At 32.2% G+C, this 144,179-nt stretch overlaps 5 protein-coding genes and 1 pseudogene across 13 annotated transcripts; 3 read left to right on the top strand and 3 right to left on the bottom strand.

Moving 5' to 3' along the window:
* The first annotated feature begins 8,850 nt into the window (after nt 1-8,850).
* LOC129947805 (heat shock protein 27) lies at nt 8,851-9,802 on the top strand. The gene has a single exon (XM_056058506.1). It carries the CDS (start codon nt 9,054-9,056, stop codon nt 9,510-9,512), a length of 459 nt encoding a protein of 152 aa, XP_055914481.1. The 5' UTR covers nt 8,851-9,053; the 3' UTR covers nt 9,513-9,802.
* A 4,461-nt stretch (nt 9,803-14,263) lies between these two features.
* Nucleotides 14,264-16,246, bottom strand: LOC129947724 (uncharacterized). Its single transcript, XM_056058385.1, has one exon. The coding sequence runs from the start codon at nt 16,208-16,210 to the stop codon at nt 15,521-15,523; it is 690 nt and encodes a 229-aa protein (XP_055914360.1). The 5' UTR covers nt 16,211-16,246; the 3' UTR covers nt 14,264-15,520.
* Nucleotides 16,247-57,335: 41,089 nt separating this feature from the next.
* LOC129943999 (sensory neuron membrane protein 2) lies at nt 57,336-104,601 on the top strand. 6 transcript variants are annotated; one of them, XM_056053107.1, is made up of 10 exons: nt 57,336-57,494; nt 58,484-58,871; nt 79,229-79,386; nt 79,457-79,604; nt 79,709-79,846; nt 83,263-83,523; nt 83,674-84,103; nt 103,516-103,634; nt 103,820-103,945; nt 104,017-104,601. In XM_056053107.1, exons 2-10 carry the CDS (start codon nt 58,761-58,763, stop codon nt 104,197-104,199), a joined length of 1,674 nt encoding a protein of 557 aa, XP_055909082.1. In that variant the 5' UTR covers nt 57,336-57,494; nt 58,484-58,760; the 3' UTR covers nt 104,200-104,601. The 6 variants fall into 6 exon arrangements, with proteins under 6 accessions (XP_055909082.1, XP_055909087.1, XP_055909085.1 ...); XM_056053110.1 differs by having other exon boundaries at nt 57,337-57,494; nt 58,697-58,871; XM_056053111.1 differs by lacking the exon at nt 57,336-57,494 and adding an exon at nt 57,552-57,815 and having other exon boundaries at nt 58,697-58,871.
* On the bottom strand, nt 90,922-96,368 carry LOC129943998 (uncharacterized). The gene has a single exon (XM_056053106.1). The coding sequence runs from the start codon at nt 96,100-96,102 to the stop codon at nt 91,474-91,476; it is 4,629 nt and encodes a 1,542-aa protein (XP_055909081.1). The 5' UTR covers nt 96,103-96,368; the 3' UTR covers nt 90,922-91,473.
* A 1,916-nt stretch (nt 104,602-106,517) lies between the features above and the next one.
* Nucleotides 106,518-107,243, bottom strand: LOC129945269 (uncharacterized; annotated as a pseudogene).
* A 6,220-nt stretch (nt 107,244-113,463) lies between these two features.
* Nucleotides 113,464-143,971, top strand: LOC129944621 (transcription initiation factor TFIID subunit 4). 4 transcript variants are annotated; one of them, XM_056054185.1, is made up of 11 exons: nt 113,464-114,627; nt 126,631-126,795; nt 126,859-127,113; nt 132,963-133,355; nt 133,436-133,636; nt 133,713-133,835; nt 133,915-134,175; nt 134,246-135,223; nt 135,296-135,469; nt 142,279-142,404; nt 142,481-143,971. In XM_056054185.1, exons 1-11 carry the CDS (start codon nt 113,479-113,481, stop codon nt 142,634-142,636), a joined length of 3,981 nt encoding a protein of 1,326 aa, XP_055910160.1. In that variant the 5' UTR covers nt 113,464-113,478; the 3' UTR covers nt 142,637-143,971. The 4 variants fall into 4 exon arrangements, with proteins under 4 accessions (XP_055910160.1, XP_055910159.1, XP_055910158.1 ...); XM_056054184.1 differs by having other exon boundaries at nt 113,464-114,648; XM_056054183.1 differs by having other exon boundaries at nt 113,464-114,735; nt 126,859-127,029.
* The last annotated feature ends 208 nt before the right edge of the window (nt 143,972-144,179 follow it).

Below are 144,179 nucleotides of genomic sequence, written 5' to 3'. Positions count from 1 at the left end.
TAATAACTTCATAATTGAAGAAAAGTACTCGATATAGTTTTTTTTAGAAAACTGAAAATATATGTTGCTATATGAAACTTACCAATTACGAATAAAAAATACCAATATTTATTTATTTATTCGCCTTAAAAGTTACACACTCCATTTATAGTAATAATTATGATACTAAACATAACAATAAAATACATAATTTACTTATAGCTTTATAAAAAAATTACTAATTTATGTTTCAAAACATATCTATTAATATTAAAATCAATTGCAAAATCATATTCATTAAAATCCATACAAGCTCTTGTGATATAATTTTACTTAGCGTAGCTAGTAATGTGGTAGGGAACGTTTAAAAAATCACAGTCACGAGGGCGAAAGTTGCTAGAAGGCGCATAAAATAAAAAACATAAATAACAAAACTGGCCAGTCAATATTAAAATTTAATTTAATTTAAGACATGATAAGCAAAAAGTATTAAATTTAATTTTCTTCTCTGAGCAAGAGGTTTTAAATAAAATACACCTCGTCTTATAAGATGGAACATGTAAATAACCAAATATTTTTCGTAAGGCAAACTTTGTGAACGACAAGGCCTATACATACGACAAATGCTAGACGCGGTAAAGGGGCTCCATATAACAGTACAATCTTATAAATGTGGTCGGACGAGACTAGAATAAAGAGCTTTTAATGTATAGGGGTCTTCGAGATCTTTTGAATTTCGAAAAACAAACCCTAGCAAAGCGTTTGCTATTCAGATCGCATGGTCTATGTTATGTGAGAAATTCATTTTAGAATCGAAGATTACGCCTAGATCCTTATGGCTATCAAGTCTTTGTAAAATGTCGTTTTCAAGTTTATAATTATAATATAATAGACTGTGAATTCTAGAAAATGTCACAACGCTTCATTTCTTATTGTAAAAATAAAGCCCATTGATATTACACCACTTAATAAAATTATTTAAGATGTTACGGTAAGTCGTTAATAAAAATGATAAAGAGAAGTGGTCCAAGGTGACTACCTTGAGGAACACCTTAAAAATGTATAATTTCCTTAGACAAGGCATTGTTAATTTTTACCACATCATTTCCACCTACTAAATAGCTCTTTATCCACATTAGGAGGAGAGAGTGAAATCCATACATCTCTAATTTTTTAAGAGAACACTATGTTGAACGAGGTCGAAAGCATTTGAAAAATCAGTGTAAATAGTGTCGACTTGAGAACGCATTTCCATCTGTGATAGACAAAAATTTTAAATATTGATAAATTTGTAGTATATTTTATCTCTCAAGAAACCATGTTGGTAAACTGAAATGAAATTTAACTACAGCTTCGAAAACCTTAGGAATTAGCTGCAGTTTTGCAATTGGTCTGTCATTTTCAATCGAACTTTTTGTACCTGATTTATGAAGGGGAGTTATTATAGTGTATTTCCATTCATCTAAGAACTCACCATTACTTAAGGAAAGGTTAAATATTATACAAAGTGGTGTAGTAAGTATATTAGCACAAGGATGTAATCGAATTGGTGGAATATAGTCTGGTAAATAGAAAAACTTTTTTCAAGACATAAAAATACTTGTAATACTTGTCTATAGATAACTGCTAATAACCAAGATCAAACATAGGATCTGAATATATTGTGTAAGCAATATGTAAGCAACTTATTGGAGGGTTAAAATTGTGATTAAAAAAACTATGCGTGGCCAAAATTTGTTATTTCAAAAAAACGTTTTCAAAGCGAAAAATTATTTTGATATTGCAAAAAGTGACCAGCATTTTGTAGAAGAGAATTTTTAAAACAGATTTGCATAAGGTATGATGATTTATAACAATTTTCAGACAGTAATATGTACCAATAATTTTTGAATAAACATGAATCTTGTGTGTCCCTAAGAAATTGTATAGTTTTTAAGTTTTGAAGAATCTATATATATAAAAATCAATGCCACTTTTCGTTGTAATGTTATAACTCAAGAATGCCTTTATCAATTTGGCTAATTTTGATCTTGAATTATTCGTGGAAGTCCAGAGAAGGTTTGTACGTAAAGAAAAATTAAAAGGTGCAAAATCAACATCTTTCTATACTCCCATATATACAAACAATTTGTACTAATACTTAAAGAAATCCCGATTTGTTGATTACCTTAGAAATGAAGAACAAAGCTGTAATAATAATTGAAGATATAAGTCTAACGATTGTAAATAAAGCATAAGCGCAATTGAGTATGACCGCACCAAATCGTGCGATACGTGATGTTTTTGATCGTGAATTACAACATCAGGAATTTAATTCTAATGATTTACGTTTATTTGTACAACAAATATAACCAAATTCAATACTCAACAAAAACATGTGTATGACACAACCATGCAAGCCGTTCCCAATAATACAGATGGATTATATTTCTTGGATGCAATTGGTGGTACAGGCAAAACTTTCTTTGTATCATTGATTTTATTGACTATTCGATCGGAATAGAAAATTGCATTGGCACTTGCATCTTCGTGAATTGCTGCTACATTATTAGAAGGTGGTCTAGTGCACACTCTGCATTAAAATTGCCATTGAATGTACGGGTGATTGAAACTCCAACTTGCAATCTTTGGAGAAATTCTGCTATGGCAAAAAATCTGCGATTAACGTCAATTATTTTATGAAATGAGTGCACAATAGCGAATAAAAAAACAATAGAAGCATTAAATCGAACAATTCAAGATTGACGCTGTAATCAACAGCTGTTTTGCTGGTGCTTTAATATTGCTGTCAGGGAACATTCGTCAAAAATTGCCTGTAATTCCTCGATCAACTCCTGCTGATGAAAAAAACGCCTGTTTGAAGTCATCAGTCCCTTGGAAATATGTACGAAAATTGACACTGAACATTTTAATGCGTATTCACCTACATAATGATACAACTGCCCATGAGTTATCAAAACAATTGTTGAAAATTGGTCATGGCAAAATATCAATCGACATAACCAATGGATTGATCACTTTACCGAACAATTTTTGTACAATAGCGCAATCTATAGATGAGTTGATTGAATGTGTTTTTCCGAATATTCTTCAGAATAACAGAATTCATAATTGGCTGAGAGAACGCACCATTTTAGCACCGAAAAACATTTATATCAATTCCATTCATTTTCAAATTCAAGCGACACTGCCAGGTGTAGTCACGACTTATAAATCAATTGACAGTGTTATGAATCAAGATGAGGCAATGAATCCAATTGAGTTTGCTTGAATCTGAAAATTGGTCCTTTGATTATATTATTGCGAAACATTAATCCACCAAAAATGTGTAATGGCACCAGATTGGCATTGAAAAAGTTATTGCCAAATTTGGTTGATAAAATCGAAAGGGGAATTGTGTTTGATACCAAATGTCCCTATGATTCCAACTGATATGCCATTTGAATGCAATGCGTTTATCATTTGCGGTGTTCATAAAACAAACACTTCACGTTTGTGGTGTCAATTTGGAGGAAACATGTTTTTCACATGGCCAACTTTATGTTGCCTGTTCCAGAGTCGGTACCCCCAACTGTTTACCCCAACTGTTTATTTATTCATGCTCAAAATGGAAAAACTAAAAATATTGTTTATCCTACTGTCTTAGACTAACCCATAAAGACCCACCATAGTAAGAGTATCCAATTCTTTTTTATTTTTTAGTTCTTATTCTTTTCTGATAAATATAATATAAACAATATATCATTTGGGTCATTTGGGCTTTTAAATAGCTAGCAATTTAAAATATTTTTTTGTTTGAATTAATGAACTCAATAATCATTTTTTGTATTACCATACTTATACGTAGCGAAGCACGTACCGAGCCGCTAGTAATTCTATATAAACGACTAGCTGACCCGGCATACTTCGTACTGCCTCAATCGATAAATAAAAGACCTAAACTTTTGTATAAATTAATTTCAAAACAAACAAAACGTATTGAATAAAAAGCATTTTTTAATGAAGCATACTTTTTTTTTATTATTTCCGACATATCATGTTGCTTACTTAAAAAACAAAGTTTTCCTGAAATACTGCCTATTTATAAGGTTTAAATTTGTATTAACACACACACACTGTTATTATACAGTTTTTTAATCATTCTAAAGCTTTCTCATCAACTATATTTTTTTTGTTTTGTTTTGTGGTGCGTAAATAAACAAAGAAGACGGTGAAGACGCGAAACAAACACCAAGTTGATTCCGCAAACTTCTAAAGACTGTCCTTGCGATTTATTTACTGTCATCGCAAAGGCCAGACGTACTGGAAATTGTAAGCGTTTAAAATCGAATGGCAAAGCTGTCACATCAGTTATGTGACAGAAATCTGTTGGTAATGTGATGAATCCGATGGAGGTGTTCGTTGTAACTGTATTATTTCCAATAACTAACAACTGCTTTGCAAACACATTTGCAGTTTCATCATGTTGCAAAAATACTTGCATATTAGTCTTTACGTACTGCCACAAATTCTATGATTTATGCATGCATTTAGTTCATCAGCAACAGTTGATAGGGGTATAACTGGAAGAGTCTGACGAAAATCACCCTACAACAGAATCATAGACCAACCATAAATATTGTGGTTATCACGAAGATCTTTCAACCTTCTGTCCAGCGCCTCCAGTGACCTCTTATGGGCCATTGTGCATTTATCCCAAACAACTTAAGTTAGGTCGTCTTCTCCTCGGCATTGTAACGTAATTAATCAAAGTGAGAACATTTCTCGCTCACTTAACAGTAACTTAACAGTACAGTGTCAATATCACAAAATATCAAAAAAAAAAAAAAGAACACACTACTTGGAATGTCAATATAACAAAGGATCAGAAAAGTAAAGAAAGTTCTCGCGCACGTAGCGGTAATCGTCACTCTCAGATATAGAAGGATGCACTCATAGAATATCGTAACCATGTTCGTAACACAATATCGTCAATCGTAATTCTTTTTTGCGTGTTTTTATTTTGTATTTATTTTTTTTAAGTTTACCTTTAAGCCATTAATCTCCGTGTTTTGAAGTGCGACAGAATTATTGACATATTAGTTGGTTGTCAAATATTATGGTTGTGTTTAGAAACTTAATTTGTGACAAAACTTAAGATTTATCAAACTTAAACAAATAATCTGATACAATTACGACTGAAGTTAGCTAAAATTAAGTTTCGCGAAGCCGACCAAATTAATTGGAAGTCAGTACTACTAATAGTTTATTACATTTTTTGTAGCGTTCGCGATTCACATTTGTTTATTTTCGAAAGGCGACATTAGATCCTCCAAAGTGCATGCGAAGACTGTTTTCATAGATATGATTGAATTTGAACTTTATGAAGCGGTAATAAATTGTAAATTGACTCTTTGACGTTAGGAACACACCTAAATTGCATAGACAACCGTGAGTGATTATAACTTAATATGAACTTTATTGAAAAGCAATGAAGTTCAAAATGACTCTTTGATTTTTTCTCGCCTTTTAAACCTTCGCCAGAACTCTACGAACATTTCAAGACTAAGATACGATAAATCCGTTCATCCGTTCTCGAGTTTTAGTGAGACTAACGAACAGCAATTCATTTTTATAAGTATAGAAAGGTAGATTCAATATCAGTATTTTGACTTTTTGTTTATCTTTCCGATGATGTTTTCTATATTTATACCATTTTTGAAATTGTATTGAATATGATTCAACTTTTATTCTGATCTTCCAAAAAACTAACACACTAAATCAAGTGATGACTTTTGTTCCAAAGAAAGTTAAAATCACACCTTTTAAGTTTGTGATAATTTGTGATAAGAAATTCAGAAATAAAGTATTTTGTGAAATAGTTTTTGTGTTTATGCAGATTACAGTGTTAAGAAATGCAGAATTAAAGACACATTATTATGACCAAAGAATGTTATACATAGATTTAAGTTCATACAGAATTCTGAAAAACAGTATTCAGTCCTGTTCCTGTAACTGAAAGTGGCTAAAATTGTCGTTAAACTGGAAAGTATTTCCTTTTTTGTATTGCCCTGAAAATTGTCATATTTTCAATGGAAAATCATGAATGTTGACTCATCTAACGTCGTAGTAAAGTAAATATATTTAAGAGCACTCAATTAAAATTTCAAGTGTATTAGAAAATGGTTCTTTATTTTCAATGCCAGCTGAATATCTAATTGGGAAAAAACATGATTTAAGATTACATTCAGGTAATTTTTTCAAAGTCTGATGATCAGAAAGTACTAGAGATAAAACATTAAAACTTTCATGCTATTTTCATGAAAATATGCAGTTACCAAAAAAAGCAAATTAAATTTTACGCTGCTATGGCCACTCAAAGAATTTGTCTTTATTTGCTTAAAAAAAACTAATAATCCTGCACATAAAATTCGTTTTGAATTTTCAAACAGGTGATTGATATTTTTTTGTATTTCTGAAACAAATGACGTTTTAAAAACAGACGAAATAATGAAAAAAAAATATAAACCCGACAACATTGTCGTTTATAAAAACACTCTTAACAAGCAAAACAGAAATAATTTTGTCATTTATTGTTCATAACCCTAGCACACAATTCAAATTCAAATTTTTTATAGTTAAAAACTTTGCATAAATTAAAACTAATTGTTGCATCATTTTATTTACTGTCACTTACTTCACCAAGTTACTACATTATTGCCTTTGTTTATGTTTAAAACCTTACAGTGTTGCACTATAATTTGATACTTTATATTTGTACCTTATCAAGAAGTTTGATATGTTCTTCTTTGGAAACAAAAATGTTCTATGATTTCCTCTTGGATGTAATTAATACCATAATAAACTATATCTATTAAACACGTCGTAAAACATCTATATAAATACCTTTTAATCAATTCTCCACCCATAGTCATAGGCTTGAACACAACACGATACAATTAATTAACTACATAAGAGTATATACCTACCCTAAGAAGAGCAACTATCTTTTTATGGCTTCAAAAAATTAGAGGAAAATTACAAAATAGTTGTTGGGTTATATATAGAAATGGAAATGGAAATGGCAATGTTAATATAACAACAAACCCCATCATTTCCCGCAAACCGCAACATTTTGTTTGTCAACAACTTTAACTCTCTCGTATTTGTATTTCGAAACGTAGGTATTTTATTATCGCATATGGGAATAGAATCATCTCTCAAAATCGCAATAGCAACGTGTGTTCCAATTATTCATGAAGTCATCTCTAAAGGCATTTTATATGCAAAATAAAGGGTGTTTTATTTTATATTTATAAGATTTTAAGTTGGCATTATTATTATTATAAATTGGCTACAATTTTGACAGCTGTCAGATGATTTTTTAAAAGTTTTGTTTATCATGAAAAGACTGACACTCGAACAACGCTTTAAAATTGTTAACATTTATTTTGAAAATCATGTTTTTTTTAACATTAAAGTCAGCACTTTTAAGGGAGTTTGTACCACTTATTCTACCAACCCATAAATAGTAAGTTTTTGTCCGTGTAATTGTTTGTCATTTCACACTTGAGAAAAAAGTAGTACCCGTGGCATGTTGGTTAGTGCGTTGGACTGACGTGCGAGAGGTCTTGGGTTCGATCCCTGCCTATGCCATCTAAAGTCTTTTCACGGGTACTGCCTCTTGCGAGGAATTGACAAATTCTCCCAGAGTAACTCTTGTCATGAAAAAGTGCTTTCTCAAATTAGCCGTTCGGATTCGGCATATAAACTGTAGGTCCCCTCCATTCCTGCAAATACTCGCACGCAGAAATGGTTGAGAGTTGTAAGTCACTAGGCCCTAGTTCTCAACGGACTGTTGCGCCACCCAATTTTTTTTTTTATTACTGACCAGAACATTACATTCAACGGTGACCTCTATAGAAACATGATTACTGACTTTCAAGTTTATCAGTTGAACAACTACGATGCGCATGAGCTAGGGTTTCAACAAAACGGTTGTCACTCAGTTCGTGCCACAATTATTGATTATTTGAAGGAAACGTCTGCTAAACGCATAGTCTCACGTAACGGACCCATGAATTTGGTTCGAAAACCGTGCTATTTAACGTCGCTGCTTTACTATTTTGTGTGAGATAGCTGAAGTCGTTAGTCTATGACACCGATGAGCCAGAAACTATTGTCCACTTAAAGGGCAGCATTTGCCATGTTATTTCCGATATACAGCCACAAAAGTTGGAAAAAGCCATCAAAAATTGGACCTTTAGATTAGACTACGTTCGAGCCAGCCGTGACGATTATATTTAAAAACCATAATTAATATGTAATATCAAAAGATTACGTTTCGAGTAAAGTAAATTTAATGTCAGTTTGAAAAAATAATTTTTCTTTTATTCCATTTCAAAGCTCAATACCTCTAAAGGAAACACCCTTTATAGTAAAATAGTTACCACACTTTACTCGTCTCGTATACATTTTTCTGTCCAACAAAAAATGTCGTCACAACTTCCGTAGGCGGGTCAATTCCGTACGCTTTTTTGCAAAACAGAAAAACAAAGCAAAAACAAAAAATAGTCTTCTCAAAGCTTGTTGTCTTTTTGTTTATGGACATCCGACTCCGACTCTACGACTGCGACATAACGATGACAAGGTCTATGTTTTGGGCGCCAATTAAATAGTTTAAAAAAAAACATAAACACACCTTTTTATGTCAAAGGAAATCCTCAAACCTCAGAGCCATTCTACTGACTACTGGGACTGGCTAAAGCTTTTTAGTTCGTCAATCTTTTGAATACCAACATATATAGAAAAGAGCAAAACTAACTTCATTTGAGTTTTCGTGCTACGTAATTTAAGCCGTCACATTCTATATAAAATGTGTGCTACTCTCTGGCGAGCTATAAAAGAATGTGTCGACCTTTTTCAAGTTTATTTGTGCTTTGGAACGTTTGAACAACAACGACGCGCAACTTTTTAGAACAAAAATATTCAAAAAAATAAAACTCGTGTGGTGTAAATTTATTGCCAAGAGGCTACTCCTACTCCAACTGCTACCTTATATTATATCGCTCGTAAATTCTGGTATAAAGGACACCATGGCTGTTGTACCAGCTTACAATACCGACTATGATTCCTGGGATTATCGCAGGCGGATGTGGAGAGATTGGGACTTGGTTGATTGGGATGTGCCATCATGGTCACGCATTGCAAGGATGCGATCCATGCCGGATTTAAGTCGTGTCACAGTGGGTAAAGATGGATTCGAGGCGAATATCGATGTGCACCAATTTAAGCCCTACGAAGTGACAGTCAAGACAGTTGGTGATACAATAACGGTCGAAGCAAAACACGAAAAACGTCGAGATGGGGATAATTTTATTGGGCGCCATTTGGTGAAGAGATTCGTCCTGCCAAGAGGATTTTATCCAAACGATGTATCTTCGTCACTGTCATCGGATGGAATATTGACGATTAAGGCACCTCCTCCAGCTGCTCATGAAAGGATTGTTTATGTTCGGCAAACTGGTCCTTCGTATTTGAGTATTAAAAATTGAATTTATCGATTTTTGTGTTGTAAAATTTAACATAATTAAGTATCTAAATAAGTGTGTGAGTTTTTTGTTCGTACTTTTTTTATGAAAGAAAGAAAGATTAAAAAATCACTTGTTTTTAAAGACTAATATCACATTGATAGTGTTGTTGCAAAAGTATAAACATTTCCGTTACATACCATGGACGTTATTATTTTTAAAATAAGTTAATATAATAATTTAATGCTAATATTTAACATTGTTTAAGAAAGTTATTTGAAATAATAATAAATTTGAATTAAAAAGTGAAGAAAGTGTAGTGTTTTAATTTTATTTCAGGGTGTTCTTGGATTTAAAAAATTAGCAATACAGACAAATTTTCTAGAACTTTTTTTTCAAAGAACTATAGATTTTTAAGAGTTTTTACAAACAAAAACTGTGTTACCTTCTGGAAAAATATATTTCAAAACTGGATGGATTTTATTTAAATAATTTGCACAACTGAAATCCAATTGTTTATTTTTGGCATTCATTGAACATTCCATTTTCTCTTTTCTCTCACACTTTTTGTAATTTTCCTTTTGGAAAATTTAATCTTTAGGAGGGAAAGTCTTTATAAGTCTTTTAAAAGACTCTTAGAATTTCATAAATATCCGAAGAAATTGTGTCGAAAATGTACACATTTCAAAATTTGGTTTTGTGGCAAATTCGTTCTGATTAAATGTAGTTAAATGAACTTTGCAAGTAGAGTTTTTATTTTTGAATTTCCTTTTAATTAATTTAAGTTGAAAATAAGTTTGGTTTTAGGAAAATTTTGCGTAATTATGAATTCTTAAAAAAGAAACAACCAAATTTTGAAATAATATAATTTAATACGCAAATTAAAAAGATCAACTATTTTTAAAGGCTTTTGGGGAGATTTGTCTAAAAAAGATTTCCTTATCCATTTTTAAATTCTTGCAAAATGCAAATTTTTCAAGAAACAACTTCAGTCGAAAATTAGGAAAAAAATGTGTGTGTTCCAATCTTCTTCGATTTTTTTAGTAGCTATAATTTGATAATTTACGAGTATGTTGTGGTTTAGTTCGGAATGAACACATAATATTTTTAAGGATGATTTTGTTTCTGTTTCTTCCTAAACTTTCTCCATTTGGCTAATATTGATCAGAGAACCGGTTTTGCAGAGGGAAAATGAATGAAAGAAAAATCAGTATTTATATTTATTTTTAAATTCACCAATCGAACTATTTTCCTTTAAAACTAAACTATTAGATCTTGAAAAAATAATTAAAAAAGATATTTCAATGTAACAAAAAACATAATTATTTAGTCATGTAAACAAAAGGTTTTTTTTAATTCAGTTTCGTCTTATTGATAATTTATTTTAAATATACCTTCTTTTTTGTTGAAAGTTTAGAATTTTATAATTAACTTTACTTTTAAAACTACGTTAAATGATACAATACTGGGCTTATATATAAAAAAAAACCATATCTCAGTAAACAAAAATCTTGAATGCAAAAATTTCAAGAACGAAAATCAAGAACTGAAAATCTAAAAACATCGGGTGCAAAAATCTAGAATAAATGGTCACCGTTGTACTTAAACTCTTTAAGTCCATGTTTTAGGATGTGCATTAAAAGTATAAAAACAGTATATAAATTATCAGATTTTGGAAGTTTAATTCTTAATAATTTAAAAATAGAGCAACATAGAGGAGAGGAAGTTTGGGCAGAATAAATATTGTGTCTTTCTATTTTTATAGTTTTTGCTAAAAAAACTTAGGAAGTTTTCATAAAACGACGAAAAATATATTAAATACATTTATTCTGGATTTTTGTATATGCTTGCGATTATTAATACAAATATTAATATTAATTAATACAAATATTAAAGGTTCTCGTATTGGTGTTTTTTTCGTCGAGGATACTTAATTCTTGAAATTGGAATAGTTTAAAAAAAACTTAATTTGTGCACCAAAATCTAGGCCCATGGATTTTGCATGGTTTGAAGGCAATTGCTTTATTTTTTCATTAACATTTTTATTTTATGTAACACAACCATGAATTCAATATTTCCAAAAATTTCATCAGAGTTTAAAAAACGTTATTTTTCAGTGAACAAAATTGTACGTGTACTTGTTATAGGAATGTTCGAGATGAAAAATACGTGATTTATTGTTTTTTTATTTATACAAATACGAGGTAAGGATGCGTCCACGTTGATAACTTCCTATTGGTGCTTTTATGCAAATAGTAAATTTTAAAAAGAATGCGTATCCAGTATGGAATCAACTTAAAAAAAAACTGTTAATTGGATTTTTATATAAAATTTTCCACTTACGAACAACACTTTCTTGTATAAAACGAAACAACTTTGAAGTCAATATCTGCATAATTTAAACTTCCCATAGGAAGTTATTGTAATGGCTCCGATTTGTCAAATTGAAAATGTTGACCTTTCTCGACATTTTAAGGTAGATAAAGGGATCTTAAAATTGAGTGGGTGGTTTTTTTACCATAGCAGTTTAAAAAAAGGGGAACCCATAATATCTTACAAACAAAAAACGCTAGAGACTTGAATTAAATTGTATATAATATATTGTAACGTGATACCAAACAAGTATACTAAAAAAAAACAATTGACGATATTTTTATAAATCAAAAAACTGCGAACAAAAATTGTCACTTGGAAAATTTTACGAATAACAAATGATTTTGTCTCCAAAACAATTTTGAGCAACGAAAAATAAAGTTTTAAACATCTGGTAAAATTTTGAGAAAAATCGAATTGATAGTTTTAGGAAAAAAAATACAAACCTTAACAAAAAAATTAATAAAAATTGGGTTATTGGCATAAAACCACTTTTTTCTTTTAAGAAAATATTGTTCTCAACTACCAGTAAAATTTTAAGAAAAAGAATATAAACTGAAAAAAAATTGTAGGATGGTTTTCGACCGAACGAAAAAAAATGACAATGTTTGCTTTATGACAGTATATTAGAGAAGAACGCTTAAACAGCTTCGAGAGCTGTTATTGAAGATTCATATGGAATGTATGTATTACAATTTAATAGCGGAAGGATCATACGATTGAGATTGTTTCTGTATCTATTTACAGAGCTGTAATGTGAAAAGAGAACAGTCCGTTGTGCAAGAGCACTTACAACAAAAATTTAATGCCTTCAAAATCAATACTAAAATTTGTTAAAAACGTACTTTCGACTCAAATAGCTTTATAAAAATTAAAAATACTGTCTTCAAACTTTTTTTTACTTTACAGAAAATATTGTTTTCGATATTCAGTAGTTTTTTTTTTAATAAAAATCCAACAGTCCGTTTTTTCATAAAAAAAATAGAATCTACAAAAAATAGTACGCAAATTTGGTAAAAATTGATGTTCTGTTCTTGATATCTCTCAAATTAATTTCATTCATCCAATTTGTAAAAATTTAAGAAATGCTACTGTAATTGCCAAAAATTTTTTTCGTCTAAAAATCTATCCAACAAAACTGGATTTTCAAACTTAACTATTTCTTTATATGAAAAATATTGTTGGTTATTTAAAAATTTGTAAGAATAATTCAATTTACAACTTTTTTAACACAACACAAAAACCTACAAACTTTTAAGCAAGACAAATAAACAGACGGGATGTCAAAATATTCAATTCGAAAAATCGGACCGATTTCAATAATTTTCTAGGTAAGTTGAAATTTTAAAATATTTTTGGTATATAAAAATGATTTAAGAAAAAAAATTAATAAATTAAAGTTTTTTGAGAAATTAAATGACATTAAAGTGTTTGAAGATAAACATATTTTTATTTATATTTCTAAATCTTAAAATAAATGTATTATTTTTTTAAATTACTCCTTAAACAAATGAGCAAGTTCGTGCGAGCTAGTCGTGTTGATGTACAACAAAAATGAATATCAGAACATCGAAAAATTTTAAAATTTTCAATTTCAGAAATTTCAAATTTTAACTTACTATGGGAAACCTGGAAAACTAAAAAACCTTCGTGTCCTTCATAATATAAACTTTTAAATTGACTAAAATTAAATTGATCAAAAACCACATGTATTCCATCATATTATAAATTCAAAGCCTATTCATTTTAAATATTCATTTGAACATTGTATACCCTTCACATTTTCACAATGCCTAGTGCCTACTCAATTGAAAACAAAATTTCCAACAAAATTATTATCCTTCCAGAGTCCTTGCCCTCAAATCAAAATAGACGACAGAAAAAATAAAAATAAAAAAAAAACAAATAGACCTTCCAAGCCCACTGAACCCATTATTTTACATAAAGTATACAAACACATCGTTTCTGAGTATACTACTATTTCTTCATGTCACTTATTCAGAAAAATATAACACATCCATTTGAAAGGATATTGTTTTGCATGTTGTATAATCATAAATGCAAAATGCAAATATTTCCAAAACAGAAAAAAACAATTAATATTTTAGTTTTAACTGTATATAATATTGCAAAAGAACCTTTTTATTGAATTCATTTTCACTTATTTTGTATTATTAATTTTTTTTTGTTTATCTTTATCTTTTTTTTATTATTATTATTTATATTTTTCTGTTATAATTTGTATACAAACAACAATTAAAAATGCATCTACTTTATCATCATCATCATCGTCATTATTATAATCATCATGTATATATAATAAAACATCCTTGCCCTCGTTCTGCAATGCAGACACGATTATGTTTATTCAATTTCGTTGTCTTCTTCTTCTTTTATTCTCATTTTGTTTTGTTTTTGTTTTTATTTTCTTGTTCTTTTTTTGTTGTTGTTTTATTGTTCCGCCTCCTTTTTGCCTTAAAGGTCCTCGTCGTCATCGGTCGTACTATACTATCATTTTGTTTTTTCTCTTATTTATGTTTGCCCGCCCGAAATCATGCAATATTTTTTCCATACAAAAAAAAACATCCTCTTACAGACATAGTACTGTTAGTAATTTCGTATAAAGGATAAGAGCAAAAGGATATTGCACATTGGTACACACACAGCTATATATATATTTGAGGACGACTTCGAAGCGACTATATTATTATTATACTCGTACGACGACGACAACCGAATGAACGACGACGACGACAACAACGTACATATGTCCTTTCATTGTTGTCCTGAATTTTTAAAAAGTCCACCACACAACGATTTCTCTTATTTTCTTTTTTTTCTTCTTCTTCTTTTTAATTTTTGCTTATTTAACTACCTTGTCCCGTTTATTGTAGTTGAAAATGTACAAAATACAAAATCCTTGAGGAGTTTCCTCCATAATTTGATGGTATCCTTTTTATAGCAATTAATTTTCTTCTCTCTCTCTATGAGGTAAGGTACCTAACCCCTATACTAACAGCATTTTACGAGTATATTGTGCATCTATCGGTGAAAGCGGAGCGGTATTAAAGCAGCAATAGCAGCACTAGCACTCCTAGCGGCAGCAAAAAGCATTACACACTTGTTTTTGTTGCTGTTGTTGTTGTTATTATTTTTGGTGCGAAATACTCTTTTGTTTTTGTTGTTAATTATTTTTATTTATACTGTTTTTGTGCAGATTGAGGTTAGAATTTGGTGCAAGGACATGGGGCGAGATATTATTTTGTTGTTATTATTTTTGTTTTTGTTTTTATTTTTGTTAAGTTGTTGTAAATATACACAAAAGATTTAGCAAATTCGTATATATATATAAATTATATATGTATCTACTATATGTAGGTATATACGTATGTTATATATTATTTATTACATACATATTTTATATGTTATTAGAAATTGAAGTTAATAATTATAACAATTTGTCTTTGATAAAAAAAGTTGCCCTCAGCAGAGGGTTGGGGAGGGGGTAGAGGGGTTGGTAGTTTATGGGGGCAGCAGCGGCGGGTGGTGGCGGCTTACCCCCATCAAGTATACAAATAGAACAAGGTTGCATGCAACCTCACAATAATTATTATAAGGAGCCTCTTCAAACTCAAAGCGAAAGGGCTGCAGGAAAGTCCCTATGACTTCTTGCTATTGGTGCTGCTGCACTTTGGCGTTTTGTTCTTTTTGACTGGAAAACAAGTCAAGAACTCTATCGATGCGAGGGACGACAGTGTCATCGATGTCTTTTGTAGACTCTCATCGGACGACGATGTAGACGGACACGATAGCGACTGTGACTGCAATTTGTTTGGTTTCATTTTTAGATGTAGATTTGAGTTTTTGGGAATACCGCCGCCGAAGCCAACGCCAAAGGACGACGATGACGATGGAGTTGTGATGTCCTGGGATGTTGATGCTCCATGATTGTATTTGCGACATTTTTTCGTCAGATTATACATGTGTACAGTGTTATCGATGTTATCCTGGTCATTGGAGTTTGTGGTGAATGAATTGCGATTTGAGGTGTGGTTTGTGGTGGCGTTTTGATCTGCGTCGTCATTATTTCCTTCATCGTCGCAATTATTTTGTGATTCATCGTCGTCGTCGTTGTCGTGGTCGACTGATGCGAACTTATGACTGCGACACCGTTGTTTTTCCTCAATCCAATCGGTGCTAGCAGGCAATGAGAGTTGAATTGAAGGATTTGGATTGCGATAGTAATGACGATGGGGATGGAAGCCCAACCCAAAGTCGTCCATGTAGGTTTGCGAGTTTAAATTGTCCAATTCATCAGCAACACTTAATAGGAACGGTAGTGTGGACATTATGTTTTTTTTTTTTGTTAAATATTTATCTATTTAATTATTTTGCTCAGCAAAAATCCAAAGGCACAACAATAATAAAAAAGTTTATGTTTTCATTCACTTCGCGGAAAAAATAAATAAAAACAAACAACAAAATTATCAAGAAAAAATCTTCGAAGGATGTTTTTTTTTTGTTTCTTTTTTATTTTTTGTATACCGGGTCACGCACTCACGTTAATAAAGGATACACGAAAAATTACAACTGTTCTATTTGAAAGCCTTCGAATGACTGAGTGAAAATTGAAAATGAAAATTGGGAAGAACTCCGTTGTTGGTGGTGTATAAAATTTTTCCATCTCGACCAAAACTGAGAAAGAGCTTTCTCAATTTTTCAACTTTCCAGTGCACCCAACTTTAACTCCTTGCATTGCAATTTTTGGTGTATTCTATGTGGTGTGTATAGTATATTGAGGTACAATGCATTTTCCCAAACTTCTCTTAAAGGATTCAAAAACACCCTCTTTGGGAATATGGCTTTAAGGACAAATGTGTTTATCTTGCACACAGAATTTAAATTCACTACGAATGGGAATACCTTCATAACGAATGAAAGGAGAATTTTACAAGGATTATAAATTAAATTAATGATTAAATGCTACAGAAAATTATCCATGAGTATGTACTGTGGTACTTTTTTTTAATTAAAAAAGACGATTTTGTAAGGAACATAACTTGAATAAATAATGAAAAGTTTAAGAGTTTGTTTTCACGGAAAATGAATAAAAATTTATTTCGGGTGTACTCTGGCGTATGCTTATTATTATTTTGTATACACATTTTAAATTTGAAGCAGAGAAGGTTTGAAACAAATGAAAACGACGAGAACAACTGGATCACTTCCTTGTTAGTGTTATAAGATGAAAACAGCACATAGATGTCCTTTATTGAACTTTCGGAGACTTTCCAGATTTCAGTAAAATTCAGTGCACTTATCCTTAAAATAAAATTTTTAGATTTCATTGCTTTCCACAGCCTCATTAAATGAAAATTCTCACAAAATTTTAATTACCTTTACTGCTCCATAGAATTGTCTCTTGTCATTAGCTGATTTGCCACTCCCTATGAATGTATAATAGGGTGGAGTGATAATATATGAACATTTTTTTTCGATAAAAAGTTGCCGCAACAGAAATGAAAATCAGAAAGAAAATGCATTTTTTTTATAAATTAAAAAAATCAATATAAACGTTTTTATTAAGAAATTAATTAGTAATTAAATATTAAATTGTTTTTTTGTTTGTATTAAAAGAAGGCAATTGTTGGCGCGATAGCAGTTTTGCCCTTATAAAACCATCTCTTTTTTTTCCCAAAAAACTGCACTTGCAGCTTCCGTCACTAGCGCCTTACGGCTTGGGTTTGACATGGGAAATCTTAATTGTTCTGACATGTTTTTCAAGAACATACTCAACCATAGCTTTTATGTTTTCATCAGTTATATTTAAGGTCAGTGGAGGCTCAGTTATTTCACAGCCTTGCCACATAATCAGAGCATTGAAATTGAACGTAGACACTTTAAACTTTCGAATTCCTTGAGTATTTTTTGCCCTTGCCTTCAAAATTCTTCTATATGCCAGCTTCCGTATTTTTTTATTTTCATCTCCCAGCATAGAAATAAGAATAATTTCTGGGCGACCGAAATATCCATTTCGTTGGATTGCTTTATATTGTCAATGATTTTCCTCAAATTCAAGTCCAAATAACGACTCATACTTATGGTTTGCCACAGGTGCTTAACTCCGTTTATACAGGAGGAATTGCATTTTATCTTAAACCACATTGGACCATAGACCTTCATTATGTTCGTGGCTAATATCACTAGCTTTTCTTCAGGATGCGTTTTAGTAGCATATAGCCTTAGAATTCGAGTTGCTGTTGTAAGCCATCAATATTAGCCAAATCGGAAGAAAAAACACCAGTGATGATAGCGGTCGTTATATTGTAGAGATATTTTTGGTCCGTACTCAAATCGTTCTTTGTAATTTCAGGTAACTGCGTAGAAATGAAGGAGAATTGGACTGTTGGCATATTCTCACATGTTTGTAATTGAGTTCCAATAGCACCTGAAAAACATTTAGGTCCTGTAGTTTTCCCATTCAAATGTAGCAACAGATGCCCCAGTGGTAATTCATTACAATGCAGCTGGCATATAAACCACTGTAATGGTTTATTAAATTCTCCTTCCATCAAACGAACAATGAAACCTTTAAACCCTGTATTCACTAATGTTCCATCGCAACCAACAGCAGCTCTTTCACTCAGTTTCAGTGATTTGGATTTCAAGTGAGTTAATATAGAATCTCTAATACCTTTAGAAGTTCCCAACTCAGACATGACATGCCCAAAATAGTCACTTCCAGGTTCCGATAAAATCACATAATGATCTTCTGCTACTCTTTTTCTATAAAATGTACCATTCTTTTGGATTCTAACCAATGCTTTGTCCTTTTTGCCACCAAAATATATACCACGTAGGATTTTCTTGCGATCTGAATCTTGTAAGCCGAACTGATTTTAGCTCTTTTACAACGCAACTTTGAGCAATCAATGACACCATTTGAATAAACTTATTTAATTCATTTGAAGTTCTATCGAATTTGACACTTTTCACAAATCAGCTTATAGAAATTTCTTGGCCTAAGATTCGTAAGTTGGGGAAATATTTTATTCTCTCGTAACCGCTTTCTTTTACGAGTACGCGAACAGGATTTAGTTAAATTTCGTAATTTTTCGTAAAATTAAACTGTTTTAGAAAGGTACGCGAACGGACCTATTTTGTATTTCCATCTTTGAATAAAAGTCAACTCCTTCAACTCTTCTAAATTGTATAATTCTCTACAAAATTAGAAGTATTCCATATAAACATTACAAAATACTTACAAAGTATGTATACCACGTCTTCTTATTCTATAACCTCATTTTTTCGATATTTGTATTTTTAAACACACTAACCCCTTCTTAAACTTTAACTCATAACTCGTTTTAAAAATAGGTGGATACCACGCCTCTTGACTGTATATCCACCAAGTTTAAATGTTTGCCTTCGTAGAGACTTTGACACCTTTTACTCTGTCAAATTTCATCCTAATTTTAATATTTAATCATTAAGTTCGTCTTTAGTCAGTTACGGTTTTTGCGATTTTTGAAGTTCTGCATTTCGAAAACGCTGTGGAACTAAAATTGTGTTAGGTAAAGGGTCATTTTTTTTGAGGTTAGGATTTTCATGCATTAGTATTTGACAGATCACGCGGGATTTCAGACATGGTGTCAAAGAGAAAGATGCTCAGTATGCTTTGACATTTCGTCATGAATAACGAGCAACGCTTGCAAATCTTTGAATTTTATTACCAAAATCAGTGTTCGGTTCGAAATGTGTTTCGCGCTTTACGTCCGATTTATGGTCTACATAATCGACCAAGTGAGCAAACAATTAATGCGATTGTGACCAAGTTTCGCACTCAGTTTACTTTATTGGACATTAAATCAACCACACGAATGCGTACAGTGCGTACAGAAGAGAATATTGCGTCTGTTTGTGAGAGTGTTGCTGAAGACCGTGAAATGTCGATTCTTCGCCGTTCGCAGCAATTGGGTTTGTGTTATTCAACCACATGGAAGATTTTACGCAAAGATCTTGGTGTAAAACCGTATAAAATACAGCTCGTGCAAGAACTGAAGCCGAAAGATCTGCCACAACGTCGAATTTTCAGTGAATGGGCCCTAGAAAAGTTGGCAGAAAATCCGCTTTTTTATCGACAAATTTTGTTCAGCGATGAGACTCATTTCTGGTTGGATGGCTACGTAAATAAGCAAAATTGCCGCATTTGGAGTGAAGAGCAACCAGAAGCTGTTCAAGAACTGCCCATGCATCCCGAAAAATGCACCGTTTGGTGTGGTTTGTACGCTGGTGGAATCATTGGACCGTATTTTTTCAAAGATGCTGTTGGACGCAACGTTACGGTGAATGGCGATCGCTATTGTTCAATGCTAACAAACTTTTTGTTGCCAAAAATGGAAGAACTGAACTTGGTTGACATGTGGTTTCAACAAGATGGGGCTACATGCCACACAGCTCGCGATTCTATGGCCATTTTGAGGGAAAACTTCGGAGAACAATTCATCTCAAGGAATGGACCGGTAAGTTGGCCACCAAGATCATGCGATTCGACGCCTTTATACTATTTTTTGTCGGGCTACGTGAAGTCTAAAGCCTACACAAATAAGCCAGCAACTATTCCAGCTTTGGAAGACAACATTTCCGAAGAAATTCGGGCTATTCCGGCCGAAATGCTCGAAAAAGTTACCCAAAATTGGACTTTCCGAATGGACCACCTAAGACGCAGCCGCGGTCAACATTTAAATGAAATTATCTTCAAAAAGTAAATGTCATGGACTAATCTAACGTTTCAAATAAAGAATCGATGAGATTTTGCAAATTTTATGCGTTTTTTTTTTTTTAAAGTTCTCAAGCTCTTAAAAAATCACCGTTTACATATAATCGAATTGTTAAGTAAATTTTGGTCATTTGAAACATCCTGGTTTGATTTGTCCTGAGGGGGAGGGGGTTGTATTCGAAAGCTGACTGAGTTTGTTCCTTTAAAAAGGAAAATTTGGTTGGCTTGACTTCTTATGAAGTTTTGGCCCTACAACTTTGTTCATTACAATCAAATCTTTATTGAAACATCAAAGTACATACTTTTTTGACAATTTTCACTTCACAAATTTTACACGTGAAACGCTTTTTCGCTGTTAATTTTTCAGCAAATTATCCTTGTGAACTTCACCTCATTCTTTTTCTTTTTTTGACGTTTAATTTACGGTGAGAGAAAGAGAGGTAATTCGAGAGCGAGAGAGGGAGAAAGAGTGAGTGAGAAAAAGAGAGAAACATTGTGAGAGTAAATTTGTGTTGCGTTGCGTTGTGCGCTCTGGTGACACAGAACTTTTCCCACAATGAAACAAGAACAAGAATGGTGTTTTTAAGGAGATTGCGTGTTAGATGAGGAGGGTTATTTTTTTTCTCAAAATAAAATAGTGGGTTAGGAAGGCTTCAAAACACCTCGTCTTTTGCATTCACTTAAATCGAGGAAGTCATGGGAAAAGCGAGAACAAAAACAAAATAACATATTGGACTGGATGTTGGTACTTCGCATTATATTATGTAGTATGATGTGCTCCAGGATAATCCACTAGAGACATAGCGACGACGACGATGAGGACGAAAACGACGACGCTTACGAATGTGCCGAAGAAGAAGACAATGACAACCAAACAGAGCACACACGAGGACATGAGTCCTTATTTGGGTTCAAAAAGTCAATCTTCTGAAAATGCGAAGGGTTTGCTTCTTTTTTTTTGTAGGCATAAGGTATAATGCTCTCAATGATTATGCAGTCATGAGTGTCCATCAAACTTCGCCCCCCTCCCCTATGACTTATGTTGTAGATATGTTTCGTCAGGGGAGTAGACGGGGGCGGGGGCGGTAGGCTGATGGGCGTTTGTAAGAATTAATCGCCTCGGCCTCATTTTCCTTTCAAGACGGAAAACAACAACAACCCACAGCAAAACATACACAAAAGTGCAGAGCAAGAAAAGAAAAAATTGGAAACCCCAAAGTACATTGGCTTGACACATTTTTCGCGTGTACTTTTCTCTGTTCAAGTGGTCTTTGTGTACAGTACGCCGAGTATAAGAGACAAACAAAAAGGGGCAGGATTTCCCAGGCCTTATTATCCTTTTTTTTGCGGTAGGTATTTTCAATTGTTTGAGTGATGAGGTAGATGTTTTATATGCGGTTACAGAGTCGGTATTTATCCCTCCCCTGAGGACACGAGGATTGAAATCTCAATTGGATGTGTGTCCAATGTGGATGATAATTCAAGTGTTTACATTTCGTTAGTGTGGCATAGTTGGAGTGTGACAGGACTAAAATTGTATTTATTTTTTCAAATAATTGTGATTCCAGGAACAGAATTCACTTTTTCGAAACTACGCCACATCACACCACACGAACAATTAATGTCAAGGTCCTTGGCTGATGGTGTTTCTTGTGTCAGAATTTAGAGAGAGTGGAGATGAAGATGAAGCAATTAGTTGAGATGTTTTACTGCGACACATTGAAGAGTGTTGTCGTTGTTGTTTTATTTTTCCTTATTTTTCTTTTTGTTGGTCCTGTTGGGTATGAAAATAAACGAAAAATACGATATGAAAACCTACTCTATACATCTCCTTGCTCGTATGTAGAGATGAAAGCTGATGGGAGGTTTTCAAGGACCTTGGGTGTTTTTTTTTTGGTGTTTTGTAGTATGTGATGGAATTTTATTTGTACATCACGTAGTAAAACTATAATTCTACTCATTGCCACTTTATGCAATAGCCATGGGATAGAAATAGGATGCATGCAATTTAGTTGTTCTGTTTTATACATATGTATGTATATATCTTCACATTTACAAAGGTATATACATACGTCGAGAGTATATTGCATTTTGTAGAACAATAAGCTTCAGGGTATGTTTTAAATGAAAGGGATTTAGTGAGATTGCTTGAAGGCATTATGTTCCATTAAAGCTTTTATATATTAGAAAGAGTGTTGTGTTGAGTTTTTTGAAATATTTAATTGTTTCATTCACATTCATGGTCAAATAGATTTAAAAATGAAATGACAATGAAAAATTTAGAAAAAAAAAAATATATGAACATTATTTTCAAAAGAGAAAATTCAAGGTGTTGAGGATGTTAAGATTAAAATTGTTCAATTTGTTTTTTAATAAAAGAAGAACAAAAATACTAGTTATAGTGCCTACTTGACCTTAAATAATAAACTTTAAGAGTTTAGTCAAAATATAAAGTATGTAGTTGCAAAATGAACTAATTGAAAGATCTACGTAAAGACCTTTCAATAAGATTCTTACATGTTTGTAGAGTCTGTGAAACCAAAAAGTTGTGAAGTTGACACTGAGTTGGCATCTTACTATAGTTTATTAAAATAGATGGTGAAATATTTTGAAACCAAAACAAACAAAGGTTTTTTCGACAATGATTGCTTTTAAAATTCAACCTTCAAAAGTCTATTTTCTACAAAATACAATTTTAAAAAGTATAGAAAACTTTTATTTATTCCGAATTAAGTTTTTTAATATCATTTTCATAATATCTTTAATTTGTCCTTGAAACAAGGAGTATTTTTAGATACATGGAAACATTCTCTAATAACTCCTTTGCATAAATCTTGATCTAAAGCATCGGTGGAAAATTGGACCTATTCCTAAGCTTCAGCTAGTCCCAAAATTATTTGAAACAATTGTTAAAATTAAACTTTATAGTTTAGTTCAAAACCATATTTTCCTGCGTCAGAATGGCTTTAAGAGTGGTAGTTCTACTGCAACAAATTAGGCCATTTTTTATAAATTACTTTCTTGGTTGTTTAAAATCGTACTCAAGTGGATGTAATTAACACCGATTTTTCCAACGCGTTTGATCAGGTACAACATAATGTTCTCTTGAAAAACTTGAATTGCTTGGTTTGCACCCGAATCTCCTAACATCGATCAGAAGACATTATGTTAAAATTGGTGATGTTCTCTTCCATGAAATACAAAATTTTTCCGTTGTACCACAAGGTAGTCATCTTGGTCCACTCCTTTTCATTTTATTTATAAATGATTTACCGAATTGTATTAAAAGTTCTAGATGTCTTTTATATGCTGATGATCTCAAGATTTTTAGTTCTGTAAGTTCTTCATCAGATGCTAGTAAAATTCAATTGGATATTGATAATATTACCAAGTGGTATTTCATAAATGGTTAAAATTTTAATGTGAAAAAGTGTAGCATTGTTACATTTTCTAAAATCAAGGATCCGAATGTTTCGATTACAAAATTGAGAATCAGTTCTTAATGAGGTTAACAAATCAAAAGGATCTTGGTATGAGCTTTGACTCGAATATGAATTTTTCTACAAAAATACGTTATCTACGACTTATTGTAAAAATAGAACTTAAAAGATTCCTGTACAATTTCATTACGAATTAATTAATTAATAACGAATTATCATAACCTCATTTTAAAAAGTACGAATGTTCAGAATTTTAAAAGCCGAATTTTGAACTGTTCTCAGTGATGTGTTTTTAGAGTTTTCTAAAAATGTTTTAATTGTTGGGGTTGATGTTACTTTTGAAGTTTTTAGATATACATGTAAGTTCTTCAGAGTAACTACAAAAATGATAAACATTTAGTATATTTTCCTTAGCGCCACATGAAAAATAAAGTTTTAAAATTCTCAAAAATTATTTAAGACCTTATAAGGGTAATTCATAAGGGTAATTAATATTTTATTCAGATGGTTCAAAAACAAAAGAAGGGGTTGGTGGAGGTGTGTACTCTGAACGACTGAAACTAAATCTCTCATTCCACCTTCCCAATCATTGTAGCACGTTCCGGGCGGAACTATTGGCGATAAAAGAAGTCTTGTCCTGGCTTAAAGAAAACGTGGTAAACAATTCTTCATCTTCTCTGTACATGCCTCAAGAATTACCTAGGAGAATTCTTTTTTAACGATCTAAACAATCTAAATCATATCAGCATAATCAGCCTCTCACGTTTCGTAAGGGACTCAAACTGGTTCTATTGAGCGAAGGAGAAAGCCTCAAGATTCATGGTGTATCACAATGGGCCATTAAACTTTCCTAAGTATGTCCGTTTCCATCTTGGACAACCACTTTAACCTAACTTAATGGTTATTCATCGGGTCATCGAGGAAATACAGCCGTAAATGCCCACAAATTGGTCATAAAAAAGTCATGAAAATATTTTGAATTGCAACTATTTTCTATTCCTTTTTTTTATAATTAAAGATTTGAATAAAATGAATGGTGAAAAACAGAGTTGGGTAAAGCTTTACATATTATGGTTCGAAAAGATTATCTATACTTGACAGTACGTCCGAAATTTAGCTCAAGGTTAAGCTTATGAGCATTCTTATAAGTGCGAGTATTTTTCCTATATTGTTAAAGGGGGAAATGCAACTGGATAATTCGACAGAACACTGTTTGAAAAATAATGGTAGATCAACAAAAAATTGAACAATTGCGGCGGTGTTCGGGTAATGTAATTGTTTCGCTTATAGTTCTATCACCTTTTTTGGATCCAAAAACTTAAACTTGTTTCAGGGGCACCTGCCTAGATATGCGAGTTATATTCAAGTTGAGGATGAATGAAGGGGTAAACCATTTCTTGCAATATCGAATATGTAAACATTCTATAAGAGGTGATCTATGGTAAACATACCGAATACTTAAACTTGATTAGTTTCCTGGATGCAAGTGCCACTCAGGATCGTGGCATCAGGGTGGGTTACGCTTTAATTACAGGAGACAGCATTGAGTTTTTAAAACATTTAATTCTACTCGGTAAATAATTCCATATTGGATAATTCTGTAGAGATGGGAAATTAATAAGTTTAAATTACCCTGCCGTTTAAGTTCCACATCCGAAAGACAAGGTTTTGAATGGAGAAACGAATATAAAAACCTGAAGGTACTGTTGCCAGCGAAGTTTAACTTTAATTCAACAGATTAGAAGTGAAAGACAAAATATCGTGTATGGATATAAGGAAGAGAGTCGGAGACTAGACGGAGCCCTGGGGAAAACCAGCATTTATTTTATGAATTTCAGACTTGAAACTGGCCAATACAATCTGTAATAAACGGTTAAAAGAGTAATTTCTACTCAAACAAAAAAGAGATTCATCAATACCAAAAGCGCTTATTTTCGAGAAGAGAACTTGATACCAAACTCTATCAAATGCTTTTGAAATATCAAGTGCAATAATTTTGTTTTCTCCAAAACTGTTCGGTTAAATAAACTATCAAATTACCGTTGGAGTTGGTCCAATTGCAATGAGAGCTTTCCAAATTCGAGATATTTCTTCAGCTGATAATTAATCTGCGTTTCCGTGACCATGTAACGAAGAAACATGAGTGCTTTTGCTTCATAGTTGGAGAGAAAGGAGGATTCGTCTTGTTTAGAGACAGGCTGAACAGATGCTATTTTTTATCTGCTCAGAGAGAAACCTCATATTACCCGTTGCATGATGGTTAATGCGATGGACTATCATGCGAGAGGTCTTGGGTTAAATCCCTGCCTTTGCCACTTGAAGTTATTTTTTGCCTCTTGCGAGGAATTGACAACTTCCCCAAGAGTAATTCTTGTCATGAAAAGTGCTTTTTCAAATTTGCCGTTCGGATTCGGTTTAAAACTGTAGGTCCCTTCCATCCCTGACAACAGTACTCGCACACAGGAATGGTTTATTTATTTATTTAGAAAGAAACCTGTAAAGTCGTAAAAATGGAAAAGCTTACGGAGTGTTTTTTCCATCGTTGAAGAACACCTCTTCAGAAAAATAGTGGGATACTATTCGGCCCAGTGGAGATGATTCGTCCCATAAAATCGTTTACGCTAACAAGAATAGGAGGACTCATGACACTCTTTAGTAGCTTCAAATTTGGCTGATACTTTACGTTGTTAATAAAATGTCTTTAATGTAAATATTTATGTCTTGATTTCTTTCTATTAAAAAAATGTTTTTTTTAATTTTAAAATTATGCTTTATATTAGAAAATCTTCTGGAGGACGGCATTGCCACCGCCAAAACACTTTTATTACCAAATTAATATTCCAATCAAATTTAACCGAAACTATTGTTTTTAACAATTTTAAGTAATAAAAATATATCTATCTAAAGCTTATTGGAAAAGCTGATATCATTGATATCTCTCTTTATTTCGTATTTAACATGTTGTCCCTCATAATTTTTTTAAGTTGGTTCGAAGCTATTGTTAAAATATGTTTAGATTAAAGTGTGCAAGGTTTGATTAAATGTATGAGGTATCCAAATTTGACTTATTTAAATAAGCGAAGTTACCCTTTTGAATTAACAGGGTACATATTAGTATAAATAGAAGAAGTTTGAATACAGATTTTCCCCCAATGTGTTTCTAAGTGAAAACTCTTAGAAAAACACACAAATTACAAAATTGTAAATCATAATACACAACTAATATTAACTTGAATTTAAGCAAATGTTTAAATTCAAAACTGAATTTATAGAAAAAACACTTTAACGATTTGAAGTTAGTTTATTGACGCGAAATTAATTATACTTTTAGGTACAATAGAAAAGTATAAAAAGCCATTGCATATTTATATCTGCGATGACACCTGAATTCATTTAAACAAACTAAATAGACAAATAAAAACACATAATTCTATTATCTTGTCAATCAGTTTTTTTTTTAACTTTACTCACTCAGTGAACGAGCAATTTTTCATTTTGTTTGTTTTTCGTTAAAAAAGTATTTATTTGAATGAAATGAAAAATAAAACAAATGTTATTTATATTTTATTTCCTAGTTAGCATCAGCAAAATATACTAATTCAATTCTAAATAAAAATGTGAGTTCACTATGGCGTATACTTGCTTTTTTAAATTTTATTTTCAATTTCGTGTATCTATTCGTTTCAACGTTTGATACAAATGTGTAGTTTGAGTGTATGACATGAGATATTGTCTTTATTTGGGAATAAATTAATACCAAATTTAAATCAAATATTAGGTAAATGTAGATATTAAAGTTTATAAAGATAAATTGAGATTTAGAGGAAAAATTAAAAATGACTGAATTTTTTTACGTGCAAAAAGCAAAGATCAAAAAGTCTGCGTGACTTGCACATCCATAATTTATATGTACACAGAACATAAAAAACATAAAGTCATTTAATTATATTTAAATAATAAATATGCTAGTCCTAATATTGTAGGTTCACTCTTTTCCTGTCATATTGTAAATCACTGAGGTTTCGTTTTTAAAAAGCATTTAATTTGACAATTGGCAATTGATTTTGTGGCCCAAATGGAATTTATTTTCTTGTAGAAGATTTTTTTAAATATTGGACAAAAAACAATCTCAACAACGTCCAAATATAATTCTTTAATATTTACTTTAACCACAGTTACCTCAAAAAGTGCACTTTGTTATTAAGTCAGTTTTTCCTTTGCAACGAAGATTTACGAGCATGCATATGGTATCAAAATAGATTCTATACTCTGTCCACCAAATGTTAGCAGAGCAAAGTTGTTATATGTTAAGTGAAATAAATTGATTTAATATTTTTCCACACCACCAGGCGATAAGATAAAAGGATTGCAAACCCCTTAGTCAGATTTGTCTAACAGCTTCTGATATTTTGTTAATTAAATGTTCATAGAAAAACTTAAAGCCATTTTAAGAATTATATTTACACTGCGATTATAAATAAACGAGCTAAATGCATGTAAAATCTTAGGCCAAACTACACGTATTTCAAAATCTCCTCAAATATACCACTCTCCTTATTTTGGTCTACCACGTACCTTTAAGAAGGCTTTTTCATTTCTGCTGCATGTAAATATTACGAGAAAATACACATAATTTTAGAGGTTGAATTTTAAATTAAAGGAGATTTGAGATAGCAGCGTGTACCTAGTGTGGAGGAAAGCTCTTTCATTAGGTGCATATTTATTGGGCAGAATAAAGATACTTTTTTAATTAATATATGATTTTGATTGATCCAGTGACATAGCCTACACTTGGATTAGATTGATGTAAGACGATGGTTAATGATAAAATAAATTGTCCCACTCATAATCTGAAAATGACTACTTTTTGATTTAAAAAAAAATTATTTTTTCCTTTGAACTTTTAAAAAATATATATACCTTGTTAATCAAGAGTGTCAACTATGAATTGAAAGTTGAAAAATACCAAAGATGTATATTCATTATGGAGAATGTTGCTGACTGCTCTAAACAAAGAGAAAATGCTTTATTATCAATTGAAAATTGCTTAAATTCACATTGAATGAAGTCTTAATTAAACTGAAGTACAATATACAGTGAGTGTCATAAATATCCGCTTATTTGGTGTTTTTCTCGCAGTAAAAGTTGAATTTGGGTTTATTATTTAGTTATTTTATAAATAACTATATAATTCCCTAAATATTTCATTAAAAAATCGTGCAATGACTTAACTGAATTAAGATATACGATAAACAACGCAAAAAGGACTAATGTAAGCGCTTCATTAATATAAGGGTTTTTGTTTTCTTTGCTGAGTTTGACATATGCACCGATTAACAGTTTGTCTATTTAAGAGTACCGTTAAAATAAAGTGCTTACTCGACGGTTGCATGCATTTCTATAATAATTTATTGTAAGATCGTTTGTTTTTATTTAAAAATTTAATCATGGGGCGCAAAGGAAAAACTGCAAGCCTTGAAACTTGTTATTTTTCACCATAATAAAAGTGAAACATACAGAAAAATTGCTGGCATTTTAGACGTGAAGCAAAACACTATCAGTGATATTTTTAGGAAATATAATAGAGAAGGAAGGATTGAACCAAAGAAGCAGAACAACGAAAGAAGAACGACTTATAGTAAGAAAAATTAAAGCAAATCCTCGTCTAAGTGCACCAAAAATTGTGAAAGATATATTAATGGAATGCAGTAATGGAAAATATCTGCATCAACAGCCGAACCGTAAAGACAAATGGCTACAATGGTCGTGTTGCCCGAATAAAGCCATTTATTAATATGAGCAACAGTCAAATTCGGATCAAATTTGCGGGGGAACAAAAAATTTAGGATGGCAATTCGTATGATGATGTAATATTTGCTGACGAGAGTAACTACAACCTCCTTAGATCGGATGGAAGAGTTATGGTGTGGAGCAAGCCAAATGAAGATCTTAAAGCCAGGAACACAAAGCCAACAGTAAAGCATGGAGACGGGCAAATCATAGTTTGGGGATGCATTTCGGCAAGAGTCATAGAAAATTTAGTATTCATCGACGACGGTACATTGAAAAAAGAATACTATTTGAGGTTCCTAAAAGAAAACTAAAGGCAAAGTGCTGAGAAAATGGGCATTTGAAGAAATTTTAAATTTTACCAGGACAACGATCCCAAGCACAAGGCGCATGTTATAAGGGAATGGATTCTGTACAATAGTCCAAAAGTTATCCAAACACCTTCAACACCTTCCAGACCTTAATTCAATCGAGAATTTGTCTGATAAATTGGACCGACGGGTTCGCGAAAACCGTGTCTCGTCAATAAGTGCACTTAAGCAACGGCTTCAAGAAGAATGGAGCAAAATAGGCATTGAATACCTTTAAAATATTATAAAAAATATGCCCAATCGACTGGACTGAATTTCATCCAATCAAGTCTATCCGACCAAAATATTAAAATCAATGGCAAGAAAGAATAATTAAAAAGTTAATATAAGTACATATGTAAAAAAACGTAAATTAAGGTAGTGTTATTTTTTGAGTTGTCGTATTCTTTATTAATTATATTTTGCTAATTTTCTATTTTAATTGAAAAACGTATATACGAGGGGCGTTCAATATATTCTCGGTATCGATATGAAGGAAAATGCGAATTCAATTTAAATTGTTTTTATTTTTCAATATAATCTCCCCTAACATCAATGCATTTGTTACATCTTGAGATAAGCTTTTTTAAACCCTCAACAAAATAAGTTTCCTCTTTCCTTGCAAAATACCCATTTATTGCCGACTTGAGTTCTTCATCATCCGAAAATCTTTTTCAACGAAGACATTTTTTCAAATCCGGAAACAGGAAGTAATCACTAGGGGCAAGGTCTGGACTATAGGGTGGATGTTGAATTTCTTCAAAACCATAATCTTGCACAGCAGCCTTGGAAACTCGCGCCGTGTAAACAGGAGCGTTGTCATGAAGAAGCAACACACCCGCTGCGAGTTTACCCCGTCTTTTCTTTTTAATTTCCTCCCGCAAATTATGCAAAGTGGAAGCGTAGGATTTGGCGTTGATGATTTCACCTTTTTTTTGTACTCAATGAGTAAGATTCCCTTTGAGTCCCAAAAAACTGTGGCCATGAGCTTCCCGGCAGACGGAGTAACATTGAACTTCTTCGGGGGGTCTGTTCCTTTTTTATGCCACTGCATGGACTCTTGTTTGCTTTCAGGGTCATAGTGGTGAATCCATGTTTCGTCCCCAGTAACAATCCGATGCATAACACCGTCCGCGTTCTCACTACACATCTCCAAAAGCTCTCTACAGGATGCGATGTATATTGAAATTATTAAAAATAAAATATTTTAAAGAAAAACTGGTTTTTAACTTTTTTAAAGTTTAATGTGAAAAGTAAAGTGTTTTTATGGAAAGAAGCTCTCACTGTATTACAACTATTATTTCTGGACGTCAATGCTATAGTGGCTTAACTGTTGTGTTTTTTTTTATCGAAATTGAGTTCAATTCAAAAATTGAATGTAAACCTACTAAAAAAGCATACACTTATTTTATTGTTTTGAATTGTAAGTAATGCCAATTGTTTACTATTTGCTCACAGCTGATATCAATCCAATGAATGAAACATGGACTGGAGACTTTCAAAAGTAAATAAAAATATTAAATTTAAACTTTATCAATAAAAAACATAATTCAGAAATATTATAATCATTTAGGTTAAAGTCTAGCTGCTGAGGCTATTGCCCCTTAGTTTAAATATATTATATTAATAATAATATTCAAGAAGGGGTTTGTTCGTAGACTACTACATTAACAGGTGGTATTGAAGCGAGTTTGAAGCTCGTCTCAATTCCTTATATACCTGACTCGAGATGAAATGCGCTTAATTTGACTGGATTCCGAAGAAAAATCCTTGTGGGGGAGTTGGTTTTACAGATAATGCGCTATGGTCTGTTCATTTGCATGTTTGTGTACAAAAAACATAGTTTTGTTTTAATCAAATTAAAAAAAAAAAATTGTACATGGAGTAGGTAGCGTATTCTTATATGTTGTTGAACTGTTCAGTTTTTCATTGTTTAACACGAATCAAACTATCTCACTTGCACCATTCGTAAGAAACATCAAAACACCATTTGCATCAAACTTCATCATTTTTAAATCTTCTTGTCCAGTGATAACACCAAAAAGATTTATTTAATCTAAACTGAGATGAACTTTTAGTGGAAACATAGCAAAACTTAAACTTAATTATGTTTTCTATTGTTATCTCTTGCAAAATAAGCCCTGTTAGTCCATTTTCATTAACAAAATACATAATAGCAACAGTAACAAATTGATTTTTTTTTTGGCAATGACAATGACACATGACTCCAAATGCACAACTACTTAACAGACACTGCCATCAAGATACGAATGCAATATTAATCGTACTAACATTTCAGAACGAAATCACATAAGATTTATTGGAGACTAGTATAAATGTCAAAAACCCATCCGTAGTAAAATTCTTCTTAAACTTTTATCGGTAGTATTCATACTACGGATATTGTTTTTATTATTCGTGTAAAATCCTATTATACTATTGATAGATTTTCCAACAAAACAACGTTATGGTGGTAAAGGCTACATTTAGTGTCTTGCAAAGTTTTTAAGCTTTTATTAATCCGAGTTTTAAGGTTTTGTTTGGTGAAAGCACTGAATTGGAATACTGATGCATCTTTTGCTGAGTTTGCTGCTTTGCGACTTTCTCATTGATACGGATATTTACATGACCATGAGTATTATTTTCTTTGGCATCAACGCAATCTTGATTCTCTTGCCATAAATAAGTTCAGTGTTGTGAAAATTGGTGTGGATTCCGCTAAGGAATAAAATTAGTTAAGATGAATTCAAAATCTTCTTTAAGTTCAGACGAGATATCTAAAAATAAAAATCAGTAAAATTCGTTGTTGGTATTTGTCTTATTGTAGGGGTTCAAATTCACCAGAATGGAATCAGATTTTATATGAAATGGCGAATAATGAAAGTATCGTTCATGGTTTTTTAAAAGGGAGTTCTAATGATTTTGTTTATTGATTATTAGTTATGTTTTTTTAGATGTATGTCTAATGAACTGGTGAATAACATAATTTTTTGAAAGCACCAATTTCGCAATTTTTTTAATAGGATAAATAGGGAAAGCGCAAATACTCATTCTAACTGCCTGGTGATGTTTTGGATTTGAATATTTAAGGGTAGTTTATGGTGAATTGCCCCAAATATATGTATGTACATACCATAGTCATTTCTATTTAGAACTAAAATTTTTGTTATGCATGATATTGTATTGATGTTTAGATGATTTTCATTACTTGCTAGATACACAATTATAGCGGGCCTAGCAGCTAGGGATGTTTTAGTTTTAAGCAATTTTCTTTCCAATTTAACTTATTATTAAACATTTATCCTGGAATACTTAGTGTTTTAACATTTTCAAACTGTACAATATTTAGACTTATACTAATTTACGGGTAATTGACTTTTCTGCAAATATGAAGTACATATATTGCATTTCTGTAATGATAATTTTTCACAAAACTACTCTAAAAAATCAATTATAGCATATGGACTCTACAAACCCTTAAGTTATTTGTTTTGATTAATATATAAATGTCGTCTGCGTACAAACAGCTGTCAAGAAATTCGCATTTAGTTATTTAAAATGTATGAAATTTAATTAGAAGCTTGTGCCACCTAAATAAAAAAGGGTACGGCCTGTTGCGAGGAATTGAAAAATTCTCTAGGAGTCATGTCATGTCATGAAAAGTGCTTTTTCAAATAAGCCGTTCGGATTCGGCGTAACTGTAGGTCCTTTCCATCCCTGACAACTTTACTCGCACACAGGAATGGTTGAGAGTTGTAAGTCACTAGGCCCTAGTTCTAAACGGACTGTTGCGCCACATTATTTATAAAAAATAATACAATAGATAAAAGAGAGCTTTGTGGGATTCCCTTATCTCACGAGTATGCGTTAGAAAAAAAAACCTTTAACTCTTGTGAAGAATTCTCTATTTCTTAAAAATAATTCAACATAGCCAAAGATATTCTTTTCGAATTTCCATGTTTTAAACTTATTAAAAACTAAATATATGTAAGCCGATCCGGTCAAAGGCTTTCTCAAAGTCAAGTGAAAGTACTGACACATGATTTTTTGAAGATATCGTTTAACAGATAAAATAATCTAAGTAAAGATGTGCATCGACGCATTCTCTGTTTGTTCTATATTTATTTATATTAAGTTAAAAATCTTCGGTAATTTTTCGTCTTATAATATTAACCTATTTATATGGTTTCTGGTATTCTTTTTTTAACTAACTCTTAACTTTGCCAAATTGCAAATTATTACTGATCTTTCCTTTTGTTATGTTAAAACAAGAACCGTTAATTATGGTATTTTAGTTGTTACTTCATTTTTTTTCAGTAAGGAAAAAGATTTTGCCGGTATTACTAAACAAAATCAATAATTTGTTTTCATTTGTCAAAATTAGAGATAGTTTCAAAATGTATGTCTAAAATCATATACATACATCGGCGAATAACTATCCAAATTGTGAAAATTACCTTTTAACTTTTTTATTTCATATGTCCCAAAATCAAAAGATTGTTACGTATTTCCTTAAGTATACTGGAAAAAGAAAGCTTTTTATTCTTTCTTTAAGCAAAAAGTCATTGAACATGTAACGGATTTGTTTGTCTTTATTTAAAAATTCGCGATGTACTGCGTTTCTCATGACTTCCTCAGGACCACAGGATTCCCTAAGCGAAACAAGAGAATTTAAATAAATTGTCCAGGCAACAATGTACGACTCGGCATGCTTGCTTTTCCCATTGACCAGCTCGTCGGTGGGGTGGGTACTTGTACTTGCCGCTGGACTACCGTACAGTATCTATCATGCCGATTATACCAGATATATTTTCAAGCAATCTATTTGAACAAATTTTTATTTTTTTATTTTTGTGTAACCCTAGGTGTAATTTGGGTTCCGGAGTGTAACCCGCCCTCAATTTCTACTAAAAGAAACTCCATGGTTATTGAGCCACTCACAAATTTTTTTTTAACTCGATAACCCCTAATTTGAGCTTAAGAAGTTCCCTAAGAACTAATTCTAATCACCTTCACATCGTCCGAATGAAACATCCCTAAACCACTTCACTTCACACTAAATAGAAAATCATTCCATTATAAGAATTAGATCAACGAATAATCATAAAATAATTCATTTTAAATAGTTTTTATTAAATAACAAAAATCCAAAATTTTAAAAATATAATAAATTCAAATTAAAAAAAATATGACTCAATAAAATTTCAGTTAATTACAGGCAATAACTATAAAAAGAAGTAAACAAATAATTTGTGGAGATTGAGTGAGAACAACTAAACTTTCTCGTATTAAGTCTCTCATTCTTTATATTGAGCGAAAGGAATGAATTAAAACTCTCTTCATAAAAAAAATAAATTAAATTGATTGTTTGTTGTCTCTCACTCTCACTCAAAAACAAATTGCTTGGAAAACTTTAAACAAGAATTTTCTTTAAGAGAATTCTAAAAATGAATTTCTCATTTTAACTTTAAGATCTTATATCTTTTATTTTGAATTTTATTTTTTTTTTTTGTTCACTGATCAAATTTCAACATATTTAACACAAATAATTTAAAAAAAAAAGTACAACTTACCGGCTCTCCAAAGTTGATGTGCACAGCAGCTTTGATGTCCGATGTGATCTATATACATATATGTAAGATGAGTTATGCATAAACTTGTAGAAATTTGTCAGCTTGAACAATAGACGTTTAAGTGTTTTTTTTTTTTTTTTGTAAAGCGATATTTCGATTTATGATGATATGATGAATATGAGGTTATGATGAAAATTTTAGGATGATGATGATGATTGTATAGATGGTGTTCGATCAACGATGATAAATATAATATATGTGTGTATATATGTAGATGGCTTAATCAATTTATTGATTGGAATGTTGAGTGATGTTGGCGAGGATCGTGGGAGTTATCGCCTGAGCACGTGCGAGCCTCCGATGGAGTTGCCACGATCTCTGCACACCTTGGCTCTAGCTCGATGGTATCAAAAGCTATACAGAACACCAAGTAGGTACAGTCACGCAGAGATCGCTAATCACTTTTTCGCGATTCTGATTGAACCAGCTTCGCAAATTTCTTCGCCAAGAAGCACTTTTATATATTGTAAAATATATATTAAACATATATTGTAAATGTGTATTACACACTAAACAGCCTATTAAAAATTAAAAAAAAAACTAGTTTTAGAACTTAAAGTTAAATTAATTTAGGAAATATCACTTTTTATGACTTTCTTGTCCTTACCTTTTAAAATTGGCTTGCAGCTTGAATGATTAAATACAAATCTGCCTTTTAGTTTAGTTTTCTTTTTCTTTTGGTTTTTATTTTTCTTTTTCCTTAGTTTAATCTTAGGTCACTGTTTTAAACACTTTTCTCTACACTATATCTTCTGGCATTGAGTGAGTGATCTGATCTTCACGAAGGTTGGATAAAAAAGAAAGATTAGCCGGAAAAAGGAAAGTTGGGATTGCGATCAGTCGAAAGAAGGGTGTTTTCGAAATTTCGAACATCGCAAATAAGAAATACTTAGTAAAGGCCTGTAATCATTTTCATTCTATGTTTTTTTTTTTTTTCGGAGTAAGTATTTGTTTATTTCGTCTGAAGTGGACCATACACAACATTTTAATTTCTTGTCTATGAAGACACGAAATAAAAATGGAAAAGGACACACCTGATCTAAAATTCATTTTGATGAGTTGTAATCATGTTCGCAAGTCTTTAGCGTGAATAATTCCTAAAGGTTTTCCATTGAGGTCTTCCAACTCATAAAGATTATTGCTAACAATTTTCTTTACTTTTGCTTGGATGAATTTTGGGCATAACTTAGCATTTCGTTTTTTGGACTTGTCACTTAATATAAAGTTGCGTTTCAAGACAACTTGCCCTTCTTTGAATTTGCAAGTTTTGCTGCGAGTATTATATGTCTTTTCATAAGTCTTATGTGCTTTAGCCAAAGATTCTTTGACGCGATTATGAATAATGTTCATCTTACAGGCTTTCGGTAAAATTTTGAAATCCGAGTTATTTAATCCATTGAGATTTTTAAGAAGCTTATAGTCTGAACCATGTTCTAACTTACATTGTCCAAAAAGTGCTTCGTGTGGTGACATTTGTATGGCTGAGTGAACGCTTGATCTTAGTGCACTAAGGATAGATACTAAATGTCTATCCCAATTCGATTGATCTAAGACGATGTAGGATCTTATAGCGGCCAAGATTGAGCGATTGGCACGTTCACTAGCGTTAGCTTGTGGTGCATATGAAGCTGTCCTTATATGTTTTGTTCCATAAGAATCAAGAAATTTTGAAAACTCTTTTCCTATAAATTGTTTCCCATTATCTGATAGCAGAGATTCTGGTACTCCAAAAAGTGAAAACACATCTTCTTCTAAAAATTGAATCGCAGCTTCCGCTGTCGCTTTTCGTATTGCTTTTGCAAGAATAAATTTAGTTAATTGGTCAAGACAAACGATAATATATGAATTTCCCTTTTTGGATCTCGGATACGGTCCTAGGAAATCAACAAAAACATGTTGAAATGGCCTTTCAACGACAAATGATTGTCCCATTGGAGGTCTTAAAATTGTATTTGGAGCTTTGGAACACTTACAAATTATGCATTCTCCTATGAATGATTTTACTTCAGCCGCCATATTGGGCCAATAAAATCTTACTCGAAGACGGTATAAGGTCTTGGTGATCCCACCATGTGAAGCTCGAGGGGGGTCATGCGCCAATCGTATAAGATTTTGAGTCAGTGATGAAGGTATCCACAGCTTCCATACGCAATCATCTTCTATGGGGTCTCCTGTACAATGACGGACTTTCTTGTAGACAAAATTGTCTGAAATTTGTAGGTCTGGTAGCTGAGATTTATTGTTCTCTATAGTTTTTATTAATTGCAAGTATTCATCCAACTTAAAAGCCGGGTCATCAAGATCAACCTGTAGGACTTCGGAGGAGGTTAATGCACTGAGGGATGCAATTTCATCTGCAGCATACACTCGAGATAGCGCATCGGGTGCCACATTTTGAGAACCCTTTCGGTGTTCTATAACAAATGAATACTTTTGTAATCTTAAACTCCACCGAGCTAATCTCCCATTCAGGTCTTTTTGGCTCATGAGCCACTTAAGACTCGAATGATCGGTCACTATGGTAAACTCATGACCTTCAACGTAAGGACGGAACTTTTCTACACCTAACACTGCAGCTAAGCATTCTAGTTCTGTAACACTGTAGTTACGTTGAGCTTGGTTCAATTTATATGAGTAATAGTAGATTGGTTTTTCTCTACCTTCTTCATCAAGCTGACTAAGAACGCATCCCACTCCTGTTGAAGAAGCATCGCATGAGATAACAAAAGGTTTTTCGAAATTCGGATTAATTAAAACCGGAGCAGTTGTGAGAGCCAACTTTAACTGATCGAAAGCTTGCAGAGCTTCCGGAGTAAAGACGAAGGTCTTGCTCTTCTTTAACGTATTTGTAATTGGTGTAGCTAGAGAGGAATAGTTTGGCACGAAACGCCTGTACCAACCGGATAAACCCAAAAATCTTCGAACTTGTCGAGGAGTTTTTGGCGTCGGAAAGTCTTGTATGGCAGCAACTTTGTCGGGATCTGTCTTAACACAACCTCCTCCAACAATGTAACCTAAATACTTCAATTCTTTAAAACAAAATCTTGATTTTTCGAGGTTTATTGTCAAGCCTGCTTTGCGCAAAAGAGAAGCTAAAGTTCGAAGTATCTGTGTATGTTCCTCAAAAGTTCCTGAAACAATCAGCAGATCGTCCAGGTAGACAAAAATGTTTTGTTTCAATTCATTTGGTATAACTTTATCCATAAGTCTACATAAACGTTGGGCTGCATTGCAGAGTCCGAACGGCATGACTTTAAAGTGATACAATGGTCTACCGGGAACGCTGAATGCTGTCTTTTCTCTTGCCGATTCTGCTAGCGGAATCTGCCAGAACGCGTCTTTCAGATCGACACTGCTAATGAAGTGCGTTTCTGACTGGCGACTTAATAGATTCTCTATATGGGGGAAGGGATATGCATCGTTCTTGGTTACTTTATTTAGTTTCCTGGAGTCCAGACACAAGCGGTTTTTTCCTGGCTTGCGCACCAGAACTACCGGAGAACTCCAGGAACTTTCACTTTCCTCAATGACATCCATAGCTAGCATTCTGTCTAACTCTTCATACATCATCTTTTGAATAGCTGGTGACACTGGATAACTTCGCTGTTTTATGGGCTCAGTATCGCCAGTGTTAATCGTGTGTTCTTCTAAAACTGTCCGCCCAAGTCCTTCTTTGGCATAGGATGGAAATAAACGTATTAGCTTTTCAATTTCAAAATCTTGCTCAGCTGACAATTCATGAGCATTTGAATCACCTTTTCTAAGAGAAATTGGGCAAATTTCGGAGATGATTTGCGGTGCTATCTGGAAAACTTTCCAAAAATTTATACCGAGGTATAAAGATTGTTCCAAAGATGGAACTAAATACAATTTAATTTCCTTTGTAATGTTTTTGTATGTTAGCTTGGCAGGTATTTCACCAACGATTTGCTGGGGTTGACCACCAGCTGTACGTACCTTAGAATTGAAATTTTTATAAGATAATCCTAAGTCTTGTAATAACTGCATGCAACCAAATCCTAGACAACTAATGCTTGCACCACTGTCTAACAAGCCAAGCATTGTCTTTCCAAAAATGGAAATTCTAGCATAGGGTCTTGGATCGTCTGTGTCACAGAGCGTAGTTGAACTTATTTCACGATGTATCTTTTTCTTTTCTTTAAAACGATTTCTAAGTTTTTGAATGTGTTGTGGAATCTGACCAAATATTTTTTTGCGAACTTCATAATAATTTTGTAAGCGATCGTGAAGTGATACTGGCTTACTTGAAGATAAAAGAGGTTTTTTCCTCTCGGAGTTATCTCTTTGCAGGATTTTTATTTGAGAAGTTTCGTCAAGTGTCTTAGGAGTGTTTTGAAAATTTTGTTTTTGGGACGCATCAGTTGTTTTAGTTAAGTCAGGTTGTTTGTCGAATTCAGGTGTTTTTACAGACTCAAGTGCAGAAGTAAAGTCTGGTTGAATAAAATTTAATTTATTTTTATTTATTTCTGTTCCGGGTTCTCTCTCGGATGACAAACCTCCCCGGTCGTAGGATTGCCACGCTTTTGGTTTCCCGAGCATTTTGAACAATTTGGTGTGGTTGTATTATCCAAACCACATTTGTAACAGAATAAATTCCGTTGAGGATTTGGACATTGAACAAACGAGTGTCCTTTTGTTTTACAATTCCAGCAAATATACTTTGACTGGTTTTGTGAAACATTTAATGAATTTAGATCAAAAGGATCTTCATCTTGAAATGAATTATCGAGTTCACTTACTTGCTTTTTGAAACTATTTTGTTGGAATGGTTTTGTTCTTAAAGCTTCATTCTGTTGGGCATGTTTTTCAATGGATCGACAAACATAAACCATTTCAGCCAAGCTCTGCGTATTAAATGTAATGAGAAGCTCGCCAGTTCTTCTCTTAACGTTCTGTTTAATTAAATCAATGAGTTCTCGTCGTGATTTTGGGTTTCGCAGACGAGCATTCATTACCAAAATAGCATTGTAAAAGTCATCGAAGCTTTCATTTACTCCCTGCCGACGATCGAACATCTTGCGAGAAAGTTCTGAGTCGGTTTCGATGCTTCTATATTGTTCTATTAGTGCAAACTCTAAGGTTTGCCAATTTGCGTTTGGATTTGTCTTAAGAAATGTCCAGAACCAGCTTTCGACAGTTCCTGTGACAAATAAATGAAAGTGAAGAAACAAATCTTCCCAAGATGCGTTGTAGCTTGCCTTGAGTCGTTTTAAACGAGTGAGAAAATCATCAACAGTCATTCTGATGTTGTCGAACTTTAAACTCCACTTGTGAAATTCCAGTGCTCGACTAGAGCTAGCTTGTGAAACATTTCGACTTAAGTTGGGACTGGGAGCATTTAAGTCAAGTGCATTCATTTGACTCAAAAAGTTTTGAGCGTTTTCACTCGGGTGGTATGGTATAGGAGTTTCAACTGGCCTTGCGTTGGGGTTGACAGTACTATTCTCTTCAGGAGGTGCTATACCATGAAGGGATCCTATCTCAACTGCTGGAGTGGGTACTCTTAAAGTATCCCGAATAGTAGTAATAATTTCCTCTCTAATTTTGACTCTCTCTTCCTCATACTCAGCTTTTCTAGAACGTAAGTCCTCTGCCCTACTCAAACCGATTGTAGCATTTACGATATTTGTTATATATCGTTGTAAACTTTCGTTAAAGGAAACATTTGGTGGAACTTCATCTTGAGGATCAATAACTTGACCATCCAATGGAAGTACTTGCTCCTGAACAGATTGAACTTCATCTTCGGCTTCGTTGTTAGTTGAAGAAGCCATATTCGAACCACTAGCGTCTGTAGGTCGTGGTCGTGAACTACGAGTTGGAACTTTTAAAGATTTCTCTTTAGATTTGTCTTTGTATTTGTCTTTTGATTTATCTCTTGGTGGAGCCATTTGGTAAGTTTACTGAAACTCAGCTCAAGAGTTGCTTTTATAGCAATAAATTGAAAAAAATGTATGTCTATAAAAAGTATTCGAAGTAGTAACTTATACTTGAAGTGATCGCTATGCAATCGCAAAAATCAAATTATTAATAAAAAAAAATGCAGTCGCAGCAAAAGAAAACAAAATAGAATAAATGTTTCAAAATATTTTGCCGTAAGCAAAAACAAAAAAAATATCAAATGTTTATAAAAAAAATGAGTAGTAATAATAAATCATGTGTGCTTATGAAGGATACAGGTGATGTTCATATCGACGACGATGTGATTAAAAAAATAAAAACTTGTTTTTCTAAACTGTTTGTAACGCAGCTAAATATATGATAAACATGTATCTTAAATACTTAATTAGGTCGTTTTAAATAAGCATATAAATAGTATAATTGTCAAAAAAATTATTATAAGTGAGATTCGAATATTATTACTTTTTTTTTTTTTTGCAACAATAATTTAGGATGTTCGTAAGAATTAACATGAAAGCTGCTGGCGGAGTATGATTTCTCAGAGCTAATACCTCCCGGTCATCCATGAAATTCATTCACTAAAATAACATTAACCAAAACAACACTTTATTTAAATAAGATCAATGCAACGGACGGAGTGGTTGTAGCAGGTACATAAATCTCCCGGTCATTGACCTAACTAAACAAACTCATACATAAACAATTTTTAACACAAGTCATTGCTTCTCAAAGCTTGATCAACGGACCGTATCTTGGGTCACTGACTAAAGCGTTAATATTTGTAAAAGGAAAATGTAAGACTAATATCATTGTTAAGGTTGAATAACACTACAAATTGTTGTTGAATTAAATTAAAATAAAACCATATTTTAAAAAGATTATTCGAAGCCTCACTTTGGGCGCCACCTGTGTAACGGATTTGTTTGTCTTTATTTAAAAATTCGCGATGTACTGCGTTTCTCATGACTTCCTCAGGACCACAGGATTCCCTAAGCGAAACAAGAGAATTTAAATAAATTGTCCAGGCAACAATGTACGACTCGGCATGCTTGCTTTTCCCATTGACCAGCTCGTCGGTGGGGTGGGTACTTGTACTTGCCGCTGGACTACCGTACAGTATCTATCATGCCGATTATACCAGATATATTTTCAAGCAATCTATTTGAACAAATTTTTATTTTTTTATTTTTGTGTAACCCTAGGTGTAATTTGGGTTCCGGAGTGTAACCCGCCCTCAATTTCTACTAAAAGAAACTCCATGGTTATTGAGCCACTCACAAATTTTTTTTTAACTCGATAACCCCTAATTTGAGCTTAAGAAGTTCCCTAAGAACTAATTCTAATCACCTTCACATCGTCCGAATGAAACATCCCTAAACCACTTCACTTCACACTAAATAGAAAATCATTCCATTATAAGAATTAGATCAACGAATAATCATAAAATAATTCATTTTAAATAGTTTTTATTAAATAACAAAAATCCAAAATTTTAAAAATATAATAAATTCAAATTAAAAAAAATATGACTCAATAAAATTTCAGTTAATTACAGGCAATAACTATAAAAAGAAGTAAACAAATAATTTGTGGAGATTGAGTGAGAACAACTAAACTTTCTCGTATTAAGTCTCTCATTCTTTATATTGAGCGAAAGGAATGAATTAAAACTCTCTTCATAAAAAAAATAAATTAAATTGATTGTTTGTTGTCTCTCACTCTCACTCAAAAACAAATTGCTTGGAAAACTTTAAACAAGAATTTTCTTTAAGAGAATTCTAAAAATGAATTTCTCATTTTAACTTTAAGATCTTATATCTTTTATTTTGAATTTTATTTTTTTTTTTTGTTCACTGATCAAATTTCAACATATTTAACACAAATAATTTAAAAAAAAAAGTACAACTTACCGGCTCTCCAAAGTTGATGTGCACAGCAGCTTTGATGTCCGATGTGATCTATATACATATATGTAAGATGAGTTATGCATAAACTTGTAGAAATTTGTCAGCTTGAACAATAGACGTTTAAGTGTTTTTTTTTTTTTTTTTGTAAAGCGATATTTCGATTTATGATGATATGATGAATATGAGGTTATGATGAAAATTTTAGGATGATGATGATGATTGTATAGATGGTGTTCGATCAACGATGATAAATATAATATATGTGTGTATATATGTAGATGGCTTAATCAATTTATTGATTGGAATGTTGAGTGATGTTGGCGAGGATCGTGGGAGTTATCGCCTGAGCACGTGCGAGCCTCCGATGGAGTTGCCACGATCTCTGCACACCTTGGCTCTAGCTCGATGGTATCAAAAGCTATACAGAACACCAAGTAGGTACAGTCACGCAGAGATCGCTAATCACTTTTTCGCGATTCTGATTGAACCAGCTTCGCAAATTTCTTCGCCAAGAAGCACTTTTATATATTGTAAAATATATATTAAACATATATTGTAAATGTGTATTACACACTAAACAGCCTATTAAAAATTAAAAAAAAAACTAGTTTTAGAACTTAAAGTTAAATTAATTTAGGAAATATCACTTTTTATGACTTTCTTGTCCTTACCTTTTAAAATTGGCTTGCAGCTTGAATGATTAAATACAAATCTGCCTTTTAGTTTAGTTTTCTTTTTCTTTTGGTTTTTATTTTTCTTTTTCCTTAGTTTAATCTTAGGTCACTGTTTTAAACACTTTTCTCTACACTATATCTTCTGGCATTGAGTGAGTGATCTGATCTTCACGAAGGTTGGATAAAAAAGAAAGATTAGCCGGAAAAAGGAAAGTTGGGATTGCGATCAGTCGAAAGAAGGGTGTTTTCGAAATTTCGAACATCGCAAATAAGAAATACTTAGTAAAGGCCTGTAATCATTTTCATTCTATGTTTTTTTTTTTTTTTCGGAGTAAGTATTTGTTTATTTCGTCTGAAGTGGACCATACAAACATAAGCGGTTTCTTATTTTTGCTCTATGGAAAATATGGAAAAACGCACTCAGGAAATTATTGCGATCACGGCCTCAATTCTCAAATATAATGATTGTCTTTTTTTATAAATTGAAATGGTTTTGTCCTGTTCAATTTAGACGTAGTGCAATTTAACTGCAAAACAGTTTGAACCACCCACCCTCTACTTTTGACAAACATTTCTGGGGGATAAACCCTTTTCAAGCTCTTTATTTTATTGAAATTTGTCCACCGCCTTAAGGTTGCATGACAAAATTGCATGACATTTTTCAAAAATAAATCAATAACATTTTATTTGGCACAGTTCTGGCAGTTCACTGACCGTTTTCAATCTGTCTGTATCCATTTTTCTAGACGTCCCATAATAATGTAACCAAATAACCAAAATACCATTTATACTCTAATAACAATAAATTTCAATCCTGATGAATCCCCAGAGAACTAATAAATAAAATCTTTAAAATCCTTTTCCGCCAAATCGCATTGTAGTATAAAAATGTATCTAGATATTTTTGTTTCGATACCAGAACCAGATCTATTTATTTCGTTTTCCTTTTTTTCAAATCAAAATAAAGAGAAAAATAAAAGCAACAAATGGATTAATAGGACTCAGATTCAGATTCAGGGTAGACGATCCCTATCGTATTTTGAATACAGTAGTTCTTTTTTCTCTTGAGCTATTTTTATATTTTTATTGTGTGCTACCGGATAATGGTTGCAATCAATTTGTGTGATTGCATGCCAACTATACTGAACTGAATATAGTACTGACATAGTCGTCGGTCGGTAGGTTGGTCGGTTGGTCGATTCGATGAGGGGGTGGAAGAGATGGTTGAGTTGATGTGGAAGGCAAATTCACTAGAGTTCACTTTCGGGGTCAAATGGCTGCAGAAATAATGAAAAATGAATACAAAAAAGAAAGAAACAAGAAGGAAACTTATTTCCATTTGACGATTACATATTTATGAGGATTTAAACGAGAAAACGAAGGGATTGGCATCAGCAAAAGGGTCTCTCAGATGTGAAGGTAAACATTGTAGGTGGGCATAGCATAAGGTATAAGGATAAATATTTGTTTGGAATCCTTGATGGTGAAGAATGTTTGTAGGTCAGTGAGGCCGCGGCCGAGTCAAGAGAAGAATTCAAATGAATGCTTTCGTGATTTGATTTATTTCTTGCAACTTTTGTATAAAATTGAAAAGAAATCTTTTGGAATAGGGAAATGCTGGTTACATTAAAATGCAAGAAGCTGTCATAAGAAAACTTTGAGATTTTTAAAATTATTTTGGGATTTCTGCCAAAAAATTTTGCTATACTTACACAGCAAATATGGTTTTCTAGTAAGAGTATTTATTATTGGTATGGTAGTAAAAAAAAGAGGCTGATAAGTTGATATTAGTGCCCTTTAAAATAATTATGTTTTTGCAATGAGCCCAATTGTCATTTGCGGACCTTCAAAAGGCAAATTATCAATAATAAAAGTGTTCTGTTTTTTTTTTTGTTGGGATTGTTAAAAATCTTAAATCAATTTAATTTAATTTCCAAGCAGAGTTTTAGTTATGTTACTGAAAGTTGAACGCAATATTTGGTTTAAGATTAAATAAATTTGGAGTCAATAGCCTTCTTTGCTCTCAATATATTTGAGTCCAAAAAAAAATTTTACCAAATTTAAGTATTATTAACTTCCCATAAGTAGTTAAATCGGTCCGTTTTGTTGAAGTGAAAATTTTGACGATGAAGAAGATTTTTAGAGACATGTCTGCGTGTGCTTGTATACGTAAATTCGTACGTTTAGGATACCGTTTTCTGTTGTCCATATCTGAAAACCAGTAGAGACATCGAAAAAAATATGTTTTATACAGAAAGATGCAAAAGGACTACAAAAAATGGAGAGTGTGTTTTGTTTACTAATTTAAAAAAAGTAAACATTTTGTTTGACCAAAAATATCATATGAAATATAAACAATTAAAATTTAAATTGTATAATGAAACGTGATACAAAATTCGTAGAATTTTTAGATAAATTCACTTAACGGTTTTCTTTATAAATTAAGAAAACTGGGAACAAATATTTGTCTACTCGAATATTTTATGAACCGGAAATGTTATTACCTGCGGAATAATTTTACGTGAATAAGAAGAACGTTTTTTAATTTGTTAATATTTAAATTACGATTTTTTCAAAAAAAGTAATAGTAAAAAAACTTTTCAAACATTTTTTCTTCAATCTAATTTTATCTTATACAAAAAATGATTTTTAAATTTAATTGAAATTTTTAAAAAAGTCCAGAAGTCAGTTTTCTATAATAAATAAGAATCTAAAAGAAACTACGCAAAATTTTTAAATTTCTGTTCGATTCAAATATTTTAAGAAAAGATAAAGGTATTCACTTAAAAATAATTTAATTTTATGCAAATTTGTTGTTGTTACCCATGTTTAGTTGGAAAATCTATCAAAAAAATCTTAATATGGATATTTTATACATTCATGTGAGTCTCGAATGGAACTTATATGATTTCGTTCTCGAATGTTGGTACGATTGATATTGCATTTGTATCTCCATGGCTGTGTTCGTTGCGTAGTTGTGCATTGGGAATCATGTGTTTTCCATTGGCGAAAAAAAAATCAATCTGTTACTGATAATATTATTTAGTTTTGTTAATGAAAATGGACTTACTGGACTTATTTTGCAAGAGAAAACAATAGAAAAGATAATTAAGTTTTGCTTTGTTTCCAATAAAGGTTTATCTCAGTTTAGATTAAATAAATCTTTTTGGTATTTCCACCGCAAAGAAATAAACATACCGTAATGCATTATCTGTAAAACCAACTGTTCCACACAGGTTTTTCTTCTCAAATTTCTCGGGAATCGAGTCAAATCAAGCTCATTTCAACTCGATTCAGGTATTGAGGTGATCTTCAAGCTACCTTCAACACCACATGTTGATGTAGTAGTCTAACAACAAACCCCCTCCTTGAAGCAATTGTTAAATGAACTTTTTCTTACAGAATCTCAATTTCCAGATGTTTTTTTACCATTTCTTCTTAAAAATTGTCCATTTTATTAGTTTTAGTTAGTTTTGTTTGCTACGTTAATTTTATCATTTGATTTTCACAAAACTTTCTTCTATTGTGTGTTTTTTTATTATTATTCTGACAGATTTTCTTGCAGTTGTACCAATTTTTAAATACAAAAATCTGGCTACTGCGTATGGTTTTTTGGCAATTTTTCACTTAACTATGTATGGAATACCAAAAAACCCACTTATTGTTGATGTAAGGTACTGTTCTTAGAAAAAAATTCTTGATTTGATTTTTTTTAAATAAGAAATAAAAACATTTAAAAATTATGCCAAAATTGTTATAAATTGGTTTTTAATGTCGGAAACAAAAACAAAAAATAAAATCAAGCTTATTTTATCACAATGCAAAATATAGTTGATGATTTTTAGTTAGTTTAAAAATAAAATGAATAAATGAATTTGTAAGCGCCAAAATAAATTTGATCGTAAATGACAAATCAAAAACTTACTGCTGGTCCTTGAAACAACTTGTTCCCATAGTCAGTATTGGAAATTATCAATTCTGCTTAAGTTTAGAAATGGCGATAGCCTTCAAGTCTCCATGTGTTATTAGTAAATTTTAATAGTTAAGTTTTCTTTTTTATGTCGCTTACGATAAAATGGCGTGAAGGGCTCGACCAATGTGAAGTTATATATGATACATATTTGTGGGTCTCATATCAGCCCTTTTTGTTTTGTTTGTTTAGTTAGTTTAGAAGGTATCTCACATAAAAAATGCGAAAAGAAAAGTACCAAGTGTCTACTGGTCCATTACCATTTCCTTTTCATAAACTGAGCATTCCGCAAACTGCACGAATTTCATCTTTTAGGTCTTGAATCAATTGTATAGCATTTTGCACAGACCTTATTTTTGCATTGGCCTCCAAAAAAAAAAAAGAGTATTGAATAACAAGTCCCGGGTGACTTTTCTTATTCAAAACTTCGATTTTGAACTTTGTATTACAAAATTTTAACCATTTTTTTATGGAATTTAACAATTTAATATTAATTGCGCAAATTTGAAGGAACTTATTGTTAAGGGTTTAACAATTTACTAGTTAGCAAATTTACTAAGGACGTCCAAAATTTTCTCTAGGTTTTTAATAAATGCTTCTTTAAAAATGACAACCAAAAACGGCGTTTTTAAGGGTAATATTTGTCTTCTATAAATCACTTTAGTATGGTACTCTTAGTTTCTGAAAAATTTAAAAATTAGGAGTCTTCATTTGACTCTAAATGAAGTTTTGAGAAACTTTGAATTTAAATCTTTCATGGTTTTGAAAATATATTTTTGATTTAATTTTTAATGCTGATTTCGACGCCGAACTTCGAACTATCTTGTCAAATTATAAAATACAAGTTTTCAACATCATTTTTAAATTTCTTCAATATCATTTAATGCCTTGTTTAGAGGACGGATTCTATGCAACAACAATAAATATTTTCAAACCGTTTAGCATTTTTCTTTAAAAAAAAACGTTTTAGCAAAAAATGTTAAGCGTCCATTAAACAACTTACGAAGATTTTTCAAAAAAAAAAATGAAACACTTCAAATCATTAAACTTCACTTTGTATTGTATTTAAGACAGAGATTCTATATAAGAAAAAAAACTGCTTCATGAATTAATATAACCTCAAAAATTCTTGTTTATTATTTTTTTTTAATTTTAAAATAGTAATGTATAAAAAATCTTAGGATGACGAGAAATAGTGATTTTGGAGTCGGAATTCAATTAAGGCTATCAAAATCTATGGGAAAAGTGCTGCATTTTGACTGCCAATATCAAAATTCTATGAAACAGTGTAGTTGCATCTGAAAAATAGAACAATATTCGTATAGTCATGGATGATTAGATCGTTAAAAAAATTGACATGGAATTAGTTCATTCATTCATTCAGAGGCATCAGGTGCATCACATAGGCCACCAATTTATTTAAATTTTAATTACCTTATTTCAGTGTATTAGGAATTTAATTCAAAAAATATTTCAAGGAAAAAATGATTTAAAGCACAATTCAGTGTATTTTATATTTTAAGAAAGTAATTATTTTTAATGACTGTATCACTATAATGCGGTCTTTTTTTATTTCAAAAGGTCAGATGTGACGACTTATTTCTGGTCTTGCTTTTATACTTTTTATTTTATTTAAACTATTAAATTTGACCTAAAATAATTATGTCATAAACAATTTCATATAACACATTAAAATCTGTTTCATTTCCCTTAATTAAGACTTTTTTTTCTGTATATTCCTGTGTTCATAAAACAATTAATGCATTTTTTTAATATCATTTAATAGCCATAATTAGTTGAACTGTCAAAAAAATTACGTTCCTTCGTATAAAAAGGTAAATGATTAATGAGTAAGAATATACTCTAATTAACACAAATGAAAGCATTCGTCTGCTGAATACAGTCCAACTTCATCTCCCTCGAGTCTTTGGTTGAATTGAAATAGTTAAACATGAACTTAGAGCTTCTTAAATAATTATGATTTTAAAATCATGAGTTGAGAAACGAGAATGCTTTCCCTCAACCCAAGAGAATACAGAAAGGTAATTAATAAATTTTTAAACAAAAATATTCATTTCAGACAATAAGGTAATTATTTTGAGTAATTCAAATGACGTAGATAAGATTTTGTTATTATTTAAAGATAAAACTATCTTTTTGGTAGATTGAATTAAGAAATTATTTTTTAAATATTCTATATGAATATTTTATAAATCGTATGTCATTAGGTAATTTTTGTGTAATTTTATCAGTTTTAAATGCGGATTTTCTTAATTAAGTTATTAAAATTTGTAAACATTTATGTGCATAAATCTATGACTCAGAAATTTATAACCAGTTTATAAATTCGGTGTAGGTATACAATGTATGCATTTAGTTGAACTCAACCTAAGCTAAACCTTAAAACGTTTGTAGGTAGATGAAAAACCTTTTAAATGTATTCAGCCATTGGGTGTGAATAATTGCCGCACAAATAAGAGTTATATAAAATGTGTTGTTGGTTGTTTATATGAATGTAATAGTCAGATTTATTTAGTTTGTAGTTTTGTTTAGATTAACAAAATCAACTTTAAATTGTGAATTGATTCTTATAGAAGAATGAAAAATTCAGAGTTTATCTATACAACAGCAAGCTTATGGTGTTTTGATTTATGAAAAACGTTTAACCAATTTTTTTTTTGAAGACTACAATCAGACCAACGAGAATGATTATTCAAACTCCTAAAAACTATTCAAAAAATTACTTATTTTCCCTAATTATACTTAAATGGCCTATTCCTTCCAAAAAAAATGTTTAAGCTTTTATGTTTCGGACTTGGACATTTCTACACTTTCAATAATTATTTATTATAATTGGTGTATGACTTAAGAACCTCGAGTTAGATCTCGATCAAGTTCTAATTTTTACATAACAAGAATTTTAAGGACTAAAAGTTTATGAAACAATTTGCTTCAGAAAACCAACATAACTGTGTTCGCTGACAAATTGATATAGCTTTGAAAGCCATACATTTTTTAAGGCTATTACCTACATTAATTTAACTATTTTTGTCATTATAAGGTAATTAAATTATGTCGATATATACTTATGAACCTGAATTAAATTTGTATGTAAATGTTATTAACTTACCGTTGAAAATTAATTGTTACAATTTTGAACTTTCTCGACGTTTCAAGATCCCTAGAATCTAAATCTATGAGTTTAATTACATTCCTTTCAGCATTTAACGTTGACCATATTTCAAAGATCCAGATAAAATATCAAGTTCAAATACATTTTTTTAAAAGATAACCAAATGATACCTGAAAGAACTTTTAAAACAAAAATAGTTGTAATTGTAGCAATTTAAAAAAGGCCAAAAATTGGTTAAACTCAAATATCTCATTACATTTATTAAATTATTCGTTACAAATTATGACGCCATATATGCATTTAGTATTAATTAGCAAGAAAATCGGGAATCGATTGCTGAACAGTTTTACATTTAAAAAAAAAAATTAATTTTATACAAATAAAAGCCCACAAGAAACTACCAGAAATTATTGAAAATTCAATAACTTAGAACAAACAAAGAAAAATAAAGATTTTAAACTTATTTAATATACATTTGTATACGTTTTACATTGAATTTTCTTAAAAAATTATGACCCATTTTTGAGTATCAAATTTTGAAAAAAAAGTATTATTTTTTTTCTTTTTTAATCTAAAAATTATTGTAACAAAAACTAATTTACCTTTTTTCGACTTCTCTACCTTGTTAATTTTGTGTTTGATTAAAATCTCTAGTTCGATATTTTTTTTTATCAAATACAAAATTATTTTATGGTCTCAATAGAAACATACAAATAAAAAAAGGAGGGGATTCGACCCACACTGATAATTCCCATCCCGTCTGTCGATTTGTCTTGCTTAAAAGTTTGTAGGTTTTCGTGTTGGGTTAAGAATTACTCTTAAAAATTTCAAAATTAGCAACAATATTTTGGATCTAATGAAATAGTTTGATTTCGAAATCTATTTTTGCTAATGAGATTTTTAGTCGAAAACATATTTTAACCAATTTTAGTGGCATTTCTTAAAAGTTTTTATTTCTTAAATTAACAAATATAAATTGGATGAATGAAATTAATTTGAGAGATATCGAGAACCAAAAATCAATTTTTACCAAATTTAATTTTTTTATGAAAAAAACAGACTGGGCTTCGTAGATATACACAAATTATTGAATATCGAAAACAATATTTTTTGTGAGATAAAATAAGTTTCAAGCTAGTATTTTTAATTTTTGAAAAGCTTTTTGAGTCAAAAGTAAATTTTAGTAAGTTTTAGTATTGTTTTTTTAGTTTTTATTTTTTGTAAAAAAAAACAACTTTTAATTAGATTTTTCTCAAAATGTTTCTGAATGTTGAAGACAATATTTTTTATTAGATAAAATTAGTTTCAAACTAATATCTTAAAGTTTTTAAATGATATTTGAGTTGCAAATCAATTTTTACCAACTTTTGTATAAGTTTATATTTTTTGTAAGAAAATTGTCGATTCTTTTTTTTAAATGTTATCGAATGTTGAAAACAATTTTTCTTATAAGTTTAAATTAGATAGGAGCCAGAATCTTAATTTTTTTTGAGCCGAAAATCAATTTTTACTAACTTTTGATAAATTTTTTGTTTGGGTTTTTATTTTTTGTGAAAAAACTGTGAATCCGATTTTTCTTAAAATTTTATTGAATATTATCAACAATATTTTTTAAAAGATGAAAGTAGCTTAAAGGCAATATTCCAAAGTTTTGAAAAGATATTTGAGTCGAAAATCAATTTATACCAACTTTTATTAATTTTTTTGTTTGGGTTCTTATTTTTTGTAAAAAAAATGTCAATTCGATTTTTCTCAAAATTTTTCCGAATGTTTAAAACCATATTTTGTATAAGTTAAAATTAGCAAGAAGCCATAAGCTGAAATTTTTGAAAAGATATTTAAGTCGAAAATCAAAGTTTACCAACTTTTGTTAATTTTTTAGGTTTTTAATTTTTTGTAAAAACAACTGTCAATATGATTTTTCTCAAAATTTTACCAGATGTCAAAAACGTTATTCTTCGTTCTACAAAATTATTTTGGAGATAAAATAATTTTTTGTTTGTACAATTTTTGAGGTGACAAATATTATTTTTCAGTTATTTTATTTATAAAAAAAAACCGTTTGCTGGAATTTTTTCTAAAAATATATTTGTTTGGTATCACGTTAAAATACATTATATAAAACTAGCGGCTCAGTACGTGCTTCGCTACGTATAAGGCATAGTTATAAAAAAAATGATTATTAAGTTCATTTATTCAAACAAAATAAAGCATTTTAAATTGCTAGCAATTTAAAAGTCCAAATGACCCAAATGATATATTGTTTATATTATATTTATCAGCAAAGAGTAAAAACTAAAAAATAAAAAGAATTGGGTACTCTTACTATGGTGGCTCTTTATGGGTTAGTCTAAACCAGTTGGATAAACAATATTTTTAGTTTTTCCATTTTGAGCATGAATAAATAAAAAAGTTTGGGGTACCGACTCTGGAACAGGGAACATAAAGTTGGCCATGTGAAAAACATGTTTCCTCCAAATTGACACCAACGTGAGGTGTTTGCCCTTGGGCCTTATTTATGAACATCGCAAATCATAAACGCACAGGATATTGCAATCTTTAGAATTCAAATGGCATATCAGTTGGAATCATAGGGATACTCGGTATCAAACACACTTCTCCTTTTAATTTAATAATTAAGATTGTAGCTTCAATCAAATTTTGAAATAACTTTTTTACTACTACCAATCTGGTGCCATTACACAGTTTTGGTGGATTAATATTTCGCAATAATATAATCAAAGAACCAATTTTCAGATTCAAGCAATGCGTTGGTATACCAGCCGGTTCCAATGAATTTAAAAATTTAATTGGATAATTCATTTCCTCATCTTGATTCATAACACTGTCAATTGATTTATATGTAGTGACTATACGTGGCAGTTTCGCTTGAATTTGAAAAGGGATTGATATAATTGTTTTCGATGCTAAAATGAATATTCGGAAAAACACATTCAATCAACTCATCTATAGATTGCGCAATTGTACAAAAATTGTTCGGTAAAGTGATCAATCCGTTGGTACTGTCGATTGGTATTTTGCCATCACCAATTTAAAACAATTGTTTTGAATAATCATGGGCAGTTGCATCATTTTGTAGGTGAATACGCATATTAATGTTCAGTGTCAATTTGCGTACATATCTCCAAAGAACTGATTACTTCAAACAGGCGTTTATTTCATCAGTAGGAGTTGATCGAGGAATGACAGGCAATGTTTGACGAAAGTCTCTTGACAGCAATATCAGAGCACCACTAAAACAGCTTTTAATTACCGCGTAAATCTTGCATTGTTCCATTAAATGCTTCTTTTGATTTTTTATTTGTCATTGTGCACTCATCCCATAAAATAATTGATGTTAGTCGCAGAACTTTTGCTATACCAGAATTTCTCGAAATATTGCAAGTTGGAGTTTCAATCACCCGTACATTCAATGGCAATTTTATTGCAGAGTGTGCGGTCCGACCATCTTCTAATAATGTAGCAGCAATTCCCGAAAATGCAAGTGTCAATGCAATTTTCTGTTCCGATGGAATAGTCGCTAAAATCAATGATACAACGAAAGTTCACTATCAAAAATATCATGTATCTCACGATTTGGTGCGTTCATGGACAATTGTGCTAATGCTTTATTTACAATCGTTAGGCACATATCTTCAATTATTATTACTGCTTCGTTATACATTTCCAAGGTAATCAACAAATCGAGATTTCTTTAAGTATTAGTACAAATTGTTTGTGTGTTGATTTTACACATTTTCAAGATTTTTTTTAATTTTCTTTACGTACAAACCTTCTCTAGACTTCCACGAATAATTCAAGACCAAAATTAGCCAAATCGGTAAAGGCATTGTTGAGTTATAACATTACAACGAAAAGTGGCATTGATTTTTATATATATAGATTTATTTCGAGTCTCTAACGTACTTGGTTCGTGAGATATTTGGGGCTAACTAACTTTTTTAATTTTTTTCCAAATTGAGATGCTCTTTCTGCATCTTTCTGTCTTATTATTTGTATAACAAAATTTATTTGAAGTCGATATCTGTAGTGGTTCTTGAGGTATGGACGACGAAAAAACGTAGCGAACCTCTCTAAAAATCTTTTATTGCGACTCTAGGGACCTTGAAACGTCGAGAAATGTCAAAATTTTCAATTCGACAAATCGGACCCCTTACAATAACTTCCTATTTGAAGTTAATAATACTTTTTAAATTTAATGCACAAATGAAAAATTATCAGTGGGGCCACATCACAGCATCTTTTTTTTATATTTTTTTTTATAAGAAATGTGGATCATCGAATCAAATGTATGATGATCCGATCTTATAATTGTTTTGTAGCACAACTTTAAGCCATGTGACGATATCACTTTCTTAAATTTCTGAAGGTCGTTCCCTAAAGCCTTAATTACCATAAATATTTTTCTTGAAACAATATGTATTCCAAAATGCAACATTGCCTACCAAACTATAAGATACGTATGACATCATTTGAAATTTTAACTTAGTATTTCGTGTTCAACTAACTCAAACATATTATGACAAAGAGCCCTTTGCAACCATAAAATCTCTGCTAAACCCTGTGAGAGGTTCAAAGATTTTGTACGAAAGACTTTATTTATAAAATATAAAAGAATTTTCTCCCTTCACACATTTCTAAAGACAAAAAAATGTTAAAATTTTTGTAAGAATATCACAAATTTGTGCCATGACGGAATTAACTTTTTACTACTGTGTGTTTTTTTTAATAATTGACAAATTTATAACTTCTGTTATCAATGTCATTCAAACCTGATAACTATTAATTCAAATTTTCGCCACCAACAAAATATTAGTGCAGATTTATAACGCAACTGTTTACATTAAAACAAAAATATTTTAAAATATTCTCATTTCTAAACCAATTTACAACCTAATTAACATTATGCGTCAACTTAAACCCAACTTCGTCAACCAACCCATTCCAAATCAAAATTAAATTTCATAATCACTACTTATAAGTTTAACTGTAATTGTATAGGTGAAGCAAAGAATTTTCAAATAATTATCGATGTCAAGGCTTGCACAATGCACATCCTTATATGATTAGAATTTTCCAGATACCTAATATTTATGCTCTTTCAACATCATCAGAAGCCTTATACAAAAAAATAATAATTATATAACATTGAGAATCCACATAAAGCAGTTCTTTCACAATATTAATTATATTTAACATTTCAATATAATACGTGATGATAACTGCTATCATAACCCACATAATATGACTAATTATATTTGAATATCTTATATCTAGGGTACTAAGCTCAAATCAAAATTCACAGTACATATAAATTAACATCCCAAAACAAACAAATACAAATTATATACTCGTACCTGAATGAATCCTAAAATATACAATTAATGAATGAGAATGAATTAAAAATCCCAAACAATACGCTGCGGTATACGGTCTGGTCAAATAAAAGACCTTGAAAGACATATACAAAAATCACAAAATCAGTTCACCCCCGCAGCTAATTAAACTCCTAAATTTGGTCATCAAAGCAAAGTAAAAATAAAGGTTGATGCAAACTATCTAGTATCTACATATTACCGATCCGATCGCATACTCAAAGTCTCCCAAAAACAAATAAGCTCTCTATGCAAGCCTCCATCAAGATCGATCGTCCATTGTTAACGTTGTTTCGCGTCATAAAAATTGGTGTCTAGAGCAACTGACACTACGACACGACTCGATCGAAAAGACAAAAACAACAAAAATACAAAAACACAACAAACAACCTTACATACTCGTACTCTCCTCAAGGCATGGTGAACTTTGCCAGCGCAATAAGCGATACTCGACTAAACTATAGGGCACTCAAGCACTGCTAGTTTCGAATCTATAGTCACGCAGTAAGGTGCAAAAGATACATTCGTCGCTTGTGTCCGTCCTAAACGTTGGTCGTCGTCCGCTTCGTCGTCGTGTCGTCAAGTTGGCTTTTAAACCATCCATTTTTCTTTTCTCCCTTTTGTTAATACCCCAATAAAGTATATATCATTCCTAATTTTAATTTTTTTTTAATTACCACCAACAATTAAAAATAGAACAGAGTGGATCTATCTGTATGATTATGCGACATGCAATCATATCCTTAATTCATACAGAAAGATATTGTAATTGTAATTGTAATTGATTCCCGAAATGAAACGAAATGATGTCGTGTAAAAGATACAATATCTACAGATAGCTCGTGTCAGATAGTGTCCAGTTCTAGAGTAACAGCCTTTGCAATCAAATCAACTTCAAATATTGTGTGTGACCAAATACTTGATACCTTTGCTACCTACTCGTACATTCTAGACCGAATTGTATGTAATCGGGGTTAATTTGTAAATTAACTAAGTTTTTTTATTTCTTATTAATTTGTTTTACCGGAATAAAAAGATTGGAGTCACCTACATAACCGATAGATACATTATTTCACAACCTAAACTAAACCACAAGTATATAGCAGCAGAGTCAGAGAGCTTAATCGTTCATTGTCCAACTTTTGTTTGTTTATTTTCGAATTTTCGTCTTTTTGGGATAGAGTCTTAGCTGCTTTATGTGGCGAGCTACGAGTACCTAAATAAATACCTTAGACGAATTCACTTTACGTCCGTGGTTTTGGTCGTCTAGGGTGAATATTTTCGAGTGAATTTGACTTTGAGATCGGTATCGGTCTTTTGGCTGAAATTCAGTGTTAGCCATTTCACTTTCACTTTACATCTTTTGAATATACTCTCTGTGCTGTGCTGTGCTGTAGTGCCGCTGCGGTTGAACTGAACAGGTTTTTGAGCTCCTATAAGTTTTGGTATTGTGTTAGAGCTCTTAAGTTTAGATGAATTTTGTATCTTTTGGTTATTTGTTGTTGTTTTTTTTTATGTGTTAACCTTAAATTTTGCAACAAAGTTTCGTGTAATAATAAAATAAATTTAAGATAGAAGAAAAAAAAATAAAACGAAATAAAATGTTTGTGAAATATTTATTCGCATAGATAAATCGTGAAACAACGAAGTTGAAATTCAGAGAAGAAAAAAAACAAAAAAAGTCATCATTACTCAATAAATTCAAAGTCAACCTATATTTCGAAGATAGTGTCTTAAAATTGATGTAAATTTTGTTAAATTGTTAAATTTTGAATATTGCAAATATATTATCATACATTCATCAAATGTGTGATTATAAAAGAACTGTTTTATTGTTGCAGTGAAACACTAAAGAGTTTTTGAAAACTTGTTTTGTTTTATTAGTTTTTTTTTTAATTCAAAATAATGGCTCATTGTACAATTATTCTGGGAGTTATTGGAATATTAATTGCTGCTGGAGGAGCATTTCTTGGATGGTATCTTTTTCCATCGGTGGTACATAAACAAGTTGAAGAGGTAAGTTGTTTTTCTTATTTTCTGTTGGTGATAAATTGTTAAGTGAATTAAGTGTTTTTTCTATCTACATGATATTTATTTTGTTATTGTTGGGTTAGTGAGTGTCAATATTAAAAGATTCATTGACAAATCCATTTAGCAAGATGTTGTTAGTTTGTTATATTTAAAGTAAATAAATCGAAAGATGAAATATCTCTCAAAATTTAAATGGTTTGCTTTGTGTATCTTTCTGAAAATTACACTCAAATAATTGTTTGTGTAAAAAAACTAGTAGATATAAATTATGAAAAATATACGAAGCAGGAATGGTTTATAAATTAAGGATATTGAGAAGGGAGATATATTTTCTAGGTAAGGTATTGCGGTTGCTTGTTATTATAACCTACAATTATTTTCTTGTTTTGAATTTTTTTTAAATAATTACCGGTTAAACATGACACTTATTTGGTTCTGTGTTATAAAATAGAAATTATTAAGGAGTAATGTGTTAGGAAGTCCATAATGACTACCTTGTTATTTAAAATACAAAATAGGGTGACTATTTTTTTATTTCATGTTATTTTTTTGAATAAGATAATTTTCTATGAAATAATATGAGAAAATAATTCTCATTCAATTCTTTAAACAAGATCAAAAAGAGACTAAATACAAACAACACTCATTATTATTACAATTATTTCCAAATTGTCATGAGAAGAACTTAAAAATGTATGCAATTAAAAAAATTACGTTTTTTAATACGTTAAACGATAAGTATAAAATTTTTTGGTTGGATCTAATTCTTTATACAAGAAATGGTCAACAATTTTTTTTTATTTTAACGAAATTTAAAAAGAATATTTTGAATGAGCTGGAATAAGTTTGAAATCAAATAAAATAAATCAAAAATACCTTTAGTTTTTCTTAAAATATTATGACACAAAATCAATATTTTAAAATTTAAAGTATATTTAATTGCAATAACAATGTTTTACATAAGATATAAAATGTTTAAAGTCAATGTCAATGAAATACAATTCTTACCAATTTGTAGTTCTATTTTTACTGGCGATATATGGGAACTAGTTGACAAGTTTTGCATTCGTAAAATTGTTCGAGATTTTAATCAAACATAACATTACGATTGTAGAGAAGTCGAAAAGTGGGTCCGCCGAATCCGCTCGTCTGTCTGTCCTGGTCCCTACAGCCCCAAGAATAAGTTGGATTTGGAAATAAAGTTTTGGAGCCGATTTGTGTTAGACATTTTTTTATGTTTTCTTTAGACTTAATATAACAATAGTAACCATCCACATATTTTGGTAAAAAATCGAAAATTTGAATTTGAATTTTCAAACACAAACGATAGCTTTTTTTGAATTTTCGTTAATTTGATTTCTGTCAATTTAAAAAAATTAAAAATCGTTATTTTTTTAAGTTATTTGAAGAACTAATAAACCGATAAAAAAACTCTAACATGTTATATCTTATTAAAACTTAATGGTCGGAAATGTCATTGTTTTTATTTTTAATTTTTAAAAAAATTATAAATTTTTTTTGCGAAAAACGATATCTGTAAAATTGGTCACCATTAGTTTTTACAAAATTAAAATGTCAGACATATATTTATAAGCTTTAAATAACTGCATACCGAAATTTTTTTGAACTAAAATTGAAAAAAATTAAAAATGCATTTAAAAAAAAATGCTCCAAAGATTTTCAAATTAAAAATTGTTATTAAGGTTTTTTGAGAAATCAAATAGTATTTAATTTTGTCTGCATTTTTGAATTTTAAAATACGTCCAAAATTTATTTTAACGTACATTTCTTTTGTATAAAAACGACTGCCAATAATATTTTCCAAAAATTGCACTAGAAGTCAAACTTTATTTTTTATCGCATACAATTACTTTGAATCTTTAATATAATTTTCTATGAATACAGTTTTCAAAGTGACTCAAATTGTTGTTTCGTTATTTTTTTTATAGAAAAACTTTTGGTGTAATTTTTTTTAAGCTTATACTTATAATAATATTATTAATGTTTCTTCAAAAACAAAATGTAAACTTTCATTCAATTTCTTAAAAAAAACCTTAATTAATTAAATTTGTTTTTTAAAGTTCTTTGTAGCAGTTTTTAAATTAATTTTGTGTCTATATATTTTTTCTTTTTTTTACTTCGTTTTACATTTGAGTTTCAATGAAAAATGTTATGACGTTTTTGACATACAAGAAATAACCTGATACTTTTCTAATTTAAAAAACATAGATTAAACATAATTTAGACAGTCACCAACAAATATATATTTTTGGAATCAAAAGAAGCTATGCTGAGAACAAACATGTTAGAACCAATTTCAAAATATAAGTCCGTTTTTGAGAAAATTGTAACTTTCGGTTTTTTTGTTATTTTTGGTCTAAAATAAATTGAAAAAAAAGAGGCTGGGATGCGACCCACATTGATAACTTCCCACCCGTCTGTCGATTTGTCTTGCTTAAAAGTTTGTAGGTTTTCGTGTTGGGTTAAAAAGTTGTCAGTTGAATTATTCTTAAAAAATTAAAATTACCAACAATATTTTTCATATCAAGAAACAGTTAAACAGTTAAACAGTTTGACAGTTTGAAAATCTAGTTTTGTTAAACAGATTTTTATTCGAAAATAAATTTTAACCAATTTTAGTAGCATTTTTAAATTTTTTGCAAATTGGATGAATAAAATTAATTTGACAGATATCAAGAACCGAACATCAATTTTTACCAAATATGCTTACTATTTTTTGTAGATTTTATTTTTTTTTTGTGAAAAAACGGACTGTTGGATCTTTATAAAAACACTACCGAATATCGAAAATAATATTTTCTGTGAAATAAAATAAGTTTGAAGACAATATTTTTAATTTTTGAAAAGTTTTGAGTCGAAAGTACATTTCTACCAAGTTTTAGTATTGTTTTTTTTTTTTTGTTAGATTTTTATTTTTCGTAAAAAAAAACTGTCAATTAGATTTTCCTCAAAATTTTACTGAGTGTTGAAAAAAACGTTTTGAAAAGTTATTTGAGTTAAAAATCAATTTTTACCAGCTTTTATTAAAAGTTTAGGTTTTTATTATTTGTAAAAAAGACTGTCAATTCTATTTTTCCCAAATATTTTTTAAATGCTAAAACAATATTTCTTATAAGATAAAATTAGGTGGAAGCCATAATCTCAATGTTTCGATAAAATATTTAAGTCGAAAATCAATTGTTACCAACTTTCGTTAAATTTTCTTTTAAGTTTTTATTTTTTGTAAAAAAAATTGTCAATTCGATTTTTCTCAAAATTTTACTGAATGTTGAAAACAATATTATTTAAAAGATAAAAGTAGTTTCAAGCTAATATCTCAAAGTTTTGAAAAGATTTTTGAGTTGAAAATCAATGTTTATTAACGTTTATTAATTTGTTTGTTTGTTTTTTTATTTTTTGTAAAATAACCGTCAATTCGATTTTTTCTCAAAATTTTTACATATGTTAAAAACGTTAGTTTTCGTGGCACAAAATTGTTTTGGCGATGAAATCATTTTGCATTCGTAAAATTTTCGAGGTGACAATTTTTTTTCAGTTTTTTTTTGATTTATAAAAAAACTGTTAATTAGATTTTTTCTTCAAAAAATATACTTGTGTGGTATAACGTTACAATATATTATACACAATTTAATTCAAGTAACTAGCGTCACTTTTTCATGGCATATTTAGGGTTAACCAAAATGTTCACATTTTTTTTAAACTGCTATGGTAAAAAAAGAGCGCTTTTTGCATTTTTCTGCCTTTTTATCTGTAGAACAACATTTATTTGAAGTCCATATCTCTTCTGGTTCTTGAGCTATGGATAACGAAAAAAACTTCGCGAAGGTACGGACGTACGAACGTAGGTACACACGCCACAGACATCTTTCTAAAAATCTTGAAACGTCGAGAAATGTAAAATTTTTTAATTTGACAAATCGGGCACATTACAATAACTTCCTATGGGAGGTTAAAAACGCCTACTAAAAAACGGAAATCTACAAAAAATCTTAATACCCAAGTTTGAACTCAACCAAACCAAAAGTGATAGCTGAAGGAGCTGACAGACAGACGAAATCACTGTCATTTTTAAATAAAATCTTGAGTTTGATGTTTAATATGAACACTTGACATTCACATTTAGTTCCTATTTAGCAAGTGAAAAGCTGTATAAATAATTTTCTTGGAAACCTTTTCTTAGTGCTTCAATGCTTTTACCTGAAAACAAGCTTTATTTTGAGGTGAATGTTTTTTGCGGGTTCTTGAGATATGAAAAGAATCTAAAGCATCAAGCAAATATTTCCATTTTTAAGGCCGTAAAATATATTATCTTAATTTAAGTTTAACTTTAATCTTAAACTGAAATATATATGATCTTAAGAATTAATACAAATTTTAATTGAGACTAATAGCGAAAATTGGTGTTGTTTATTTTGGCGAACATGAAATTATAAATTATTTTTTCAATGTCAAGGTCAATAATAAATTTGAAAGGCAGTTTTACATTGAAATACTGTATTTTTGGATCTAAGTGAATTTGTTGACTACATATAGTTATAACAACAAAACTATTATTTTTTAAATTTAAATCATAATTAATATTTAATTATTTCTCGAAATATTCAAACATTTAATTCTTTATTAAAGTTTAGAGTTTCTCATATTTTTTTTTACAATAATTGAACGATATGAGAAAAAATACTTGCAATTTGTAAGAATGTTCATTTAAAAGACACCATAGATATTATTAAAAAACACAACAAAAAACTGTTTTTTGTCAGACTTTTAAACAAAAAATCTATTGGTAGATGTAAAACTCTCAAATGTTAATTCTGAAATGTTTATTCTGATTGAAACTGACTTTTTTTACCAAACCAATAGTTACCTTAAAGAGGAAGTAAACATAAAATATTCCTATGCTAATAGCCTCATTGACCTAATAACTAAAACATATAATTATACAATTGATATAACTTTATACACAAAGTAACTTCTATTTGAAGAAAAATCGTGAAGCTAAGGGTATGTAATGTTTGTACGCTTACCTACTTCTACTTTATTTGAAAAAACCTATTATTATTTATAGAACTTTGTTCTTTAACCTTACTGCGTGTTGATTTTTCAATTAATTCTTACCTCACGCAAAACTTCAATTGACCCTTTCTATTAAAATAAAGTTGACATAAGGTTCAACGACACAATAATGATGGTCACTTCCTTGTAAAAAGCTGTAAATACATATTTAACCATTAAAGAAAAGTCAAACGAAAATAAGCAACGATTCAAGACTTAAATGAAATTTAAAACTTGTTTCAATCTTAGTTTGTCTTCTTGTTTCAAAATGTATGCAAACGTTTTCTTACACTTGAAAGTTTATATATAACTGTATTTATTTTATTTTTTTAATTCAAATACTTTTTAATTTAAAAAATAATTTAGTACAAAATCATCTATTTAAGTCTCATTAGATTTTGTATACATTCTAACATTAAATTAGGTGGCGCAACAGTCTATTGAGAACTAGGGCCTTGTAACTTAAAAACTCTCAACCATTCATGTGTGCGAGTACTGTTGTCGGGGATGAAGGGTACCTACAATTTTTAAGCCGAATCGGAACGGCCAATTTGAGAAAGCACTTTTCATGACAAGAATTACTCTTGGAAGAACTGTCAATTCCTCTCAAGAGGCAATACCCGTGAAATATGCTTTAGATGGCACAGGCAGGGATCAAACCCAAGACCTCTAGCACGACCGTCCAACGCACTAACATGCTACGGGCACTATGTATACATTTTGGAAGAATTAAACAAGTTCAAGAAGTTAACAAGTTCTTTAAGTTAAATTCGTATCTTATATGAATTCGTTTTCTCATGGGAAAAGTGCCTTAAAATTGTGGTGTAGGAGCTCTTACACTAACCTTCTCTACACTTTTAATCTAAAACACGTAATAAAGAAAATATAAATAAACTTTTCACACAATTAAAGTTTCATCAAACTTAATAAAAAGTTTCCATAAATATAATGATTGTATTAATTTAAATAATAATCTATTGTGAATCATTTGCCGGTCTAATCTATATTCATTTTAATAATTATACCGAGTATAATAATTACAGCAACCAGATCATAAGATATCTCTTATATGTAACATTAATAACAACCACAAAAAATATATCAATTGTATTTTGATTAAATATTTATATAGTTAATGTATAGAAACCCACAGTAAATTTACACCGACACTAATATCAATTACAATATTTATACATGTTATGATATTGTAAATATAAATATGTCACATGATACAATTAATTGTGATTCAGAGTGTTAATTCATATCAATTTGAATGAATCAATTTAAAAAAAATGTTTAATTGAAAGGAAGTACAATGTACTTGTCATTGTCTGGAAATGAGATTACATACCTACTCGTACTAATGTTAAATCAAAAATGAATTTGTAGAAAATCATAACTTTTTATTCTAAATTTAGCCGAACAAGACAAAAAATATGAATAATTCAAAGAGGGTATCTGATTCACGTCAAGATAAATAGTTACTTAGATGATAAAGTGTACAAAAATGTCACTTAACTGTTAACTTAGTGATTGATTATGACTTCTAGACTGTGTGATGTCTGAATGTACCTACTTATGTTATTAAAAACTTTTATGAATCTAAAATGTACAGTTAAATAACCACTACTGACTTGTCGCAGCAAAATAAGGTTCAGGGACATAAAGTCCAATTTTTATTTAAGGGTGGTATTGTTAAATTTTTGAGTGGGATATAAGCATAAAATTTAATTTAAGCTTGAAGTCTTACTCCTATGGGATTCAAAACCCAAACAAAAATGTCGGGCATTGTCATGATAAGGTTTAAAGTATTTTAAAACCAGGAACAGTTATTTCATTAGTTAGTAAAATTTTGTATTTAAACATTGTGGAATATAATGTTACACAAGAGCTATACAAAATAAAATCAATAAAAAAGTTGATTTGATTATTGTTTAAAATAAACTTAAAGCGTTTGACTAGGAATTTATAGGGCTATACAATAATTAAAGCTAAGTCAGAACTTTCTTCCACAATTTTGTTTAAAAGTAAACAATTGAAATTTGATTTTGTTTTGATAAATATTCAATTAAAAATAATTTTGTTCAAATAAAATATTAAAAATTAAATTTTATTGCGATTAAAAATTATATGCCCATCATTTTTTTCTTAATGTTCTTTTTTTAGGAAAAACTATTTATGGATTGGGTCCCACTTGCATGAGACTTAAACAGTAGATTCAATTACTTTCTAACTATATATTAATCAGTTCAGGCATTAGCCCTGAAATGAAAATTGGGCGAGAATTTCGCTCTTCATTGAATACTAAGCCCACCCTATAAATTACGAACATTTTTTTTTATTAAAGTGATCTTCTGGACCTCAAAAATGGTGTATCAAAATAATATGATCTTCGATTTTTGAATTTGAGTAGTAAAAACTACTACCTACTTACTTACTAAAGGTGGCGCTACAGTCCGGGTAGACCTGGACCTCAACCAACATGCGTCTCCATCCAGCTCGGTCCCTAGCTAAGCTGTCTCCAGTTTCGCACTTCAAGTTGGTTGAAGAGTTCACCCACCTGCGTACGCCACCTGAGTCGCGGTCTTCCTCTACTGCGCCGCTGTCCCTCGGGATTGGATTCGGAGACCTTCTAGGCTGGAGCATTGATGTCCATTCGCTCTACATGACCTAGCCATCTAAGCCGTTGGACTTAAATTCTGTTAACTAGGTCAGTGTTGCTGTACAGCCCGTACAGTTCGCCGTTATATCTACTAATCCATTCTCCATCTATGCGTACAACACCAAAATCACCCGAAGAATTTTTCTCTCGAAGCATCCTAAGACGCTCTCATCTTTCTTTGACAGGGTCCAGGCCTCAGCGCCATAAATGAGAACAGGAATGATGAGTGTCTTATAGATGGTGATTTTAGATGCTCGAGAGAAGACTTAACTTCTCCATTGCCTTCTAAGTCCAAAGAAGCAGCGATTTGCAAGAGTTATTCTTCGTTTGATTTCAGCGCTGGCGTCGTTGTCTGTGTTAATAGCGGTGCCTAGGTAAACAAAGTCCTTAACTACCTCCAAGTTATAGCTGTCCATGGTGACGTTTTGTCCAAGACGTCGTTGTTCAATGTCTTTTTTTGATGACAGCATATACTAGGTCTTGCCCTCATTGACCACTAAACCCATCTTCTTCGCTTCCGTCGCAATGCTTGAAAACGCTCCTCTGACATATTGTTTTGATCTTCCAATTATGTCAATATCATCTGCGTATCCGAGTAATGAGAGGGACCTTTGGAAGATTCTGCCTCTAGTGTACAATTCTTTCCAGAACAATATTGAAGAAGTCGCATGACAGTGCATCGCCTTGTCTAAAACTTTTTTTGACATCAAATGCATCGGTGAGATCTTTTCCGACCTTGATAGATCCGCGTGTATTCTCAATCGTCATTCTACACAAATGGATAAGTTTGTTGTAGAGCAATTCCCTATGGACGCTGTCATACGCGGCTTTAAAATCCATAAAGAGATGGTATGGGTATCAATTTGAAGCTCCTGGGTTTTTTCCAAGATCTGCCGCACTGTGAATATTTGGTCGGTAGTGGACTTTCCTGGTCATAGAAACAAAAAGTATATTTAAAACTCTAGATTTAAATCAAACATGGCATTACGATGGTAGAGAAGTCGAAAAAAGTGGGTCCCTCGATTCCGTCCCTCTATCTGTTTGTCTGTCCAGTCCACCCCCTTCAGGCCAAACCACTTTAACGATGGAGTGCAAACTTAAAATTTAAAGTCTTAAACGTAATCGCTTTGGGAGTTTTTTTTTTTTAATTTTGCTTAAGACTAAAAATAACAGTATTCAAATGTTTTGGTCAAAAACCAAAATTCGAATTTTCTGAAAAACAAATCTGAGGATTTTTTTAAATTTTCCCTAAAAATGTTGGTCTTAATTGAGCCTTGATAAAAAGCAAAATATTTTTGTATTGCTCGAAAAGGTTACCCACATAGAACCGTTTTTTTGTTTTAAAGTCCTCTCAAGAACTAATGAACCGATTTTAATTATTTATTTTCTGCACAACCTTTTTATATTGTCTTAATAATATTTGATGATCAAAAATTTCAAATTCTACTTTTTTGATTTGAAAAAAATGTGTTAAACAATTTTTTGAAAATATTGTATGCATACAAAATTAATTTAAAGACAAAAAAAAACAGCTCAAATGATTTTCAAACAAAAAATTTGAAAATTAAGATTTGTTTTGGAGAAATCAAATGGCGTTTAAATTTTTGAAAACGAACAGTTTTTATTTTCTTCATGTCCCTTTTAAAAAGAAATATTTGAAGTCCCACTTCAGGTTAATTTAAAGCTTAAATTCAATTTCGACACAAAACTTGGGCCTTATGACTCTATGCCAATTGACTGAATATTACTCGATTCTTAAATGTAAGTCTTAAATGTATTACAAAATTACTCTTGATTTTCTGTTACTCAAACTTGAAGCGCGTCTATCGCAATTTACTGCATTTTTTATATCGCCAGAAAATTCAGACAATTTTCAACAGATTGATTTGAAATTTTATGAATGTATCTTGTAAAATACATGCTCATTCAATTTGATATTAAATAATTAACTTACCATTTTGGAGGCAAACTTTTAAATTTTTACTTTAGAAGTGCGCCATTTTATTTAAAGTCAATGCATATGATTTAAGAACATTCATCAAAAAAGTCAGTTTTTAAATAGTACTAGATTAATCTTGAAGAACTTAAATGCCATTTAATTTCTCAAAAAGACCTGAAATTAATTTTGATTTCCAAAATCGTTAGAAAGGTTTTTTTTAAATTAATTTTTCATATGTTATTGATTTTTTATAAATATGTTTAGTCTGCATTAATTAATTTTTTAAAATATACTTTTAACATTTGAATTTCTTTGAAAAATGTTGGCACTTTTTAGAAATCTTGAAAGAAATTAATAAAAAAATTAAGACAATTTTATCAAAAACGCATAAGAGCTTGTTCAGAAAAAAAACATTGTAATCGTTTCTTAAGAAAATTTCAAAACTAAATAACGGTTTTATGGGAGGAACCCTTCGAGAGTAACACACAAATATTTTTATATTGAAAGATGCCAAGTTAATTTGAAAAATTTAATCTTTCGATTTTTGAGCAAGAAAATCAAATTGATCAAAGTAGAAATGTTGAGCTGCTGAGTAGACGTACGTTTGATTCTGGTAATATTTATCTTACGGCGAGTTCTATGCTTACACCTAAACATTCTGGTTTTCGTAAAAAGCACAGCTGCATCACAGCACTTTTGAACGTCACTGAAGACATAAGGCAAGGCGTTGGATAAGGATGAGGTAACATTTTTGGTTCTGCTTGATTTCTCAAAGGCTTTCGACACAGTTAACCATCTCAATTTATGTAAAAAAGCTTATCCAGAAGTTTGATTTTTCACCATGTGCTACGAAGCTTATTTATTCTTATTTGACTAATAGAACACAAGCAGTTCAAGTTGGTGACACCTTGTCTAATTTTTTGCCGCTTGCTTCTGGTGTTCCTCAGGGGTCCATATTGGGTCCTCTATTGTTTTCTATTTACGTCAATGAACTTCCATCCTTGGTTGATATTTGTTCTTGTCAAATGTATGCTGATGACGTTCAGCTGTACCTAAGCTGCCCACTTGGACTCATTGAGCATGGAGCTTTCTGTGTCAATGAAGACCTTGAAAAAATTTTAAATTGGTCCCAATTAAATGGTCTTATTTTGAACCCAAAAAAATCAAAATGTGTAGTTATATCTAGAAAGAGTCTAGATCTTGATTATTTTCCGCCGATTATGTTGAAACTGCCAAAAATCTCGGAGTGACTTTTAACCGCTTTTTGACTTGGGACAATCATATAAATGACTTTTCGGCAAAGTATATGGTGTTCTTCGTGCATTATGGGTTACCCACTTACCCAGTCTTTTACGCCGGTAAAAACACGTTTACTTCTTGCCAAAACTTTAATATTACCGATTTTGACATATGGCTGCGAAATATACTGCAACTGCAATTACGTAAGCAAACGTAAACTCAATGTTGCCTTTAATAGTACTGTTCTTTACGTCTTTGGCCTACGAAGATACGATAGAATATCTGATTTTGCTACGCTGCTGCTGGATATGCCGTTTGAAAATTATCTTGAACTTCGTAGTTTGATCTTGCTCTCTGACAACTGCTTACACGCCAACCACAATCCTGTTTTGACAAAATTAGTTTTGCTACCTCGAATAGATCTCGTCAACTGATTCAACCTCGCTATTCGTTTTTAACATCCGAGCGCCAATTTTTTGTAAATTCAGTCCATCTTTGGAATTCCTTACCACGCAATATTAAAGAAATTCAAAACACAACAAGAATTAAAAAGGCTTTAAAAAGTCATTTTTCAGTAAATACTTAAATGAAATTTAAAAATTGTATTATACATAAATATATATTCTTTTCTCTCTCTCATTATCGTTTAATTATATTTGATTCAATTTTAATATTAATTTAACTAATTGCTTGCTCAACTCTGTAAAGTAAGCTTATAACTATCTTATAAGATATTGTATCTTACAGTTATTTAGCAATCACGAAATAAAATAAATAAATAAAAAAAAAAATATTGTCTATTATTTTTTTATCTTAAACAAAAACGAAAATCTGCTTAAAACCTTGATTTCCTCGTTTTTTGGCGTTCCATTACATTTTGACTTTATCGACGGAATGGCTTATGCTTTATAATCAAAACGTCATTTTTAATGCAATACTTCTCATATAGTTTCTATGAGTTGCAAGTAAAAATTAATGGAGCGTAAGTCACTTAAAAGACGCGTCGTCGAGAAAATGCTGCACAGACGCCATTTGGAAAATAAATCACTTCAAAAAAATTATTGTAAATAGTATTTTTTTTTTAATTTTCCAAAAAGAGCCTTTTATCTTCTTTTGCCCACCCATAGAAATATTAAAAAGAAAAAATATTTGTTGATAATTGTATTATTTAAAATAAAAAAATAACAAACATCTATTTAAACATTTCTACTCCCATCAAAATGTACTATATAATAAAGACTAATTCAAACGACAACCCAGTTTCTCACATCAAAAAACCTGTATCTTTATACATCGTTATCACGGTATACCAAACCGACGCGACACACGCGTCGCGATTTTGGCCAGTCAATTGAATGAATCATAAATGATTTGGCCAAGCTTTGGAGTGTTTCGTGTTTCTTGTATGGAATTATTTTAAATTAAATTAATACTTTTCTCACCATTAAACAATCTCATTCTTCGCCATTAACCTTGAGCCATGGAAAAAAACTCTCTAGCAATTCCCTCACCAATTACGACTTGAACTTGAAGTCCAAAAACAAAAACATTCAAAATTTGCAAACAAAAAATTCACAAATAATTTCGCAACAAACCGAACTAATGAATTTTAAAGAAGTTGAAACGTTGAAATAGAAGCAAAACAAAGTTTTGCGAAATGATCAAGATCCCATATAGTCGGGCGGTTGGTCTTGGCCATCAAAGCCGGATGGTCAAGTAGATAGTACATATAACTACCTAACCGACGACCAACCAACCAACCTGTCCGGTTAAAATCTGGGGTGTTCCATGCGTAGCTAAGTTGTTAAAATCTACATAATGTGTAATTACCAAAGACCGGCGATCAAGTCGAAGTCAGTCCGTGCGTCGTCAGTCAGTTGGTCATCATTTTTGTAAGCAATTTGTCGATGGAAAAATAAAATATAGAAAATAATTATAAAGTCAAATAAATATGAATAGGTCACAGAGTGGTAGAGTCAAAACATCATACTTAATATTTCTTTCGTAATTTTATATTCAAAAACTGTTTGTCTGTAAGACCATAACAAAAATTTAAAAATATGTCGGCCAGTGTCGTTGCGTGCAAACATTTAATTTAAAATTTTAAGCTGTTTTAACCTTGATTATAGTTTGATTTTTAAGTTTGATTAGATTTTTTGTTTAGGATTGAATTGAGTTAAATGGGAAATTTATATTCTGATTGACTTTTTCTGGATTTATTTCTTTGCCACTTTAATGTGCTGAACATAAGCACATTTGATTAGAACTCGAGGTCGGCCATATATAATTTGTATGGATGTTTAAGGCAGACTTTAAAATAGCTTAGTTACATTCTATTGGAAAATTTCCAAAGTTTTTAATAGTTTTCTTGCATGCTAATGCGATTTTTTTAGTTAATGGTTGTGAAGGTTAATCAATAGTAATGCGTTTCTAAAATTGATTGAAGAATTTATAGAATTTTGAACATACGTAATTTCGATTGAGGGTAGAAAAGAATTAAATGTTCTTAATAGCACACGTTAAAAAAACTAATCGTTGTTGTAGTTAACCCAATCGATACTGTGTATGGGATTTTATCAAAAGCAAGTTCATGCTTCAATTTTTAAATAACTTTGACTATGTTGGGTTAGGGTCAGAATCTCATAATTTTAAATCTAGAATACCCAAAGTTCCAAAAACACAATTAAAAACAAACATAGTGTTTAGGAATTCGGGTACTTAATGTTTTGTTTTGAAAATATCTTCCTTTAAAGGGGTCGTCCTGAGAATAATCCAAACACATTTCAATTTCTTCTTTTATTTTTTTTTTTTGAATTGAAATTTGATGACACTGTTTAGGACGCACAAAAATACTACTTAAAACATTTTTGTAGAAGCTGATATTTTCCAAAACACTTCAGATCTTATAATAAACAATTTTTTCCAAATCTTAACACAATTTTTGGGAAAGTGGTTTTGTATATTGAGTGGAAAGGAACTCCTTTTGACATTAGTCACTATTCCTTGGGAGATAACGGTGGGCTTTGGAATTTAAATTAAAATTTAATGCATAAACTTATTTAATATTCTTACAACCAAAAGTTTTTGGAAATATGTGATAACAGAGTTTCCAAAAATTAATGTTTTTGTTTTCATACAAAATTAAATATTTTTTTTATTTTAAGCACAAAAACTATGTTAAAATGTTGCTAACCAAATTTGTTGTAAAACATAAAAACTAAGTAAATAAAAACTGAAGTCACAAATTATTAAAAAATAAGTTTGAAGAATAATTGAACTTAAAAAAATGCAATACCAGTATCTTGAAAAAAAGGAGTCTTCTAAGGATGAGATTAAAATTCTTGAAACACTTTGGCCTTATCTTTAAAAACACACTTAAAAACATTAAAAAAACTGATACAAATGTTGGCCTCTTAAATTCGTTGATAATTAAAAAAAAGATAAATTGGCAAATCAAAAGCACTTATGTTTAAATGTGTGTTAAGTAACATTTGAACTATTAGTAGATGGTACTGTGATAAGTTCGGTGGATGAGCAAATCAGAAGATGGAAAGAACACTTTTCCTCGGTTTAAACCGAGTGTTTGCAAACAACGTTCAGCCGATACCTTCTGAGCGCCTGAATAAACTAATTCCCGAATCCGCACCGCACCTCCCAGAGAAGATGAGATCGTTGCAGCAATTAAAGCACTTAAGAACAACAAAGCTGTAGGCATGGAATTCCCGCAGAGCTTTTACAAGCAGCGCCAACGTCATCAAGCGAACTGCTTCATTCGCTCATAAAAGAATACTGGACCACCGAAAGCTTCCCCCATGAGGGGAAGAAGGGAATTATCGTCAAGCTCCCAAAAAATGGAGATCTTACAAAGTGCAAAAACTGGAGAAGAATTTGCGTTCCACCAGCCGTTGCCAAAATAGTAGCAAAAGTTATACTGAAACGCATCAGAGAACACCTTGAAGCCACACTCAATGCCGAACAAGCAGGATTCCGCGCTGGAGGATCCATAATATTGATTGATTGATCGTGTTAACATCCTGCGGATCATTATTGAACAGTGCGTTGAATATCGATCACTACTAAACCTGCTCTTCAACGACTTCGAGAAGGCCTTTGATAGCGTTAACAGAGAGTATATGTGGTAGCTTTGCGGAAGAGAGGCATCCCAGAAATACTAATTGCTATTATTAAAGCAGCATATGATGGATTCAAGTGTCACGTTCTGCACGATGGTATGTTGTCAGATGATTTTGAAATCCGAAACGGAGTCAGACAGGGCTGTATTCGGTCGGCAATATTGTTTTTGTTGGTGATAAACCATATACTACGCTCAGGTAGAGAAGGGATTCAATGGACTTTGACATCCTATTTAAAGCACTTGGATTACGCGGACGATGTTTACTTACTCTCTCATAGGATCATGAATCTCCATCAAATAACAACAAGTCTGAAGAGAGAAGCAGAAGTTGTGGAGCTGAAAATTAATAACGGCAAATTTTTGTTTTGCCGGAATTAATTTTCAGCCCCACGACAGCCTCGGAATCCGATCAAATAAATATTTTCTCGCAACTGGTGGAAAAAGTGGAGAGCTTTCAATACCTTGGAAGTATCGCTTCACGTCATCGTCATCTGCCGCATCGGCAAAGCAAAACCGGTATGCTGTCAAAAATTAAGAAGGAATAACTCTATCAACTTAAGAACAAAGCTACGACTGTTTCGCACAAATGTCGAATCTGCACTTCTTTATGGGTGTAGCACTTGGAAGGTTACTTCAGCCATAACAAGAAAGCTGCAAACCTTCGTGAATAGAAGTCTTCGTAATATCCTAAGGATTTTCTGGCCAAACCGTATATCAAATGAGGTCCTTCTTAGAAGAACAGGCCAGGAACCTAAAGAATCTATAATACGAAAAGGTTATGTTTGCATTGAAGGCCAAGCAATGCAGTGGAATCCGTTCACACAACAAGGAAGAAGAACTGGACGACCGAGAAGTACATGGCGCAGGACAGTCGAGGTGGAATCAGCGTCACTAGGCAAGAGTTGGAGGAAGCTGAAACACATCTCTGGAAACCGTACACGAGGCCCTGTGCCATTTTAAGGGACCAACGGACTCAACAGGTCTGAGGACCAATTTTAATTTTGGTTATCTCAAAATAATTTACGAACCAATATCGCTAGCGACTTGAATTCAAATTTATGTTTCATATTGTGAAGTGATACCAAACTGATATAATTTTGAAATAAAAAAATTCAAAAAACCTTTTTTTATAAATAAAAAATCTGAATGAAAATAATTGTCACCTCGAATATTTTATCTCCAACATAATTTTCCATTTTCGACATCTGGTAGAGTTTTGAGAAAAATCGAATTGACAGTAGAAAAAAATATAAACCTTATTATTAGTTTATTGTGTGCTAAATTATGTTGTTGAAATAAGATATAATATATAATACATATATAATGATATATATATGACAGATATAATGTAATACAAATTTTCAAAAAATGCTACTAAAATTTATAAATCCTGGTTTTTGACTACAGATTTAACAAAACTATATTTTATAATATCCAAAATTCAACTGACAATTTTTCTGAAAACACGAAAACCTACAAAAACAAATAAAAAATGGTTTTCGAATCAAGACAAATCAAAAGAGGGGAGGTTATCAGAGTGGGAATTTGACTTCAAACAATTTTTTAATCTCAACAATACCTTCTATTTAATATTTGAGTCCCAACAAAAAATTTGTCTGTCTGGGTTTAAAAAAACATGATTGCATTTAGCCAAAAGTAAAATGTTAAATTAAAAAATTAGTTGAATATTTTCAGGGTTTGGAAACGGCGTCCTTGAAGCTTAAAGATTTTTTTGTTTTAATTTGTCACAATATAAATCAAAAACCTTAATTCCTTTTTTATTTAATGGCTTTTTGTTTTGTTTTTTGTTTATTTCTTTTTAATATTAAATAACAAATAACCGTATCTCAATAAGTTAAATTATCAATAGTCACACTTTTTTAATGTGATTTTGACAAAGTATTAATGCATAAATCAAAATTAAAGAATTGAATAACTGCGTTGAGTGATTAAAACGTTAGCAATATTTTGAATCATTCAGTGTTTGCAAATATAAATATTCACTCAAAGCTCAAATTATTTAGACACATAATGAAAACATGCGTCCAATTGGACACCACCCACAATGTTTACCTTGAAGCAACACAATTTGCAATTTGCATAATCAAGATAAGAGTTAAATGTCTTTAAGCACAAAGTCACTTAAAGTGCATCATAAATATCAAAATCTATAATGGCCGTGCCAGCCTTTGGGCTACGATTAAATATTCATGCGATTTATCAATTTTAAGCTAAGAGCTCTATGATTAATTATTATCACTTAATTATTCACACCAAAGACAGAGAGGCGTAAAACAGAGCTTCAATGACAAAAACAACTTGTATTCTTTTACTAAATCATTCTAATCAAAAATTTTGTTTTATTACAAATTTCCTTAAAAAAATGTCAATAAACCGTTAATTAAATACATAATCCGGTTGTTTTAATGTATGACGCAGAAGTTAAGATGTTAGACCTGCTATAGTGCTAATCAACTAATAAACAAATTATATTTTTTAAGATGACAGTACTCTTAAGAATCATTCCTATAATTGCATGTTGACGAATTATGACGAGTTAATCTCATTGAATTAATGTTTTAATAAGAAATTTCTGAAGTGTAGATATGACTTGGATAATTATTTTTATTGAACGATTGAACCTCAAGCAAATAATAATCATGAGCTGAGAATGACTATTGTTTAGTAAGCACGACTTATTGCAATTGGTCTTTGATCATATTTTTTTTCCATTTCCTTAAGTGAAAAGTTAATTAGTATGAAAACAAATTGATTTTGATTATTCAGCTACTTGCCAATTCATTTTTGAGCATAAATAATATTATTTGTAAACAAAATTTTATATTACAAAATGTCGGAATAAGGTGCCTTAGTGGTGGAAATTTGTGAGAAATGTAAGCAACAATTCATGAAAATTTAAACCCACGGCATTTCAAGTATTAACAAAGAAAGACTTTAACCTTAATTTTTTAAGGTATTTTACTTATTTATTAATTTACGTTTCGCATTTCAAATTAGTAAAAAATTATGACCAATATACACTGCCAATCACTAGGATGAGGCCACATATTTTTCAACCGATTTTCGTTCTTTATACCTGCTGGAAATTTCGTTCCAATAAAAATTTACTACATTTGAGTAGGTAGATATTTTCTTTAAAAAAAGTAATAAAATTAAGGGGTTAAATAGATAAAACAGTTGGAATTTCCCTACATTAATTAAAGAGCTACTTAAAAACAGTATGAAAAAGTGCGTCACTTGGATGAGGCCACATGAAAAATCTTATAAAATATCAACAAAATGAAAGAAATGTTTACAGTTTTTGGTTTTCAAACATTTATTTATTAAATAGTCAAGTGAAATCTCGTCCCAGGCATCACGGATAGCTTCAATTAAGGAGTCCTTGTCTTCAAATTGTCTACCGCCTTCATAAACTTTTCGGGATAGCCATGCCCATACGTTTTCGATTATGTTCAAGTCCGGTGAATAGGGTGGCCATGGCAAAAGCTCTACGTTTTCTGATAAAATCCAGCTTTTGACAACCCTGGAAGTGTGGATGGGGGCATTGTCTTGTAGGAAAATCCAAGGCAGAGGTCCAAAAATATCTTTCATCTTCGGAAATGAGCGTTCCAACAAGTATTTGTAGCTGTTTCCGTTCATTGTTAGAGAAAGAAACTCCAATTCGATTTTGCCATAGTAGGTGATAGCTCCCCACACCATAACACCTGATGTACGGCTGTGATGTCTTCCCAAAATTAGTTCCTCTTTTCTTAAATCATGGAAATAAAAGTTGTAACCATCGGGGCCGTCAAGGCTAAACTTTTTTTCATCCGAAAAGACGACGCGTTTCCATTGACTGCTCCAAGAGACATGTTCTGTTGCAAAGTTCATTCGCAGCTCCTTGTGTACTTGCTTAAGAACAGGTTTCTTTTTGAGTTTTCTTCTCTGGATAGTACCATCTTTTTTATTATCCTTCGGGCTGTCGAAATACTGGCTGATACTCCGCTTTTGGACCTTATTTTAGTAGCTGATTGAGTAGAATTTGAAGCAATACGTAAAATTAACCGCTTTTCTCGGGATGTTGTTGCTTGGGCTGTGCGTCCTTTTTGGTTTTTTCCATAGTTTTGAGGATCAGCAAGATAGTTGTTTACCACTGTCTTACTTCTGTTCAGCTTCCTTGCTATTTCTCGGCTTGAGTGTCCAATTTCCTTGAAAGCATCGATTTGTCCTCTTTCTGCTACTGTCAACGTCTTTCCGGAACCCATTTGTAGTTGAAATTTAATAAAAATAGTTATTTGTAAAACGTTCTTAAATATTGTAACCCAAATTTTGAAAAAAAAATTGCTGATCTGAACTTCCACAACGAAATATTCGCAATGGCCTCATCCTAGTGACTCACTTTTTTATATCCTTTTTAGGTAGCTCATTCATTAATGTAGGGAAATTCCAACGGTCTTTTCTAATTTACCCTATAATTGTATCACTTTGTTTTAAGAAAATATGTACCTACTCTCATTTAGTAAAATTTTCCGTGTTAAACAATTTCCAACAGGTATCGGACCGAAAATCGATTGAAAAATATGTGGCCTCATCCTAGTGATTGGCAGTGTATATCGAATATCGAATATCGAAAAAATGTTATTGAAATATGTTCATAAGTTCTTGAAAAAACTTAAAAACAAAATAACGGTTCTATGGGGGGTACCTTTCTGAAGCAACACAAACATTTATTTTATATTAAATTAATAAAACAAAATTAGAGAAAATTAAAAAAAAATTATCGGTTCGTTTTTAAGAAAATTCGAATTTTGTATTTTAACCAACAAATTTGTTTGGGAAATAATGATATTTTTAGTATTTAAAAAACAGATGGAGGTAATCGGGAGACCAACTTTTATCGGCTTCTCTACCATCGTAATGTCATTTTTGATTAAAATCCTTACGAATGCAATACTGGCCGTACAGTTCCTATATGTCGCATCAATAGGAAATGAAACTGTCTACAAGGCAGTTCTTGGCACCATACCGCTACGATTTTTAATTTTCGAAATATTAGTTAATATTAGTTATATATTGAGGTGCTAGTGTACGCCGATAAGCCCTAAAAGAGTAGCCACTTGGGGGACATCATCTTCGTTTTTATCTATTTAAAATCCATAAGCTCTTAAACAACAAACACCATTTATTTTATTTTTGATATTTCGAATACATTTTCAAAAAGTTTTAAATTAAATGCGTTTTAATTAAAATATTACAAAAATGACTCATGTCTTTTTCTTTATTTTTAATTTCAGGGAGTTATAATAGCAGATGGCTCAGAACAGTATGAACGATTCGTCAAACTACCTCAGCCCATTTCCTTCAAAGTGTACATCTTTAATGTGACTAATGTCAACCGGATCCAGCAGGGAGCTATACCAGTTGTTGAGGAAGTTGGTCCTTATGTTTATAAGTACTTTTTTCAAAAACATTTCTTCTCCAACACATTTTTTAAACATTTAAATTTTGATTAAACAAAACAGACAATACAGAAAGAAACGAGTGAAGCAATTCTCTCGAGACGGATCAAAGGTAACCTTTCTTCAGGACTATCGATTTGAGTTCGATCCAGATGCCTCTGCTCCTTACACTGAATCAGATACGGTAGTTGCCCTAAATATGCATATGAATGTAAGTAAGACAAAAATTGTGTTTTTCAAAAACAAAAAAAAATTCAAACAACCAAATGAAACAAACCAACAACAAACAAAAAACAATACAAATCGAATTTTCAGGCATTTTTACAAGTTTTCGAAAGAGAAATAACTGATATTTTGCAAGGTTTTGCAAATAGATTTAATCGCACCCTAAGTCGAACGCCCGGCGTTCGAGTACTCAAACGACTGATGGAACGAATTCGAGGGAAACGTAAAGTAATTTTATCATACGCAATTATTTAGAATGCTGGTGACTAAATTTTCTCTTCTTAGCCAACAAATCAAATTCAAACAAAACATTCATAATAACAATATTCGTCAGTAATTAAGTTATTCATTTTGCTACGGTAATTTTAATTGGATATTTTGCATGATTTATTAATATACTCTCGTACATATACATTTTTTGGGCTAAAGTTGTTATTTGTATATTGACATTTTGTTTAAACTCTATTTTTTAATTAATTAATTAATATTTTTTTTCTGAGCAAAGTTGATGACATTTTTGGTTTTTAATTTGCATGGCTTATTTATTTTGGATTTATGAATAATAATTAGTTTATAACAGATTATTTTGTCTGTAGTCTAAATTTGTTCAAGAATATTTTTAAGAACTAGATATTGGATATACTTGAATATGCATATAAATGTGTAGATAAATAATAATTTTGAGATAAGGAAATGGATTAATGAGGTTATATTTGTTATACAACTTGATCTTTGATAACAAGCTAGAAGAATCTTCTAAATCTAATGCAGATATAATTTAATTAAATGTCGAAAACTTGAAATACATTATAAAATTAAATGTTGTTCACTATTGAGCTTATCTATAAGACTTATTAATTTGTATATGTATTAGAAATTATAAGTTTTAGTTAGTTAAGTTATTTTCATTATTGAAAAGGATGAATTCTGAAAATAGCCGAATTTTTCAAGGGACCTAAACTTCAATTTAGACATTTTTTTTAAACTTTTCCTTTTTATCAAATTTTTAATGTCGTACACTTCCTGATATATGTTGTCAATAACTACAAATTCCATATTTAAAGTTTTCAAATGTGAAGCATAAGACCTTATCTTTCAAAAGGATCCAAGGAAAAGATCCTAAAGGAATTAAACCACAAGATCTCAATTGCGATCACCTGAAATAATACTGTCACAAAACATAAAACCTGGTTTGGTTCTTGTACTACTTCAACTTCAAAAGAGTTAAGATCTATGTCCTTATGCTAAATTCGGGTTTAAAGTCTTTCGTCAAATTTCTAATTCCAAAGATCAATGAGAAATCTACTTACCTGGTTTTTCATCAACACTACTGTCCCAGAAAAATTTCACCTTTTGTGTAGTAAATTTTAACAATTTCAATGAGTTGTTGAAGTTTTTGTGTCAATTTTACTTGTCAAACGATGGTTTAAAAGTGACAGCTGTCAAAAAGCGGGCTATCATTTTTAGTTGTTGTGTAAATTTTATTTATCATATATCAAATGATAGTTTAAAAGTGACAGCTGTCAAAAAGCGCAATATCATTTTTAGTTATTGTATAAATTTGAGTTGTCAAATATCAAAATATGGTTTAAAAGTGACAGCTGTCAAAAAGCGGGCTATCATTTTTAGTTATGTGTATAAATCTTACTCGTCAAATATCGAAAGATAGTTTAAAAGTGACAGCTGTCAAAGAGCGGGTCAAAGTAAAACTGGAAGAACTTGGAAGAATCTCAAATTGAAATTCAGGCACATTTTGATGGCCTTTGAAAACTAAGAAAATTGCGAAACAGGGGCATATCAATAAGACTGTTTTTTTTAATACTTTTCTGCAAGTTTATCCTCTATTTCATATATTGATGGTTGACTAAATTTTGATTTGGATAGTTAAAGTTTTTTTAAATATTTCTTAAAAAGTGCAGCGTATTTGGCTTCAAATTATAAAGCTATATAATTTATCGAAATCTGACCGTCCGTTTTTTCTTATAGAATCGGGGCGTTGTATAGAATTGGGCCATTGATTTTTCGGTTCCGAAAGTAAAATTTTGAAGAAATGTTTAACCTCTCTGCAGCACGTTCCGGCTTGCCTCATATTCGTTACTTGAGAAATGTAGTTTTTGTATGATTCTAGAGTTCAGTTAATAAATAATAATATTCGTTATAGCCGCACCTCAACTAAGTCATAACCTTCAATCCAAGGCTAAAAACAAGCGACCGAATGGTTTCGAATTGACTGTTACTAATTGCCCATTAGGAACTTCGAAGAAATACAAACCAATGACGCCTTTGGTCTTTAGTGCTTAGAAAACAGTCACTTTGTCAGGACACAAGATCACTTCTCCATCACTTGAGGGTGTTCTGAGCCCCATATGCGGTCATTCTTTTTATTAGTAACGCTGCGCATCAATTCCGAAAATTGTACCCCATTGCCGATAAAAATTTCGTTCATTGTTTCAACACCTTAAAAGAGTATCTCGTTGAAAAAGCCGATAGTTTTCAATTGTACCTTAATTTTAGCTTATTTAGGATGAAGATTCAAATCTAAATGAAAAATACGCCATTGTAAAAACTACGGTACAACTTTATAGAAAGTTCAAATAATTGTAAGGCGTTGATAGATAATCAAGCGACTTATCATCGTATAAATGGAAAACATCAACTGATATAATGATACTTAAAATGACAGCTAAGTTTGACAGGTGTCAAAAGCCTGCGGTATCAAATTAAAATCAAAAAATGATTGACCATATTCAAAAGCCAAATAATTTTTGCTTTTAAACAAGTTTTTAATAGAATTTCACTTCCTTCTTAAAAACTTGTCAAAAGTGTTCAGATTGTCATATGTAAATCTAAAAGTATTTCAAACATTCATATTTCTACTTTTTTATTCTTTTTTCAAATATTTTTAAGGGAAATGAAATGAAAATGCACAAACTATAAATTAAAAAAGAATTTGACAACATTTCTAAGTGATTTCTCAAATAATAGCTGATGTAATAATGTCTAATGCCATTTTCAAACGAAATTTGACAGTTAAATAATAAAGTGAAAGTAAAAGTTTGACAGATACGAAACTACTTTATTTTATTCCGAAGCAAAATGGTCAATATTTTTCGAAAACAAGCTTTCAGTCCATGGTATTTAAAATATCTTATCTTAGATTTTGTGAATTTAGAAACTTTTTTTAAATATTTCTGGGGAGAATGTCAACTACTTCACAAGTGAAATTAAATTTTTCGGATTTCTTAGATTTAAGTGTAAACATAACTTTATGACATTATGTCTTTTGTCTTACGATATTGTTTGAGTTGATAAAAAAAGAAAAATATGCTTCCATTATTAAAGGTGATTGAATCTTGCTCTTGGAAAATCAAAATGCTTTGGTGAACTTCGCTTGCATTGCTGCATTTTTTAACCTTTTTATAGATTTTGTACATTCATATTTTTAAGAATTCAAAATTGTACTAATTTTAAGAAGAAAATAACTGTTCATGTAAATAAGATATTTTTTAGCATTTAACAATCATATGGTTTTGGTTTCGTGCTTGCTAGAGCTTTAAAGAATTTTTGTAAAATAACATCAAAGCAAAACATTTTAATCCCCAGCTAATTAATACAAACCCCCTATAACCCTCCTTCGATATTAGTCTCTTTTACAGATAGCTGAAAACGACCCAGGTCTATCATTGTTGCTGATGCACTTGAATGCAAATCTTCGAGAAATCTTCAATGACCCGAGGTCAATGTTCGTAACAACGTCAGTCAAGCAGTACCTCTTCGATGGAGTACGCTTTTGTATCAATCCTCAAGGACTCGCCCGAGCAATATGTAAACAAATCAAAGACCAAGGTTCAAAAACAATTCGAGCTCTCGATGATGGAAGCTTAGCATTTTCATTTTTCTATCATGTAAGTTAAAAAATTGAAAACTGGTGTTGCTTGTCAGATTATTATCATTAAGAAAATTGTGTTTTTATTCAAATGCGCTTGTTGAACATAAAATCTACATCTAATGTTTTGTTGGCGTGTTTCTATTTTAATTTTTTTTTTTTTCAAAAGAAAAATCAAACCGGAGACGATGTGTACGAAGTTCATACGGGTCGAGGTGACGCAATGAAATTGATGGAAATACAAAAGCTTGACGAGGTCAGCACCCTGCAAGTCTGGCCAAATAGTAGCGATAGTGAAACATCGATTTGCAATTTAATTAATGGCACCGATGCTTCCGCCTTTCCACCATTCAGGAAACGTGGCGATTCCATGTACATATTTAGTGCGGATATATGTCGTTCGGTGGAGCTGTTCTATCAAGGTGATGTCGCTTACAAGGGTATTCCAGGATTTCGTTATTCAATAGGGGATAATTTTTTGAATGACATCGGTCCAGAATATTCAAATGAATGCTTTTGTGTGGATAAATTGACAAATGTGATTAAGCGGAAAAATGGATGTTTATATTCTGGGGCAATGGATTTAACAACATGTTTAGGTGAGTTTTTCTTTTGTTTTATACTTAGTATTTTAATTAAGAAAATAACCTATATGGAAATGGAATGTTTTCGAAAGAGTTCCGAGGGGCGTTTTAACCCTAGAGGATATTTTCTCTAAAAGAAGATTCAATATCCCAAATCGGTGTGGAATATTGATGAAAAAATTTCAGTATTATAAAAAAAATAGTCAATTTTATTTCAGTGAAATTTTTCTTTAAAAACATGTGAAATAATTCAATAATATGATAAAGATTCTACAGTTATAGGAAAATTTCATCAATATGGTGAGCAAAATTTCTTCAATTTTAGTACCAAATTCGTTATATTGATGATCGCATTCTTCAATGGGATGATTAATTTCATCAATATGATGATAGGTTAGGTTAGGTTAAAGTGGCTGCGGATTCGAATCCACGCACTTAGGCCAAAAGAAAAGGCCATTGTGATACCACATGAATCTAGAAAATTACTTCCCACTAGTCGAACCATTTTGAGCTTTCTATAAAGCGAAGAAGATAGTTGATCTTAATATACTTTTTAGCTAGTTCACTGGGATTATCAAAAGAGTTGTCTCCCAAATGAAGTTTGCGTCTTAGTGAAAGAGAAGGGCAAGTGCAGAGAAGGTGAGAGATAGTTTCCTCTTTTTCCCCGTCCATACAGCTTCTGCAGAAGTCATTTGAGGCTACACCAAGTCGTATTGCGTGGCTGCCTATAAGACAGTGTCCCGTAAGGACACCTATTAGGGAGCTAATATGAAGTCTGCTTTGAGATAACAATTCTTTAGAGCGCTTTAGGTCCAGTGAAGGCCATGTGAGTTTTGTTGGCTGCGCATTTTGGTAAATTGCGCCACCTAGAGTTTGCTATCGCAAAAGCTGTTTCTTTAAGCAGAAGTTAACATGTAGCTATTGGTATACCTACCTTCTCCCTTTCAGGTGAAATAGGTATGACGGTTCCATTTTTAGCGAGTTAATCGGCTCTACAATTGCCTGTGATTTCTTTATGGCCCGGCACCCAACAGAGGTGAATGTTAAATTGCGGCACCATCTCCATACGAGACAATCGAGGGCCGTTTGAGATTTGGTTGAGACATCGTCAAGAGATTTAATAGCAGCCTGACTGTCAGAGAAGATGCGGATATCAGAAGTTGATATCACGTTTTCTCTTAGCCAGGAGAGAAACTTTCTGATAATATGATGATAAAATTCCTTAAATACAATAACTTAGAATCTTGGGTTCATACACATCAAACATTTTTAAAAACTAGTGAAATTCAAACATTCAAATGAAATTACTGCGGTATAAAATGTGTTGATTATTCATATTGAAGAACGGTTCGTCCAGCAAAATGTTTTCATAATCCGATTCCTTCATCAATGAAAGGATGAAAAGTGCGCATAACTGGTATTTTTTTAGAGGAACGATTTTTAAGTTGACTAAATTTTTTTAATTGGCGGTTTTTTTGTCACCTGTCAAGTAAATTATTTTTAGTTTGATTTTTAATTCTAACGCCTAAACAACGCTTTCAAATTGTGCAAAATTAATCAAAGCTCTATACCCCTAAAAAACACCCTTTTTAAGTTATCTTACAAAGCTAAAATATATAAATAATTATCTTTTCATCATACCAACAGGTATTCCTTCTTTTCAAAGTTATTTATACCCGAACATATTTTAGAATTCAATTTACTTTTATGTCTCATATATCTCAAATCTTTAAGGTCCTTTTTTATTGTCTCCTCATCACCGAACAACGGTTTTCAATGAAATAAATAATGACTGATAAAAGAATTTTATTTAAAAAGGTGTTATTTAATAATCTTGACAAAGCAAGGTACGACATATAAAATAATGCAAAATATTATCTGGATTCAAAAACAATATTAAATTTCAAGACCTTGAACTATCTGCAGCAAACACCTTTTGGCATTAATTTAAATTAAATAAAAAAGAAATAAACTCGTTCAAAAACAGCACCGCAATTTATTTTAATTTTGTTTTATTAATAATGTCTCAATGTTAAACAAAGTAAAATTATATGATTAATGAATCTAAAATGAACATCTTTATTAAAATTATTAATAAAAACGCAAATTTACCAATAGATATCATAATAAACTATTAATTGTCAAAGAATATTTGATATCTGGTATAAAAAGCCATGAAAATTATTTAAAAAAATCAAAATTTAAAATTCAAAAAATCCACCCACACAATAATTTTTATTTCGGACTTATTGTTAGTCGAAATCGTTAAGTTTAAAAGAACATAATACTTATAGATGATATGTGTTATTGATAAGTTGTTTATTAAAAGCTTAAATGTATAATTTATCAAAGATATTATATATTTTACTTATATTTCTATTAGAAGCAGTTGAATAGTCTATAACAATAATAATATAAAGCCTTAAGCTGTGTTTAATTCCGGGCTTAACAACATAAGTTCATCTTTTTATGAATTTATTTATTTGATAAATATTTTAATATTATGTGCGTCAGGCAGGTGGAATGGAATTTTAATTTTAGAAAATTTATTTAGAAGGTACAATATTGATTGTTTAATGTTTAAATAGATATTAATCAATATTATTGTATTTTAGACGATGGGAAGTGTTAAAATAATCAATCAAATTATTTGTCATAATTTAAATTAATTGTTAGAATTGTTATATGGGTTTTTGTTGTAAACAAAATAAATTGGGGAAATAATTATCAACCGAAAAATTTGAGTATAATACTTGATGAGTTTTCATAAGTTTGATAACTTAAGATCAAAGTCGGTATTGTTTATCGTCCATAAATGTTGAGACATTATTTGGCTTAACACTTTATTTTTGGAAAAAAAATATTTTTATGTTATGTTTGACTAGATGTAATAAAGGTTATTGGCCTCTAAACCTTTTTATATTTGAAGACAAGGAGATGATGTATCATTTTGTTTTTTTTTTACGATTTATTGTTTTGAATAGTAAACTATAAAGGACTAGGAGTGGATGAATTTTAATTTAAACAATTCAACATAAAGGTTGGAAAAAGAAAAAGGTTTAGGTAAACTTAAGGTAATACAATGGGGAATATTCACAGGCATATTTTAAACCCGAGTCTTTTTCAACTGGAGTCTAAATCTAACATCTAGATTAAACCTTGCTCTTTCACAACACAAAGAATTTGACAGCTCTGTTAAGTTAGAAACAGGGTTAAGGTATATTCTACTATAATTCTAGTACAATTTTACTTAAACCTATATTAAATGGGAACAAAATAAAATACGTTAGATGAAGAGAATTCTTTTAAATCCTTGAAATTTGATGTACGTAGAGATGGATCTGTTAAGACTTGGAAATACACAGCTATTGGCAAACCTTTCATTGAATTTCAATCTTCAATATTTAGAAGGCCAATCATAAAATTGATAATTCATTTTATCGAATCGATAGCTTTCACACAAATCGTTGTCATCTATTTCAAAAGGAGTTGATTCAGGTTTTCCGTTTTCTGTTTAGTGGTAGCACTCCAACATCCCGCAAAATATCAAATTATTGATCTATGCTTAAGTCTTTTGACATTTTAATTTTTGTTTTTATATTTTCAAATAAAATGTCTCGCAATGTAATTTTCTCAATCAGTTTTTTTATTTTTAATATTTTATAAATTTAACAGCTTAAACGTAGGTTTTGTCGTGTTTATTTTAAAATGGGTTTAAACCGTCTACGAACAACATAAACTGAAGTTTAGTTTAGCAAGGACAAAATCAGAAATTATCAAAGAACTATGAATATGGACCAATAAGTCTTTTTATTACCAAAATAAAAGAAATTTAAGAAAACAAATTGTTCGTTTCGAATTGTAATTCGATTTTAATGAACTGTCACACTCAGTTCGCGTTCTATATACGATCCACATTTCAACGAATAAAATGTTTGCTTGAGTCTCGACCTTTAACATTTCATTTTAGTTCTTGTTGCACATTTGTAATGACGAATATATCATAATAGTCCAATATTCTTTCATTCGTTGGTCGTTGGGTCAAATATATAAACTACAAATTTCTCAATTAGTCCCTCTTTTGCCAATATTATTAATAGAACTGTTTTCTCTTCTACACCAAGAATTTACGTTTTATTAAAAAAAACCTTTAATAAACTACATAGGGACGTATTCATAGAGACTTGCTAAAGTCGTGATTTCTTGATCTATAGTTTAAGGCTTGTTGGTTAAATAAACACAGCTTTTATTCATAGTCAATTTTCTATCTGTGTTAAGTAAAACCCGAGGTTAAGCACTATTCACATGAGCACGAACAACGAAAGAACAAATATTCGTCGATCTTGACATTTCTTTCACATGAGAGTTTTTAATTCGTCGCGAATGAAGTTTGACTTTGAGCCACAGCGGAACACCATTCACCACCGAAACCAAAATAAAAGTGATTTTTTAGGTTAAGTACACGCGATTATTTTATTCGTTGCGAGTGTGGATAATGTGGAACGCGAATAAAGTTTGACAGTTCGTATCAACTACAATTTTTTTCGCGACGAATAAATTTGTTTTCTTAAATTTATTAATATATGATATTGAAAAGTAAAAGTATGAACCATAAATCAAATAGAAACTATATTGCATGGTTTTGTTTAAAATTTGTGAGGAAATATGTCTTCAAACGTTTATAATTTCACATTTTTTAATTCATTCGTCGTTCGTTGGTCACGCTCATGTGAATGCTGCTTAAAACAAGAACTGTTTTCTCTTCTACATTTAGAAATGAGTCCCATTAAATAATCAAATCCTGTGTCTCAAAAAGTCTGTAAAAGCTGAAATATAATTCTATCAAACTCAAGAATTTACGTTTGATTAAAAATCCTTTAATAAACTACATATACTTTATAATAAATTCTCATATTGCAAATAGCTCTGTTTGCTAACGAATTGATAAATGTCATTCTCCAAAGAAGTCATTTGGGCAGTTTATATTTCTAAAATCTCTGAGATTTCTGTATTCTAAGAATCAGAAAAAAACTAATTTTCTTGCACAAATTTCTCAAATTTTAGGAAAATTTAGGATTTGATATTTTAAGGCGTGTCTATCGAAAAATTCAAAAAGGTAGAAAAGAAATGTAAAGCGAATTTAATTGCTAGCTGAAATAGTGAATTCTGTTTATAATTCATAAGTTATTGGAGTTATCGCTCTCGAATTTTGGTATAACATTTTTAGAATTTTTAGGCCTTTGTCGTTAGTATGATAAAAATGTTGAGTTTACATTGACAATGAAAGTTCAGTAAAATGTTGAGTTTACATTGACAATGACAGTTCAGTAATTAGTTAAAGGGTGTGTTCATAAATTTAATTCAAAGTTGTCAAGTCCCTATTTTAAAACTTGGTATTTAATTCTATGCTTCGTTGATCTGACTAAGATAGGTTTCAGAAATCTTAAAATATATGTAAACTGAAAATTTTAACGATTTAATCTTATATTTTACGTCAAAAAAGCAAATATTACAGAAGAAATATGTCGTTTAAGGTAAATACTCTCCACTCATATGGTCTTCTATGAGAACATTTACAATACGAGAGTTGATCGCAGACAATAAGAAAATGTTTTTTTCCTTATAATTTTAAATTTTGTCGATGTAGTTATTAGCTGTCAAACTTGAGTTTGCCCAGAACACTTCTAAAAACGAAAATAACCAATTTATTTAGAACTTTCTCCTCAACAACAAACAAGGGGATAATCTTTTTCTGTTAATTTCAACCTAAATATAACAATTTAATCAAAAATAAATCAATTAACTTTGTTAAAGGAAACGTGAAAAGAGGAATGTTCTGAGTTTTGACAGATTTCAATCAACTATAGATTGACTTGTTTTTCATATGGAACACATCAAAATAGGTAGTTAAAAATGTTGTGTACTTAAACTAGGATCCGTTGTCAAATCAAGCAACGACAAAAAAGTTATACTATAAGGTCTGTTCGACAAAATATCATCTCACAGATCTCAGCTTTAAAAATACTTATCAATTTTGTTGTTAAATATTGAAACAAAAAAATTCTTATTTTCCGATTACTTTTCAACAAAACAAAATCTCTTAGAGGTAAATTTGTTTACTTTATCTTTTTAATTAAAAAAGCTTAATACCATTTGGATTAAAATTATTTTAGAATTGACTTTTATAGGACATTAAAATTTAATTCATAAATAACTTTACAAATTAAAAATTATTTTAAATCCAATCACAGAAACCTAAGTTGTCATCAAAAATTGACGTGTTATAATCTAAATTTTTCATTGTATTTGTTTTATAAATACATTCAGCTTAATTACTCAATTAATTTTTTTCATAATCTATCCTTTAACCTGTAAATGACTAAGGTGTCATATCAAAACAAGTTTTGCAGTGCCCCAGGATATAAAATTATAAATAAAACAATGACCTCTTGTATGATGAATTCTAATCTATGTATTCCCCATGACGTTATAATATCTCACCACGATATCTGTCAAAACATTGACATTTTTTTTAACTATTTGAAAATTAAAAATTCAAAAGCAGAAAAAAGAAACGTCAAATTAATGTTCCAAAGCCAGACTCATCGTTATCATAAGAATCCGTTAATGAGGTTCGTTTGCAAATCAACATAATATGACAAAGTTTCCGATTTTATCGATGTGACAGAAGCTGTATCTAATAGAATCCCAATTTGCATACACATGTTTCATCTATAGACACATAAAACACTTAAAATAAAAAAACAATAAACCAGAACCATAAAACAAATTTTGTTTTTAAATGAATTTAAAACAAAACAAGAAAATTTCACTTTTTTAACAATTCTAATTTATTTATTTTAAAATTAAATCCTTGAACACATTTTTTTTCTGTTTATGGTAAAAAAATATACAATATTTTATATAAAACAGGAAAATTTATTCCTGACATAAGTTTAACTAAATACTCTTAATCAATAAGCTAACTAGCAAGTTAATTGTATCTACTTAAAACGTATGATTTAACAAATAAACTGGCACATAACAGACAAAAATTAAAATATTTTTAAATATAAATCCATCGATTTCGATGTCGATTTTTAATTTAATTTTTTTTAATTATGGCATTTTAAATCAGTCCGTCGAGCTTTGATAGTAATTATCACTATTTCAACATAACTGTTGACGGGAACTATAAAAAAATAATAAAAAAATAAAAACAAAAAACAAAAGCTGACTTAACTAGAACTAGACTCGTTTAATTTAATAAGACTTAGATCCACTCAACCGTCATCGTCATTTTTAGAAAAAAGAATATTTATCGTTTCACGGTTTTTGACTTTCGATTCTGACGTTTCTACGGACGAAGTGACAGTTGTTGTTGTTTAACGAGCAGTTTTGGTTACGCTAGGAGGCTGGACACCGTATAATTTGAAATATAAATCGTAGACGTTACTCTTCGAATTGGAAGTTGATCCGGATGATGGCTTGACAGTTGTAGTCGGAGGTTGAGTTGTAGTTACTGCCCATGGTGGAATTATTGTTTGCAGACCTGCGGCAGTCGGTAAGGTTGTTGACTTTTGGATTTGACTTATTGTTGGAACGACATATGACCGCGAGGTTGTTGGTTTTGACACTAGCCTGGAAGTACTGGAAGTCACTGCTTCAAGCGGAGTAGTATACTGGAAGGAAAACCTGTTCGTTGGAGTCTTGGTCGTTGCCAAAGTCGTTCTGATAGATTGATAACTGTAAGGCGTTGAAGTGGTCCATGAGTAAGATCCCGATAAAGAAGGTTTAATAGTAGTTAGTTTTGGTAGTGTTGAGTTGAATTGGAAATAATTCCTGTTGACAGATGGCAATGGAGTTGTCGTTGATGTAGACCTCCAGTTCCATGTGTTTCCTGTTGCAGAATTCTTGGTAAAATTGTTCCAAGTAGTTGTTGGCGTTTTGAAAGAAGATTTTGTTGTAGTTTTTGGCTTTAAGGTCGTTGGTGGAAACTGGAACTGACGGAAAGGATCGTATTTAGTTGTCTTAGAAGTCGTTGTTGTAAATCCTCTTGTTGACCATGGTGATTTAGTTGTCGACGAGGTAGTCCGTATTGTGATTGGTGGCCTTGTAGTTGTTTTTAGTGTTGTGGGCTTTAAAGTGCTTGGGTTATTTTTCGGCGCCTCGTATCTTCCAGAATTATATTTTCCAGAGTTATATCGTCCCGGGTCGTATTGTCCAGAATGTTTAGCAGCTGAACTCTTTGTAGTAGTTGATGGTGATGATTTAGTTGAAGTCTTAACTTGGGCAGTTTGAAGTGTTGGCAGGGCTAGAGGTATAATCTTGGAACTTATCGGAGGTTTTGTAGTGGAAGTTGTTGGATTGGTAAATCTAAATGTATTCGTTTGATATTGTTGGAAAATATTTGTAGTCAATTTCTTGGTGGTTGGTGTAGTCTGCCAAAATGGAAGAGCAGTACTTAAGCGACTTGTAGGTTTCTGTGTGGTCGTTGGTAAAGTCTGCCAAAAAGGTATTACTGTCGTCGGTAAGGTTTTGTTTTGGAATCGGATGGTAGTTGGTGGCAATTTTGTCGTTGAAGCGAGCCAAAATGGAACAGCTCCAAAAGGCGAAACTGTATTCAAGCGAGTTGTCGGTTTTTGAGTTGTAGTTGAAGTCAACCAAAATGGAGTTACTGCAACGCTCTTTTGAGGAGTCGTTTCAAAGAATTGGAAACGGCTGGTTGGCTTCAAAGTTGTCGAAGGGGGTGTTCGCCAAAATGGAGTGGTTGTTGTTGTAGGTTTTTTTGTGGTTGTCTCGAAGAATTGGAAACGACTCGTTGGTTTCTGAGTTACAGGAGGCCAGAATGGATTGGCCACAACACTTATAGGACTACTTGGGTTTATTGGCCTTGGTGTTGTAGTTGTCAGCCAGAACGGTGTAATCTCTGGTTGAATTGTATTCAAATGATAGGGTTGAAGCCTATTAGCCTTGGGTGTGACAGTAAAAGCAGGTGGAGCAGGAGTAGTAAACGTCTTGAACATTTCATATTTTGCCCTCTCCTCGCTCATAGTTGGCAAAGAAGCTGACCAAGCAAAAGGCTTTCCTGGACGTTTCGATGCCTTTACTGACGCAGCCTTGAAGGGATTGTAAACTGGGTAAGCTACTGTTGTGGTTTGTAAGAAGGGGTTCTTCCACAATGGGGCTGCTGTTGTAGTCACTTTCACTGGCGGGAAGGTGATTGGTGGGAACGTGGCTGGTTGGAAAGTAGCTGGTTTGAATGTAGCTGGAAGCTGGAATGTTGCTATCGGTTTCTTCGTGGCAGATTGTACATTCTTTAAAAATGGATTATTCACATACTCTTTGCTAATTGACGGATTATCTTCACTGGCACTACCTTGATACAAATTCACTGATTGGAACTGATTGAAGAAGGGATTTGCATTGGCAACAAATTGGTTTGGAGGTGGCGGTGGCGGCGCAGTATTCACACGCTTCAGGAAGGGATTTCCACTGTACGCGTTGTCGAAGACTGGCTTAGTTATGTCAAGTGCTCGCCCACCAAATTTATATTGACTTTCCTTCGCTCCTCCATAAGTAATTGAGTTCCTTGATGTCGATCCAAAACCTTGACATTGACGAGTGTAGTCATCAGCTTTCCCATTGCTGCAGTACTGGTCATAAACCCTCCACGCATTGAATCCATTTCCATAGATCCTCTGGTGCTCTTCGTAGATTTTCTTCACGCATTGCACATCGTCAGTTATATCACTGTCTTCCAAGTCTGCACAATTAAGCTCACAAGCCTTACCCTTTCCTGGTGGAGAGCACCAAAACTCGTCGCTGATGTAGAACAATCCATGCGAATCAGCCGAAGAAGCAGAAGTATTGAGTCCAGACTGGTGTTTAGCTATGCACACCCAACTTGATATTTGATCTGTTGGAATGCGATGTTTGTCCCGGAGTTCCTTGGCTAGCTCACAGTCTTCATAGACCTTGCCTTTAGGTTTGTTCTTTGACTGGTAACCAAAATCTTGAGTAGTTCTCTGAACGGGTTCAAAGTCCTCGATTGATGCACTTCCATCGGAGCATCCTCGGGTATACTGCTGCGATTGATCCTTGCAGTAGGGATTGTACACCGACCAGGCATTGAATCCATCTCCAGTAAGCCTTGTATGCTCCTCGTGAATCTGTTTCACACACTCAATATCATCGCTTATATCACTGTCCAAAAGCTTGCTACAAGGCAGTCCACATGCCTTTCCATAATCGTCGCGATTATTGGAACACCAAAAGAGATCACTAATTTGGAAAAGTCCGTGATCAGCACTTCCATCGGCATTCAGCCGACCAACTGCTGACGTTTTGAAGTTTGACTCGTGCTGGGCAATACATACCCAAGTAGGAATATCTTCCGGGGGCATGTGGTATTTATTCTCAAGTTCATTTGCAAGCTCACAGCGTCCATAGACCTTGCCCTTCGCAACGGGCTGATAATCTTCGATTGAATTAGAACTGATTGGCTGGGAGTATGAATTCTGGGAAGCGGCTCCTCGGAGATTTCCACCGTAACTGGGACAGTGAGAAATATATTTTTCAGCACGACCTTCACTGCAGAATCTTGGGTATACAGTCCAGGCCTTGAAACCATCCCCTGATAAGTGTAAATGCTCGTCGTAAATTTTCTGAATGCATGCGACATCGTCGCTTATATCACTGTCTTCAAGGTCTGAGCAAGACAATCCACAAGCCCAACCTTTGCCCGGTGGAGAGCACCAATATATGTCACTGATTTGGAAGAGTCCATGGTCTCCATAGCCAATGGCTGAGGTATTATAGCCTGATTCATGTTTTGCAATACACACCCATGTGGCAATTTGATCCTCGGGGAGGTGGTACTTGTTCCGCAAATCATCTGCAAGCTCGCATGCATCATACACCTTTCCATGAGGCTTTCCTCCATCTCCTTTACTTGGCTTTGTGTAGGCCCGATATTGTTCCGAAGCCCGATATTGCTCCAAGGGCTTAGGTTCTTCAATATCAATGCCATCGAAACAGCCCCGAATGTACTTTTCAGAAGCCTCATGACAATGTGCATTATACACCGTCCATGCGTTGAACCCATCCCCCGATATCCTCGTGTGCTCCTTGTAAATCTGTCTCACACATTTCACATCATCGGTGATGTCTGAGTCGAGGAATTTACTACATGGCACTCCGCAAGCCTTCCTTTGGCCACCCTTCTTCGAGCACCAAAACAGATCGCTTATCTGGAACAGACCATGGTCGGCACTTCCATCGGCATTCAGACGACCCACAGCAGAGGTGTCGTAGTTTGATTCATGCTGTGCGATGCACACCCACGTTGGAATTTCATCCATCGGAATTTTGTGCTTGAGAAATAGCTCCTTCGCCAACTCACACCTTCCGTAGACCTTTCCCCTGGCGGTGGGCACAAATGATTCCTCTTCCTCGTCCCGCACATAGTTCGTTGTGATGGACTTCGAGCGGATGTATTCCCGTTCCTCGTTTCCGAAACAATCCTCAATGTACTCGTACGGGTTGTCTTTACAGTACAACTGATAGGCATTCCAAGCGTTAAACCCATCCCCCGACAATCCCTGGTGCTCCGCATGGATTTTGCGAACGCATTCAAAATCGTCACTTATATCATCGTCACGAAGTCTATCACACGACACTCCGCATCCGACGCCCTTGCCAGGAGGCGAACACCAATACTCATCGCTCAACTGAAAAATGCCATGGGAACCAATCTTCGCATTACCCCTAAAAGCCGACGTGTCCAACGAACTTGAGTGTTGCGCAATGCAAACCCAATTAGCGACATCGTTCACGTCCACGCCATGACCATACCTCAACACTTGTGCCAATTCACAGCGCTCAAACACTTTGGCTGCTGTCAGCGTGACATGTTGTTGGAATAAGCAAACCAATAACGCGCTAACCGCGACACGAAAAGACCTCAAGACAATGACGTTTGCTTGATACCTGCTGCTGCTAGCCCGATTCATTATGCACGCGACAATAATGTGATGTCGGCGTCAATCGTCGGTAACATGCAAGCGAACAAAACAGAAAACAACCGTAAGATAAGTTAATTTGAAAATTAAACAAAATTATAAAATCAGAAGTTAATTATTATTCGTGTTTAAATTCGTATTCGAATTCGAAATCGGAATCAAAGCCAAACTTCGAATTATACGGGAGAGACGTTTGTAGGTAAACCTGCGTTCGCGTTCACGACTAAATTCCAACTAACTTTTGAAGATCTTACTGCTGCCGCTGCTCATCTGCCCAGATAGATGATGTTTATCTTTAAGTAGCTATTCAGGGGTAGTTAAGTTATGTATACCTATACCTCAGTCCTCATTATATTTCCTCACAATCAATAAGACAAACTAACTGACCAGACGACTAGGCTTGTGTTGTCTGACTCTGAAGTCTGAACCCAAAGCCACATCAAAGCAGGTTCTATAAAGTATAGAAATGAAGCTTCTTTCTTTTGGTCAGACAAAAATTAATATCAAAGATTAATGGCTTTTTTTAATCGATAGCGGATACCTGAGTAAAAGGAATAACAGCACATAAAAATAAGTGTCAAAATGATTTGTCAGTTGCGAAGTACATCAATTAATTTAGATTGACAGATGATGATGATGATGTTGATTGTCCAAGCCGTATCAATAGTTACATCAAATTAACTTCTGACGTTTTGCGATATTGATACTGAATTTATCATCGTTTTGGAATGGACGGCAACAAGTTTCCAGATGAATCCTTTGGAACTACTTTGACAGTCGATAGTCTGAAGTCTCAAATTAGAATAAGATAATTATGAAACTATTTTTGAATTTAGAATGACGCGAGTTATTTACCGTAAATCACCAGGTTATTGGACAAAGCATCAGTGTAAACAAAGTCGTTTACACGCTTTTAATTGTTGTTTATTTTCTTGCTTCATGTTTCGTCTTTTTGTTCTTTTGTTGTTATTTTTTGTATGCAGGATGTCTATAGAATTTATTTTAATAATACTGCAAGATTTTGTATGACTTCAACTTTTTTATTTTCTTGTAGTTTTGTATTTCTTTTGGTTTTTGTTAAATTTTGGATGACCTTAACATTGTTGAAAATTTATCTGAAGAATTTTAATTTATATATTTAAATCGAAACTGTTAATTGTATAATGATGTAGTTTTTAGTGATTTAATGACTTTAGTGTGGTTTTATTTTTATTTTGTTTATATCTATGTGGATTGTTTTTTGTTTATACGCCTCGGAAGTAATAATGTTTATGTTTTTTTATCTGAAGGAGAAATGAATATGAGAGTTGTTCATGTTTAATTCATGTAATTAGTGTCATTTGGTTAGTAAACGAACATCGTTTTTAATAGTTTTAAACGCTTAAACACTTTTGTTTTTTATCTGGATCTTGGCTTTTTCATGAACAGAATGCGGTTGTGTGGAAGCAAATTTAAAAGAGAATGAATTAAAAAGAAATAGTTTATATTTTTCGTAATGTAATTTTCGTATTCTAATGCTTGATAGTCAAATAGAACTATCTGAAGTGTCCTCAGCAATAAAAACAACAAAAGAAAACAAAGCACCCGGTATAGATGGTTTTCCGAATGAGGTCTACAAAAACGCAAGCATTTCATTTGTTGAAGAGATACACACTCTACTAAGAGATATCTTTGAAACAGGAAATATACCTTCTTCCTTCAGAAAGTCAATAATTTTCCCTCTATACAAAAAGGGTGATGCCAGTATCGCTTCCAACTATCGTGGGCTCTCCTTTCTGGACACGCTTTACAAAATATTTTCAACAATCCTGCTTAGGAGACTCACTCTCACTCTCACAGTTGACCAAGTCTACAACCTTTCTTGTATCATCCAACTTCAGCTGAGCCAGAAGAAAAAGCTTTACGCTTTCTTCGTAGATTTGTCAGCAGCGTTCGACAACATCAACAGAGAAGCTTTGTTTTACAAATTATCAAAGATAGGCGTCTCAAAACTGGTGTCTATTACACGTTTATTTTACAAAGATACGACTGCTACAGTCTGGGATGGAACTAGTACGTCTAGCTTCTTCTAGACATCCAAAAGAGTCAAACAAGAATGCGTTCTGAGTGCCTTTCTATTTGTACTATTCCTAAACGATCTACACTTAGAACTTCCAACTGGTCTCACTGTGAATGGTATGCAAATAAATGTTTTCTTATACGCGGACGACATAGTTCTTCTTTCTGACAGACCTAGTACCCTACAATCGATCATCGATAGCTTCGGCAGATATTGCAATAATTGGAACCTTGCTGTCAACTAAGAAAAGTCTGAAATAGTAGTTTTTAGGAATGGAGGTAGAAGAGCAGCAGCTGAAAAATGGTATTTCAACAATGGTGAGATAAAGATAACTAATAAATACAAATATCTTGGCGTTTACTGCTCTTACAACATTTCCTGGTCATATCACTTAACAAAAAGGCTTACATCATCGAAAAACTCAATCAACTCAACATGGTCGAAATTTGTAAAGAACAAGTTTGGTACTCACTCTTCTAAATATAAAATGCACGATGCAGCAACAAAGTCAATAATGCACTACTGTGCGCAAGTGTAAAGATAGGTACATGGAACACATTCAAACTGAAAAACTACAACGTTTCTTCGTCAAAAGATTCTTTGGTCTGCCTGATAATACGTATAACTATGCAATACACATCAAAATTAGTCTTCCAAATGCTTTACTGAGTACATTAAAGATACATCTGTCATACATACGTAGAGTAATGTTAATGCCACGTAACCGCTTACCGCGTATCCTCTCTGAAGCAGTCATAGAGACAAATATTTATTGGGCCCAGGAATAGTCAGGCCTTTTCTAAGAGATGGAGATTGATTTCAGTCGCGAAACTCCAGTTTCAGAATGGAATCAAATGTACAAATTGCTGCTGACAAAGCTAACAGAAAAGCATTGGAGCGATTTTACCAGCAATGCAATGCAGTTCCAGTTTCACCACGAATATTTCAATATTTTTTATGCGGAAGTCCCGAATTACTTTGAAGATAATAATGTCAGTGGCATGATCAGCTTAATCTTCAAAGCAAGGTGCGGCCTTTTGAAGTTAAATGCTAAAGCTTTTCGCAACGACTCTGTTGGCCTTTGCACTCTATGTAATCAGGATGCGACAGAAAATACTTACCACTTCATTGGTGTGTGCCCCATCTTTAGAGGATACCGACAAAAATATCTTCGAAATGTAACTCGTTTAATGATAAACGAATTTTGTTAAAAGTTGCTAAGCTTTGCTTTCATTTAATTAACAAATTTTTTTTAACGTGACCTTAACCTTAATTTTGAATACCAGCTTAATAATGTTTTTGTTCAATTTTTAATAGAAATAAAATTAAATTATCTATCTAACTATTTTTCTGTAAAACAAATGTCTCCGCCGCTAAGTCGCTAAGGGCTATACAAAAGAAATCCAAAGGTGTCCAAGAATCTGTACTTTATGTTGCTATTTGACAGAACAGCTGATTTAATTTAAATTTGATTTAAATTGTATACATACTGTACATATATTTCTTGGACGATTCCGGTGAGTTATTAAATTATCGATTGAAAATTTCGTTTTACAAGAAATTTGGACTTCGAAATCTTAATGTTTTTCTGCATTTTTTTATTTTTTTTTTTGTTGACAGCTATCTAAATTTAGTTATACAACTCGTTCAATAAATTATCTAAAAATTCACGTATCCAGAAATTTCTATCTTACCGAGACTAAAAAATTATCTAAAAATTCACATATCCAGAAATATCCATCTTACCGAGACTAAACGCAGCCAAATAATACGACTTTAGAGGCTTGTTTGGTGAACACACAAGCAGATTTGAAAAGAACTGGGATTATACAAAAATATAGTTTTATTACATCGGAAGTCTCAAAACTAGCTACAATTTTATCAAGCAGAAAGATTCAATTTCATATTCTCAAAAATGTTTGACAAGCGCAGTTCGATTAACTCAAAACTGAATATGTAAACGCTTATCAAAGTGTTTCTTTTGTTACTTTTCAAATATGCTGGATGGAAATACGATTTTACATTTTGATGTTTTTCTGGTTTGAAAAGCATATTTGAGAATATAAAACTCATAAAAACAAACCTGAAGTAAATTTGAATTTAAGAAAATGAAGACATCAAGCGGTTTATAAGTAAAAATAATGGGTTAACTTTTACGGACAAAGATATATGTACATATTTCAGGAGTATTTTTATGATAAATTGACTTTTTCTGCAGACTTCATGTTTTAAAATATTCCGAGTAGGCTGACGTTAAGTAAAACTCAAATAGAAAGTTTTATTTGACAGCATGTTGGAAGAATGAAAATGCTAATGGTTACAATCCGTCAAATACTAATTAAACAATATTTGTCTAAATCCATCGTAATCGAAAACCTGTACGTATTCCTTAAAATACTATCACTATGATTGCTAAAACCCGTGAGACTCCATTTAATTATGAACATTTCTAACGTAAAATAAAATGTTTCGCAGCTCATGTCTCATGTCAATTTGACAGTTCACTAAGTATGTATAACTAAAAATCTAAATTAAGATAAAGAATGTACCCAGCTGTTTAAAAATGAACTTGAAGTATTTGAATAAAAAACATATTGATTTGATTCCCTTAAAAGCAAAAGACAATGGGAAGGTTCAGACACAACATAAGAGACTTCAAAGGCTGTGAACTTTGTTCTTTGAAAGACAAGTTAAACCAAGGCAACTAATTATTTTATTAGATGTCAAAATTGAAACCCTAGTTTACCTAAAACATTATAGTCCAAAAAAAAATCCTCCTGTATTTTGTGTTTAAAAGAAATTTTCATAATTTATTTTCCAATTTGACAATTACTGACATTAATTTTAACTGCACAGAAAATAAATAAATCATAGAAGAATGAAGTATAAGGTTTTAGTTTAATAATGAAGATTTTTGTAGACTAACTTCCCATTCAATTTTTGACAGTTGGTTAATAAGAGATTTGACACTTTGTGTTGCCTGAACCTGAACCTGTTCAATGTATAGGTACCTTGGCTCGATTGAATTTAATATTGTCATTCATTGTCAAAAATGAAATGCAGTAAATTATCAAAAATTACAGAGTTGTCATTTCCTATAAAAGCTTTAGAATTTTTTTGGGAAAAAATTCGTCATGAATTATGAATAAACATCGATGTTGTTTTGTTTGTTTTACTAAACCAAGCCAAGCTAAGAATATATGTAAATATAAGAACTTGTCTTCTTTTTGCTAAAGAATAAAAGAAATAATAGGATACTTTTACTTTTAATAGTCATTTTGTGGTAAAGTGAAGATCAAAAGTTCTAAGAAAAATGTTAATCAAGTGTTTTTAAGTGGTAATTTAAATTCACTAAAATATGCTGTGACAAGTCTTTTTTGTCAGAAATGGAACCAACATTTTTCTTTTAAGTGGTTCCTAATGATTTAGTATACCATATCTATCTATTAAACAAATATTAACATATTCTTTTTATTGATTTGGTAATTAATAGTGAATTCTAGAAAATATAAAAAAATTCACAAATTCAAAAAACCAAAAAATAAACATTTCCAATCCGAGTTCATATGAGCTTAGCTTTATGCTTAGCTAAAAACGAATAATGACAGTAGTGTTTATATCCTATTAAAAAATTAAGTCACGCACATACTTACCCACATAAATTTGGTGATCGAGGTGAATGGAAACGTGACTAGGGGCCTTAAGTATGAAAGGTTTTACTTCAAACCATAACCATGACCATGAAAATTAGAAACGACATTAAAAATAAAAAAACAAAAACAAGTAGTTAATGTGTCTACAAATAATATAATGCATTAGAGATAATAACAAATTTAACTAACAAGAGTTTTATTATTATGATCATAAACATAATAATAACGAGGGAACAAAGAGTTATATAATATCACTTTGGCTTCGACTTCCAGATTTGAAGGATTGAATTTGAAAGATATTGTTAGTGGTCTAGTGTGTACCTACTTAAATAATGATATTAAAATATAAATTTCAAATCAATTTAGATAATTACCGAAGGTTTCGATCAATATAGCCTGAGGGTATCAAGACACGAAATAAATATATCATTGATTTAAAGCCAACGATTACCATTATGAACGCTTTTTATCCGTTGTTACCTAATACTCTATTAAAAATAACAGATCACTTATCCATAGCTTTATTTTTGACACTTCTGATACTTGAAAACGTCAAACAAAAAATTGATTTATATATTTGTGTATTCAGTCTGATTCGTCAAACTTAAAATGTTGACATTTCTCAAGGTTTGAACGTCCCTAGAATCTAAATCAAAGAGAAATGTCTGTGGTTACGTGTGTACGGACGAGATATCTTTTTTGTTAGCCATATCTCAAGAATTAGAAGAGATATTGACTTCATATAAATATTGAGTGGTTGGTTGTTCTCTGGTTAAAATTGTGGAAAAAACCTATGTAAAGTTTTCTTAACGATTATTTTTTGGAAAAAGGAAAGACATTTACTTCGAAGTTTCTATCTTTCACAAGACGCTGTTAATGATATTTTGTAAATTTTTAAGAAATATCCAATTGACAGGCTGTCACGAATGTGAAGTTTTTCGCATGGATCGTATTTCAGTCTCTTTATTTTATTCAGAAAAAGAAAACAACCTTTTTCATTAAAAAAATACTTCTTTGTTCTTGTTGGAATTATATATTCCTAAAAAATGTTTAATAAGAATTTTACAATACACAAACCAAATCTGTCAAACTGACATATTAAATTGTATTTTTGCTGCAATACAAAGAGATGTACCTACATAATTCTCTCGAGAATTTTGAACTGATAATTTGATTTTAAATTTTAAAAAAATCAACTTGTGTAATAATTGTACTAAAATATCTATGACCAGATGTCAAATATAAAAAAGAATTGCTGATGTGTCTGAATTGAAAATGATAGCCCCAACACCACACTATTCTCTTACTCTGACTTTTTTGTGAAATAATCATACAGAAATCTTTTCGTTTGGAACATCTTTTATATAAAATGTCTTGTCTACGAACTATTCTGGAAAAAAACATTTTGTTAACACTGAATTAGATTTTTAAAGAAACTTTCAGAGGTTTTGGCGCCAATTAATCGAAAAAGGCTGATTTACTTAATCCAAAATTGAGGTCATAAACCATGGTATCTCTTTGAACATTTAAGATTACTGAGAATATACCAGGTGGAATAAACAAGAATGGCCCATTGACAATTATTGCAACTAGCCTTAAACATTTTACAATAATTAACTTATTAATACTTAATTTAGAAATATCGACAGCAGTATTTGAAAATAATTGGCATTTTTATATTTGTATTTCTAGATGCTCCCGTTATTTTGACTTTGCCTCATATGCTTGGTGCTTCAAACGAATATAAAAAAATGATACGTGGTCTTCGGCCAGATCCCAAAAAACATCAGACCTTCGTTGATGTACAGCAGGTAAGTTTTTAATATACATAATTTCTATTGTTAACATCTTTTGAGAGTCTTCAAATTTGCTTCTCTCGAGGTGACATATTTTGACGTTCTTTCCTTGTAATTCTTTACGTCAAACGCAAACAACGTCAAATAACTCTAAATAATTTCATCATTTGAAACCTAATACATATTTTCTATTTTGACAGTTGACAGGAACGCCACTTCAAGGAGGCAAACGAGTGCAGTTTAATATGTTTCTTAAGAGTATCAACAAAATCACTTTGACAGAAAACTTAACGACAGTTTTAATGCCAGCCATTTGGGTTGATGAGGTACGATATTTATTTCTCCTGTCACATTTACATATGTCAACTGAATTTAACTCTCCTTCTTTGTTTTACAGGGTGTTCAACTTAATGCCGAATCAGTTCAACTTCTCAAATCAAAACTTTTGAACTCCCTCAAAATTCTCAACATTGTACACTGGTCGATTTTATGTGCTGGCATTGCGATAACTTTAACTTCAACAATGTTTTATTTTGCTTTTCGAAATAAATCTGAGGATGAAAGTAAAGTTCTTGAATAAATTCATAAAAGAAAAAAACAAAAAAAAGTCATTTATAATAATAAATTATTAATGTGTTAAGATCTTTAGAAAAATTAAGACATTTTAAAAAGAAAAAAAAAAAACAAAAAGCCCAAAATGACACTTTCTTCACTACATGTATACACATCACATAAAAATCCTATTTTAATTGACATTTCGTTAAAATAAGTGTTATTTCTGCTTGTTTTTTTTTTTAATTTAAGATCAGCATTTTACATTTACTTATTATGTACGTATTCTCTCCGACCATATTTCACTCGTTTTATTTTATTTTTACTGAAAAATGTGATTTAAAAAAATATAATGTGATTATATTTGTTATGTTTTAAGAGCAAAATCTTTTTGTTATTTACTTATTTAATAAAATTATTAAAAAAATAATCTAAATTGTATGCTTTGTTATTTTTCTGGAGATTTAAATTGGTAAAACAATACAAAATAATTGATCTTTTGTGTCCAAGGGAACACGATTGTAAACAGATTTTTTTATCAAAATATTGGTTGGCGATGGACCTAGTGTCAAAATAGTGCTGTCAAATCGTTACTTAAATTTATTTTTGCTCATTTGTTTGCACTTCGGAAAAAGAAAATGGGTTTGATCTTTTGACCATAGACAAACCATAGATTTTGACACATTTAATTTAAAAAAATTGATCTATTTTTCAATTGAAAACTGTCATTAAATAACATTTTCTTTCAAAACCAGACATTTAAATGAAAAAAAAAAAAACAGAAGTTTATAAGAAATAAAAACAATTTTTATTTTGGATTTGATAGATTTTCTTGAAAATATTCGAATTTAATTGAATTTTCTAAAAGTTCGATGAAATTCAATAAATTTTTTTAAGATTGACACATGAAAAATAAATTTGCAATTGACATTTTCATTTTTAAGCTCTGAGTAGATCACAGAATTGTCAAAATAAAAGCGTGTTTTCTTATCATAACTATATCTAAGCACGAAATTTTGTAAGGGTAGAGATGCTCAGAACTTGATCAATTCAGTCCCGATAAAATGACGGAGTAAATCGCTGAACGTACCCGTGGCATGATGGTTAGTGCGTTGGACTGTCATGCAAGGGGTCTTGGGTTCAATCCCTGCCTGTGCCACCTTAATTTAAAAAAAATAATTTTCGCGGGTACTGCCTCTTGCGAGGAATTGACAAATCCTTCAAGAGTAATTCTTGTCATGAAAAAGTGCTTTCTCAAACTAGCCGTTCGGATTCGGCCTAAAATTGTAGGTCCCTTCCATTCCATTCCTGACAACAGTACTCGCACAGAGGAATGGTTGAGAGTTGTAAGTCACTAGGCCCTGGTCCACAACGGACTGTTGCGCCACCCCATTTGATTTTTTGATATGAAATCGCTGAACGATGCCAACTTCAATTTTTTTGTGATGACTTGAACCTAAATGACAGTTTGTACTCACAAGTATTGTATCATAACTGCTGGAATACAATGGTGACGGAGCCGGAGTCGTAATCGGAATACTTTGTCAAAATATTAAAAGTACGCAAATGCAAATGCAAGAACACAACGCGAAGGTACTGGAATCGGAGCAGCAGCCGGAGTCGGAAGAGTTGACAAACTTTTAACTTTGACGTCTATCATTTTTAGCACATCAAATTGATTTCGTAGTTTGTTTTTGTGCATTAATTCCTTTGGAATTTGGAAAACAGACACTATAAAACAATATAATCAAAGCAAAGGAATGGGAAGCAATTGCCCAACAGTTAAATATACCGATTGTGTGCGTACTTTCTGTTAACGTACGACAAGCTGTGACAGCTATTCCGACTCCGGCTCCGATTTTTGTATTTTGTTCCAGCTGTAAGGCTTTTTTTAAACTCAGAGCAGAGCGTTAAGAAGATCCTGCGTAAGTACATCAAGTACGCTCTGATCAAAGTTTGATTAAAGTTCTCCGACTTGTTCATGACACACCTGAAGAAATGTACTGTCAAAAGCTTAAGAATAGTCTACCAATCTCTGTCATACCACACGAAACAAACGTGAAGTCAGTCACATTCAAAGATAATGAAACACAAACCAAGCGCTCTGATATCTCTGAACAAAGCAAAGAAAGAACTACAGATCTTTTTTAATAGCTCAGTTATATGCTCAGAGTTTGAAATGAAAAACACCTATTGGGGCGTCTTTCCATTACCGCAGCAAGAATTTTGTTCTGATTTTTTTTTACAATTAGTAGTAGTAGAGGTCTCAATAGAAGAGCATTAAAATATTAGAGCGAGGAAACCCCCGTAAAAAATAAAAAAATGTTTTAATTTTCGGATTTAACCTCACTTTTTTTGAATTTCCACGAAATTGTAGCTATAACTGTCATTATAAAATGAGCGTTTTACCACCCTCCATTGGGATTCTATCCTTTGTGTATGTGTACCGTCCTCAGCTACAAACAGATTATCGTGATCACTATATGGTTCACCTTTTTATGGATGTAACCATGCTCTCCCAGACAATCATAGGCCCTCCAATAGTCGGTGTGGATTATCGTCCCATCCTCACCATGCTTCCTTATCAAAGGAATCAGTACCTGATATAAAAAAAACTTTTTTAATATTAAATAGTTTATATTTTTATAAAAACTTACCTCAGTCCCAGTACACACCTCCAACCTGAGATCCTCAGATCCATCTTCCATCATACCGAGAACCCAAATGTCCTCTCTCGTCAATTTGAACGACGCGTCCAGGCCCACCAATTTTGGCACCAATTTCTTGGTTCTCCAAGAAGTGGTCAACGATAACCTCACGGCAGTAACTATAACAATCCGTGATGGTTCTCGTTGACATACAACTTGAAGCGGAAGTAAAATCTTCCACCATCACCGTTTCGTACGGAAACTTTCGGGCGAGACTGTACATCAAGTACACAACCCTTTGAACAGTGATACGTGCTTCTTCGAACCACGTCCCAACAGAACTTGATATCCTTTTTTTGCCTTGGTACGTACCCTTGTCGCACTGAAAGAATCCGATGGCGTTTTCATGGGTGTAGATGGCCATTGGGATTCTGTGTATTCCGCATTTTTTAAAAACTGGCAACAAACGCAGCTCTTCTGCCAGTTACACTCCCAAGGGTTCGTCGCTGATGTTTTGGTAAGGCTTCACCAAATTCCTTAAATAAACTTAAAAAAGAAAAACAATAATTTATTAAACTATTTAATAATTACCACTGTTTTCGAAAATCGTTCACTTTTGCTTTCCATTTTGATATAATAACTGTTTTTTCTCAAGTAATATTAAAATGAGAGAATAGCAAAATTTCACAAATTTCCCACAAATATATGTAAAATTTTCCTAACAAATCAAATAAATGTAACAATTTCTTTTAAAATCCTAAAAAAAAGTATATCTGGCATCACTGAAACGACTGGGAAATTGGAAAGAACTGTCAAAATAAGAAAAAAACATCTGGAAAATGGCCATTATTGTGTGTTTTTTGTGTGAAAAAGTGAAACTTTAAAAATTAATTAAAAATAAAAAAAGATTTTTCCTCGCCCTAAAATTGCGGTTAATATTATTTTTTAGGGCGTATCTTACTTACTTAAGGTGGCGCTACAGTCTGGGGCAGACCTGGGTGTCAACCAGCCAGCTCGGTCCCTAGCTAGCTGTCTCCAGTTTCGCACGCCAAGTTGGTTGAGGTCCTCTCCCACCTGGGTGCGCCACCTGAGTCGCGGTCTTCCTCTACTGCGCCGTCCCTCGGGATTGGATTCGAAGACCTAACGGACTGGAGCTTTGATGTCCATCCGCTCTACATGACCTAGCCATCTTAGCCGTTGGACTTTAATTCTGCTAACTAGGTCAGTGTCGCTGTACAGCCCGTACAGTTCGTCGTTACATCTTCTCCTCCATTCTCCATCTATGCGTACGGGACCAAAAATCACCCGAAGAATTTTTCTCTCGAAGCATCCTAAGACGGTCTCATCTTTCTTTGACGGGGTCCAGGCCTCAGCGCCATAAATGAGAACCGGGATGATGAGTGTCTTATAGATGGTGATTTTAGATGCTTGAGAGAGGACTTTACTTCTCAATTGCCTTCTAAATCCAAAGAAGCAGCGATTTGCAAGAGTTATTCTTCGTTTGATTTCAGCGCTGGTGTCGTTGTCTGCATTAATAGCGGTAGACAAAGTCCTTAACTACCACAAAGTTATAGCTATCCATGGTGACGTTTTGTCCAAGACGTCGTCGTTCAGTGTCCTTTTTTGATGACAGCATATACTTGGTCTTGCCTTCATTGACCATTAAACCCATCTTCTTCGCTTTCGTCGCAATGCTCAAAAACGCTCCAGTGACATCACGCTTTGATCTTCCAATTATGTCAATGTCATCTGCGTATCCGAGTAATTGGATGGACCTTTGGAAGATTGTGCCTCTAGTGTTGACGGTTGAGTTTTGCACAATTCTTTCCAGAACGATGTTGAAGAAGTCGCATGACAGTGCATCGCCTTGTCTTAAACCTTTTTTGACATCAAATGCATCGGTAAGATCTTTTCCGACCTTGATAGAGCAGCGTGCATTCTCCATCGTCATTCTGCACAAACGGATAAGTTTGACAGGGATGCCAAAACTAGACATTGCTCTGTATAGAGCTCTTCCCTATAGATGCTGTCATACGCGGCTTTAAAATCGATAAAGAGATGGTGGGTATCAATTTGAAGCTCCCGAGTTTTTTCCAAGATCTGCCGTAGAGTGAATATTTGGTCGATAGTGGACTTTCCTGGTCTGAAGCCACACTGATAAGGACCTATCAGGTTGTTGACGAACGGGTTCAGAAGTTCACATAATACGGCAGAGAGGATCTTATATGCAATGTTAAGGAGACTGATGCCTCTGTAGTTGGCGCAGTTTAGAGGATCTCCTTTCTTATGTATCGAGCGTATCTATCGATTAAAAAAACGGTGTGTGAAAATTCGTGCTGCAGTAAAGGAAAGTTGAGCCCACCTATTATATCAGAGAGCTCTGAATGGAATATGATCAGAACTTTGCTGAGATCGCTAAAAAATACCATTAAAATAAAAAAAAAAAAGAAAAATATCTGATAAAGACATTATTGTATTTGACAAAAGACATATCTTGACGGTTTTGATTACTCAACTCAATACAGTAAATCAACCTGCTCACCACGACAACGAGAATTGTATGGATTTTGATTTATATAAAGAAATTTCAATAATTAATTCTTATTTTGTGTGTTTTGTTTATACATTGTTGACAAAAATCGCATCGTATAATTTATTGTAATGAAACACAACCTATACCACTCAAAGCTGAACGCACTCATTTTTACCTTGTGTTATTTGCTTTAAGTGGTGTACATAAATTATTACTACTTACCGACGCTCTTTGAACGCCATCTATCTTAAGCTAGTTGAACAAAAGCAATTATGACACTCACATTTGATTTGATGGCAGCTACATACTAAACCACCTTACCGACACATTAGTTTGTGTGATTGCAATGCGAAGTGCGGGTCGCTGCTTCTAATTAGTAAACAAGTTTTTCACCGATTTTAGCGTAATTTTCTAAACCAAATCAAATAAATTGCCCATAAAAATGCCCATCAAAGTGTCCCCCGTCGATTTCCGATAAAATTTCATGTCCAAATCATAAATTGATCGCGTAAATTTCGATTGCAAAATACCGAAGGTGTTTTTTCTCCGCACACAAGTTTTTCCCTGCGCTACATATTACTTCTCTTCTACAATTTTTTTTTTTTTAATATTTTGTGTGCAAAATTTCTCAAGTGTCAAATTAAGGAGTGAAATTTTGGTTAAAAAGGATAAAAGAAGTGGAAAAAAGTGCATTCGAATGTTAGTTCATTTAATACGACATCGTTTGGGATAAAGTTTTGTTAATAAAATTCATTGTGCGGGCGATTTTTTCACTTTACAGTAAAATCAATTCGGTGCGATGTATGTAACGCGGTAATCGCCGTCTGCCATAATGCCATCAAAGAGAGTTTTCACCAGTTCTAAGGTAGAGGTCGCTTCATAATGCTGAGAGAATTTTTCCCCAAGTTTATATTTTTTTTGTTTCGTCCGTCGTTCTTTCTTCTGCTTCTTCATTTCATTTATTTTCTTTTTTTTTATATTGTTGTATGTATTTTATGGTGCCCCTTTTTCCTGTACCTGTACCTTTTTTCTTTTTGTTCTCATTCTCGTTCTTACTTGGAGAAAAAAAAGAAATGGGTATAGAATTGGTGGTGTCCTATGCCCGCGGTTTTTGTTTCTTCATTTTCTATTTTTTTGGAAAATTTATTTGCATTTATGGTGATGTTCAATTTTGGCTCAGGTATAATTAAAAGAAAGCCGCGGCAGCTTAGCTAGGCGTTTTGATTTGATGCCGAAAAGAAAATTAGAAAAGCTAATGAGGTTTTAATTTTTTCCCGAATGGAATCTGGGTTTTCTGTTGATATGCGCGATTGTACCAGATTTTGACAGTTGATTGGCGTCTCTAGTACCATGGGAGTGATTTAAAGGAACTGCCAGCATTGAATTTTTTCTCGAGATTCTATTGACTTGGACATTGTTGTTTTTTCAATTTATAAATATTGGAGTTTTTCTTAAGAGATTGAGAACTTTAGCTAAATTTGGGCACTGTTTCTTTTTTAATTTCATAGATATCCTCAAAGAATTAAAATTAAAAGCACTTTTAGTACGAAAAAAATCTTTATTTTTTGTTTTAAGTTATAAATTTCGAAGTTAAATTTTCAAAATTTAAGACGTAAAAATGCTTTGTTATGGAAATTATTCTCTGTTTATACATTTGTTTTGATTGTTTATAGAAAGTATAATTAAATTTAGGGAAATGTCATGAAATTTAGGAAAGGGTGCTCTTTCTATAGAACAAACAATTTGTCTTCAAATGCAAAAGAAAATTTGTATATACCCAACCACTTACCGAAAGTCCTGTATTATGTCACAGGAGGGGGGATGTGAGGGCGAGCATGCGCCCCAAACATGAATCTCTTGCTGTATTTTCCCTTGCCGTAGTCATGTATAGTGACGATGTTTTCTCGTCTTAATTAAGACCCCGACTTTGTGGAATGGTGCCCAAACTTAAAAATAGTACACCAGAAACAATTTTTAAAATTATTTATTATTATTTCAAGATTTCCGGCTTATGTTTATCGTGGCTAAGAGTTACAGCCGATTCGCTTAGTCCAAATTTCCACTACTTTTTCCACAAAATCTTAACTTTTGGCTTCAAAACTTTCTTAAATCTTGGCTTCCAATGGATTGAAGAGTTAAACATTTGCCGGGATATGCTAATTACTTAATACAGCGCATCAAAATTAATCGAAAGGTTTTAAGACAGACAAACAAGGGTCCATTTAAAACGACCACTTCTAGAAATAAATGTGTCTCAACTGATTTTGCAATGAATTTTTGATCGAGTGAACTTTATGACAAGTGGCGTTAGTCTTTTTTGGATGAAAATGCCGTTGATATTAAGATTTTTTATTTTTTTTGAATTAGTTAGCATGTATCGATGGTGCCGCCATTCTACTTAACGATAGTTCCTTAATCATTTTCAAGTAGGGACCAATAATGCCCCCAACATGTTTACCACATAAAAAAGTCAACCTTAATGTATATGATTATTATTCGTTACTGGCTTCGCTCTTTACTCATTGACAAAGAATTTTATCCAGAAATGAGCTAAATACTAAATACAGTAAAATGAACATAGTGTCCTATGAACTTCGTCAACGGATTTATGTTTATTCTAAGAGTAAATTTCCACAATTTATAAGCGTTTTTCTGGTGTTAAATGATGCAATTCCTTAGCAAGACCTTACTCAACAGAAATGTCATCACTTTTGGACATTGTCAACTATCAAACTATAAACCACAGCAGTCGAAACTTTTCAGGCAGCTTCCCACAATGTATGTTTTAGGCAGTCTTGTCTTCGTTGTAAAGAAATCATGATGAGAACAAAATATTAAAAAACTGGAACTAGATCTACACTATTTCTATAATATTGTGTCCAACGAAAAGCGTTCCAAATAGTTTTAAAGCACTTGAATTTCTTAAAGTCGATGCAAAAAATTGAACTTGTGAAGAGTTAGCTTACTTTTATTGATAAACCTTATGTTATTCTCATGGATTTCCTTCCAAAAAGAGGTAAAGGGCCTTGCAAGTGAGAACGAACAACGAATGGACGAACAATCGTGACTTTACAAATTTCAAAAAGTCAATTTCAATACAAAATACATTTAAATTATAAGAAACCAATTGACACTTATGTTATTATAATAAAATTTGCATTTTGTTTTCTAAAACAAGAACATTTTGTAAAAACAATTTGGTAGTAACGAATTGCAGTGTAGTTGCTAAAAACTGTCAAACTCGTTACTCGTTCCACATACCATCAACACTGCAACAAATAAATTGTTCGCGCTCAACTTAACCTGAAAATTATACCACTCTTGTTTTGTTTGTTGAAAAGGGTAATTATAAATTGAGAATTCTTCGCTGTCTGCGAATAGACATAAAGTTCATTGGGACAGTTCGCAGCTCGTGGCCTATGTGCCAGATGCTTTGACAATTCGTCGCTGTCTGCGAATAGAAATAAAGCTCATCTGAAAGAAAAGTAAAAATATGCGAACATCCACAGTTCGTAGCTCATGTGCAAGATGCTTAAGGTACCTTGTTTCTCTTCTGTCAGAAAAAGTAAAATATCCATGATTTTGTCCTCATTATGGCGGTTTTAGAGGTCATTTTTTATTTTTGGCTCACTTTTCTATCTGTTTTGTCATCAAAGAAAATCCTCTGAAATGAACCTTCAAAATAAGTCGAATTAAAAAGTCCAATGGAAACATTGTGAAGAACTTTTATGTTATTTTATTTTTATTAAAAATACATCACGAAAAAATTAAATTTTAAATCAATTTCCATTGAAAAATATTCAGAACTCCAAATCAAAAATACATTTAAATTTGTCGCTTCTGGCAACTCCCTACTAATTTATTTGCCAGCTAATCTTTTTTCGTTCCACTGACATTTCCCTTCAAAAAAAACAGAAAAGGAGAAAATGAAAAATTTATTTCACTCTTTCTCATAGAAAATTGAAGAAAAAAATCTACTACAATTTCGAGCAAAAAAATAATAGAGACGTATTCTTTTTAAAACAAAAAAAGAATAATTCCCCTCCGTTGTCTATCTCCCTTCCACTCATGCACATTCTCATTAAAAGTACATTTTCAGTTGAAGAAGTTGAAGTAAAAAAGCAAAATGGCGTCGCCTACTGCCAATTTTGTGATAGATCCAAATCAAAATAAAGCAAATTGTCATGTCACAGAGATTTTTAATGAATCTCTTGGCAATTTTGTGAATTCCTTTAATCAAAATCATTCAAATGCATTTGTTAATAATTGCAGAAACGTCCTCGATCATCATCATCAACAACAACAACAACAGGGTCAACAATCTTCTGTTGGCATTGAACAACAACTAAATAGAAGTACTACAAGTAGTGCAAGCGACCCACAAATAATTTTGTCGTCGCCAGCGTCGACATCGACAACGATATCGCAATCGACAGGAACTGGGACAGCGACTTCGACATCGACGACGTCCACTTTGTCTCCTACGAACAACAACAGCAGCACCAGTAGCAGCAGCATCATCGTCGACAGTGACCTCAAAAAAAGTGTTTTCTCTGCCTCGACAAGTTCCCGCGAGCTAAATAACAATAATATAAATTTTGATAATTTAAAAAATAGCACAACAAAAAGTGTAGCAAGTTGTGGAAGAAGTGGTGAGGGAAGTGAACTGGTGACATTGAGCTTTCAACAGGTGGAGGAGCCCATAAGCAAAGGCAACTTCACAAGTCACCCCAATTTAAACCCCAATCCAAACCCAACCCAGCTTGCTGGTGGGCAAATAACAAATTCCTCAGCTGAGAATACGCAACAAACAATTCAGCGGAATATGCCAAAGAGCAATGAACCGATTAAGATAGCTTTCTCAGCATCGCATCAGCAGCAGCAACAACAGCAGCAACAGGCCCAACAGCCCCAGCAGCACCAACAGCAGCAGCAGCAACACCAACAGCAACAGCACACCACTCAATATCAGCTCTCGAATAATAGCTTCATCAGAACTACCAAGATACCAACCAGCAGCATGAACTCGAGCAACCAGGCGGCTGGCGGGAATCGGATCACCTTTACCAGTCAGTCGCTACCCAACGGCACAATCAATATCGCCTCGCAGAGCCAGGCCGCCTCCATCCTGCAAGCCGTGTCCACGGCCCAGCTACCCAACACCACAACCATCAAGACGATAACATCGGCTGCCGGCCTGCCGCAACACCACCAACAGCAGCAGCAGCAACACCAACAACAGCAGCAGCAACAGCAGCAGCAGAACTCCCAAACAGTAGGTGCTACCCAAACTTTGGTAATTAAAAATCACGCAGTCTCCCTGCCGGCGGGCTTAGTCTCTAGTGCACCAGGAATCGTAACTATGACCAAAACTATCAATCAGGTATATTCCATCATCATAACATGCTAGAGCAACCCTAGATACTTGATTAAACTTGGTCGTCCTAGCCATCGCGATGCTAGAGTCGAAGACACAACCGTAGTAGTTTTATTTTTTAAAGTAGAGTGTCATTGTTTGCGACTCCGCGCTGCGTAGTTTCCATATTATCCTTTACTTTTTGTTTTTTAATGTTGTGTTGCTCTTAGTTCCCTTTTTCCCACCTTTAAGCTTGATTTTATGACATTATGATCAATACGATATTCTGGAGATGGTTTATCACTTATCAGTTTTTATTTTTGTAATTCTGTGATAAATATTTGTGACTTTAATTAAAAAAGAGTTACATATTTTATTTATTTGTAGTTTTGTGCTCAAATTTCCGTTTATCGGTTGTGTCTAGAAAAAAAAAAGAGTTTTTAAATCAAAAATTAAATTAAATTCTTGAGATGAATAGAAAAATAGAATCAAAACAATATTGTGCTTGTAGTTAGCTTACACAAACAAATACATATATACCTACCTAGATACCTGCCTTATTTTTATAAAAACAATTTAAGTTATATTTTTATTTATTTACTTATTTTTGTATTTGCTTTACTGCTTTGCTTAGTTATTTTTATCATTTATTTAGTTATTTAGAAAAGCTTTAAGCATACACGCAATATTATTTTATTTTATATTCTTTGGTAATACCTACACGATCAAAAATCAAGGAACTTTTACCACTTGGTACTTTCCACCTATGTATACTCCGTTTTAACCTTTGTATAAGTTTTGTGTCGCAAAGAGAAGGACTATTTTAATATCTAGGAGGGCTAAAGAAAGAGTTGTGGACTTTTCTCTAAACTGAGTTAGTCTCTTAGCAGGGTTCGGTTCTGTGGGTTTTACTATCTTTGCAGATGGAATACAAAAAGCTAAGATAGTGAATAAACAATAAATTCATTTCATCTCAATTTTGAAAGCTCACATTTCCATTTTCTAGCGACTATTTGATTTTTTCGTAATAGGATCAAAAGTCTCAATCAAATGGGAATCAAATATGTAGAATAATTGGTATCTAAACTGCATGATTTTTTTTTCCTTCATGACAAAAAATAATGTGATAATTGTTTCAGGAATTTCAATTTTTTTTGAAAAAAGTGCAACATTTTGCAATTTCCGGTTTGGATCATATATGGCACATTGAGGAGAAAAGTAACAAACAAATTTTCAATAAATGGAATCAATTATTTATTCAACAAATTATGTGGTATAGAATATCGTGAAATAGTTTCTTTTCTCATTCAACCAAAGATTTACTTTGCATATTCGGCACTCCACATTAGATCTTCGATGGCAGTCTGGAACCTTACACCGCTGTCTTTTGGTCAAAACAGGAAGGTGATCTAATCGATGGCATTATGGCAACAGGTCCTTTCAATTTCTTCAAATGTGGATTATTCTCCATGACATAAGAGAGTCGTCCACTTTTGTTAGTGTGCTTAGTTTGCTAGCATGGTATAGATCTTCGGCTACTGCGAAGTTGAAATCTGTTAGTGGCAGCCACACCTCAGAACCATCAAGCGTTCGTGTGTACAATAGCCACGCATTCACGGCTGCCCTGTCTATCATGTGGAAGAATATTCGGTGGTAAAATTTGTGTGATCTAATTCGTATTCTATAGTATCCAAGAAGAGCAAAAGATCAACTCCACCCATATGCCGATTATATGTCATGACTGCGTTTGGACATGATACAGTTTGGTAGCTCTTTTCTTTTTTGTTGATTTGTTGGACTTCAAAAGACGGTTTGCTACCGACAAATCTCGAAGCAAGGTTCACAATTCTGTTGTCAAACCATGTTACCGCAGAAATATTCAGGTTATCAATTGTCGCCAGTTTTTCTACAGTTGCACCTCTTCCTTTTTTTTCAATTCCTTTTCAGTAGGAACTTTATGTAACCCGGAATCCGATTGGCTTTTATATTTCCCGGCAGTCGAACAACTACGTCACAGGATGTACTAATTTTTGGCAAATCGGTGCACTGCTTTTGGTTGGTATAATTTGTTCATCTACTGCCATATATTCTTTTTAGGAACAGTAAGGAGTCTCTCCCTTGTTTGATCCAAGAATGGTCTTATTTTATGAAGGGGATCATTTGCGTATTTGCTTCGAGTTGGAAATGTATGAACCTTTTTATTTCTTCAAACTGGTTACATGCCATTACAGAGTTAATTGTTAGGTAACCTAGGTAACTATACAATGGACATGTAAAGGCATATTACCACAAACTGTTAAAGTTCCATTGCTGTTATATTGGCAATTTTTTCGTAACTTTTTTCACAGGAGTATCTGATTGTTTTTTGTTCTATATATTTGAACATTTAGTCTGTAAACAAGTACTGGTAGAATTGTATTGGCGTCACCTGTGAATGCGGTTTCGTTATCACCTTTTTCCAAAAACCCATCCCGCCTCTGGGTTTTTCTTTTCAGCTCCCGCACTTCTATACGTGGAAGGTGCCATCTGGGATAGAGAAATGTTATCTTCCCAATCGGATACATCCGACACTAGAATATATAGAGGCGGAAGATTTTTGCATCTGTTTACCTCGTCCTCATCATCTGAAGAATCTTCGTCACTGCTGTTGTAGAGAAAATTATGTATAAAAGTATGGATACCTCCGTAAAACCGATGTGAGTCCATATCTGAATTGTGTGCTATCTTGTTACTTCATAAAATCGAAAAAATTCACTTTGTAATTTACTGGTAATATTTTTTCAAGCACTACATTTTATTTTTATATTTTGTACACAATTTTGAATTTCTCAAACACGCGTTTCTCGCACTGCACCCTTTGTGACGAGTTTGACGGACAAAATTGTTGTCGAAACTCGTTCATAGATGGCGTTTATGAATAAAATTTATAGCGTTTATGTTACTAATTTAACACTGTACGTACAAAACAACAGAATTTGTTGAAAACTAGAAAATATCGACAAAAATACGGGTTCACTCATATATGAGCCACCATGCAGTAAAGGGTTAAGTTCACTTCAAAATGTTGCCAAATTCTAAAGGAAGGTTGTTTTTTGACGGTGCTGAGTCTCAGGTCATATTTGCAAATTTTCTAACCATATGTACCTAAAAATTACATCTCAGAACATCATGAACTTTATGATGTGAAAGAAATGATTTCGTATGCAATTGCTTACTGTTTAAACACTTAGGGGCATATTTATATATGTTTGCTAAACTCTTGCTAACTTGTTACTAAGCAAGTCCTAATTCTCTATGAATACGCCCCTTATATTTTTAATAATTATAAAATATGTTGACATCTTTCAACAAATTTCGAGGAATCGACTCTCAACGATAGCTCGTTAGTCTTTATATACAGTGTATCAATTTCATATTCGTACCCCATCAATATAAAGTTTAAATGTTTTTCTCATCCAAAATGTCTTCAGTTACAAATGTCGTTTTTGTTCTTAATGGTGCATTTCCAAATTCTGCGGTCCAGTTCGTCCCATGAATTCTCTATCGGATTAATGTCTGGTGGTTGTGGGGGGGAGTTTCAAAAACCTTACTGCAATTACAGAGAAGCCACATTAGGGTTGCATTCGTCTTATGCTTTGGGTCGTTATCCTGATAAAAAGAACAGTTGTTTTTTAGCCCCATTTGCGCAGCACTATCTTTTAAATTCATCTTCAGGACATCGATGTAGATCTTGTGATCCACAATTCCTTTAATTATGTGCAGTTTTCCAACTCCAGTTGCAGAAAAACAACCCCATACCATTACCGACCCACCAACGGTTTCGCGAGTCTTTTGCGGAAGGTATTCAGTATTCGGCTTACGCCATTTGTCTGCCATCCGAGCAATGAATACTGAACTTTGACTCATCTATGAAAATGACTGTTTCGCATAAGTCGAAATCTTTTGATTTGTATTTTTTGGAATGTTAAGTCTGGTGACATGACTTATAAACGGTTTTTTGCGCGATACTCTTCCGTTGAAACCATTTTCCCGTATACAATTCGGGAATGTTTCAATGCAAAATTGTTTTTCCAGGGATTGTCGAAGATTCTGTGCCAATTTTGATGCACTTATCTTTTTATTTCACGCACAATTATCCTCTTGTCCTACGTGTTGAAAATACATCTTGTCGTATTGCGAGGCAAGTTTTCAATCCTTTTTTCCTTGACAAATCAGTTAACAATTAACTTAAGATGAAAACTGTTTATATGATTTACCTTCTTTGTGGTATTTTACGATGAGTTCTCGAAGCTCTTTAGAGGTTTTACTCTCTTTTTTCCCATTGCTGTTAAATTCTGAGACAAATTGTCTATAATTCTTTTAAAGATTATAAATAACTTCAGAATACTTTAAATAATAGTACATGAATTGAAAAAACGCATTTGATTGAAAATGCAAGGGAAATTAAATCTGTTTGGCAACTTAGAACTAGCGTACAAATACGAAATTATTGATCTAGTTTTGCAGAATCATTTTTTTATCATTTTAGCTTTTAGTTAGTGAATAATTTTTACCAACTAAGAAAATTTGATAAAATATATCAACCATGAATACACATTTAACATGCATGCGGTATTAATGTCCTGCATCAATCCATTTAGAATCGGGAAAACATTCAAAGTTTTAATAGAAGGGGTACGAATATGAAACTGATACACTGTATACTAAGTTGCCTTGTACAGAGAAACCTCTGTTTTTACAAAACAAAAACTTTCATTTGGATTTAAGTCTGGGAAAGGTGCACCAAATTGTATTGTTTAGACGCATTTCTCTTCTACTTTACTTGTGTATTTCGGGTTATTGTTCAGTGAATAGACCCACTTCAACGGAATCTCCTCAGATGCGTAAGGCAACATAATCTCCATTAAGGGGGGACATCACATGTGATCAACTTAACAAATTTCAAGTCATTCGGTCAATCCGTTTTTGAAATACGATGGAGGAAAATGTGAAAAACACAGTTTTTTGAAAAAAAAACTCGTTTAAAGTATGAAAATATCAACTTACTTTTCAATCGGCGATGCCTGGTCCATAGAGTATTCATTTATCTTCTTCTTGAAACTCTTTCAAAGCAGATTGTTCACTTCTTGAATCAATTCTGGCTTGTTTAACGACATCACTTACGCGCCGTTCAGAACGTGAGATTAGTTTTTCATCACGTTTCTCAACATAAGTATGGGCATCCCATAACCGACATTACTTTCAAATTACCATCAAAATCTTCATTAAAGATTTTCTGAATAACTTTTTTTTCAGTAAGTTTACCTGGTTCTTTTCCACCGATTCATTTATTTGTTTTATCTTTATTAAGTCGTATCTTTAAAACGAATTCGAATTTTGAAAAATCCCTTTACTACCATATTCTAGACATATTAAACTAGCAATTTATGAATCATCGATTTTTTGAACCCATCAAATGGGATGACCCCTCTTAATTCAACATAAATACGTGTTACGTGGTAAAATACAAAACTGCTCCAGATCGTTATACAAGATCCCCCAGTTCTTTTATTTTGTAAGTGTATTTGGGGTTAGGTTAAAAACTTCTAGATTTCTAAACCTTCCAGATCTTTTTGGGAGGATAGGGCATTCCTGGAAGACGAGCCAATATAATTTTACACAGATGGATCAAATACTGGAGGAGTTGAGGGAGGTGTGTATTCTGAACAACTTAATTTAAGTCACTTTCCGCCTTCCTATTCATTATAGCGTGTTCTATGCGGAATTTTTGGCAGTAAGAGATATCTTGTCCTGGCTTAAAAATCCGTATTTTCTCAGATAGTCAGACCGCCATCAAATCTCTGGACACTTTCTCCACAAACTCTTTAACAGACCACAACTGTCGATAATGTCTCATGAAGATGTCATAGTATAATATTCACTTTTGTTGGGTGCTATGCCATAGTGACGTTCCAGGAAATTGTAAGGCAGCATTACAACCCATTCTAACACGTTTTGCTAACGTTGGCATACCAATTGCTACACTGTAAACTGTTCCGAATGCAAGACGTTAATAAGAATGCAAACATCAGGTGGAGTTATATCACCACGTGTCATGTCACAAAAAACATCTGGCCTAGACTAGATTCAAAGCGCTCAAGGTACTTGCTATCTCTAAGCAGATCGAATATACATAAGCTCGATAAATCGATGTGATGTCATAACCGGGCACTGTCTAATAAGATAGGTCGCCAAACGGTTAGGCGTATTCCCAAATGAATTTTACAGAAGCTGTATGAATGGAGAAGAGAAGGAAATAGTTCTTCAACTCCTTTGTGCATGCCCTGAACTAGCTCAAAATCGCAAGACTTATGAGAAATCGATTTGAACGATCTTAATCATATTAACATAATCAGTCTTTCACGTGTTGTAAGGGACTCAAACTGGTTTCATTGAGCTTAGAAGAAAGCATCAAGATTCTTGTCATATCACAATGGGTTATTAAATTGACCAAGTGTGCTCTACTTCATTACAGACAGCCACTTTATCCTAAGCTAACCTGAGGATAATTTCGGAATTTGGGGGACTTTTAACGCTCATAACCGTCATCTATCATAAAACAAAAAACTTTTGTACCATAAAAGTTTTATTGGTTGAAAGTATTTTGATACACTTCAGTGCTATTTCCTTGTATACCTTTCATTTTATAAAATTAGTGTAAATTTTATAATAAATAATAATTCAGTTAAGCCATAAATTGGGGCTACCATTGAAAATCTTTTTATTTCAATTATGAGACATAAGATCGAATAACTCATTATTCTTATTTTGATTAGAAATTTTAAGCTTTTGGCTTGGAAAACAAAATTCAAAGAAGCCTTATATTTAAAAAAATGGCAAAAATAGTTTCTCATAATAAAGCTGTTTTATGGCAATGTTAGTATCAAAATTAATTCATTTTTTTAGCTCAATTAGATACCTAGAGATAACTACTTAGTTAGACATCAAAATGAGAATATAGTCATCATTCCGAATACCTCAAATTTGACAAAAAAATATTCTAATGTTAGAAATGTAATAATTTAGAACTTATTTAGATTGTAACTTTTTGTTTTCAATACAAATTTGTATCATCGTTTTTTGTAGACTTAGTCCTTTTTATGTTTTTTTTTGAAACAATATTTAAATGACAGGTTAGATTTAATCTCCATATTTGAAACTGGATCACACGAATCTCTGTTTTAGGTTGGAGTTTACACTTACAACTTTCCCAAAGTTTAAAAGCTATTTGATCCAAATTTTAGCTTAATTGCCCATTTTAAAACTTATACTTCAAAACAGTGTTATTTATATACTTCTTAGGATTATGGTCGCTTAAGAAAAATGATGGATTAAAAAATAACAACAAAAAAATCCATACAATCATTGACTAATTAGCTATGTTTTGAGTAAATCGGCTTAAATTAGTCGTATTGAATTCTTACATGTTGCTAGTGTAAAAATTCCAATTATATTTATGTATTTATAACAAAAGAAAGCTTTTTATTCGTCTTTCACTGAAATATCAAATATTATAAATTATGAAAGTTATAATTAATTATTGCAAAGTAGGTTTTAAAACTTAAATACTACAAAAGCCTAGTTTATGATTCCATCCGACACACAATTAAACATACATTTAATATACATTTTCTTCTTAGGCGTGAAAAATACAATATAATCAAGAAATCCAATATTTTTGCAATAATGAAGATTAAATTGGTTTTGAAAAAGAAATAAAAAAAAAACAAGATGGTATGTCAAGCTTAATTTACAAAGTGTAATTTGTTGTTGTAAACATTTTGATGCTTCATTATAAATTTGTATGTATAAACTAGGCTTTAAAAATACGAAATGATAAGTTATTGGCGATAAGATATTTTAAATTGCACTTAACCAAATTACTTAGACACAGTTTAAAAAAGAATAAGTACACTGTTCAACGAATTAAAGCCTTTTTGTAACGTTAGCCAAGCAGAACTGTTCTAAAAAAATTTAATGTTTTCAATTTGAATAATACCTTAAAATTATTTGTTTTGTAAAAAATCTTTTGAAACGGCTCTTCATCTTCTCTGCACATGCCCTGCTTTAGCTCGAAAACGCAAGAATTACCTAGGAGAATTCTTCTCTAAACGATCTAAATCATATATGTATAATCAGCCTCTCACGTTTCGTAAGGGACTCAAGCTGGTTCCATTGAGCTTAGGAGGAAGCCTCAAGATTCATGTGGTATCACAATGGGCCATTAAACTGGCCTAAGTGTGTCCGTTTCCATCTTGGACAGCCACTATAACCAAACCTAGCAAAAAACAACGTTTAACCGTTGTAAATAAAACGAAGAAGTTAAAAATACTTACCAAAAAGCAGTGAAACTAACAATAACATTCGATATCGGAAATGATTTTTCGACAAAAGACAGTTTTCTACAGTGTCGAATATTTCCATTGATGAAATTCTCTCTAAAACCATTTGCTGGACACAAAATTGTTCAGACAAAGCCAAGCTCTTTTCTCAAGGAAGATTTCTTTGTGTAGTTGGATGTGTTGACGGTACCATAATAAATATTGATTGACCAATTTTTTCCAAAGAATATTTTGATCTTAATAAACTCAATCTAAAATTTAGTTTGCGACAAGTTTTTGCTACGGTTTACAGTTAGTGTCTAAAGTCAAAAATGATGGTCTTGAAAACTAAGCTTTTCAAAAATTTTTAGCCGCTTAACGCCCAATTATTCCCTTTCTTTTAATTTTCTTAATCGAATAAAAAAAGTTGAATTTTCATACGTTATTGGGAACTGGAATAAAAGCTCCTTTCAAACTCGAACTCTATATTTTGAGACAAATATTTGGGTTTGTATAAAAACTATCATACTTTTTTGTCGCCCTTCGTAGTACAAAAATGTCCCTCTGACGAAACGAGATCTGTGGTAAGGCCAATTTTTTGTATTGACATGTGAATGTTATTTCTTATCTTCATAGAGTTAGGCTAAATATAATCAAACTATTGATGCTGGCATCCAAAAGAATGACAAAATGTTTGAACAGTATGGATTAAATAGTTCGTTGCATCTTGTGAATGATAACATAAAAAAAGCATTCCAGAATTTGACTTTTGACCTATCTAGTTCTTTAGATTTTCTATTTTACTCAAACCAAAATGATTGTTAATTTAAATTAAATACAAGATCTGTGGCTCATTATTTAGTAAAGAACCAAAGCCTAGTGACTTACAACTCAATCTCAACCATTCCTGTATGCGAGTAATGTCAGGAATGGACGGACCTACAGTTTTTTTACTGAATCAAATCTGCTAACTTCAAAAAGCACTATTCATGACAAGATTCTTATTGAAGGTCTTGTCAATTCCTCTCAGGGTACAAAAAAGAACGACATATAATATGTATTTCTAAACTAGAAACATATGACGATCGATCCTTGAATGTTAATAATTTAGTTAAAGGACAAAGTTAGTATACATGAGCTAAAACAAATTGTCATAGATAAACAGGAAGAGAAGACAATTTCTTACCTTCTGTGTTTATGTGCTATCGCAAACACGAAGATTCCATTAAGAAGACTTCTACTTTAAAAACCGCAATGCTTTTATGCGCTAGATAAGTTTCATAGGAACCTACAAACGGCTTAACGATTAAGAAAAATCGTAAAATCCATTTAGTATCCCAGGGGCCAACTACTGTCTAAGTGTTTTAGATACAAAATAAGGGAAACCACAAAAAAGCTAAAAATCTTGTTTTAGAATTCTTTTTCTTGGTCAAGTAAAAATAGCCCGTAGAAATTATAATCGTTTAAAAAACCCTGGGAAACACTTAAATTTGCTCAATAGTACCTACTAGCAGATGTTTACATTCTTCACTCTCATTCAACTTGTCTCATAATCTTCAATACAATAACTACCGAAAGATCTAATACAAAATCTAAATTAAGTGATAAACCTTCCTATTTCTTGGAAGTTGAGAAAGATTAAATTTTATAAACTCTTAGAGTAAAAAATCTTAAGTTAGGAATGAAAAGAAAAATAAAACCAAAATTTCTGACAAAAATTATCATTGGTTTAAATTTCGAGTTAAAAAATGTCTTAATTGACTAGAACAATTTTTTGACAGTCAGTTAAAGAAATATACTTTCGCATTTATTCTTAAGCTTAGATTTTTAGAACTTTTCTTTCGAAACGACCCAAGGTGCTTTCATCCGCTTTTGTCATAGTCAATGCTTCTGCGCCGTATAGCAGGACGGGGGAGAGATCTTTGGCACTCAATTGCTTTCTTAGTCCAAGGAAACAGCGCTATTATCTATTATAAAGAGCTATTCTTCGTTTGATCCCAGCACTGGTGTTGTGTTCAACCTACAAGACCGACGTTTTGACCAAGACGTCGGTCTTGTAGGTCCTTTCTTGACTACAGCATGTTCTTTGTTTTGCCCTTATTAACCGTTAAATACTAACAAAAGCCCCATTGACATCACGCTGAGATCTTCCGAGTATGTCAATGTCATCAGCATATGCTAGTAATTGGACAGACTTTTGAAAGGTAGTGCCTCTAGTGTTGATCGTGAACGTGTGACCTCTGCAATATTCTTTTAAGTACGATGTTTAAAAAATCGCATGACAGCGCATCAATATATCTAAAACTTTTTTTGACATCGAAAGGGCCTGTTAAGTTGTTTTTATGGAGCAGCTTGAATTCTCAATGGCCATCCTACACAAACGGACGAGTTTGGCACGGATGCCAAAACTAGACATGTCTCTACAGCTCGTCCTTGTAGATGCTGTCATATGCGGCCTTGAAATCGATGAAAAGTTGGTGGTGGTCGATTTAGTGTTCTTGGGTTTTTTCCAGGATCAGCCGTAATGTGAATATTTGATCGACTGTGGACTTTCCTGGTCTAAGATCACACTGATAAGGACCTATCAGGTTGTTGACGTTGGGCTAGACGTTGACATATTACGGCAGAGAAGATTTTTTAGGTGATGTTAAGTAGACTGATTCCTCTTTTTTTTGATAAAAACTGGTTAAAAAAAATGGTCAGTTTAATAGACAGGCTTTGTTTAAAAGCATAGTTTTCTCAACTATTATTTCTATTTTTCCAAATAAGAAATTTAAAAAATACACCAAATAGGATATAAGAAGTATTTTAACACTGTTAATTTATTTGTGAGTTATTTTGAAGTAACATATACTTTGAAGATAGTTTCAAGGTACAGTTCATATTTTAATAATATTTCTGTGGCCTTTTTGTTTTTTTTTTAAGAAAAATTGAAAACTATGAAAAACCCTTCAATCCTTTCTTAATCTGGGTTTTCGTTTATTTATAGACCAAAACTCCAGACCTCATTTTATTTGATTGTTTACATTCCTTAGCTCAGCTGCTTATTTGGCAAAGTATATTCGTTTTTCTTTTATTTTAAAGCTTGAATAGTGTCTTTCTCTTGCATATTTTCAAATCACAAGGAAAAGAATAATTGAAATATAGAAACACAATGCTTCTCTTGTGTACCTTCCTAGCTCAGATTTCAAAAATTATTATTTGAAAAGCCTTCTGAAGAGTTTTGGTAAATCTATAGAATACACATCATACATAAAATACTACGAACACGATCTCTACTTGTTTTTTTTTGAAACTTTGTTTTTGTCTTAAGAAACATAAAACTATAATATTTTTCTTTTAGAAATAATTATATACAATGTTTAATCTATATATAGGTGTGCACTTTTGACTCTTTCGCTGTAGAGGTTGCAGACTGCATGTGTAATAAAAAAAAAAAACAAATTAAATATTAAAAAAAAACGTCTAGTTCTTTATTAAAATAAAAATATTACAATTTTCTTTAAAATATACGTATATGAAGTGATTTTCGTATCTAATGAAATTTAATCTGCTTGTACAGGGTAATCAACAGAATATTTTAGGAACTTCAATGATTCCAGCTAGTGTAGTTGTAGGAATGCGCCCGCAGGGACAGAATCAACATAAAAACGTTGGAACCGGAACACTTGGCCGAATGGTTATTGGCGGACAGCACATGGTGGGGACAAGACCATCTAGTCCAGCGGTAAGTTTTATAAAAACAAAATATCGATAAACTAAAATTAAAAATATATTTTTTTGATTCTAGATAACGTTAAGTACTTTAACACCAGGCCAAACTGGACCAGCCTTAATATTAAAAACGGAAAATGGATTCCAATTGCTGCGCGTCGGAACGGCCCCATCGAATCCAGTAAATCAAACAATGGGAGCTAACTCATCAAATCCCACAATTCGCTTGCAAACAGTTCCAGCTGCTGTAAGTAGATTTACAGGGCCACCTTTAGCACTACGTAAAACGATTGTAAGGTCCTCAGCACAGCATCAGAAACAGAAACAAAATGTAATTCGATAACTCAAGCATTCCATTTTCTCTCTTTTTATATACCTACTCGTACCTATACTACTCGTACATTATTAAATCTTCAATTACTATTGTCTGTCTCTCTTCTCGTATAATTTTTATTAATTTTTTGATATGTTTTTTCTTTTTGATTGTTTGAGAAATCTTTTCTTTGTATCTCTCATAATTTGTGGGGGCGGGAGGAGGTTCTTCTCCCCCAATCTCACCGACAGAGAGAGAGAGAGAGCATAAATTAATTAGAATTATATTTGATGATTATGATGCAACCAATATTTATGTATTGATTTTTACATTGAGATTGCATTTGTTTGCTTAAATATGTTTTTTTAGAAAATAATAATTTTTGAGAGAGAGAGATTTTGAATTTTCTATCTTTTTTGGATTGATTGAAATTGAAGAGTATTCGTATGAATTTTTTTGTTATCGTAATTTCATTGTAAATTCGATTCAATTCGTTTTCCTATTTTCATTACTTTTTTTTATTGCTTTTGAACTTGTTACCGCGCACTTGTGAATGCACTTCTGTATTGATACTTTCTTTTAAAAACTTCAAAAATTTTAATTTAACGCATTTTTTGATAGTAAATTTATTTATATTTTATTTTTTGGTACACTTTGGTGGTTTCCTTTTTCTCGTTATAGAAAAAGGTTAACAGATTGCATGCAAGATACAAAAAGTTCTTATACTTACATATATATTTTTTTTTAAATGGATTGTAGTTTAAAAATTTTCGAAATCTTATTTTGGAAATAAAATCAACAATTTCTAAGCATTCATATATTTCAGTTACATTTTGATTTACTGTTTCTTATTATGATATTATTTTTAAATATAGAACGTTTTTGTCGGTAGTGTTAAATTGTATTTTTAGTTATTTTATGTTTTTATTTTTACTCGAACGTTTTCTGTGTGAAGTTAAAATCCTATATTTTTAAATGAAAACTCTGAAAATTCAAAAAGTTGCGATACTATTTCTAATAGAATTTTGTAAGCATTATTTTTTTTTTAAATTCGCAATACAGTAATAAGATTCCCAATCTTAGCTTAACATAAGAAACTGGTATTTATTTAAACATGGCAGACAATAATGGCTAATAAGTTGTTGGTTACTTGTATGTTAAAGTTTTTGTAGAGTTTAGAGATTTGGAAATTTAAGATTCCGTTGAAATCAAAACGTTTAAGAGCTTTAAATTATAATAACGGCCTAGTCACTGTTAAACTTCATCGAAATCAAGCATCAGTGAGCGTGGTTAGTAGACAGATGGGGGACCGTCTCGAAAGCTACGCGTGATGTTGTCATGTTTTCTTTCTGTCTGTTATTCTTTCTCTTCTGTCCTTCTGTCTTGTATTTATGGCTTGTGTTGTTATCACCTTACATAGTCTAGTCGCTCAAGGTGCTGTGTTCTCTAATCTTTACATTTATGTGCTGAGTAGTGTGTAATGTAAAAGAAAGACATATTGTTGGAACGAATTGTTGAAACCAATTATCGTCGATGTTAAGCTACTTGCCTATCTTCGAAATAAAACTGATATCAACACTGTGTAAACAGAAATGTTAATACAGTTTGACATGCTCTCCCATAGAAACTTCTACAGAAAAGACTCGATACTTTCGTTTTTTCAACAAGTCAAATTTTAATATCCCCAAAAATATATTTCTATCCTTTATTAAGGAAAAAAAGTTTATTAAAAGAAATTGTACAGTTTTTGACATCAAAGAGGGAAAAATAGTTATTAAAATAAGACCTAGTCTGTTTATCAAAACTCTACTTTTTTGCGGCATTAAATCCGACTAACTAGCTAAAACTTCTAAGAAGATGAAGTACAGGCCCATAGTCCTGCTAGTATTCTCATAGGTCCGATATTTGGGTGATGAAAAGCACACTGAACTATTATCCTTGTTCGAAAGAAAAGTCTTATTGGAAATATATATCAGGAAAGAAAGGCTACAATTATAATTTGTACGCATCGGTGACAAAAACTCATCCTAATCGCATGAAGGAATAAGAACTGTGGTCCATTGTATGACGTAGATGACGGTGTTGCAGACTAAACTAACGCTGACATCAGCTCGCTATTAAAAAATGTTGCAGACACTTGTTGAAGAATGTCAACTAACTGTTCGAGCTCTTGCTTCAACTCAACAACACTTCAAGTAGAAATAAACCTATCAAACCTTAGTACACTTCTTTTTCCGTTTTAGAATGTTTGAAGTGCCAGTTAAAAATGTCCAGAAATAAGTATACATGATAGTTAAAGTTCTAATTAAATTGTATTAGAACTACTAGTGCCTTAAGAACAATTAGGTATCTTTATGAAAGAACTGGTAGATAAAAGTGCCTCGCAACTAAAAACAACGGGGAAATTGCCTTATTCGTGCCGATAAATTGTAAGGCACTTAACTCAAACCGTCATTGACATTTAAAAATATTAATTAAAGAGGGACATGGATTATTTGAGCCAGTAGCCTTAAAAGATGTCCTTAAAAAACTATGTAACGGACTGTACGGATGGTTTAAAAACGGAAAAGGGGGAAGGGTATGTATGTATTTGGTTCAACCAACAGAGAAATTGACAAAAGTTTTCTTTAAACTGCAAACAAAACATCGTCAGCTTTGACACCTGATGAGCATCGAGAAATCTTTAGTCGAATATTTCCAGGATACAAATATAATATTTCAGCTCAGCTGACCTCGACTACCCCTTTTTGGTTAGTACGCTGTTGGTGTACAATTCAATATATTTCCATATAAAAAGAATTAGCAGTGGTGCCGCCGCAGAAAGACAACCCCGAAAAACAAAGATTGTCACCTTAAATCTTTGGGTGAAACAAAAAGTTTGTTTAGGGATTTTTTTGCAGAAATACTACAAAGCAAATCAAAATAACAGAATCTATATTTCGATATCAGTTAAATTGATTACAATAAGTTTTTGAACTGATTTTAAAGTATTTGGTTATGTAGTGTTTTTGCAATGCCTTCTTCTTCTTTTAAGGATCTACTGTTGAACTAACATCTCCTGTGATTTTTAAATCTTTGGGCACTTCTAAAGTGAAAAGTAACACATTTTGCTTATAATTCGTAAACAAAATTAACTACAATATGTACAAATTTGAAACGTACTTCCAAAGAGAAGGCATTTTCCAAGATATGTTTCAAATTTTATGTTAATACGCTTAAAATTGTCCAAGTTATGATTTAGGTCATTTTTAAAAAAGCAGTATTGAGATAGAACTGTTTTAAGATTTGATTTGTAAAAAATCGGAAATAATTTTGAATAGCCTTGAATACTTAAATTAGCTGAAATCCCCTTCATTTAAAAAGTCTGTAATATTTCCTATTCACAAGAAAGGACCTTTTGGCGCTGTGGAAAATTACAGAGGAATTTCTTTTATGAATGTAAAAGCTAAAATATTCTGTGGCGTTTTTGTAGAGAGACTTGAAAAGTCTCTTCTATCTGATCTCAAGCTAGCTTCAAAAAAAATTATTCAACCATTGATTAGATATTTACTCTGTCATCCATTGTCAAAGCGTTTCATGCCAGGAACAAAAAAAGTTTACTCATTTTGTGTTGACTTTAAAGCTGCCTTTGGCCTGGTTAACAGAAATGCGCTCTTCTATAAGCTCTCACAACTTGGCATATCTTCCAACTTCATTAGAGTGATAAAAGAAATATACACCAAAACAAATGCAGCAGTTTGGGATGGCACATCCTATTCAGAATGGTTTGAGACATATACTGTCGTGAAACAAGGTTGTCTCCTCAGTGCATTGTTGTTTTCTCTGTTTATCAACGACGTTGTAGATGATCTTCCCAGAGGAGTAAGAATTGCAAATACTACCATTAATGTGTTGTTATATGCAGATGAACTTGTCATACTCTCTGAATCACCAGAACATATGCATCTTAATGATTAATCGCTTATCGTATTACTGCAAAAGATGGGGACTAACAATTAATACATAAAAGTCAAAAATGATTGTGTTTACGCGATATCCAAGAGTTCACAATGAAAGACAATGCACTAATGATGGTCATTCTCTAGAAACAGCTAAAGAGATCAAATATTTGGGAGTTAGACTAAATCCGGCTTTAAATTTCAACAAACACCTGACCGAAAAAAACCAATAACTCTCAAATCTTGCTTAACCTATCATGGAAAAATGTGTTTTCCAACAAAAGATTTATTTTATCTGCGAAATATAAGATATTCAATGCAGTAGTTAAATCAACGTACGAGGAAATTGAAAAATTTCATAGGAATTTCATAAAAAAGCTCTTCAACCTACCCCAAAATACGCCTTGTTACGCTATATACTTGTAAAGCGGACTACCAAAACTCTTGACAAATACACTCAAGTCAAAGGCTGGCTTCATAATAAATGTGTGCTGTTATTATAAGGTATCAAGGCTTTAAAAAAAACTACTTTTGTATGAGTTGAGGAATAAGGACTGGTGGTATGAAGGATGGCAATCTATTGGCAACGCTTGTGTGGAAACCTTACATATCGATGTGAACAACCAACGTAATTTGAAAGACCAACTCTACCGCATTATTCAGAAAAACTAAGGCTCGGAATTCTGAATTTTTTTAATCTAAACAAAAAAAAACTACTTTCACGACTCACTTAGCTATGATGAAATGTCTGTGATATTCAAAGCAAGGTGTAAGCTCCTTTCCTTAAATGTTAACCCTTATAATGGAAGCTTTAATCAATTCTGTACGCTTTGCAACCTAAAATCGAAAGAAGATTGCTTTCATATCCTTAGTATACATATGCCCAATATTCAAAGCGCAAAGGCAAATTTCCTTTGGAAAACAATCATTAACTATGCAGGAAACTATTCAACTTTTAAACGAGTGTGACTTGAAAACCCTAAGCAATTTCTTAAAAACAGTTTAGGAAGTGTAGAGTGTTATTAATATCAGAATTCGTTTGAAACTTTAGTTTTTTTGTTGATAACATACTTGCTTACTTTAATTCGGAAACCAAGCCCTCAAACATTTTTCACTGCTAAATTTTGTTGGGAAATCATTTTTGAGATCCTGGAGAACCATTTAAAATTGAAGGAACAAATCTTTGTTTTATAATTCTAGTATTCTTTAAAAAAAAGGTATTAAGGAGGCATGCCAAACCTTAATTTTGACTCAATCTTTCACGTACAAAATCAAAATTCTAGAAAGTCCAATAGAAGCATGGAAATCTGATGAGATGCATTCTACTAATTGTTCTAAGTCAAAATAGAAAGTAAACCCAAGCAGAAAAACTTAGAATTAAAATTGTATCATAATTTTGGCGTAGTACAGAAAACCTATACACTTAAGTATCCGTGGCGTGATGGTGTATAGTTTTGAGGGTCTATTCCATCTGAGCAGTATTTCTTTTAAGGTTCTGCCCCTTTTGAGGAATTGAAAAACTTCGAAAAGTCATGAAAAGAGTTCTAAAATTAGCTGTTCGGGTTCGGAATAAATACTGTAGTTTCCCAAACTTTATTTCACTGTATGCTTTTGAAGTTCAAATTAAATATATTTGGACCTTAGTGTGCTTCGAACGTAGTATGCAATTTTTGAATTTTACAAGAGTTCAAATCCAAGTTAACTCTTATTGATTCCACACAAAACGTTCAAAGAAAAAAAAACATAAATTATATTATTGCTTATTATTGATTCGCAATCTATTTTTATTATTATAAAAAATAATTAAAATATTGTATTCAAAACATATCAACTATGTTTTTGTTGTGTAGAAATGTGGTATTTTTAATTTAAAAATGTGATTTTTTATAAGTTATCATTTAAAATAATTTAATTTTTGTGAAACTTCAGTCTATGGCAGCGACATCGTCAAACAATATTATTGTTAATTCGGTTTCTGGCTCAAATGCATCTCAGTGTTATACCAGCCAAGCGAATATCTCATTGCAACAGCATCAAACATCCACAGCGTCTGTGGCTCCTGTGACTGCCATTCAACACCACCAAATCCAACAACAACAACAACATCATCAGCAACAGCAACAACAACAGCAGCAACAAACAACGCAACAGCAAATAACACAAATCGTTCAACAACAACAACAACATCAACAACAACAACAGCAGCAACAACAACAACAGCAACAACAACAGCAGCAGCAACAACAACAACAGACTACAATAATCAACAACGTGTCGAACAACCAAGTGACCACGACTACCACACAAAATACGGTTGCTCAGGTAAGAAAACATTGACATAACCTCTAAAAATTTCATAAAATTAAACAATTTCTCTTCGTTTTTGAAAATATTTTTTAAAGGGAAATACCAAAGAGAAATGTCGAAAGTTTTTAGCTAATTTGATAGAATTATCAACCAGAGAACCCAAACCTGTGGAGAAGAACGTGCGAACTCTTATCCAGGAACTGGTCGACGCGAATGTTGAACCAGAGGAGTTCTGTGATAGGCTTGAGCGTTTATTAAATGCAAGTCCTCAACCTTGTTTAATTGGATTTCTTAAGGTTCTTAGATAAAATTCTAATTTTTAAACCTTGAACGAAAAACTCATATATTTTGTTTGTTATTGTAACTCTTTAGAAAAGCCTACCGCTTCTGCGGCAGTCTCTGTTTACGAAAGAACTCGTTATCGAAGGAATTAAACCACCACCGCAACATGTTGTTGGTATGATTGGATCCACAACGCTAACGCATCAATTACCTGTAAGAAATTATTTTAAAAAACAACCAACAAACTATTTTGAAATATAAATTTTAATTTCAATTTATTCTTACAAAATAGAAAATTCAAGCGCAGATCCGTCCCATAAGCCAACAAACGACAACCATCGGTCAGACTCAGGTGAGGATGATATCGCCGGCTGCAGCGAGACCCGTTGGACATACGACAATAACAAAGCAACAAACCGGAGGTGTACGCATCCAAGGACCACTCCAAACCAGTGGCCCACGGTTGGTGAATGCTCAAATACGCCAAGTCAATGCAAGTAATTCAACTACAATGCAAGCTAATCCACCTCAAATGCAGCCTGTCTCACAGCCGGTAAGCAATTTGGCTTGATTTCAGAGAAAACATCTTTTTAATCACATTTAAATTGTTTCTTTTTTTAAAGAATATTGTTCAAATAAGAACGCCGACAGCGCATGTAAATCGTTCACCAGCTACCGTTCAAATCCGCACATCGGCACCAGTTTCGAAAACGAAAAACGCCGGAGGCGTAACGCACGTAAAGGTGGGCCAGACGCAAATCAAGGCGATTGGAACACCCCAAGTTCTGCACCAACAGCAAACAGCACCGACCCTCACGTCAAATGCAAATATCACTACCACACCAATGTCCCAAACCAACAGTCTAACAGCATCATCATCAATAGGAAGTGGTGGTTCGAACGCCTCCACCGCCACCACCGGAGTATCATTATTAACGTCAACGAATTCCAATTTATCATCAACATCCATCTCGACACCTACTGCCGCCGCGATTGCTGCTCCTGCACTAACTAACTCTGCCCAGTCATCGGCGTCGTCGTCGTCGAACATGAATTCCTTCAGTTCGGTGAGCAACAGTGGTGGTGGTGGCAACGTGGCCACCACCCCAATGGTTAACTCAACAACATCGGGCACAATAGTGGCGAATGCGACGACTAACAAAATCGTCACCGTTAAGGCACAAGTATCCCAATCGAGCAGCAAGGCGTCGAGTAAAAAGAAGCAACAACAAGAAGAGAAAGCGGCCACGACAGCATCGTCGTTTTTTCAACAACCCTCCATATCAATGTCATCGTCCATGTATGGAGATGATGATATCAATGATGTCGCTGCGATGGGTGGTGTGAATTTGGCCGAAGAGTCGCAACGAATTCTGGGCTCGACGGAGAATATCGGCACACAAATTCGATCGTGCAAGGATGAGGTGTTTCTGCATTTGCCAGTGCTACAGAATCGAATTCGTGCAATGGTTGCGGAACGGGGACTCGAAGAGCCAAACCAAGACGTGGCCGTGTTGATTTCACATGCGTGTCAAGAAAGGCTGAAAAATATCGTTGAAAAATTAGCTGTGATAGCGGAGCACAGGATTGATATTATCAAAGTATAATCAAATTGTTTAAAAATGTGTTTTAAGAAATACTCAAGGGTTTTTTCTTGGTATGTTTTTCCATAGCTGGATCCAAGGTATGAAGTAACTAAAGATGTACGAGGTCAAATAAAGTTTCTCGAAGAACTGGACAAGGCTGAACAAAAACGACATGAGGAACAAGAAAGGGAAATGCTGCTGCGAGCAGCCAAATCTCGATCCAAAATTGAGGATCCTGAGCAAATAAAGCTTAAACAAAAGGTAATTGATTGAAATTCTAACTGTCATTATTTTCATTTTCATGGTTAAGGCAATATTCACTTTTTAAACAAAATCCAGGAAAATTGCATTCCTTTAAAGCTTTTAAATTGAACTAGGTACCATCTTCCCAAAAAATAGAGCAAGTTTTTTGTATAACAAGATAGAAACTAGGAACCTATTTGCCATGCATTTATGTACATTTTTTAAGAACGTATGATGGATGGATTACTTTTTTTATACGAAAATGTTTGAACGAGATTTTGATGGCAATTTATTTCCCATACCAATAAATTCCGAGAAAAACTTAAGCATCATTCACATTTCCAATGTTTGAACAGAAAAATTCCGAGGAAAATTCTATTCGCTATACCACCACCATTCAATGCAAATAAATTGCTTTGACAGTTGTTAGATACACTCCGCTTCGACTAAATAAGCACAAACATTTTTTTAGTTACTTTGTCCATTACTTGCAAACCATGTTAAGCAAAGTATTTCATGTAGAGAAGTAAAGTTGTTTATGCGTTAACTAAATAGATATAGGGTCATTATTTTCATTATTTATGAGTGTTTTTTGGCGATTGACAAATTAGATCAATAGTTAGGCAACGGCCTAGTCACTGATAAAGCTTCGATTCTCATCGATCACCGAAATCAAGCATCAGTGAGCATGGTTAGTTGACTAGACAGATTGTGGACCGTCTCAAAACCTACCGCGTTCTGATGTCATGTGTCTGTTGTTTTTTCTCTTCTGTCCTTCTGTTTTGTATTAATGTCTTGTGTTGTTATCACCTTACGTAGTCTAGTCGCTCAAGGTACTGTGTTCTCTACTCTGTACATTTATGTGCTGAGTAGTGTGTAATGTAGATCAATAGTTGAAGGGTTTCAAGACCTAATTCCACAAATTCCACACTCGAACAAGAAAGTGTTGAGCTAATAAGCAAAGGAATTCAATAAAGATTAGAATCTTGCTCTCTTATTGAAAATGCGTGCTTTCGGTATAGACAAATCTGTTCTTAGTTGGATATGACATTTTTTTTCCAACCGTTACATAAAAGTGGCTTTTAGACATATTCTAGTCTGAAACGGACAAATAAATGCTGGTGTATCGCAGGGCTCTTGTTTTGTGTCCGACATTCTTTTTTATTTTTATTAATGATCTCCTCTCTTTAATTTCTAGTCTAATTGATTGTTCCGCCGACGATATTACTCTTAGCTTTTCATATTGTTTTCCTCTTCGGACACGGAATTGCAACGACATAATATGATAAGCTCATTATATTAAAACCTGTACAACTTTGTTCAATAAAAAATAATAACAAAGTGCGTCGAAATTAATTGTTCCAAAAACCTAATGTTGTCTTGTATGGTTAAAACGAAATATAACCTTGTTTTTCCTTCTGATCTGCAAATAATCTACAAAACGAAGATAATTTTCAAACATACATACGTCCAAAACTTTAGTGCAACTCACATCCCTGAGCTGGTACTTTACAATAGTATCCAAAGTACATAAAGCTTTTAAAATGATTGGTGACAATTATAAACTACGATTACATTATTGACTCATTTACGTGCACCACCCGTTTTTTTTTTTTTACTGTGGACTACCAGCCCATCAATTAAACTTGAGCCCAACTTTGGCCGTACTATGTTGTTCAGAGAATTGTTCTTTAGCCGTACTAAACGAATGTCTAATGTTTTGCCACGCTCTATATTTCCCTGTCATTGCAATTCAAAAACAATGTACACCGACATCTCCCTTCTAATCTCTCAATTTTTTGAAATGCTCACACTGTCTCTGGCACAATTGGTAAACGAACCAACAATAAAGTCGAAAACTTAGACAAAAGCGGTTGATCAAAGATACATTTTGATATCGGTTTTCATTTCGTGAGACTGAGGCAATGAAACAAAATGACGGTGGTAGTATGAATCATTTAAAGTAATTGAAACTTCGGAAGAATTCATCAAATTTATGGCGTCACTTTGTTTTTTCTTTGGAAAAAAATATATGTAATTATGATGGACCTGATGGCTTTTGTTGTTATTTACACGAATTGACAATAAAACTTTAATTAGCGTGGCAAAAAGAAACATTCAAATAGGATCACATTTGGGTGAGAAGGGATCGTTCCAAAACGATACAAGTTTTATATATTTTTTGTTATTAATTTTCAACCCTGAGTGATTAACTCTCGGCTTTTATTTCAAATTTTAATATTTGCGTCTTTAAATATCGAAAGATTTTAAGAGACCTTAACGCACGCGGTTTGTTAAAAATGAACAAAATACTACAGAAAATGTTTGTGCTTATTAAGTTGAAGCGGAGTGTAGTTCTTTGAAAATTTTGTAATGAAAAATGTTTTTTTTGTTTAAATTTTAAATGTATTTTATTTTCCCACATAGTTTCCTGTTTGAATGATGCACTTCATCTATAAGGATTCCAATCTTTTTAACACTTCTAAAAATACAATTTATAAAAAAATAGTAAAATAAGCACTTGTTGCATTATTTGTTAAGAACTTCTGTCAAGGCATTTGTGATGGAAAATAAAAATAAAATCACAGAGATAGTCTAGGGAATAGAGGGGATGTAGAATAATGTCCTGGGGATTGTAGTGAGTTTTATTTCTTTTTCTTCTATTGGGTTTTGAATATTTCCAAGAAAAGCACGGAATATAATGCTACAGCTTGACAGATCTCAGCTATCTGTCGTTGTTAGTACCCTAAGGAGTCACAAAACAATAGACATCCACAAGAACAGAATGGGTATCAGTTTGTTTGATTTATGTATGTCGAAGGTGTAAAAATGTCGTAGCGGCGATGGGTTCTTCCAAACTTCCATTGTGATTACTAAAACTAGTTCCGAACAAACATTTGTAATTCTACCAAAAATCAGGATAGTTAAGAGAGGTACCTTAATTTCTGTTGAACTTTTCACTAAAACAACATATTATCTAATTTATTTTTTTGGAAATAATAAATACAAAATAACCCTAAGTTAATTTAAGAACATTTTTGCCATATTTTTTCCTGAAGAAATAAATAATTTAATTTTAGAAATTTGTATGAAATAGTCTTATATGAGTTGTTCCTGAACCGATTCTGTTTTTGTTAGAAAAGAAAATGCGGTACTCTCGTTGCAGATACATTTTTCATGCCAGATTTGAATCATTTAAAACTCGAACATTTATTTAACGTTCACCTAATACCTTTTTATTTTGATCATAATTTCCTTTGGCATTTAAATGTTCTGAGCGCTCAGCATCTTTCGTATTATAACGAAAGTAATATCGAAGTGAACTATCCAATTTAAAAATTCGCACAAAAATCAAAATTTTTTGATTCAATCAGCTTAATGAGGTCTTATAATAAATTGTTGGCTTTTATAATAAATGCAACTTTTTGGGATCTAATCTAAATTTGGTTCCAAGCTATTTAAACTCTTATCATTGGATGCGTGATTTCGTAAAATTAAAAACATTCTTTGATGAATTTCAATCAAACCACTTTATGCTTATGGGAGATCTTAACGTCAGAACAAGAATCAAAGGATATCACAGCTTATCACTGAAGTAAGAATTTCAAAAGATACTGTAAGTGACAGCAACAGCAATATGTTTTGTGAGCACTTGGAAGACATGGGTGCATTTATTCTTAACGGGAGAGGCTTTGGGGATAAAACTGGAGAGTTTACTTTTGTGGCAACCAGAAAATCCTCAGTTATTTACTACTGCTGCCCTTTAAACAGTGCATGGGAAATTATTAAAAGTTTCTCAATTGAAAGTACACCCTTTTCGGACCACATGCCGCTATTTTTAGGTCTTAAAGCTTTTGAAGATGCGCAAAGTTCCCCCAGTTCATTGTTGCTTCCAAGACTTAAGTGGTTTACCTATAGACGCGCTCGATACATGAACAGAATTGATGAAGTTGCTGTGCAATAACTCTTGCCTTTGGATAGTGTTGAAACACGATGCAACTCCTTAAAAGTGTGTATCTATGCAGCATACGGGAACCCTATTAATACTAATGTCAAGTTTGAACGAAAAAAACCCTGGTTTAATATGGATTGTCATAAAGCTCGAAAACCTTCACTTAAGCTACTTAACATTTACAGAAAATATAATCTCGATGCAAGCAGAAGAAACTATTGTGAAGCAAATAAGAAGTACAAAGCCCTATGAATAGAAAAACAAAGATCGTACTACCAATGCATTTCCAGTCGACTTGCAAATTTTAACACAGCAAAAGATTGGTAGAAACTGGCCAAAGAGATACGTGGTAATCCTACGAATACTGGAACCCAAATTACAGCAAAGAATATTGCTGTGAAACAAATCTAGTTGAAATACCTGAACTTGATCAATTAACTTGAATGAAGTAAAGATTGCGATTGAATCTTCAAAAGAAAATAAAAGCTCCGGGTATAGACGGTATCCCATAAGAGTTTTATAAAAATGCGAGTAATTCTTTTATTGGGGGAGATTCATACTTTGTTGAAAATAATCTACGAAACAGAAACAATACCAACATCCTTGAAAAAATCAATTCTCTTCCGCTCTTCAAAAAGGTGAAGCTAGTCTTGTATATATCGTGGCCTTTCATTTTTAAATCCCCTCTAAAAATTATTTACCTCAGTTCTCCTAAACCGCCTCACTTCTTGGATCGAAAACAACAATATACTCAATGAATTCAAGGCTGCATATTGAAAAGATTATAGTACAATTGATCAGATTTTCAATCTTTCATGACTTATTCATCTGCAACTAAGCCAGAAAAAGAAACTTTATGCTTGGTTCGTAGACTTAAATGCTGCGTTGGACAATATTAACAGAGAAGCTCTTATTCACAAACTTATAACATTGGGCATCTCGACGAAAATGATTAAAATTATCAAAATATTGCTTTACAATCACAATTTCATGACGAATATAGCAATGTACGTATAATACACAGGGGTACCCAACTATTTTAATGATTCAATACACGAGAAATGATAAGTATGATCTTAAGAACGAGGTGTGGATTAATTAACTTGAATGCTAGGACATTTCAGCATGACACTGTTGGCTTATGCACAATGTGTAATCTTGATGCAGCTTAGAACACCTACCACTTCGTCAGCATCTGTCCTATTTTCAATTCATACCGGAGATTATTTCTAGGAGCTGAAACAATAAATCGCACCATTTTTTCTTCAAATACTGATTGGCAAATGTTATTTAAATCTATACAAATTCTTAAAATATGCTCGTAATTATCGCAACTTAATTGTTAATGAATATAATATTTAAAGTAAATTCAAGCTAAGCAAAAATATAAATAGTAAAACTTTAACCTGACAGACAACTTTAACAAGTTATTGTTAAATTTTGAACACCAGCATTATCTTTTTGTGTAACCACTTTTTTAAGAAAATAAAATGTATTTATCTATCTATCTATCTAATAAATTTTCAAGTTCAAATCGTGTACCCCTAAAAAAATTCGAGCCCAAAAATCAATCTTCAATTGCCAACATTTACTTTTTGTTATATATTTTGTGAAGTTTGCTCCTCTAATTAGTTATGTTTTTTAGTTTCTCAATTCTTCAAAAATGTGAGCCTTTCGACTTAATCTTGGGGTAAGGGTATAAGTTTTAGTGTGTGGCGTTTATAGCTTGATCTGATTTGATTGTTCTTTTACAATTAGCCACATTGTCATTTAAAGAAAATCGAAACATATACAATCATCAATTATTGAACTTAACGAATTTTTGTTGAGATATTTGGAACGTTAAACCAATTAGTTCGGCATTTATGGTAGGATTTTTTTTTGAAAAAAAAACTCAATTAAAAATTCCAAATATCCAACACGTTAAACTTCGTTGCATACAATTTATTTCGAATCCTTTTTATATCGTAAAATATATTTATTTAAGGAGGTTTTTGTATGAAATTTTATACTCACAGTTTAAGGCAGCTGCTTGCCGAATTTATAATTACTGAATATAAGAATGAAACAACAACAACTTGTGTGTGCTACCACCAAGTTCATAGGCTGGAGTTATAGCTATTTCACGGGGGCCAACCCGATCATCAGACTCCTTTAGTGGTGCTTAATCGCTTTTTGTTCAATTTAATTTTTGAAGAACTTTTGCCCGAGCTGGGCTTGAACAAGCGATCTAGCGTGTGAGGAGCTAGTGCACTACGCACTACGCCACCGCACCCACATGAAAGTTGTAAGCCAATTACAGGTTTTTTCGTTCTATCGTACTATACTGAACCGATTAGCATTTTTCTAAGCACACACAAGTAATTGTTGTTGTTTTATTCATTTTCTTTCTATTATCTCCTCTCTTTTTCATAAGCCAACGATTTCGATTGGATATATTTATTTATATTTCATACCAATTTGGTATGACGTCACAATGTATGATATAAAATTTAATTGAAATCGATATTTTAATTGCGTTGTCAGATAGTAAGGGTCAACCAAATTTTTTAATTTTGTCTAAATTGATATATATTACCTTATAGAACTATACTCTGGATTTATTTGAAAGTCTGTAAAACAAATTCTATTAAGGTATCTCAAACTACGGCTTTACAAACATACGTACAGACTTACATACGAATCTATCTAAAGACCATGAACTATCAAGAAATGTCAAAATTTTCAGTTTGAAAAATCGGACGCCTCGCACTCACCTTCAGAAGGAAGTTAATACACGAAAAGTTTAAATAAAGTTTGGAAATCATTGTTCATAAATTAATTGTTTCACATTCTTAAAAATTCTCTATTTTAAACATCATAATTTTTATTCCAGGCTAAAGAAATGCAAAAAGCCGAAATGGAAGAGCTGCGGCAACGTGACGCGAATATGACAGCGTTACAAGCTATCGGACCAAGAAAAAAACTGAAACTAGATGGCGATGTTACAACAACAGGGGCAGTAAGTATATTTGAAATAATATTTTAATCATCACCTAACTTAACCCAATTTCTTTCTCTTCTTCTTTTTCTTTTAGCAATCGGGAAATACAGGAACTGGAACAACTGGTATATCACCAGCTCCATTAAGGCCGCGTATTAAACGTGTCAATCTACGAGATATGCTCTTTTTTATGGAACAAGAACGTGAAACGTGTAGAAGTCAAACGCTATATAAAGCGTATCTTAAGTGATCTATAGTTTACTTGTTAACATCATTTCCAAACACAAAAATCTTAGTTGTTATTTTTGCACGCAATATTTTTTGTATCTTTATAATTTTTACATACAAAGATTAATTTTATTATTTTTTTTTCTCCATTCTGATCCACACTCGATTCCTCAAACCCTTGATTCTTGTTTTTTTTTTTCTTTTCTGTATCAATCAAACCGAGAGAACGAAGAAAGAAAAGCTATATCAATTTTATAGAAGAAGAACTTGTTGTACAAGGCGCAAATCGGTATTTTCATTTTCACGCTGTCCTGTTTTCTAATGTAGAAAAAAAGATGACTCCGAAAAATAAGTATAAAAACAAAGTAACTGGTCGTATTCTTTCTAAAACGAAGTTCATTCGCTGTATTCCATTAAAAAGTAAAAGTAAAACAAAAAAAAACAAGCAATCAAACTCAGATGCGCTTCTCTGAGCACATAAACGCCTTCAATTCTGTTGTATATAAACTTCAAGCCCATGGGATTAATGTTTCCGTTTTGCAAACAAATATATTTAAGTTTTTTTTCTTTTTGATTTTTTTTTTTTGTAATCTCTCCACCCATGTGCTCCTTTCTTTTGGGTTTTCCTCTTTATTTTTTACTTCATCGCCCTAAGCTCTGAATGTGTGTTAAAGAAACAATTTGCGGAGTTTATTTTTATTATTATAATAGTAATGTATGGCCTTATAACAAAGTATTTAAATTAACTCTTATTTAATAAAAAAACAAAATAAATTTAAAAGAGTACGCAAATGATGTCTGAATTAAAAGTGAAAACAAAATGAGAAGAGTAAATTTAAAAATTTAATTTTCTTCTGGGGAGGTTTAGTTCATATTTCGAAACAAGAGAAACAAAAAGTGTTTTTATTTTTGTTTATAAATAATTTCTTTATCAATACCATGTATAGACATAATATTACTTTATAGTGTTTCAATGGTTTTAAACCAGAAAATAAAATTAAATTAAAATAAAAAACATAAGAAAAGAAAAAAACCTTTATACATTAAATACATATTAATATTAAATTAAATATATTAAAGCAAATGTTATTTTCTTATTTCATAAATATTATAATATAAACGTAAATACTAAATACCATACGAATGAATCAAAGAAAAACAAAAACAAACAAAATATCTAACATTTGAATGTGGCTACTGCCGATTTAAAATAAATAAAATAAAATGGATAACAAAAAGGGAGTTGAAAACACACCCGACAAAAACAAAAAAACACATTAAACTTATTCTGTAAATTATTTAAGATATCCATAAAACCGGTTACACAACATAAAAACGATAATAAAACAAAAACAAATGAAATTAAATTAATTGAAATAACGTTGATACAATATTTTTGGTTACATTATTATATTATTATATAAACGTAAATATTATTTAAAATAAATTAAAACAAACAAAAAACACCGATGAACGGAAATAACATGAAAAAAATGAAAAATATAAATTTAGCAAGTCTTTAAAATATAAATAAATAAAAATACAATATAATGTAACTAAGTTTT

The sequence above is a fragment of the Eupeodes corollae genome, chromosome 2 (assembly GCF_945859685.1).
Source record: "Eupeodes corollae chromosome 2, idEupCoro1.1, whole genome shotgun sequence".
NCBI lineage: Eukaryota > Metazoa > Arthropoda > Insecta > Diptera > Syrphidae > Eupeodes > Eupeodes corollae.
The sequence above is the reverse complement of the archived record's forward strand: the minus strand, read 5'-3'. Positions and strand labels throughout refer to the sequence as shown.

What these genes read in the sequence shown, in the direction of transcription:
- LOC129947805 (XM_056058506.1), top strand. Translation starts at nt 9,054, where the DNA reads ATGGCTGTTGTACCAGCTTACAATACCGACTATGATTCCTGGGATTAT.
- LOC129947724 (XM_056058385.1), bottom strand. Translation starts at nt 16,210, where the DNA reads ATGTCCACACTACCGTTCCTATTAAGTGTTGCTGATGAATTGGACAAT.
- LOC129943999 (XM_056053107.1), top strand. Translation starts at nt 58,761, where the DNA reads ATGGCTCATTGTACAATTATTCTGGGAGTTATTGGAATATTAATTGCT. An exon ending in CCTTCGTTGATGTACAGCAG is followed by an intron (nt 103,635 to 103,819) that starts GTAAGTTTTTAA and finishes CTATTTTGACAG; the next exon opens with TTGACAGGAACGCCACTTCA. An exon ending in CAGCCATTTGGGTTGATGAG is followed by an intron (nt 103,946 to 104,016) that starts GTACGATATTTA and finishes TTTGTTTTACAG; the next exon opens with GGTGTTCAACTTAATGCCGA.
- LOC129943998 (XM_056053106.1), bottom strand. Translation starts at nt 96,102, where the DNA reads ATGAATCGGGCTAGCAGCAGCAGGTATCAAGCAAACGTCATTGTCTTG.
- LOC129944621 (XM_056054182.1), top strand. Translation starts at nt 113,479, where the DNA reads ATGGCGTCGCCTACTGCCAATTTTGTGATAGATCCAAATCAAAATAAA. An exon ending in CACAAAATACGGTTGCTCAG is followed by an intron (nt 133,356 to 133,435) that starts GTAAGAAAACAT and finishes TATTTTTTAAAG; the next exon opens with GGAAATACCAAAGAGAAATG. An exon ending in ACAGGATTGATATTATCAAA is followed by an intron (nt 135,224 to 135,295) that starts GTATAATCAAAT and finishes GTTTTTCCATAG; the next exon opens with CTGGATCCAAGGTATGAAGT.